The sequence below is a fragment of the Myxine glutinosa genome, chromosome 1, assembly GCF_964187855.1.
Source record: "Myxine glutinosa chromosome 1, kmMyxGlut1.1, whole genome shotgun sequence".
In the NCBI taxonomy this organism is placed as follows: Eukaryota; Metazoa; Chordata; class Myxini; order Myxiniformes; family Myxinidae; genus Myxine; species Myxine glutinosa.
The window spans coordinates 27,294,924-27,404,659 of record NC_136261.1 but is presented as its reverse complement, the minus strand read 5'-3'; the positions used below and the strand labels follow the sequence as shown (position 1 = coordinate 27,404,659).

General features: G+C 45.8%; 1 protein-coding gene across 2 annotated transcripts; it reads right to left on the bottom strand.

The window, feature by feature from the left end:
• Positions 1-11,834: 11,834 nt before the first annotated feature.
• On the bottom strand, positions 11,835-89,481 carry WDR18 (WD repeat domain 18). 2 transcript variants are annotated; one of them, XM_068108817.2, is made up of 11 exons: positions 89,217-89,481; positions 86,546-86,656; positions 52,851-52,984; positions 52,299-52,425; positions 38,345-38,488; positions 37,562-37,620; positions 32,105-32,229; positions 31,424-31,578; positions 20,860-21,049; positions 12,538-12,603; positions 11,835-12,384 (listed from the first exon to the last, which is right to left on the bottom strand). In XM_068108817.2, exons 1-10 carry the CDS (start codon positions 89,421-89,423, stop codon positions 12,551-12,553), a joined length of 1,305 nt encoding a protein of 434 aa, XP_067964918.2. In that variant the 5' UTR covers positions 89,424-89,481; the 3' UTR covers positions 11,835-12,384; positions 12,538-12,550. The 2 variants fall into 2 exon arrangements, with proteins under 2 accessions (XP_067964918.2, XP_067964928.2); XM_068108827.2 differs by lacking the exon at positions 20,860-21,049 and having other exon boundaries at positions 89,217-89,459.
• Positions 89,482-109,736: the final 20,255 nt, after the last annotated feature.

Genomic DNA, 109,736 nt, shown 5'->3' with positions numbered 1-109,736 from the left:
CCAGGGGTCCCAGGATAACCCACCAAAAATTTCCGTTGCGATCGGTTTCAGCCGTTTTTGCGGTACTTGGGAACAAACGGACGGGACATTTGGTGAACTATAGTAAAGAAGAGGAGATGCGTTCGACGACGGTATTTCTTACATATGAGCGACATATGAGGGCTTAATTGGGGTATCAGCGGCAGAGATAATAATCTTCGTTTGTATGCAGCACCAGGCTGTGAGGTAGCATCATTGGCTGAGTGCGTGCAGGTGTGTCGCTGATGCAATGCCCTCTGCTAGTTAGGGCAGGAATTTGGAATTTGTTCCAGGGTGCTGGTAATAGATCGCATACTCCCCGCAAAGGACACTGTGGGATCTTTAATATCGACCAACAAATGCTGGCAAATGGAAAGCCATTTTAACGTCCATCCAGCGATAATAATCTATCTATCTATAATTCCACTAATCTCTGTGTGTATGTTTGTTTGTATGTTTGTCTGTGACCGCTGTTTCTCGACAACTACCGGTCCCGATATACTTGAAAACTTGCCAGGTATATTGCTGGGGACCCGAGGATGTGCCTTTTCAAGGTTTTAAATTAATCGCAGAAGTAGTTACCGAGCTATGTCCAAAAAACGATTCAACCAATCAGAGAGCAGCGAGCTATCACGTGTGCCGAACGTGGCGAACAGACTCTGCCTCGGATGGCACATTTGAGAGCGTATTCATTTATTTCCCGTCGGCAAACTATGTTGGCGCTATGTTGGCGTTAAACTATGTTTTTAAAACTAATTAAAACTAATTTGCGATTCTTTCGCTTTGCGATTGCGTTAAACTCGCTCGGGCGTTAAACTATGTTTTTAAAACTAATTAAAACTAATTTGCGATTCATTCGCTTTCCTGCGCATTTGTGCACGCGATGGCGATTTCTTTACCAAAACTCCGCAAGCGCCAAGGCCAAGCCGTTAGCTTTGGACCAAACCATTTCATGTAAATAGAGGGGGGGGATTGTCACCGTACTCGCAAGCCGTTCGCTTTGGACCAAACCATTTCATGTAAATAGAGGGGGGGGGGGGATTGTCACCGTACTCGCAAGCCCGTTCGCTTTGGACCAAACCATTTCATGTAAATAGAGGGGGGGGGATTGTCACCGTACTCGCAAGCCGTTCGCTTTGGACCAAACCATTGCATGTAAATAGAGGGGGGGGGGGGGATATACTTTTAGATATATATATAGTACGGGCATGCCCTAGTACTAATAATAACACAAAAAGTAAACAAATTATTTTATAAATAAAATGAATATATATATTTTTTTATAACATCAGTAAGTATTAATAAAATACTAGCAGAAGTACCCGGCATTGCCGGCGGGGGAGGGGAGGGGAGAGGGGAGGGGAGGAGAGGGGGGGAGTGGAGGAGAGGGGGTAGGGGAGAAGAGGGGGAGGGGAGAAGAGGGGGAGGGGAGAAGAGGGGGAGGGGGAGGGGGAGAGGGGGGAAGAGGGGGAGGGGGAGAGGTGAGAAGAGGGGGGAGGGGGAGGGGAAAAGAGGGGGGGGATGGGAGGGGGAGGGGGAGAGGGGAGAAGAGGGGGGGGGATGGGGAGAGGGGAGAAGAGGGGGGGGATGGGGAGGGATGGGAGGAGGAAGGGGGGTGGGAGGGGGAAGGGGGTGGGGAGGGGGAAGGGGGTGGGAGGGGGGAGGGGGAAGGGGGTGGGAGGGGGGAGGGGGAAGGGGGGTGGGAGGGGGGGAGGGGGAAGGGGGTGGGAGGGGGGGAAGGGGGTGGGGGTGGGAGGGGGAAGGGGGTGGGAGGGGGAGGGGGAGGGGGGTGGGAGGGGGAGGGGGGAGGGGGGTGGGGAGCGGAGGGGAACGGGGGGGAGGGGAGGAGAGGGGGAGGGGAGAAGAGGGGGGGAGGGGGAGGGGAGGGGTAGGGGGGGAGTGTAGGGGGGGAGGGGCGGGGGGAGGGGGGAGGGGAGGGGAGGAGGGAGGGGAAGGGGCGGGGGAGAGGAGTGGGGGGGGAGGAGGAGGGAGGAGGGGAAGGAGGAGGGGAGGGGGGAGGAGGAGGAGGAGGGGGGATGGGGGGCGGGGGGTGGGAGAGGGGGAAGGGGAAGGGTGGAAAGGAAGGGGTAGGGGGGAAAGGGAGGGGCATGGGGGAAAGGGAGGGGGGAGGGTGGGGGAGGGGGGTGGGGGGAGGGGGGGGGATGGGGGAGGGGGAGGGGGGGAGGGGGGGGATGGGGGAGGGTGGGGGAGGGGGAGGGGGATGGGGGGAGGGTGGGGGAGGGGGAGGGGGAGGGGGGGGAGGGGGAGGGGGAGGGGGAGAGGGGGAGGGGGTGGGGGAAGGGGGTAGGGCAGAAAGGAAGGGGTAGGGGGGAAAGGGAGGAGCATGGGGGGAAAGGGAGGGGGAGGGGGATGAGGGAAGGGGTAGGGCGGAAAGGAAAGGGGTAGGGGGGAAAGGGAGGGGCATGGGGGGAAAGGGAGGGGGAGGGGAAGGGAGGGGAGGGGAGGGAGGGGGAGGGGAAGGGAGGGGAGGGGAGGGGAGGGGAGGGGAGGGGAGGGGAGGGGGAGGGGGAGGGGAGGGGAGGGAGGGGGAGGGGAGGGGGAGGGGAGGGTGAGAGGGGAGGGGAGGGGAAAAGGGAGTGGGGAAGGGGAGAGGGTAAGGGGAGGGGAGGGGGGGAAGGGTAAGGGGAGGGGAGGGGGGAAAGGGAGGGGGGGGAGGGGGGAAAGGGAGGGGGAGGGGAGGGGGGAAAGGGAGGGGAGGGGAGGGGGGAAAGGGAGGGGGGAGGGGAGGGGAGGGGGGAAAGGGAGGGGGAGGGGAGGGGGAAAGGGAGGGGGAGGGGAGGGGGGAGGGGGGAAAGGGAGGGGGAGGGGAGGGGGGAAGGGAGGGGGAGCGGAGGGGAGGGGGAGGGATATAGATTGTTACTGGCAATTGATCACATCCACAAATGATGTAATCCACACTCTTTATGTACTTTACATAATGTTAATAGGAATACATGGCCGTGTAGATGGGAAATACAGTTTGTTTGAAATAAATTCACAAATATCAGATGAAAGTGAAAAAAAAAACCTAATGTTGGTGTGAATGGCAATGTTCGTCGCTGAAATGTGGAAAAACTGAATTACGTGCGAATGCATAACTGTGAGATTATGGCGGCAAAGTTGGAACGTCACGTGATCGCTCTGAACGAATCAGCGCGCTGCTCTGCGACCAGCTGAGATTCTGTGTATAATGTTCCTCGCTGAAATGCGCTGAGGTAAATATGAATAAAAAATTCGATATATTTTCACTTTTACGTTTTGGCTAGCTCGCTCGCGAACCTGACGAAGATCCTGAGCAAGGATCGTTACGTTATGCTAACGCTACGTTAGCTACGCTACGTTACGCTACGCTACGTTACGCTACGTTATGGATCTAAAGATGAAAGAAAAAAAAAACCTATGTGGTGTGAATGGCAATGTTCCTCGCTGAAATGTGAAAAAACTGAATTACGTGCGAACGCATAACTAAGATTATGGCGGCAAAGTTGGAACATCACGTGATCGCTCTGAGCGAATCAGCGCGCTGCTCTGCCATTCCGGTCATAATATTCCTCGCTGAAATGCGCTGAGTTAAAAATATGGTTAAAAAATATTATGAAATAAATTTTTAGGTCGACCATGTTCGTACCAGGCTCAATGGCCATGTTTGTGCCAAATATCAAGTTCGTGAGCCTCTCCGTTTAGGAGTCTATCGGTAACATTACACACACACACACACACACACACACACACACACACACACACACACACACACACACACACACACACACACACACACACACACACACACACACACACACTGTGTTTTATATATATAGATGTCCAAACATAAATAAAAAAAGAAGAAAGATGTCATTCAGAGCACGATACTTGCAAAATCCACCTCCTCCCTCCCCCCAAAAAAATTGTCATGGATACATCAAATTGTCCGTTTCACAAAGTTTTAAATTGATGATCTGAATAAAAGCTCAGGTAAATCGGATTAAAATTTATTATTTTTCAGATGAAAATTGATATTAGAACTTTGACCTTTTGACCTTAAAATAGTAGGTTTCCCAATTCAATGAGGCACTGTGCAAGTACTGTTTAACATTCAAGTCAATCGGATGAAAATTGATTGTGGAAGTTTGACCTTGAGTTGACCTTTGACCTTTTGACCTCACAAATAGTTGTTTTCCCAATTTAGTGACTCAATATACAAATGCTGTTCAACTTTCAAGTCAATTGGATGAAAAACGTCAATTTAAGAAATTTGACCTCAATATGACCTTTGCTCTTTGACCTCAAAATCAATTGGCTTCTTCCTTACCATCTGGTGAAGTTTCGTGAAGATCGGTTTAAAATTTTGACCTGTCGGCGATTGACATACAGACAAACAGAATACCACACAAGACCAACCAACACTTGAAAAATGCTCCTACTCCTCCTACATGGAAGCGGTGGGAAAACAAGGCAGGCTAATCCAGGTGGCTAATCCAGGTGCAAAACCAAAACCAGAAAACAAGGCTAATCCAGGTGCAAAACGAAGTTGTTTCCAATGAGTATTGGTTGTGTCGCCAAAGGTGCCTCCTCATATTGGACTATCAAATGGGCAGCCGTTTTTCGACCTGGACACGTCCCTTTTTGACGACCTTGGGTAAAGACGTCCTGCAGATGCAACCAACCAACCCACAAGCCGTTACCAAGGACGAGGCATTTATCATGGAAGATCACCACATGAAGTCACAGAAATATTCACACAACTGGGAAGGCAGAGTTTTTATGATCACCCGCAAACACTTGGACATGCCCAATCACCTCAAATCTCAGCGATCACGATCAACTGCATCAGAGTGACACCAAATTATAATCGATGCAATGGAAGCATAAGGGATCACCACCAATCAAGACACTTGCACTCAACCTTCCACCGGTAGAATCATAGCCAGGAGAGCCCTGCACAATAGCACTTTTGTTCGGCATATAATCCATCACAGGGAATATTACACGACCCTCATGCAAAAATTGCTGCAGGCCATCAAGGACGAAAAAAGCAGTGGAAACCGAGGCGTTCAACATCATTGGAATCTCCCGTGATTAAGCTGTGTCTAAGCTGGTGTTGGGCTAGCGGCTAGGGTGCCGGCTTAGGATCCTGGGTTCGAATCCCGGTCAATCGCTGAATTAACGCCAGGGGGGTTGACTCAGCCTGTCATCCTTCCGAGGTCGGCAAATTGAGTACCAGTTCACTGGTAATTCCCTGCTTGTCGTTAAAGGCGGCAAAAAGGGTTGGCGGCAGGAAGGGCATCCGGCCGTAAAACATTGCTTCAAAAAGGGGACCGAAAAACAACAACAACCACAGTTCCCGAAAAAGGCCAACCCCCGCTTGCGGGGAAAAATGGCCTCTAAAGGTGGTATGGGGCTATTAGACCAGGATCCCAGAAGGTTTATTCAAGTGAAAAGCGCCGAAGCAACTGACCACGTGGGTTGAAAGGGTTCTACGCCCACATCACAAAAATGCATTGCTGCCGGGTCAGGGCCGGTGCCTTCCCGCCCAAATCGCCCAAAATAGGGACGCCATTACCGAAAATCCTATTTTCATCAATGTCTGGAAAACTATACATGGCAGTATCACAAATCTGGTGTCTACACCCATGTTTTCATGGTCAATCATTACAAAAATGCATTTCTCCTTAGCCAGGGTTGTCTTTCCCGCCCAAAAGCACCCAAAGTGCCGAAAGTAAGGAAACCATTGCTGAAAATCCTATTTCCCTCAATATCTGGACAACTATACGTGGGAGTATGACAAATCTGCTGTCTACACCCATGTTTTCATGGTCAAACATTATAAAAATGCAGTTTTCTCCTTAGTAAGGGTCATATTTTTCCCACCCAAAGTAAGGAAACAATTGCTGAAATCCTACTTTCCTAATTATCTGGAAAACTATACATGATACTACCATATGCAAAAACAGTGTTTAGACTTTAAACACTTTTCTAAACACTATCCTGCACCACGTTTCTAAACATGTTTAAATTCATGCTAAACATGTTTAGGAAGTTGATGGCTTGTGTTTATTAAACAGACGGTGTTGATGAATTTGACTTTTGTGTTTAGGTTTTAAACATTTTTAGAAACGTTGTGCAAGAAAAGTGTTTAAAGTCACAAATGACGTGTCTGCACCCATGTTTTCATGGTCAGTCATTACATTGACAACATTTACAGTGTTTAAAATATCGAGTTCACCATGCATCACCTCAACAATGGTGTGTTATGGTATTTCCATCCAACTTGTGTCCTTAACTCACAACTTGCAGAGTCATTGTCCTTCAGAAGGAAAATAGTACTGTTCAATGACACTAGTTGTTCTGACATCTCTGCATTTTTACGTGTCTACTCCGTCACTCTCATCACTAGTATTGCTGTCCTCACTCCAAGTACTATCGACGTCTGATTCCTCGTCATCTATGGAAGCTGCTCCAACTCTGTCTCCGTCATCCGTAGGTAGGCCTGTGAGGGACTCTGGTACTGCACTTCCTGGGTACCAATCTGCTTCAAAGCAGTTTTGAGTCAACTTCCATCGATAATCTGTGGGACTTGCCCCACCTGTTGGATCAGTCTGGTCAGCCCTCTTCCAGATTCTAACATTTTCTAACTAACTTGATTCTAACTAAGATTCTAACTTGCCCCGCCTGTTACATAACACCATGTATGGTACAATATAATACACCATTGTTTAGATAATACATGGTGAATTTAGTCATTTTTAAAGCACTGCAATTGTTGGCAATCTAATAATTGACCATGAAAACATGGGTGTAGACACATCATTTGTGATATTCTCATGTATAGTTTTCCAGATATTGAGGAAAGTAGGATTTCAGCAATTGTTTCCTTACTTTGGGCGCTTTTGGGTGGGAAAAAAATGATCCTTACTAAGGAGAGAACTGCATTTTTGTAATGTTTGACCATGAAAACATGGGTGTAGACAGCAGATTTGTGATACTCCCATGTATAGTTGTCCAGATATTGAGGGAAATAGGATTTTCAGCAATGGTTTCCTTACTTTGGGCACTTTGGGTGTTTTTGGGTGGGAAAGACACAACCCTGGCTAAGGAGAAATGCATTTTTATAATGATTGACCATGAAAACATGGGTGTAGACACCAAATTTGTGATATTGCCATGTATAGTTTTCCAGATATTGATGAAAATAGGATTTTCGGTAATGGCGTCCCTATTTTGGGCGATTTGGGCCGGCCCTGACCCGGCAGCAATGCATTTTTGTGATGTGGGGGTACAACCCTTTCAACCCACGTGGTCAGTTGCTTCGGTGCTTTTCACTTGAATAAACCTTCTGGGCTCCTGGTCTATATCCCTTTCCCATCGCAGACAGGTCGGTGGTCTCTCCATCTTCGACTGGCTCCTTTCTGGTCTTTCACACTCTGCTCATTCCATGCTTTGTCCCTCTGCCCTCAGGTTGCTGCAGGTCACACAGTCCATCACCAACCCTTCTCTGGTGAAATTACCTAAATCCAGGATCATTGCTCGCCTACACTCATTACTTCCGCCACCGAAGGTGGATAGAGGTTATGTTTTCACCCCTAACAAGATATCTCAAAACGTTGTGGACGGATTTGGACGATATTTGGTGGAGAGGTAGTGCATGTGACAAGGATGAAATGGTTAGATTTTGGTGAAGATCTGGATTCGGATCCGGCTAGAAGAGTTTTAAAGTGATTCTTCACCATTGGGAGATAGGGCCAACAACGATACATAGCAGGATATCTCAAAAAGTTATGGACGGATTTGGACGAAACTTAGTGGACAGGTTGTGTCTGACAAGGAAGAATCGATTCGATTTTGGTGAAGATCTGAAAATGGATTTGGAGATGTGAATTACTTAATTTTTAAATGATTCTTCACTGTTTAGAGATCGGGCGAAAAGCGATATATAACATGATATTTTAAAAAGTTATGGACAAGTTATGACTAAACTTGGTGGATGAGTTTCCCACCTTTCACGGTCTATAGACTCGACGACACCACTGATGACACCTGCAACTACTGCCAGGCCGCTCCACACACAATAAAACATATCACGGAAGACGGCACGGTCCTGGCTTCAAGGGGCAAGAGACAACATCTTGGATGTGAGGGATCTCTGAGTCGCTCCAGTGAGATTGATCCGTGCCGCTGGTCTGTTGAACCAGAACTGATTGGGGCAACACAACTTCCGCATTCTCTTCAAATCTCAATATTACCTCCAGGTCTTCAAGACAGCTGTTCACCACCACTACAGGTCATCACCAATTCAAAACCATGTTTATACCCTCGTTAACTCCTCACACCCCATCCGCACAGCCCACCTCCTTCTACATTTCTGGTTTTCCCTCCGGTCCCCCTCTATACACATTGTTTGTCGAAGTCTCCCTCTACCTCGGTCTTCAACTCTACTGTTGGTGTTTCCCCCTATCTCCACTGTTCCTTTTATCCGTGCTTGTGTGTAAGACCAGTATTGCAAAGACAAGGATTCATGACTGTCGCTTTGAGCACCTGGATCACCCCTGTAGAGTACATACCTGGCCCAGAATGACTATTACGCTTCGACATCTGAAGTGTAATGTACAGGGCCGCCGATAATTACGAACTGACTGAAGAAATAGAGACGAGGCAGAAGTTAGAATCTTTAAACTCCCAACTTAATGGCATGGACAGCGTGAAGGACAAATAGAGCAAGTACCTTAAAGTCTGGTCAATATATTGGGGGAAAAAAAAGGTACATTCTGGTCTCTTGTATCATCCCTGGAATATTTTTAAATGCTAATTTTATATCAACAGGAGAGACGAGTAAGAAATGAGAACAGCACCTGCAGCAGTTCTGGTGCATGAAGGGTGCACCCAATCACTCCAGCGCAAACGCCCGCCAGGTCGCTGTTTTAAAATAAAATGTGGATACAATTTCAACTGATAGGTATGGCCTCATTTTAGCCGTGCAGATAGATTCCTCAAAGTTATTTTAAGACGTTCATTGAAAATTATCCTGAACCTTCAATTTCTGGGGAACATCCATCATCTCCACGGTCAAGGTCTCATTCATTTTTGGCAGGAGTTGCAGGAGTTATGGCTGGGAAAGGTTGTTCAAAACTGCAAGGATACACGAATTCTAACACGCTTTTCAATAGTTTTTTGAGTTGTACACGAGACAAAGCAAAAAATAAATAAATAAGTAAAAATAAAAGGTTTTGCCTTCACTTGGGATCCGATTTTCAGTTGCAGGCGACATACATCATCAATATCCCGCACCTGTGCATACAATAACTTGGCAATCCATCACTGCCAAGACAAGTTAAAGCTCCTGCAACACTCCAGACTCAGTCGGGGCCAGTAAAGGTGGGTCTATGGAACAGTGGAGTCAACAAGGACGTATGCAGAAACTCAGTGAAGACCAACTTCTTAAATATTCACAACTTCGTAAATTCAAAAATTAACACTCCCGCCACTTATTCTGCTCATTTGGCATCAACTATGATGCACTGAAAAACATTCTGCCAGTAAACTTGGCCAAGCAAATTGGATTTACCCGTCCCCTTTGGAATTTCCTTCATAATACGTACTCGATGGCCCTTCCCATTGGGCATATTTATAGTCCTTGCACCTCAATCTGTCGAAAACATTAGGTTGAATTCATCATTTTAAACTTTTATCGTTCCAGGCACTTTAAGGCCATTACTTTGTAAGCACTATTCAAAATTAAATCACTACATCATTCTTGAAAGACGAATCGCTGCGATACTATCCAAATCACGTGGGTTTTTCTTTTTTCAATTGCAAAGATGGTTGGTAGGATTTGAGGAACTCTGCGTTACATTGAGAAATGTACTGATCAAACAGGAGCAAGTCTCTTCAAATTGAACCCTTGAATGTGACGCTCCGAGCAATGCACTCATCCTTAACCCCAGACTTGCTCGTAAATCACGCTTTTGAAGAAAAAGGTGCGAAACAATTCCCAAGAGCTTTGCAATACATAATCGATGGCTGTGACCACGACTTCAATTCGCAGTCACTTGAAGAGTCCACAAAGACATGAGGCCTCCAAAAAACACGTTTTCGGCTATGGTCAGCCGAACCATGAAAATGCGTTTAGCGAGCTGGGTCAATGGAAACGGGTCTAATGGTTACTTCAAAGAAAGACAAGTCTGAAGAAGGTGCATTGGGTGTGTGAAGGGTTTAACGGGCCAATTTGTGGTCATCACTACAACCTCCACAAAATGTGGCTTTCATTTGAAAATATTATTGGGACAAAAAAACACAACATGCTCAGGATACAACAACAACAACAACAGGCATTTTAAGGCCATTTTCCCTGCTAGAGCGGGGGTTAGCCTTGCGGTCTCCATGACAATCTTCTCCATCTCTCCTTGTTAACCCCGTTGCCCTTATTTCTTCTTCCACCATCTTTAGCCAAGTCTTTCTCGGTCTTCCCCATCCTCTACTTCCTTTTACATTCATTTCCATCACTCTTCTTAAACAGTCACTTTCATCCTTCCTCAACACATGACCAAACCATCTTGACCTGTTTCTCTTCACAGTCGTGGTCACATTTCCATCTCAACCTGTTTTTTTCCCCCGGTGTGTACCCCGGTTTAGAATAGGTACACCGTATCCCTGCATGTCGTAAGAGGCGACGAACAGGGTTGGCAGCAGGAAGGGCATCCGACCATAAAACATTGCTTCAAAAAGGAAACCACGGTGCCCAAAAAAGGCCAACCCCTGCTCCGCAGGGAAAAATGGCCTCTAAAGGCGGTTCTACTCTCCATAAAGCAACTCTCCAAAGTAGAAAAGAGACGCACCGTCAGACATTGTGAGGATCAATTGTGAAGCGCAAAGGACACCGGAGGTTTGTCTTCGATTATAAAAAAAACAAAAACTTTATCTGGTTAATTTGGTCACATTTACAAACGAAGCGCTCCAAGAAATCGAAACCTAGTACAAATCAAAACTTCCAATTGTAATAAATCAATATGTTGGCAATCCCTATAAAGGAATATAAAACTGTGGGATTCAGATGAGGAGACAGGAGATCGCAAAGTCTCCATCTAGCTCTTAAAGAAGGTAAAGGCCTTGCATCAGCATTACAATACGCATGTATACAACAACATGCATTTTAAAGGCCATTTTCCCTGCTAGAGCAGGGGTTAGCCTTGCGGTCCCCATGACAATCTTCTCCATTTTGCCCTATTTTCTGCATCTCTCCTTGTTAACCCCCTTGCCCGCATTTCTTCTTCCACTGCATCTTTAGCCAAGTCTTTCTCGGTCTTCTACTTCCTTCTACATTCATTTCCATCACTCTTCTCAACCAGTCACTTTCATCCTTCCTCAACACATGACCAAACCATCTCAACCTGTTCCTCTTCACAGCATCAATCACAGGCTCTATTCCCATCATCTTTCGCAATTCATCATTTGTCTTCCTCTCTCTCAACGATACTCCGCACATCCGTCGAACCATTCGCATTTCCACCCTTTCCAACCTTCGTTGCTGCTCTACGTTCATTACCCATGTCTCGCTCCCATAAATCATAACACTTCTCACACATGCAGCATACACCTTTCCCTTCAGCTTCAACGACACTCCCCTCATCAGCACGCCACTCAATTCCCGAAACTTCTTCCATGCACATCTCACTCGAGCAACCGTTGCCGAGTCTGATCCACCTGTTTATCTGGACTGTATAATAAATACGCATGTATACATATACGCATGTACACGCATGGACTGTATAATAAAATAAAAACAATACGCATGTATAATAAATATAAATCAAAGAGAAAAACACTGAGCAATGAAATAGTATTTATAATAAAGCAAATTGCAAGTTGATGTGATAACGGCAAAAGAGGCAAAAATGGAAACCTGAATGAATCACCATCGTCATATTTTGGACAAATTGCAGAACAGCAATATAAACTATTGAACAAATCTTTCAAGTTTAGAAGCAAAGGCCATATTTTTTTGCATTGTGGCCACGCTTTTGTTACGTCACTTCGTTCATTTACTCGCATGACCATGACGCTTCCTGAAGGTCCACAGAGTGCAAAGACTATCGAGGCTTTCATAAAACAAATGTACTCGTTGGCCCATTGCACCTAAAAAACAGGAAGTTATGAATTGGTGCCTCGGCGACAGACTAGATGGAGAAGAGGCAACAACAACTTTGACGATGGACATCTAATAGGTGCCCCCATTAAGGCAGGTACTCAAACTATCTACAGAAGCTTCTTCAACTCGTTGGCAGAAAAGTGGTAGAGATCCGAGTTTATCCTTCGAAGCCGAGTCAACTCCGCAGTCATGTTTTCCCGCTGCACTTCTTCAGATATCCCATCACCCTGAGAGAGAAAAGAAACCGTCGTGCCATGTGACAACCCGAGCACACCGTCAAACTCGAACCCGGAGTGCGATAAGGAGAATAAAGACAAGTCAAATCTGAAACCTTGAAAACTTCTCATCTAGAAAATGTCAAAAACATCTTCCATAATTACCTTGTGGATTGCGTCATGAATAACCGTGGTCCAGCTCTTTACATGGTCCAGGTAGCCAGGTGGTGGCTGCGAAGGGGAAAGGAAGTGAAGGTGGGGGGAGACTGATTATTTATCAACCATTACAGTCACCATATAAATGTGTGCTTAATTTATGGAAGATATATGGAGACAGCTGGGTAATTGTGGGTCTGGATGGTCAAAAGTTTCCCGACGTCCCATAATGTGCACCAATGTGTAGCCATCTTGCAGAAACCATTGTTTTTAGTCGAGATTGCGGTTCGGGCGGACTGCGGACCTATAAACATTTCGAAGCATCAATTACGAACACTGCTTACCGTGTCACCATTACGTACAAATTCAGTGCTCCCTCAAGACAAACCGAGACCGGATTTACTTCACAGGCAATTTCTGCTTGCGCAGTTTCTTTTGTCTCGGCGAATGTGAAAACCAAACATTGGAAAACATGGAAGTCTAATGTGAGCCCGATTCCGGCTGCTCTTCACCCATGTATCTAACTGCCCACATGCTGTACACCAACTTCTCACATCATCTCCCTTAATTGCAGAACGAGTCACAATGCTTGCGCTTTGAAGCAATCTTAGAAAACACACTCACACCATTTGTGCTGAGCATGCATTTTGAGGATACTTATGGCAGGAAACGATTTTTTTTTAAAGCAAAGTTAAGACTCATGGAAGATAGAGAACACTGAACGTATTAGGACGCAACACAACGGAATAAAAGGAACCGTAGAAAAAGGTGGGGGGAGGTGGTGGCACCAACAGCAGGGTTGAAGGATAAAACAGAGGGAGACTTGGACAAATAAGGGATGTGGGGAAGAATCAGGGGTAGGGAAGGACACATGGTGTGGACAAGATGGATACAGAAGAAAATTCTCAGGAAGGAAAAAAATTGGAAATTTGAAAGGTGGACTTGGGGGTCGAGTGTCAATAGGGGTAGAACAGATCATGGTTTTGGATGGAGGACGATCTGAGATTAGTCAGGTTCACTATGTTTTTTCGTTCAAAAATTTTGGAGATTAGCAAAACTATACATTTTTGGAATATTCAGAGCATGAGGAATCCAAAAATTTATGTTGGCATTTGCGTAGACACCTTTGCGAAAATGACACTCAGGACAGTGATGAAGATCTGTAAAAGCATATTTCTGAATGGTATAGACCTAGTAGATCATGTGTATAGGACTTATAGTTCAATCTGATTCTAACAAGGCTGCTTTCTTGCTTTATAAACCCATACCTATAACTTCAAAGGACTTGCAATATCATGTATTATGTAATACAGTTATATCACAAATATAAAGACAATGGTTTTCAATTACCTTTGTTTGTCGCTTTTCTATAACCCTGAGCACTATTTTGAGGCCTTTATTGGATTCCTTGACCCAGAAAACAAAGGATGAGCATATTTAATTAAGTTTCTAGGTTGACGAGAAGCCGAGATAGCGCAAAATATGTATTTTATGGTGGCCATTTTGAAAATCCAAAATGGCGGCCATGCAGGTGTTTGTGCAGATGCCAACATTGATTTTCGGATTCTCCATGCTCTGATGATTCCAAAAATGTACAGGTTTGCTAATCTCCCAAAATTTTGAACGAAATTATATTGTTAACATAGTGAACCTGACTATCTTCATCACTGTCCTAAGTATCATTTTCGCAAAGGTGCCTACGCAAAATGCCAAAATTTATTTTTTGGATTCGTCGTGCTCTGAATATTCCAAAAATTTATAGTTTTGCTAATCTCCAAAAACTTTGAACGAAATTATATTTGTTAACATAGTGAACCTGACGAGATGGTGGTGAACAGCTGTCTTGAAGATCTGGAGGTAAAAAAAGACATTGAGGAGAATGTGGAAGTTGATTCCACAGGCAGGAAAAAAAGAGGAACGAATGAGTGGAGGTGAGCATTGATTTTGGGAGTTTCTTTCTGGGAGATGCGGGAACCGTATTGGTGTTAGGTAGATGGAAATCTGAGTGTAGTTTGGAAGAGCATGAAAGTAGATTTAACACGAGAATGGCTCTCGGTCGGACGCAGACCTCCGCCAAGCTGAACAGTTTACATTTTGTATCCCACCGATAGGCCGGATCTGCATCCAGACCGGAACCAAAATTTAATGGGCTTGTTCTTGTCACCTACCCAACTCATCCACCTAGTTTCTTCTGAATCCATCCATAACTGTTTAAAATACCATGCCATATATAAATTTATGACCTTATCTCTCAAAGGTGAAGAATCGCTTTAAAAACTCTAGTATCCAAATCTGGATCTGCACCAAAATCTAATCATTTCGTCCTTTTAGCGCACCCGTGTGCACCAAATTTCGTCCGAATCCTTCCAGAACTTGATATCCTGCTGACAGACAAACAGGAGTGACAACATAACCTCCGTCCACCTTCGGTGGTGGAGGTAATAACAAGGTGGTGTTCAAGCACTTGGAACACCTTGAGTAAATAATGGGACAGACAAACAGTTTCAATAAAGCAAATTAAAAAAGAGGGAAAGCTAGGGAGACATGAGCAAACAGGTTTAAATTGCACAAGCGAGTAAAGAAAGGTTTTCACATGCACTACATGGCCAAAAGTATGTGGACACCCGAACATCACACCCGCATGTGCTCGTCGAAAATCTCATTCCAAAATCATGGCCATTAATATGGAGATGGTCCCCCCCCCCCCCCCCCCACAACCCCCCCAATCCCCTTTGCTGCTATAACAGCCTCCACTCTTCTGGGAAAGCTTTCCACAAGATGTTGGAACATTGCAGTGGGGATTTGCTTCCATTCAGCCACAAGAGCATGAGTGAGGTCGGGCACTGATGTTGGGCGATTAGGCCTGGCTCAGTCGGCGTTTCAATTCATCCTAGAGGTGTTTGATTGGGTAGAGGTCAGGGCTCTGTGTAGGCCAGTCAAGTTCTTCCACACCGATCTCGCCAAACCATTTCTGTATGGACTTCGCTTTGTGCACGGGGGCATTGTCATGCTGAACCAGGAAAGGGCCTTCCCCAAACTGTTGCCACAAAGTTGGAAGCACACAATCGTCGAGAATGTCATTGTATACTGTAGCGTTCTTAAAGATTTTCCTTCACTGGAACGAAGGGGCCCAGCCAAAACTGTGAAAAACAGCCCCAGACCATTATTCCTCCTCCACCAAACGTTACAGTTGGCACGATGCATTCGGGCAGGTGGCGTTCTCCTGGCAGCCGTCAAACCCAGATTTGTCCGCCGGACTGCCAGATGGTTGAATCATGATTCATCACTCCAGAGAACGGGTTTCCACTGCTCCAGAGTCCAATGGGCGGCAAGCTTTACACCACTCCAGCCGACGCTTGGCATTGCACATGGTGATCTTAGGCTTACGTGCGGCTGCTCGGCCATGGAAACCGATTTCATGAAACTCCCGACGAACAGTTGTTGTGCTGACGTTGCTTCCAGAGGAAGTTTGGAACTCGGAAGTGAGTGTTGAAATCGAAGACAGAATTTTTACGCACTTCAGCACTCGGCGGTCCCGTTCTGTGAGCTTGTGTGACCGACCACTTCGCGGCTGAGGCGTTGTTGCTCCAAGACGTTTCCACTTCACAACTAGATGGTATTCATGGAATACTTACCCTGCGCAGTCAACTTGTTGCGAGCCAACTCTTCTGTTTTTGAAAAAAATAAAATAATAATTGATCCAATATGGCTGCCAGACCACGTGAGCGATGACATCATAATTTTATATTCGCTAATATAATTGTTGCATAGATCACATCCCATACATTTCAAACTGATCAGACCAAGTGTTGTCCCTGTCGAATTATGATGCCATAATTATGGCACCAATGACGTCATCGTTAACAACACCAATTCCCCATATGGAGTTCTTTACAATGAGCAATGTTTCAATTTTTTCCATGCAACGGTTTTGGAGATTATAGAGGTGCAACATTTTTCGGTTTTTCTAAGATGGCACCTGTACCACATGACCTATGATGTCATGATTATCATCAACATTTCTTCAGGAGGAGGGGCTCCTATGGTGAAAATTTGGTGCCCATCAGACCAACAGGTGCTGAGAAAAATAATTCACAATGATCGGATAAGTGTTGTACTTGTCGAATTATGACGTCATAACGAAGGCACCGATGACAATGATTGACATATCTTATTCTCCAAGGGCAGTACTTGACAATGAGCCATGTTTCAATTTTTTCCATGGAGCGGTTTCGGAGATATAGAGGTGCAACGTTTTTCGATTTTTTCCAAGATGGCGTCTGTTCCACATGACCGATGACGTAATAATTATCATTTAAAAATTCTACAGGAGGAGTGATTTGGAGTGATTGGTGATTTCAGAATTTTCAGTGAGGTGTGATTTCAGAATTTTGGCACATATTCTGAAAATTTAGTGTTCATCAGGCTAACAGTTGCTGAGGAATTTTTTTTTCATACTGATCAGATCAAGCGTTGTACTTGTCGAATTATGACGTCATAATGTAGGCACCGATGACATCACCATCAACATATCTTATTCCCCATGATGAGTACTTGACAATGAGCCACGTTTCATCAATTTTTTCCATTGAGCGGTTTGGGAGATATGGAGGTGTAACGTTTTTCCAAGATGGCGTCCGTACCACATTACCTATGATGTCATAATTATGAATAAAAAAAATTACACAGGCAGAGGCACTTCGATGATAACATTTAGTGTCAATCGGACCAACGGCTGCCGAGAAAATGAATTTTTAAAATGCAGACATGTACAGCACACGGCACACGTACGCACAAGAATGCTTAACCACGCTTTTCGCTTCACGAGCGCAGGGTAATAACTGCACTTACAGTTGACTGGGGCAGCTCTAACAGGGCAGAAATTTGATGAACTGACTTGTTGGAAAGGTGGCATCCCATGACGGTGCAACGTTGAAAGTTACTGAGCTCTTCAGTATGGCCCGTTCTCCTGCCAATGTTTGTCAATGGAGATTGCATGGCTGTGTGCTTGATTATATATACCTGTCAGCAATGGGTGTGGCTGAAACGGCCAAATCCACTAATTAGAAGGGGTGTCCGCATACTTTTGGCCATATGGTGCATATAAATGCTGGGGAGACACACAGGTATGAATAATAAAGCAGGAAGGTGAAATGAAACCACAAATACGACAGGGGTGGGGAAGGGGAGACATTTGTCAAAATAACAAGCGTTACGCCTAGGTCCCCCGTCGTTGAAGTGATGTGAGTTGACAGTGGAAGACGCAAGGTGGCCGTCTTGGATTTTGACGTGGCGACCCAATTTTCAATAGCGTTCTTCCTTATGCCGAGATACACCCACACAGCAGATTAGAAGTTGGTACGTCGCTTATTTTTCAAGATAATCCGCTCACAAGGTTCAGACATGTATATGGTGGCGGCCATCTTGGATTTTGACGTGGCGACCCAATTTTCAACAGCCTTCTTCCTTATGCCTAGATACACCCACACACTAGATTAGAAGTTGGTACTTCGCTTATTTCTCAAGATATTCTGCTCACAAGGTTCAGACATACATGGCGTCAGACATACATGGCGGTCGCCATCTTGGATTTTGACGTGGGTTGCACCCACACACCAAATTCGAATGCGGTCCTTCCCTTACGCACGCATGCATGCACGTACGCACGCACGCACACCCAAACCATAGTCCCCCTTTCGCTCTGCGGTGCGACGGGGGACAATAAGTGATGAACCATAGGCATTGACCTGAATGGGAATTGGATTTCACTGGATTAGGGAAAAATCAAGATCTCCAACCTGGAGGGTAATTGGGATTGTAGTCTCCGCTGCTTTGCATGCAAGCTTCCTGGAAAATGAAAAGGTGTGGGATCTCCGAAAGAAAAGGAAAGAACAGTCAATACATCCAAGCAGCAGCTGAAGCCGGTTTCGAAAAGTCCTCTATCGAGGAGAATATTTGCCTTCAGGAGGAGTTCAAGGAACTAACAAATTGTCAGCGTGTTATGACAGGAATTGACTGAAGAACCCTCCAGGTGGTATGTAATAATAAAGCAGGTAGGTGAAATGAAACCACAAATACGACAGGGGTGGGGAAAGGGAGACATTTGTCAAAATAACAAGCGTTACGCCTCGGTCCCCCATCGTTGAAGTGATGTGAGTTGACAGTGGAAGACGCAAGGTGGCCATCTTGGATTTTGACGTGGTGACCCAATTTTCAATAGCGTTCTTCCTTATGCCTGGATACACCCAGACACCAGATTAGAAGTTGGTACTTCGCTTATTTTTCAAGATATTCCGCTCACAAGGTTCAGACATACATGGGGGCGGCCATCTTGGATTTTGACGTAGCGACCCAATTTTCAATAGCGTTCTTCCTTATGCGTAGATACACACACACCAGATTAGAAGTTAGTAGCTCGCTTATTTTTCAAGATATTTCGCTCACAAGGTTCAGACATGTATATGGTGGCGGCCATCTTGGGTTTTGACGTGGCGACTCAATTTTCAATAGCGTTCTTCGTTATGCCTAGATACACCCACACACCAGATTAGAAGTTGGTACTTCGCTTATTTCTCAAGATATTCTGCTCACAAGGTTCAGACATACATGGCGGCGGCCATCTTGGATTTTGACGCGGGTTTCACCCACACACCAAATTCGAATGCGGTCCTTCCCTTACGCATGCACGCACGCACGCACGGACGGACGGACGGACACACGGAGGGAGGGGAAAACCATAGTCCCCCTTTCGCTCCGCGGTGCGACAGGGGACAATAAGTGGTGAACCATAGGCATTGACCTGAATGGGAATTGGCTTTCACTGGGTTAGGGAAAAATCAAGATCTCCAACCTGGAGGGTAATTGGGATTGTAGTCTTCGCTGCTTTGCATGCAAGCTTCCTGGAAAATGAAAAGGTGTGGGATCTCCGAAAGAAAAGGAAAGAACAGTCAAATACATCTAAGCAGCAGCTGAAGCCGGTTTTGAAAAGTCCTCTATCAAGGAGAATATTTGCCTTCAGGAGGAGTTCAAGGAACTGACAAATTATCAGCGTGTTATGACAGGAAATGACTGAAGAACCCTCCAGGTGGTACGTTCACAGAAGCAATGTGGATTTATCCCCCACACAGAAAATGTTGTATTGCAGGGTCCACCATTCTGCCTGGGCACGGGGCTTTCACCGGAAAAGAGGAGGGTGGGGGGGGGGGGAGGACATCAGCCAGGGGAAATGTGTAGAGGAAAGCATGGACAAGAACTGCATGCCGTTCGTGCGAGGGGAATAAATTACTTAGAGAGGAGTGAAGTCAACTACGGAAATCATTTGCAGAGAGAACGGCGAAAGGAGCAGACTGCTGGACCATGTGCAGAAGAAGCAGAGAAAACGTCCGAAGAGATTGCCCTAACCGCTCGTTCGGGCCTGTAAACAAATTCATACACATCGCTCAAAATAGAGGCAAAGTAATTTGAAACAGAGCTGACACCGGTAAGGTAGTTTACGTGTGTGCAACGGCTGAATCATTTCAAGGTTCAAGTTGAAGTTGCCATGGTCGTAACCTAGACTGGATATAGAACAGTCCGTGATTGCATCCTTTGAAGGCCTCAAACCCTATAGTGGCCATGGCAAAAAACCTCATTGATCCCCAATGTCAGGGCGTTTTTCCTTGGGGGCAACTTGCGCTGCAAAGCAACGAAGTTCCACATTATTGTGGCTGCGCAGTCGCCATGATGATACGGTTTAAACAATAGTAGGCTTGCTGTTACATATAGAAGATGTATTTATGTGTTACTGTATGATGTATTTATGTGTTACTGTATGATGTATTTATGTATTTCAGCATATGTATTTCAGCATATGTATTTATGTATGTAACATATGTATTTATGTATGTAACATATGTATTTATGTATGTAACATATGTATTTATGTATGTAACATATGTATTTATGTATTTCAGCATATGTATTTATGTATGTAACATATGTATTTATGTTACATGTGTTAGATGTATTTATGTGTTACTGTACGATGTATTTATGTATTTCAGCATATGTATTTATGTATGTAACATATGTATTTATGTATGCAACATATGTATTTAAGTTACATGTTAGATGTATTTATGTGTTACTGTATGATGTATTTATGTATTTCAGCATATGTATTTATGTATGTAACATATGTATTTATGTTACATGTGTAAGATGTATTTATGTGTTACTGTATGATGTATTTATGTATTTCAGCATATGTATTTATGTATGTAACATTTGTATTTGTTACATGTGTTAGATGTATTTATGTTGAAGTATTTATGTTGAACGTTGAAGATTTACCTTCCAACAGGACAATAACCCCAAGCATACAGCCAAAGCAACACAGGAATGCCTTCAGAACAAGACATGAAAGTCCTTGAGTGGCCCAGCCAAAACCCAGACTTGAATCCCATTGAAAATCTGTGGAAAGACTTGAAGATTGCTGTTCACCGACACTCCCCATCCAACTTGACAGAACGTTAGAGTAAATCTACAAGGAAAAATGGGAGAAACACCCAAAATCCAGATGTGCAAAGCTGGTACAGACATACCTAAGACTCAAAGCTTTAATCGCTACCAAAGGCGCTTATATGAGGTATTGACTCAGGGGGTTGAATACTTATGTAAATTAGATATTTCTGTATTTCAGTTTTTATCGTTTTGTAAAAATGCAAATAAAAAAATCCATTTTGACATTAATAAGGTATTATGTGTAAATCAGTGACAAAAAATCTAAATTAATCCATTTTAAATTCAGGCAGTAACACAACAAAATGTGAAAAAAAATTCAAGGGGTGTGAATACTTTCTGAAGGCAATGTATACCTGAGTTTAACCCCTCCGTACATCCTGGGGAAAAACGTCCACATTCCTGGGGGAATTAACCCGTAATTCTGGGGGAATTAACCCGTCCATAATTCTGGGGGATTAACACGTCCATAAGTCTGGGGGATTAACCCATCCTTCAAAACAGGTTCTTCGCTAGCGAAATTAATTTCTGGAGCATTGACATTTTGGAAAGTATTTGCAGTCAAGCGCTAAATAATATGTCAAATGTCATATTTCTTCTTTTTTTTTTCTTTTTTTTTTTTAAATATATACTGAATCGAGGCTCGTGAAAGAGCTGACAACCGCGAGGGAAAGACAGCACAGGGGGACCGCGAGGGAAAGACAGCACAGGGGGACCGCGAGGGAAAGACAGCACAGGGGGACCGCGAGGGAAAGACAGCACAAGGGGACCGCGAGGGAAAGACAGCACAGGGGGACCGCGAGGGAAAGACAGCACAGGGGGACCACGAGGGAAAGACAGCACAGGGGGACCGTGAGGGAAAGACAGCACAGGGGGACCGTGAGGGAAAGACAGCACAGGGGGACCGCGAGGGAAAGACAGCACAGGGGGACCGCGAGGGAAAGACAGCACAGGGGGACCGCGAGGGAAAGACAGGACAGGGGGACCGCGAGGGAAAGACAGCACAGGGGGACCGCGAGGGAAAGACAGCACAGGGGGACCACGAGGGAAAGACAGCACAGGGGGACCGTGAGGGAAAGACAGCACAGGGGGACCGCGAGGGAAAGACAGCACAGGGGGACCACGAGGGAAAGACAGCACAGGGGGACCGTGAGGGAAAGACAGCACAGGGGGACCGCGAGGGAAAGACAGCACAGGGGGACCGCGAGGGAAAGACAGCACAGGGGGACCGCGAGGGAAAGACAGCACAGGGGGACCGCGAGGGAAAGACAGCACAGGGGGACCGCGAGGGAAAGACAGCACAGGGGGACCGCGAGGGAAAGACAGCACAGGGGGACCGCGAGGGAAAGACAGCACAGGGGGACCGCGAGGGAAAGACAGCACAGGGGGACCGCGAGGGAAAGACAGCACAGGGGGACCGCGAGGGAAAGACAGCACAGGGGGACCGCGAGGGAAAGACAGCACAGGGGGACCGCGAGGGAAAGACAGCACAGGGGGACCGCGAGGGAAAGACAGCACAGGGGGACCGCGAGGGAAAGACAGCACAGGGGGACCGCGAGGGAAAGACAGCACAGGGGGACCGTGAGGGAAAGACAGCACAGGGGGACCGCGAGGGAAAGACAGCACAGGGGGACCGCGAGGGAAAGACAGCACAGGGGGACCGCGAGGGAAAGACAGCACAGGGGGACCGTGAGGGAAAGACAGCACAGGGGGACCGTGAGGGAAAGACAGCACAGGGGGACCGTGAGGGAAAGACAGCACAGGGGGACCGCGAGGGAAAGACAGCACAGGGGGACCGTGAGGGAAAGACAGCACAGGGGGACCGCGAGGGAAAGACAGTACAGGGGGACCGCGAGGGAAAGACAGGACAGGGGGACCGCGAGGGAAAGACAGCACAGGGGGACCGCGAGGGAAAGACAGCACAGGGGGACCGCGAGGGAAAGACAGCACAGGGGGACCGCGAGGGAAAGACAGCACAGGGGGACCGCGAGGGAAAGACAGCACAGGGGGACCGCGAGGGAAAGACAGTACAGGGGGACCGCGAGGGAAAGACAGCACAGGGGGACCGCGAGGGAAAGACAGCACAGGGGGACCGCGAGGGAAAGACAGCACAGGGGGGCCGCGAGGGAAAGACAGCACAGGGGGACCGCGAGGGAAAGACAGCACAGGGGGACCGCGAGGGAAAGACAGCACAGGGGGACCGCGAGGGAAAGACAGCACAGGGGGACCGAGAGGGAAAGACAGCACAGGGGGACCGTGAGGGAAAGACAGCACAGGGGGACCGCGAGGGAAAGACAGCACAGGGGGACCGCGAGGGAAAGACAGCACAGGGGGACCGCGAGGGAAAGACAGCACAGGGGGACCGCGAGGGAAAGACAGCACAGGGGGACCGTGAGGGAAAGACAGCACAGGGGGACCGTGAGGGAAAGACAGCACAGGGGGACCGTGAGGGAAAGACAGCACAGGGGGACCGCGAGGGAAAGACAGCACAGGGGGACCGTGAGGGAAAGACAGCACAGGGGGACCGTGAGGGAAAGACAGCACAGGGGGACCGTGAGGGAAAGACAGCACAGGGGGACCGTGAGGGAAAGACAGCACAGGGGGACCGCGAGGGAAAGACAGCACAGGGGGACCGTGAGGGAAAGACAGCACAGGGGGACCGCGAGGGAAAGACAGTACAGGGGGACCGCGAGGGAAAGACAGGACAGGGGGACCGCGAGGGAAAGACAGCACAGGGGGACCGCGAGGGAAAGACAGCACAGGGGGACCGCGAGGGAAAGACAGCACAGGGGGACCGCGAGGGAAAGACAGCACAGGGGGACCGCGAGGGAAAGACAGCACAGGGGGACCACGAGGGAAAGACAGCACAGGGGGACCGTGAGGGAAAGACAGCACAGGGGGACCGCGAGGGAAAGACAGCACAGGGGGACCGCGAGGGAAAGACAGCACAGGGGGACCGCGAGGGAAAGACAGCACAGGGGGGCCGCGAGGGAAAGACAGCACAGGGGGACCGCGAGGGAAAGACAGTACAGGGGGACCGCGAGGGAAAGACAGGACAGGGGGACCGCGAGGGAAAGACAGCACAGGGGGACCGCGAGGGAAAGACAGCACAGGGGGACCGCGAGGGAAAGACAGCACAGGGGGACCGCGAGGGAAAGACAGCACAGGGGGACCGTGAGGGAAAGACAGCACAGGGGGACCGCGAGGGAAAGACAGCACAGGGGGACCACGAGGGAAAGACAGCACAGGGGGACCGTGAGGGAAAGACAGCACAGGGGGACCGCGAGGGAAAGACAGCACAGGGGGACCGCGAGGGAAAGACAGCACAGGGGGACCGTGAGGGAAAGACAGCACAGGGGGACCGTGAGGGAAAGACAGCACAGGGGGACCGCGAGGGAAAGACAGTACAGGGGGACCGCGAGGGAAAGACAGTACAGGGGGACCGCGAGGGAAAGACAGCACAGGGGGACCGCGAGGGAAAGACAGCACAGGGGGGCCGCGAGGGAAAGACAGCACAGGGGGACCGCGAGGGAAAGACAGCACAGGGGGACCGCGAGGGAAAGACAGCACAGGGGGACCGCGAGGGAAAGACAGCACAGGGGGACCGAGAGGGAAAGACAGCACAGGGGGACCGTGAGGGAAAGACAGCACAGGGGGACCGCGAGGGAAAGACAGCACAGGGGGACCGCGAGGGAAAGACAGCACAGGGGGACCGCGAGGGAAAGACAGCACAGGGGGACCGCGAGGGAAAGACAGCACAGGGGGACCGTGAGGGAAAGACAGCACAGGGGGACCGTGAGGGAAAGACAGCACAGGGGGACCGTGAGGGAAAGACAGCACAGGGGGACCGCGAGGGAAAGACAGCACAGGGGGACCGTGAGGGAAAGACAGCACAGGGGGACCGTGAGGGAAAGACAGCACAGGGGGACCGTGAGGGAAAGACAGCACAGGGGGACCGTGAGGGAAAGACAGCACAGGGGGACCGTGAGGGAAAGACAGCACAGGGGGACCGTGAGGGAAAGACAGCACAGGGGGACCGTGAGGGAAAGACCCGTATATAAGTGTTAATTCGAGAATTCATGTTTTGCACCTCTTCATTATTGTCAATATGGAAAGCCATTAACCTAAGCAAAGATTAACTGTATTAATTCAAGCAAATTGAGGAATACCACCCAAGTAAAACATGCTGACTGTATGAGACAGCTCACAAAGATCAAAATCTGTGTACCGAGGTTTATAATTGTGGATAGCTTATGGCAGGAGTGTCCTAATTAAACATAAATATCTTTCCTTTTCATTTCAATTTCGATTTATGAAGGAAAAAAAAAACAAGGCGGCTGAAGAACAGGAGAGGAGAACAAGGCCAGTTTTACATTCTATGTTTGTCAAGCAAAAGTGCAGAACTTAAAACATTTCTATTTAGTGTGAACCGAAAGCAAAGATTAATTATAAAACTTCTCGACCATATCATGACGCATTGATAATGTACTTCACATGTGCAGTAATGACAACTCTCAGCAAACTCCGACTGTACTACAGTTTAGCATCTTAAGATCAATCATCATCATAAATAATACACAGTAACAAGCGTTACGCCTAGGTCCCCCGTCGGTGAAGTGATGCGAGTTGACAAAGTGGAAAACGCAAGGCGGCCATCTTGGATTCTGACGTGGCGACCCAATTTTCAATGGCGTTCTTCCTTATGCCTAGATACACCCACACACCAGATTATAAGTTGGTACTTCGCTTATTTTTCAAGATATTCCGCTCACAAGGTTCAGACATACATGGCGGCGGCCATCTTGGATTTTGACGTGGCGACCGAATTTTCAAGAGCGTTCTTCCTTGTGCCTAGATACACCCACACACCAGATTAGAAGTTGGTACTTCGCTTATTTTTCAAGATATTTCGCTCACAAGGTTCAGACATATATATGGTGGCGGCCATCTTGGATTTTGACGTGGCGACCCAATTTTCAATAGCATTCTTCCTTGTGCCTAGATACACCCACACACCAGATTAGAAGTTGGTACTTCGCTTATTTTTCAAGATATTCAGCTCACAAGGTTCAGACATACATGGCATCAGACATACATGGCGGTGGCCATCTTGGATTTTGACGTGGGTTGCATCCACACACCAAATTCGAATGCAGTCCTTCGCTTACGCACGGACGGAGGGGAAAACCATAGTCCCCCTTTCGCTCCGCGGTGCGACGCGGGACAATAACACCCGCAGAGCTCGCTGCTCACAAGATTATACCCTAACATGATGAGCATAAACTTCCACTGAGCAAATAGTCTTCCATTTCCACAGAGATACAGGGACTCTGTGGGGCCCGTGGTACTCTCAACGATAACAATACTTGTTCCACAGCCACGGACCATCATATGGCCAGATGGATTTTTAAAAATCTTTTCGTTAACTCTTCATGTCAGAACACCCATAGTGGACAAATCGACAAAATTCCCTGCATTTTTCATAAGAATAAGCTACTGCAGTTATGCTATTGCTTGATATATTCAAGGCCGACACTGGTGGATTAAATGTACTCACTTTAAGTTACAATTCCTCAGAAAAAAAAAATATATAAAAATGACCTCGTAGAGATCAAGACACGTACTGACAATGGCATGTATTTGCAGTGAAAGGATATGAAGAAGGTTTTTCATGCAACAATTGTTCCATTTAAAATTGTAGGGATACTTGAAGTGATACTTGAAATAAAGCGAATCAGTAGCTATTTCTTCGTCTGAGCAACTTAAACTGGAAAAGAGATCATGCTTTAAAATACCAAAAATAAATAAAAAGATAATGTAATGATGAATGAAGTTCCTTCCAGACTTGCAAAAGTTGCCACTCTGCCTTAGAAATGTGAAATGCTGCACAAAAGCCTTCGATATCTTTGGACCTTCCACAATTGCTGTCAAAGATTTCTGTGCATTATTGGTGCCAGGGAGCTGAAAACGATCCTAATCGTAGAGGAGATTATTTTTATAGCACCTGCCGAAGAAGGTGACTCTTTTGTACATTCAAGTGTGTCTGGAAAGCATAAGCAGCATGGTGTTGTTGTTGTCTAGGGGCATGAAGGAGCTAAACGACAAAGGGCAGCAGGTTTACAGAGTACTAGAGGGTATGGAGGCTGGGACATACACAAGAAGAAAATAAGGAATAACAAAAAAAGGAGTCACAATAGCCTAAATGGGAATAGAAAGGCTGGGGTTGGGTTGGGGGGAAATCAGCCTGTGTAGACGAGATCGTGGATGTGCATGGGTGAGCGCACGAGGTCGTGATGGTCAGCATATTTAAGAAACTGCAGTGAGGAGGATGAGGCAACAAACACAGGGAGATTATTCCGCAATCGGAAGAAAAAGTGGATGAATGATTTCAACTAAGTACAACCAGCTGGAAGTTGGGGAGTGAGAGCAGACAATTGTCTCTTGAGGAATGTGTGTAACCTGCAGGGCAGGTCAGAGACAGGTTCATCAAACAGCATGAATAAAATAGAAAGCGCACCAACTTCCTGTCAGTGGGAGAACGTCCCTGGGAGTTCTCGGGTCATTGTCCTCATCTCCCCCCTTCCACCCACTCCCATCCACTGTGCACTGGCAGTGTGTGTAAGGCCGTGCACAGGCAGCTTGTGTAAGGCCGTGCACTGGCAGCACGTGCAAGGCTGTGCACTGGCAGTGCGTATAAGGATGTGCACAGGCAGAGTGTGTAAGGCTGTGCACAGGCAGAGTGTGTAAGGCTGTGCACTGGCAGCATGTAAGGCTGTGCACAGGCAGAGTGTGTAAGGCTGTGCACTGGCAGCGTGTGTAAGGCTGTGCACTGGCAGCGTGTGTAAGGCTGTGCGCACTGGCAGCGTGTGTAAGGCTGTGCACAGGCAGAGTGTGTAAGGCTGTGCACTGGCAGCGTGTGTAAGGCTGTGCACAGGCAGAGTGTGTAAGGCTGTGCACAGGCAGAGTGTGTAAGGCTGTGCACTGGCAGCATGTAAGGCTGTGCACAGGCAGAGTGTGTAAGGCTGTGCACTGGTCGTGTGTGAGGCTGTGCACTGGTCGTGTGTGAGGCTGTGCACTGGCAGTGTGTAAGGCTGTGCACAGGCAGAGCGTGTAAGGCCGTGCACAGGCAGAGCGTGTAAGGCCGTGCACTTGCAGCGCGTGTAAGGCCGTGCACTGGCAGCGCGTGCAAGGCCGTGCACTGGCAGCGCGTGCAAGGCCGTGCACTGGCAGCGCGTGCAAGGCCGTGCACTGGCAGCGCGTGCAAGGCCGTGCACTGGCAGCGCGTGCAAGGCTGTGCACAGGCAGCGTGTGTAAGGCTGTGCACAGGCAGCCTGTAAGGCTGTGCACAGGCAGCCTGTAAGGCTGTGCACAGGCAGAGTGTGTAAGGCTGTGCACTGGCAGCGTGTGTAAGGCTGTGCACTGGCAGCGTGTGTAAGGCTGTGCACAGGCAGAGTGTGTAAGGCTGTGCACAGGCAGAGTGTGTAAGGCTGTGCACTGGCAGCATGTAAGGCTGTGCACAGGCAGAGTGTGTAAGGCTGTGCACTGGCAGCGTGTGTAAGGCTGTGCACTGGCAGCGTGTGTAAGGCTGTGCACAGGCAGCCTGTAAGGCCGTGCACTGGCAGTGTGTGTAAGGCTGTGCACTGGCAGCGTGTGTAAGGCTGTGCACTGGCAGCGTGTGTAAGGCTGTGCACAGGCAGAGTGTGTAAGGCTGTGCACAGGCAGAGTGTGTAAGGCTGTGCACTGGCAGCATGTAAGGCTGTGCACAGGCAGAGTGTGTAAGGCTGTGCACTGGCAGCGTGTGTAAGGCTGTGCACTGGCAGCGTGTGTAAGGCTGTGCACTGGCAGCGCGTGTAAGGCTGTGCACAGGCAGAGTGTGTAAGGCTGTGCACTGGCAGCATGTAAGGCTGTGCACAGGCAGAGTGTGTAAGGCTGTGCACAGGCAGTGTGTGTAAGGCTGTGCACTGGTCGTGTGTGTAAGGCTGTGCACTGGTCGTGTGTGAGGCTGTGCACTGGCAGTGTGTAAGGCTGTGCACAGGCAGAGCGTGTAAGGCCGTGCACTTGCAGCGCGTGTAAGGCCGTGCACTGGCAGCATGTAAGGCTGTGCACAGGCAGAGTGTGTAAGGCTGTGCACTGGCAGCGCGTGCAAGGCCGTGCACTGGCAGCGCGTGCAAGGCCGTGCACTGGCAGCGCGTGCAAGGCCGTGCACTGGCAGCGCGTGCAAGGCCGTGCACTGGCAGCGCGTGCAAGGCCGTGCACTGGCAGCGCGTGCAAGGCCGTGCACAGGCAGCGTATGTAAGGCTGTGCACAGGCAGCCTGTAAGGCTGTGCACAGGCAGAGTGTGTAAGGCTGTGCACAGGCAGAGTGTGTAAGGCTGTGCACAGGCAGAGTGTGTAAGGCTGTGCACTGGCAGTGTGTATAAGGCTGTGCACTGGCAGTGTGTGTAAGGCTGTGCACTGGCAGAGTGTGTAAGGCTGTGCACTGGAGTGTGTAAGGCTGTGCACAGGCAGAGTGTGTAAGGCTGTGCACTGGCAGTGTGTGTAAGGCTGTGCACTGGCAGTGTGTATAAGGCTGTGCACTGGCAGTGTGTATAAGGCTGTGCACTGGCAGAGTGTGTAAGGCTGTGCACTGGCAGTGTGTGTAAGGCTGTGCACTGGCAGTGTGTATAAGGCTGTGCACTGGCAGTGTGTATAAGGCTGTGCACTGGCAGTGTGTGTAAGGCTGTGCACTGGCAGTGTGTGTAAGGCTGTGCACTGGCAGTGTGTATAAGGCTGTGCACTGGCAGTGTGTGTAAGGCTGTGCACTGGCAGTGTGTGTAAGGCTGTGCACTGGCAGTGTGTATAAGGCTGTGCACTGGCAGTGTGTATAAGGCTGTGCACTGGCAGTGTGTGTAAGGCTGTGCACTGGCAGTGTGTATAAGGCTGTGCACTGGCAGTGTGTATAAGGCTGTGCACTGGCAGTGTGTGTAAGGCTGTGCACAGGCAGAGTGTGTAAGGCTGTGCACTGGCAGTGTGTATAAGGCTGTGCACTGGCAGTGTGTGTAAGGCTGTGCACTGGCAGTGTGTATAAGGCTGTGCACTGGCAGTGTGTATAAGGCTGTGCACTGGCAGTGTGTGTAAGGCTGTGCACTGGCAGTGTGTATAAGGCTGTGCACTGGCAGTGTGTATAAGGCTGTGCACTGGCAGTGTGTGTAAGGCTGTGCACTGGCAGTGTGTATAAGGCTGTGCACTGGCAGTGTGTATAAGGCTGTGCACTGGCAGTGTGTATAAGGCTGTGCACTGGCAGTGTATGTAAGGCTGTGCACTGGCAGAGTGTGTAAGGCTGTGCACTGGAGTGTGTAAGGCTGTGCACAGGCAGAGTGTTTAAGGCTGTGCACAGGCAGAGTGTGTAAGGCTGTGCACTGGCAGTGTGTATAAGGCTGTGCACTGGTCGTGTATGCAACGCCGTTATGGTTTGCATATCGTCACCCTCATAACAAAAGTGCCTGTCATTTTTTGCAGTTTAGAGAAAAAGGCAAAAAACTGCTGCAATTCCACGGACTCAGGCAGATTAGCGGACTTCGGCAGATTAACATAAAGTGGTTCAGGAAGTTAACAATGACTTGGGCATTTTTACAGGTGTCACAAATGATAAAACAAGTGAGTTAGGCAGAAAATCTCAAAATGGCCAAAAAATGACTTCGGCACTTTTGTTATGAGGGTGACGATATGTTTTGTGCATTTACATAAAATAACCCCATTATGTTTTGCATTTACTCTTTTTCATTATTGTATTTGATTCGCTTAGTTATTTAATTGTTTTTTTTTTTCCCCAGATCTGGTTGATGGAGGACGTACAGGCAAAGTTGTCATCATTCTCAATGATGATGATTATGATATGCATATTGCAGAAACCAAATTTGAGCACAAGGTACACACTAACTACACAGGCAACGAAAATGAATGTAAAAGCCCAAACCGATCTTCGATGTCTTGTCACAAGTGAGGGTTGATGCGAATGACAGGAATTTGAACGACTCCTGATAATGAGGAAACGCGGCTTCAAAAGGGAAACCATAGAGTTCACTGACAATTCAGTCGCAAAATTACATGCCTCCTTCAAAGCAACCTTTCTCCACAGAAAGTTTGCCTTCAAGTTGGGTGCGGGTTTATCTTTTTATTATTATTATTTTTTTATTTTTTTGCAGAGATGGGAGGGGACTTTCATTTATTTTGTGCACACATTTACAGCTTTATCTCCATATAACTGCTAAACCCCCCCCCCCCCCCCCCCCCACTGTGTATATCTTCTGAATAAACCGTGAATTGACGAGATTAACGAATAAAATTTGATCTATTTATCCTGTACTTCACTGCACAAACTTACAGGCCCCATCATCGCATCTGCTTGCACTCCATACCTGCTCTTCTGGTGCGATGAAAAAGTCTGTTCCACCACCGGCTTCCGCTGTTCGAGGCAGTCGGCTGAACCGCGGCAGAGGTAATGAAGGCCGAGCTTCGGCATTCGAAAGGACTCCACGGAGCCGTGACGCAAGGAGCAGAGCATTCACTGGACCTGGAGGGTAGGACCGGAAGCAGATATTAGGAATGAGCTGAAAACAGCAAAAGGCTAGCCATAAAAAATACACTACAACCGCTTTCACTGTAAATGTCTGTCTCCCTCCATCCGCATGGAATCATTATTTTCACTGCATATCTGTGCCGATCCCTCTACCATCCGCATCAATATCTTCTCAATGCCCATAACCAAACCCCAAACAATTAATCTCATCTCCAGATACTTCACATTCTTCTTCCAGTTGTGGTTTCTTTGTAAGTGCTCATGGTATTCTCAGCTCTGTGAGATTGCCTCCAAAAGCGAAGTTTACCGCACCAGATCTGCTTGTCCAACTATTGTCATTTGTTCCCTCCACTGGTAATCATATTACGATATTACTGGCAGTCCAAATTCAAATGAATCAGCAAATAAAAACAATTTACTCACAATAGCTAAGGATGGGGGGGTTAGGGCAGGGTAGTACAACACCGAGAGGCTCGCGCATTAATCCTCTCGTCCTTTGTCCCTCTCCTATATCCCATACCCTTGTGTGGGATGGTGCGGATACATTGGCCGCTGTCAATGTCCCAAAGGCAAACTGTCCCATCAGCTGAGCCAGACACCAGCATCCCTCCATCCATAGTCACGGCCATACAAGTAACTTCAGCCCTGTGGAAGATCACTTTTAAGAGACCAGAACACTCAGCTTATCATGACAATGTACACATTAACAAGGTTGAATTTGGCTCACTCCACCTTAAAGATTGCGATTCAATTTCGAGACAAATCCACGTTCATGAAAAAGGCCTCTCAGAACGCAATAAATTTTGATATAACGACGACGACGACATAATGGGGTATTCAAAATGCAGACAATGTCGACAATAAAACGAGGCTCTTTGTCCTTCCTAATCATGTCACCATACCACCTTGTAAAACACCAAATTGAGTCATTAACGAAACATATATGGAAAATGTTAATGGTTATTAACCTCTTCCATGTAGACATAAGAGTAAAATATCCAGATGGTGACACATCTTGGTAAATAAACCCCACTCTAGACGCCATTATTAGTATGCACGTGATAACTTTATCCCCATCAAAGTAAACTATATAATCGAGCTAAAAATGCAACCAAATTGTCCGGTTCTCAGACTGCTAGCTAATTAAAATGAACATTAGTGTGTTGGTTTAGAGGATAATTTTGGGGTGGGGGGGGGGGGAGTTAAAAAGCCCATTTAAGCAAAGAAAAATATTAGGGTTTACACGGAATGTTAAAACAAGCCAGAAAACATTACACCATACCCTGTGTGCTTTCAAAACGATGGATAATAAAAATAAAAATGTAACGTTTAATTAGACAAATTACAACAATCACAATTAATAAGACAAAAGATGCTGTACAATAATTTGGGAACAAAATGTTGAAGTAATTTGACGAGGCCAGTAGAAGGTACTGGACCAACACGTCAATTACAGCGCTGCTTGTGAGCATACAACCTTTTTACATCCAAAATGGAAGCTCGCTATGACCATCTTACTACAATGGAGCGATGGCATATGCATGTATATATGTATAATCTACTACTCAGATGATTTGACCGAGGAAGCTGAAACTTTCAGGGATAAATAAGGCCACTCTGAAGTTGTCTGTGGAAATTTTGTTTGACTCCATAAATTTTTGAGAAAAACAAGACCGAAAGTCTAACGGCGGCGTAGCTGGGTTTGGTAAAATATTATAAACCACAAACACATATGATTAGCTTTTTAAACAGTCGGTAATGCTGTTTATAACATTAAACAAAGAAATTTTGAGGAATCCCAACATCTGTGAGGTAAGTTTTACTTACAGAACTGAGGGAAGATCAACTGTAATCTATATACCCCACAATGGTTGGGTTAATAACATGCTATCAAAAAACCGAGGCGAATTCCTTACTTCCGCGGTTGTTAGTACCGTACATCGCTTATCATTGAATCATGAACCATACACCGCTTCAATCCATTAACTTTGCATTCATGACATTGGGATTAAAGTGTTATGGTCATATTTACTATATTACTATTACGAAAACGATACAACTGAAAGGATACACTACTGTATTAAGAAACCTGAGTTTAATTTGTCCGAAGTGGTCCATAGGTGAGGCATGAAGCCTAAGGCCTATACGTACCGTATTGTTGGAAGAGCCGTAACGCCGATGCTTTCAATATTTGATGGTCATTTTAATAATGGGTTTGTATGCGTTTCACACTGAATGAAAAACGTATAGGTAGAGCATGGCAATTGTGATATATGACAGGTTCGACAATATGTTCAGCCTGAACTAAATTGGAATCAAAATGCCGGAGTGTGGAGAGTCAGCCGCCGTACCGCCGTAATGACATCAGACGTAATCAGATCACCCTGTCATGTGACCAGATCCTCAGCTCTGAATGGTATACGTTTGAGGGGACATACATACATACATACACACACATACATACATACATACATACGGACAAACACTGTTCGAGACGGCTTTGCCCTACGGGCTACGCCGTAAAAAACAAATCACACCCATGGCTGAAGGATGCGGTTCAGTTTGGCATTTTTAATATTTGAAATAAGCAAATCCTAGAAACGAACTAAATCATTCACAATTAGCCTTTAGAAATACACTTTTGAACCCTTTAGAATTACCTTTTAGAACCAATTAGAATTAAACACGATGGGTGAGAAAAGTTCTTCTTCATTTTTGGTGGACACATGAATTTTTTTTTATACCAAGTTAAGGCTCGTGTAAGAGCTAGCACATAGAATGTATAATAAAGGGAGCGTGAGACAAGAGGGGGAGAGAGATGGAAGCACAACAGTAGAGAACAGGGACATCGGGAGATCTGTGGAAGGTAGAGGGCTGGAGCGGGGTACACAGAGTAAACAAGATCGACACTAAAAGGACTTTCAGGAAAGAAAACGGAATTTGAAGGAGGTAGATCCGTGGTGGATTAACGGGGGTAGAAAAGATAAAGGCCCTGGGTGGGGGAAGACAAGAGATGGAGGTGAACAGCTGCTTTGAAGACCCACCCATATGTAGGTAGGTCAGGGACTGAAGAGAGTATGGGAGTTTGTTTCAGAGGTGGGAAAAAAGAGGAATGAAAGTGAAGGTGAGCAGAGAGTCTTTATTTTGGTAGTTTCACCAGAAGAGGGTTGCTGGCAGGGGTGCCGTAAGGGGGGGAAAAGTTAGGATGATTCCAAGGGCCCTACACTGACAGGGGCCCTAAAAATTATGAGAACATAATAGGTAAAAATGTGCGCACGTGCTTCATAGGGGCCCATTGTGACATCTTTTCATGGGGCCCAAAATCCCTGGCGGCACCCCTGGTTGCTGGCATATATTGTGCATCATGCAGGAATATTTGGGGGATGGAAGACAGACAGAGCTGGGGGAGCTAGGCCAGAGAGGAGTCAGTAGAAGGCAGAAAGACCACCACCTGCCTGAAGTGAGAGAATGAAAGGTCCTCAGAATCGGCTTCATCATGGGAGATATCAATGATTCTAAAAGCCTTGGCTTCTACAGGATGAAGCCAAGCTAGGTATGAGGCAGGAGCACCAGCCCAGAGTGGAGAGCACTGTTAATCAAGCTGCGAATTAAAGCCCTGTATGTGGCGAGGAGCTCTGCAGTGGCAAGGAAGGACTTCGCACGACGGAAGATGCCCAGTCGACGACTGGCTTTGGAGGCCGGCTTTGAAATGTTATTTTCCCCAGAAAGATTTTGGCAGATAGTGGGAACCAACAGTTTGAGTGGTAGAACTTCTTCGAGAAGATTGTTGAGAGAGCAGATGGGAGGGTTTTCCAGATGGTCAGTTCAGAGAGACATAGTGAGTGTGAGATTTGTCAGAATTGAAAGACATGTTCCTTTGTTTGACCAGTTTGGGATTTTATCCAGGTCTACAGAGAGTGAAGAGGCTGCTGCCTGCTGATATGAGGGTTGAGGTATGGAGCGGCAGAGTGCAGTCATCAGCAAAGACATAGAGAAGATTTTCCAGAGACATGGAGAGATCGTTAAAGAAGACTAGAAAAAGCATTGGGCCCAGAACACTGCCTCAGGGAACTCCAGCCTGGACTAGAAGAGGAGATGAGAGAATTTCATTTAGAGCCACACATTAACGACAAGAGAGGAAGTCCGCGAGCTGTGCATGGAGATTTCCATGGATACCATACGAGGAGAGTTTGGTGAGCAGAGCGGGGTTCCAGACCGTATCGAAGGCACGAGATATGTCAAGGGAGACAGCTCTGATTTCCTGTTTGGGGTTGAGAACCTCCATCTATCGTTGAGACAGTAGAAGCAGCATATCCAGAGTAGAATGACCTGGTCTGAATCCAAATTGATGATCCGAGATCAGGCCGATGGAGAAGAGGAAGGATTTGTTATCAGAAGCGATGATGGATTCCATGAACTTGTTGATTATTGGGAGCAGGCTGATTGGTCTGTAGTTGCAAGGATCTGTTTTTGCACCTTTTTGTGTAAGGCGGTAATGTTGGCTGATTTTCAAGCTGATATAGGCAAATACTGAAGCAGCTTCACCACTTTAAAATCACACCCGTGTCTGAAGGAAGCGATTCAGTTTGGCATTTTAAATATGAAATAGGCAAAGCCGAGAAATAAATGAAACCCAACCAAATTAATTGCACTTTAGAACCCTTTAGAATTAAACATTAACACTGTCACCGAGAACGGTTCTTCTTCATTTTTGACGGCGGCACGTTCACAGTCAAATATTGAAGTGGCTCCACCACTTAAAAAATTTTTCGCCCATCTTGGCATTTTCTTCCTTTGAAGCTGAAGGGAAAGGTGTATGCTGCATGTGTGAGAAGTGTTATGATTTATGGGAGTGAGACATGGGTAATGAACATAGAGCAGCAACGAAGGCTGGAAAGGGTGGAAATGCGAATGGTTCGGTGGATGTGTGGAGTATCGTTGAGAGAGAGGAAGACAAATGATGAATTGCGAAAGATGATGGGAATAGAGCCTGTAATGGATGCTGTGAAGAGAAACAGGTTGAGATGGTTTGGTCATGTGTTGAGGAAGGATGAAAGTGACTGGTTGAGAAGAGTGATGGAAATGAATGTCGAAGGAAGTAGAGGACGGGGAAGACCGAGAAAGACTTGGCTAAAAATGGTCGAAGAAGAAATGCGGGCAAGGGGGTTAACAAGGGGAGATGCAGAAAATAGGGCAAAATGAAGAACATTGTCATGGGGCCCGCAAGGCTAACCCCTGCTCTTGCAGGGAAAATGGCCTTAAAATGCCTGTTGTTGTTGTTGTGTTGATGAAGTGGGAGGGGGAGGGGTACAATTAGAATTAACCGAGCTGTATACCAATATGTATAATATGTGCACATGAGCAGTACGAATGTTTTTGCTTCATATACATAACTGGGGTTATTTTTTATTTGAGGGAGTGATTGAGCAGCGTTCTGTTGCCTATACACCGCCCAAATAAAGGGACATGTCAGAAGAGCATGTTGCATGTTTGGAACAAGATTTGTTGTAGGGCAGATACAGTACTCCACCAGTCGTGCTAATTTAAGAATACCATTATAATAGCAACTCTTCCTGCTCGTATTTCTAATATCAACTAAATACATACATACTTCTATCGTTTGTATCTATGTTTCCAAACTTCTCCACAGCTGGTGGGCAAGTATGACAGACGAAAGATTCAAACAACTTTAATTCACAGTCAAACGACGATGTAAGTCACATGTTTGGAATTGGATCACGTTTTGTGTGACTATATATATGACTTTGTTTTCGATAGCTGGCAGGTTAAGATGCCACACCACAAAATTCCGCTAAGAAGTTTATTTTGGCTTCACCACTGGCCCGCTTGTTTCACCTTTTTCAAAGTCTGTATGAAACCCTGTTCAATCCTTTCTTCAGGAGTGAAATACAAGAGTGACTGCTCATAAAGCAAGAACAAAAATGCAACAAAACACGGAAGGTGCGAGTAAACATACTTGTGCCCTCGAAGACAGTTTTTCTCCTCGGCATTGATCTGTACCATCTGCTCTCTTTTCTGCGAAAATGAGAACATGAGCAAAGTTTGGAATTCCAAAAACATGCCTTCATGTGGCCAACGATCTTCAAAAACATGCCTAAAACTCCATAAATGGCCTGGTCGTTTTTCAAATTTCATCTGTTTTTTCAGTTTTTCATCTGTGCCCACTATGTAAAAAAAAAAAAAAAATTCATCTACAACAAACCTGATCCCGAGTAAACAAGAAATATCCCAAAATGCTTATTTTTCTAATGGATAACGTAATAAATAGCAAACTAACAATCATCGTGATTTACATGTTTCAAAGGAACTTGTGTAATAAACCACCGAGCATTATTGTTTCGACAAAATCAAACTCTTGGAAGAGCAAGGTGCCTCAACAGTGGGGAAAAAAATCAGGGGGAGTTAATCAATAGTAAAATAGGAAGGGGTAGGAAACGCAACAACGGACCAGAACAAATCCCGCAAGAGCACAAGGCTGGTCATTGACAAACTAACCGAGCATAAAACCACTTGCAAATACATGTCAACAAATTAACACCAACAATTCCCAATAACTGTTAAACAAGACAATTCCAGAACAGGTGTCCACAGCTTTAGGAGACAGCCCATCAGAGCAGAGAAGGGAAGATAGAGTCCCATATGGAAGGAAACCGGAACCAGATTTAGCTCATGCAACAATGCCAGTGAACATTTGCAAACAGGAAGTTTTACAAAACATCAAATACCGCTCGAGTCTTACAGTTGTATGCAGGGGAACTACAGAAATGGTGCCAGGTGACGTGCCACAGAAGAGCCAGTATTCAGCAGGGTCAAGGGCCACAGCTGTGACGGGCATACCGAGCACAACTGAGAAAAGTAGAAGGCCCGAACCCAGTTCCCAAAGCTGCAAAACAAAACAGAGCATGAAGCAAAGATGGGGAAGCATCATGAACAATAAATCATCTGTCCTGAACATGTATCAAAATTCAATTCAGTTTCATTCATGGATCAGCGGCTTAAAGAAAAGTAAATTAAAACGAGATTTTCCCTCACTCCCCAAAAGTCTTCAATAGTGTTTCTCCAAATGAAAAGTTCCAAGACTATTGAAATATTCTATCAAAGAACTACAGTCACGTGAAAAAGTAAGTACACCCCATGTAAAGTTTCGACTTTTTCAACATATTTCAACATACAGCTATTTGATCTTCATTTCAACAATATTGATAGATAAGGTGATATAATATAACAAATATCATGAAACATTTACATTTTGTAGTCCTGGTGGCTCTGTTTATCAAACAGAGCCTGGTGTTGGGCTCGCGGCTAGGGTGCCAGCGTAGGATCCTAGGATCCTGGGTTTGAATCCCGGTCGATCGCTGAATTAACGCCAGGGGGGTTGACTCAGCCTGTCATCCTTCCGAGGTCGGCTAATTGAGTACCAGTTCACTGGTAATTCCCTGTTTGTCGTAAAAGGCGACAAAAAGGGTTGGCGGCAGGAAGGGCATCCGGCCGTAAAACATTGCTTCAAAAAGGGGACCAACAAAAACAACAACAACCACGGTGCCCGAAAAAGGCCAACCCCCGCTTTGCGGGGAAAAATGGCCTCGAAAGGTGTTTTTAAAAATTTTTTAATTTACATTTTGTAGTCCATTGTATAATCTAAATAAATATAAATGCAAATTTCGCATGTGGAAAAAGTAAGTACACCCCTACATTTATCACTACTTCAAATACCTAAAATTAGAATCAGATGCACCAGCTCAGGTGCAAATGATTAGACCATCGTTAGAGAGGATCTTGGAGGAACCTGTCTTATTTAAACCTCAGACATTTAGTTTGGTTTGCTCTTTGTTGTTGAAGTGTGCTGCGTCACCATGCCTCGATCAAAAGAGCTCTCTGAGGCCTTCAGAAAGAAGGTTATAGATGCCTACGAGTCTGGGAAGGGATTTAAAAAGATCTCCAAACAATTTGAAATCAATCATTGAACTGTCCGGAAGATCATCTACAAGTGGAGAAGATTCCAAACAACTGCCAACTTGTTCAGGCCAGGCCGCCCCAGCAAGTTCAGCCCGAGAGCAGACCGCAAGATGCTGAAAGAAGTCTCGAAGAACTCCAGAATGTCATCACGGGACCTACAGGTATCTCTCGCCACTGTTGATGTCAAAGTGCACGAGTCTACCATTAGAAAGAGGTTGCACAAATTTGATCTACATGGGAGGTGTGCCAGGAGGAAACCTTTGCTGTCCAGACAGAACATCAGGGCAAGACTAAAGTTTGCCAATGAACACCTAGGCAAAGATCAGCACTTCTGGAACAATGTGCTCTGGACAGATGAGTCAAAGGTAGAGCTATTTGGCCACAGTACCAAAAGACATCTTTGGCGAAATCCAAAGACAGCATTTGACCACAAGAACCTGATACCAACTGTAAAGCATGGTGGTGGAAATATTATGGTTTGGGGCAGCTTGGCTGCGTCAGGGCCTGGGCAGCTCACCATTGTAGAATCCACTATTAATTCTTCATTGCCCAAGAGGGTGCTTGAGGATAATGTGAGGCCATCTGTCGGAAAGTTGAAGCTCAACCGAAGGTGGACCTTGCAACATGACAATGACCCGAAACATACCAGTAAATTCACCAAGGAATGGCTGAAAAGAAAGAAATGGAGGGTTCTGGAATGGCCAAGTCAAAGCCCGGATCTAAATCCCATCGAGATGTTATGGGGGATTTGAAACGAGCTGTGCATGCAAGAAAACCCTCAAACATCGCACAGCTGAAAGAATTCTGCATGGAGGAGTGGACAAAAATTTCTCCCAGTTGATGTCAGAGACTGGTAGACAGTTATAAGAAACACCTACTTGAGGTTGTTTCTGCCAAAGGGGGCAATACCACCTCTTAGAGCCAAGGGTGTACTTACTTTTTCCACATGCGAAATTTGCATTTATGTTTATTTAAATTATACAATGGACTACAAAATGTAAATGTTTCATGATATTTGTTATATTATATCACCTTTATCTAGCAATATTGTTGAAATGAAGATCAAATAGCTGTGTGTTGAAATATGTTGAAAAAGTAAAAACTTTACATGGGGTGTACTTACTTTTTCACGCGACTGTATATACTACAAATGGTGATTGTGGATGTCAAAGTTCATTTGTGACCAAAGATAAAAATAGAGAAAGCAAAGTAAGGTGCAACTATCATGATGTTATATATACAGTAGGGTGGTGCTCAAAATAATTTTTTTTAAATATTTACTGGGACATGGCTTTATGTTGTTCCTTTTGTTCCAAAATGAAAAGACACCAAATATGAAAGCAATCTGATTTTATTTAGGGGTGCCACATCAGCCTTCGAACTAAAGGTGTCTACAAAACTTTTCTATATATGGATCGAAAGCAAAACCAGAAGTTTGTTTTATGAAAATCCACCCTCCACTCACTTTCTTTGTATTCTAGCAAACACAAGTTACAATAGCTGCACAAATAGCACTATATTGCTATGAAAACTCAAATTCAATGATAACAATCCAAATGTTCAGTTCATAAAATGAAGAGACACCATATCACATAATATTAAAAAACCCAAATATAATGAGAAATGTAACTCCTATTTCTGGGCCTGTTTCACCACTGTTGCCTTCTTGGCATCGGGGTACATCTTCCTGTGAGCAGCAACAACTTGGAGCAGAGCTTGCTTTTGCTCTTCATCCTTTGTAAGGAGCTTATTGTAGTCTTGTATCAATGCGACACCCCTTTCTGCCCTGTCGTTCACCACGACTAAGCCACTGGCGGCTTTCTTTGCTTCCTGAAAGCTGGTTTCTTGCTCCCATGAACCAGGATCCTTATCCATCCAATCAGTTGGGGTCCCTAGGATGCTGAAGAAATGCTTGGTGTGTTTTGTTATGAGGCCAGCGATTGACAGGGCGGTTCCTCGTTTGATAGCTGGTCTCTTTGGAGAGGGGTTTTCACCGTCATTTTTCAATGCTTCAATCATATTGATCTTGCTTTCTTTGTCAATTCTGGTGTCAAAGAATGCAAATGCCACTAGTACTGGGCTCATGTACCACGTGTGGCGGCCAAGTGCCTTCAAGGCTGCCTGAGCCATCTTCTGATTGATTTGTTCAAACTTTTCCAACTTTTTGAAGAGGTTAATGTCATTCAGGGGAGCCTCAATAGCTTGTGGAGCCCGAAACCAAGCCTGTACATACACAAGGCAGACAAAAATGTTGAAGGCTCGGAGTTCTCTCGCCTCTCGAAGTGTCAAGTGGAACTCTGACCGAAACATGAACACCTGTAGTGAATATAGTGCTTTTGCCATCCATCTGGCTCTGTGCATTGCTCCTGGAGCCATGATCCGGATTCCACGAGGTGGGATTCCTCCCATGTAGATGACAGTCAGTTCTAGGAGTTCACGATAATCATCTCGTGGCTGCTGATCTTTCAAACACACAAGAACGTTTTTGCTTCCAACACAGTGTCTACAGATCCCATTGAAGCCTTCCTCTCTGAGAATTGATCGTGAAGAAACTTCCTGTCCGCGGGGTTGGTGATTATGGCCTCCGAATCTGCATGCCTAAGATCAAACGTCTTCTCCAAGGAGGCCTTGAAGGATGCTTCCTTTTTCTCTTGGGTCGCACCACCCCGCTTTGCACCTTTTTGGAGGCTCCTCCATTCTTCATATAGCCTCTCCAAATGATGGATGCAGTGCTGCTTCGTCGTTGTAGGTAGGTGAGCTTTTTCCCAGAACTTCACAACCTCTTCAATGGTGAGGGTTGCACTCTCCCGGGCAGTGCGATTCTCCTTCTTCAGGTGATGGAAAAACAGGACAAGAGATTGATGCACAGTCGGGAGCTTGGCACCTTTGATGGCATCTCCAGAAGTGGACCCAATGAGATACACATTATCCTGAGCCCGAGTTTTCAATGAAACACTGGTACTAGCACATGCCATATCTGCAAAATAAGCAAGAATGTGGGTAAAATCCTGTTAATTCTTACTCCACAGGGTCACTCTCTACAAAAGAGCCACAGTCAATAAGTTAGGCCTACATATTACACACTAAAAAAGCGTACCCCCCCCCCTGACCCCGGGAACCTGTACAAAACATGCATGAAAATTGCCCAGATAGTGATCATAGGAAGTCTCAAAACTGTATGTATAATATATTGTATATATATAATGTATAATGTGTATTTATGTATATTTATTATTTAATGTATATTTACTATATATTTATTTTTAATATTATATTTAATGTACATATATAATTATGTATTTATTTTGTGTATATACAGCCCAAAAAATGGGAATTCCTATTTTTGCATGGGGGAAAATTCATCACTGATGTGGCACCCCTAAATATTATTGGATTCCATTCAAATTTGGTGTGGTTTCCTTTGACACCAAAAGGAACAAACATAGACCATGTCCCGGAGAAAATCTGCATTTTGCTTTTTTGAAGCCCACCCTAATATACAGGATATCCCCCACTTAACGAAGGGGGATACTACATGTTGCTACCCCTTCATTATGAAAACTTATTATATGCAGGAGCTCGTTTTCCTTTTTTTTCTTCTTTTTTTTTTCAAGTGGTTATTTTTTAACCCTTTCATTCTGAAAAGTTGATTATTAGCAAAGCTTCTGAAGAGTTAATCGCCAAATTGACATTGACAAATTAATCCCCCCCTCACCCCCCAATGAAAAGTCAATGGGTGGAAAAAATGTATCACCAAGGAAGTGATGTCCAATCAACAGACATTTTGACAGCTCCTTCGTTGTCGTTGCAATTCTAATGGGTTCGAAAGGGTAACTATAAAGGGTTCTAAAGGGTAATTCTAAAGGGTAATTACAAAGGTTTCTAAAGATAATTCTAATGGGTTTTTTTTATATAGCCTTTGCCCATTTCATAATTAAAATGCCAAACTGAACCACGTTCATCGGACATGGGTGCAATTTTTAAGTGGTGAAGTTGCTTTAATATTTGGCTATGTCCTTCCTTCCTTCCATCCATCCATCCATCCATCCATCCATCCATCCATCCATCCATCCATCGAAAATGAATAAGAACCTCTCCAACCCAGCGTGTTTAATTCTGAAGGGTTCTAAAGTTTTCTAAAGGGTAATTACAAAGCATTCTAATGGGTAATTTTAAATGGTTCTAAAGGGTAATTATAAAGTGTTTCGTTCTCGGCTTTGCCTATTTTATATTACTTTAGATATGCCCTTTTTGCTTGGAGCAAAAACACTTATTGGGACCAGTAGAGGACATGTATTGCAAAGCAATTCTCCTGTTTTATTTTTGTCCTCTATCCGAAGGGGACTACAGATTTGTTCTCAGTCTGACTATACATCCGTCCGTCCCCACCAATGTTTTTCTGCACTTCTTTCCCATACCCTTCAACATATTAAACTGAAACTTGGTACATGGCTTTACTTTGACAAGTTACAGAACAAGTTCGAGTTTTGGAGCGTTTCGTCGATTTATAAAGCTTAAAAAAAAAAAAAAAAAAAAAATTCATTGGCACAGGTAGAAGGCACATGTATTACAAAGCAACAACAAAGAAGAAGAACCACCTTTAGGGGCCATTTTTCCCCGCAGAGCAGGGGTTGGCCTTTTTCAGGCACCTTGGTCCCCTTTTTGAAGCAATGTTTTATGGCCGGATGCCCTTCCTGCCACCAACCCTGTTAGTCGTATCTTGAGACACACAGGGAATTACCAGTAAACTGGTACTCAATTTTCCGACCTCGGAAGGATGACAGGCTGAGTCAACCCCCCTGGCGTTAATTCAGCGATCGACCGTGATTCGAACCCAGGATCCTAGGATCCCAAGCCGGCACCCTCACCGCTAAGCCAACACCAGGCTTTGATGTTAGATGATATTAGTAAAATTTTGAATCGATGGGGTGAGCGGTTTCAGAGATATAATTATTCAATATTTTCCTTCAACCCAAAATGGCTGCCAAACCATGTGACCTATGACATCATAAATTTAATATTTCAATACAAATCAGTCATAGATCATGTGCATGCAATTTCAGATTTTTAGGATAAGGAATTCGATTAAAACATTTTTGGCTGGTGTACCACTTCACCTATGATGTCATAATTTTCATGCTTTTGTTCCCCATTGGGACTACTTGACAATGTTCCAAGTTTCAAATTTTTCCATTCAGCGGTTTTCGAGATATATATATTTAATTATTTGCTTTTAATCCAAGATGGCTGCCATACCACGTGACCTATGACGTCACAATTATCATAAAAAACATTTTGCATGGGTGTCTCTCCTACCCTGAAAGTTTCGTCTCAATCGGACATACAGTCACGTGAAAAAGCAAGCACACCCCATGTAAAGTTCAGACCCCCTTCAACACACCTCAACACACAGCCACCTGACCTTCACCCCAACAACACCGATAGACAAAGGCGATATAACACAACAAATATCATGAAGCATCCACACCCTGTAGTCCTTTGTACAACCCAAACAAACACAAATGCTAATTTCGCATGTGGAAAAAGTAAGTACACTCCTACATTTATCACTACTTCAAATACCTAAAATTAGAATCAGGTGCTCCAGCTCAGGTGCAAATGATTAGAACATCATTAGAGAGGATCTTGGAGGAACCTGTCTTATTTAAACCTCAGACATTTAGTTTGGTTTGCTCTTTGTTGTTGGTGTGCGGCGTCACCATGCCTCGATCAAAAGAGCTCTCTGAGGCCTTCAGAAAGAAGGTTATAGATGCCTACGAGTCTGGGAGGGGATTTGAAAAGATCTCCAAACAATTTGAAATCAATCATTCGACTGTCCGGAAGATCATCTTCAAGTGGAGAAGAAGCAATGCTCACTCTTATTTCAGTTTAAATATATACTTAAACACTGCAGAACACAAATTACCTTTTTGGCACTTTCAAAAATCCTTCAGTTGAGCAGTAATTGGACAAAATATTACGGTATTTTAAGTCATCACGACCAATCAAATTTGCCGCTCGCAGGCCCTGCCCATGTCCTTCTTTCTCAAGACTGTGTGGGGTAAGGTGTTCTATGAACTCTCCAGTTTCCATTTTAGTTACTGAACAGTTTAAAATGCAAAAACAATAGTCTTTGATATAAAAGTGTCAAAACTATCCCTTAACGTATAAACAAAAACTTGATCTTTTCTACCCCCTGTTAATCCACCCCAAACCCACCTCCTTCAAATTCCCTGTTTTTTTCCTGAAATCCCCTGTAGTGTCCATCTTGTTTATCCCGTTTATCCCTCCAGCCCTCAATCTTCCACAAATCTCCTGATGTCTCTGTTCCCTACTCTTGTTGTGCTTCCCACTCCCTCCCGGTCTTGTCTGCCACTCCCTTTATTAGCCCCCGCTGGAGTTGGTCGGTTGAGGATTTGGTCTCGTCCGTCTGTCCATCCATCCACAACCATATCTCGGAGATGTATGGACCAATTTTGTTCATACTTGGCACAAAGACAAGACAACACATATGCACATCATTTTGTTTCACAACGCGATCAAAGATGGCCGATTGGTGGACATTTTAGTTGTAAAAAAACCCGATGTTGAAGACGTCCTCAACCATTTCTTGTACATGCATTTACCGAAAAGAAGTATGGCTTGCATATGCATGTCATTTTTTTCAGAGATCAGATCCAATATGGCCGACTGGCGGCCATTTTGTAACTTAAACGTGTCTCCAACAATTTCTCGGCCATGCATGGTCCGATTTTGTTCAAACTTGGCACAAGCACAGGACATGACGGCATATACGTGCACTTCACTTTATTTTGCGATTGATCAAAGATGGCCGACGGGTAGACTGGCGGCCATTTCGTTGTAAAAAAAAACTAGATATTGACCAAGTCCTCAACCATTTCTCTGACATGCATTTACAGATCTTGTTCAAATTTGGCACACAGATAATGAATGATGGGTTACATAATATACACGTTGTTTTCATAAGATCAGATCCAAGATGGCCTACTGGTGGCAATTTTGTTACTTAAACCTGTCCCCATCAATTTTTCTCAGACATGCATGGACCGATTTTCTTCAAACTTGGCACAAAGACAATAAATGAGTATCGATATGCAGAAAATTTTTGTTTTGTCATCCGACCAAAGATGGCCGACTAACAGCCTTTAACTCCGTACAGCAAAATGACTAAAACCACGGCAGGGGATATGACATTTTATGTCTTTTTCTTCCTGTTATATGTTCTTTTTTATGTGTTAGCTCTGATAAGAGTACAAGCCTTGACTAGGTTTAGAAAAAAAAAGAAGGAAATAATGCTCCTCGTTTGCCTTTGAATGGCAAATCCTCCTTTCAGGAATCATTCGAAAAGAAAATGAATGAATATGGGAAAGACTAATGACTTTGACATTTTAAGTTTTCTGCAATTAACCTTATGATAGACAAGTGAAGCAGTCAAGTCCTTTGGGAAGACAGGTTGGCCTCCTTATTGTTCCAGTCTCAGCAAAGAGCTCATGATTCCACAGTTCCAATGTCAAATCTCATATACTGCCCGACATGGATTTGTCCATTGTCTATTCGTGTGCTTGTAATTAACGCAAAGTCCATCGGTGTCTCAGAATGTCCTTGTCCTATATGTAATGCATGTACAATGTACATGCTCTTATACAAGCCAACCTTGCACCACCTGCTGAATCTGTGCTCTGTCCTTTACCCCCTTGAAAGAGGGTTGAAAGGTTGAAAGAGGTTGAAAGGAGGTTGAAAGAGGTGACAGTAAGGGACGCATTAAAAGAGAGGCTGAGTCGGGTAGAGGATGATGTGGTTGAGCTTGAACGTGGTTGAATGTCAATGAAAGATAGTCTGTTGGGAGCCGTTGGTGACGTATGTGGATGGACAAAAGGACCACCGAGGCACTCGGAAACATGGTGGTGGGATGATGAAGTTGGAAAGAGGATTGACGAGAAGAGGAAGAAGTTCAAGGAGTGGCAGAAGGCGAAGAGCAGAAAAAGCAGAGCATGAAAGTTATAAGGCAGCCAAGGAAGGCTGCAAAGAAAGAGGTAGCAAAGGCGCAGGAGACATGTAGGAAAATGTTCGGAGAACGCTTGGATTCGGAAGAGGGTCAGAGAGCGGTATTCAGGATTGCAAAGCAGATAGCGAAAGAGAGGTGTGATGTGATGGGGGTGAGTTGCTTGAAGGATGAAGTGGGACAAATCGTTGTGGACCCAGATGGAATTAAAGGAAGATGGAAAAGATATATGGAAATGCTGTTGAATACAGAGAATGAATGGGATGGCAACATAGAGAGTAACCCAGTTTTAGGACCGGCAGAGAAGATAACTGAGAAGCAAGTTGAGGAAGCGATAAAAGCAATGAAGAGTAGAAAAGCAGGAGGGCCGACGGGAGTTGTGGGAGATATGTTGAAGGCAGCAGGAAGTTGGGGTGTGAAGAGAATGGCAGAGATCTGTAATCTGGTGGTGAAAGGAGGTCGCATTCCAGGGGATTGGGAACCGAGTACCCTCGTCCCTCTATACAAGGGGAAAGGTGACCCTCTGGAGTGTGGCTCGTACCGAGCGATAAAGTTATTGTAGCATGGAATGAAGGTATTGGAAAGGGTGTTGGAGAGGAGGATAAGGAAGAAGGTGAAGATCGACTAAATGCAGTTTGGATTTATGCCAGGAAGAGGAACGACAGACGCGCTCTTTATTGTGAGGCAGTTGCAGGAGAAGTACATGGAGAAGAGGCAGAAGTTGTTTCTTGGGTTTGTTGATCTGGAGAAAGCATTCGATAGGGTTCCACGCGAAGTATTGACATGGGCATTGAGGAAGTTAGAAGTGGAGGAATGGTTGATCAGAGTTGTGATGGCAATGTACAAAAGAGCACGCACAGCTGTAAGGACGAAGGCCGGGAACAGTGGCGAGTTTGAGGTGAATGTGGGAATGCATCAGGGGTCGGTACTAAGTCCACTACTATTTGTGGCTGTGATGGAGGTGCTGGCTCAAACCGTAAAGGAGGGTTTACCGTGGGAGTTGTTGTATGCAGATGATCTGGTGTTGATTGCGGAAAGTATGGATGGACTGAAGGAAAAGATGAACAAGTGGAAGGAATGTATGGAGACAAAAGGTCTGAAGGTGAATATAGGAAAGATGAAGGTAATGGCAAGTGGTAAAGCATGTGGTGAGGTGGAAAGAACTGGGAAGTGGCCATGTGCTGTGTGCAGGAAGGGTGTCGGAGTGAACTCCATTAAATGTACAATGTGCGCTGAGTGGGTTCATCAAAAATGTAGTGGTCTGAGAGGGTCATTAACCAGTGTGGCAGCTACATTCAAATGTAAGGTGTGCACAGAGGGAGCTGCAGATGGAGGAAATGTTGAGTTGGATCTTGGAGACGGCGTGAAGCTGGAAGGTGTGAAAACATTTTGCTACGTCGGTGACATGCTGAATGGAGAAGGTGGATCAGACTCGGCAACGGTTGCTAGAGTGAGATGTGGATGGAAGAAGTTTCGGGGAACTGAGTGGTGTGCTGATGAGGAGGGGAGTGTCGTTGAAGCTGAAGGGAAAGGTGTATGCTGCATGTGTGAGAAGTGTTATGATTTATGGGAGCGAGACATGGGTCATGAATGTCGAGCAGCAACGAAGGCTGGAAAGGGTGGAAATGCGAATGGTTCGGTGGATGTGCGGATTGTCGTTGAGAGAGAGGAAGACAAATGATGAATTGCGAAAGATGATGGGAATAGAGTCTGTGATTGATGCTGTCAAGAGGAACAGGTTGAGATGGCTTGGTCATGTGTTGAGGAAGGATGAAAGTGACTGGTTGAGAAGAGTGATGGAAATGAATGTAGAAGGAAGTAGAGGACGTGGAAGACCGAGAAAGACTTGGCTAAAGATGGTGGAAGAAGAAATGCGGGCAAGGGGGTTAAACAAGGAGAGATGCAGAAAATAGGGCAAAATGGAGAAGATTGTCATGGGGACCGCAAGGCTAACCCCCACTCTTGCAGGGAAAATGGCCTTAAAATGCATGTTGTTGTTGTTGTTGTTGTCCTTTACCCCCTCTCCCTCTCCCCCCCCAAGCAACCCTCTTTGGTGAAACTAACAAAATCAAGAATCACTGCTCACCTTCACTCTTCAGTGTAATATAAAGGGTGATGCAGACATCTACATACATCTCGAGCAATTAAGCTTTTACCTTTTCAGAAATACAAAATTATATGATCTGCCATGATCGTCGCACATATTACTGTCAACATACTTGGCAGACATTTGCCACATCTTCCCCAACCTGCTGCGATTGTAAGGAGAATGTGCCAGCAAATGGAGGCTCCTTAAGTGGCAATTTCAGAGGACATTGCCCACTTCTTTTTTGGAATGTGTAGAGACCTGTATTATTGTAAAACTGTCCACATGCTGAAGTGATTTGTCTGTGCACATCATAGGCGATGGCTTTGATGTCAATGGGACTGCCCAAAAGTCACCTCGGATTTGCCTTACAATTGTGTCTACTCGCGTGACAGCGCGCCTCACCGCACGTCGTTTCAGAGGGGTAGGCATCTTTGACCATTTTGGGGTCTTTTGGGTCTTTTGGATCCTCTGGGCCTTTAAGGGTGTTTTGGGCCTTTCGGGGTGTTTTGGGTCTTCGGGGTGTTTTGGGTCTTCGGGGTGTTTTGGGTCTTCGGGGTGTTTTGGGTCTTCGGGGTGTTTTGGGTCTTCGGGGTGTTTTGGGTCGTCGGGGTGTTTTGGGTCGTCGGGGTGTTTTGGGTCTTCGGGGTGTTTTGGGTCGTCGGGGTGTTTTGGGTCTTCGGGGTGTTTTGGGTCGTCGGGGTGTTTTGGGTCTTCGGGGTGTTTTGGGTCGTCGGGGTGTTTTGGGTCGTCGGGGTGTTTTGGGTCTTCGGGGTGTTTTGGGTCGTCGGGGTGTTTTGGGTCGTCGGGGTGTTTTGGGTCGTCGGGGTGTTTTGGGTCTTCGGGGTGTTTTGGGTCTTCGGGGTGTTTTGGGTCTTCGGGGTGTTTTTGTGTCTTCAGGGTATTTTGGGTCTTTGGGTATTCAGGGTCTTTTTGAGCCTCAGGGCCTTGAAGGGTATTTTGGGTCTTTGGGGTCTGTGGGGGTCTTCAGGGTATTTTGGGTCTTCAGGGGTCTTGGTGGTCTGAAGGGTCTTGGGGGCATTAAAGGGTCATCAAAGGTCTGAGGGGTCTCAGAAGTCTTAACGCAATTAAGAGGGTTAATTAAGAGGGTGGTAATTTTATTTGAAGAAGAAGAAGACGTTTTCATCACATATAAACATACATACATACATAGCGAACCATATACGTTTGCTCTATTATAATAAGATGTCACATGAGATTTACCCACGAATGACTTCTTTCGCTCGACTATCACGTCGGTGCTGAGTAAAGCATGTTCTATTCCTTGAGCAAATCATGCAATGGTTTACCAGGAACTTTTGATCATGGTCTCCAGAGGGGACTTCGGTACACCAGATGGTCTTTCAATTCAGGAAGGATCAGAAGGGTTAATAAAGTTGTCTGCTTCTCAGCCAGCTATGTATCGTTTTTGCACTCATCTCTTAATAGTGAAGAAACACTTAAAAGTTTATCGTATCCAGATCCGGATCTTCACAGGAACCTAATACATTCATCCTTGTCATACACGTAACCTGTCCACAATGTTTTGGCTGAATCTATCCATAACCTTTTGAGATATCCTGCTTACAAACAAACAATAATTGTAAGCTGGTCAAACAAGTGGAACATGTCTTTCAATCAGGACAAATGTCACACTCGCACTATGTCTCTCCTAAAAGACCGTCTGGAAAACCCTCCCATCGACTTTCTCAACCATACTCTCGAAGAAGTTCTGTCACTCAAGATTTTGGGTCTCACTATCTGCCATGATCTTTCCTGGGGAAACCACATTTCCAAGCTGGCATCCAAAGCCAGTCGCCGACTGGGCATCCTGCGTCATGCAAAGTCCTTTCTGGGCACTTCTGAGCTCCTCACCACAAAGCTTTCATCTGCAGCTTCATGGAGTGAAGCTGGGCTGGTGCTCCTGACTCACATCCAGCTCGGCTTCACGCTGTAGAAACCAAAGCTTTTAGAATCATTGGAATCTCCCGCGATGAAGAGCCCCTGATTATGAGGGCCTTTCTCTCTCACCGCAGGTGGGTAAGGTGGTCTTTCTGTCTTCTACCGACTCCTCTCTGGCCTTGCTCCCCCTGCTCTGTCTGTGATCTGTCCCCCAAATATTCCTGCAGCACACACAAGGTCAGCCAGAAACCCTCTCCTGGTGAAACTGCCAAAATCAAGACTCTCTGCTCACCTTCACTCTTTCACTCCTCTTTTTTCCTGCCTCTGGAATAAACTCCCACACTCTCTTCAATCCCACTTCTCCCTCCAGGTCTTTAAAGCAGCTGTGCACCACCATCTTATATCTTCCCCCATCCAAAACCATGATCTTTCCTACCCCCATTAATTCCAACCAAACCCACCTCTTTCAATCTCCAACTTCTTTCCTGAAATCCCCTGTAGTGTCCATCTTCTTTATCCTGTGTACCCCACCCGAGCCCTCTTTTCCACAGATCTCCTGAAGTCCCTGTTCCATACTGTTGTTGTAATTCCCTCTCACCCCCTCTTGTCTCCTTCACCATTTGTTATATGTTCTGTGTGTTAGCTCTTATACGAGCCTAGACTTGGTATACAAAAAAATTACATCACGATTAAAAAAAAGAAAACCCACACGCAGCATGAACTCACTTTGGCCGTCTGGTCGAGTGACGCAGTTGCGACCCGAGCTCTGACTCCACCAACTCCACAGCACACATCCATGACGGGCAATGTATGTTGATTCCAGACATGTCTTGGCTCTCCATTACGCAGTATCCTAATGAAAGATACCGCAGACCTATGACGGTTAGCCGCTTCAATTTTCCTAATTTGAGGTATTTCACAGTAAAGGGGTTATCGAAAATAATGTCAGCAAATAAGGAGGAAATAAAAAACCGATCAAGAAGACCCCCCCCCCCCCCCCCATTTCCAACCCCCCCTCCCTCATAAGTCCTTCCAACTCTACAACTCTCCTTTATCGCATGTCCTTCTCTCCGTATTCATTTCTTGAAGTCATCCTCTGAAATCTCCCAACCTGTCTTGCATATCAATTATGTGTATGGTCCAAAAGTTCACTGCCTCTTACAATACATATAAAGATGTTTGTTAACAACCAAATTAAATTAATAAACATCACCCCCCCCCCCCCCCCCCCAAGATTCTCAAATATTTTTGGTGCATCTTGTGTTCATTGTCACTCACCCTGCCAAACTCCATACAATGGCCAGGTTGTCCTTCCCTCCAGAGACAAAATGGCCACCATCATCCGCAAATGACAGGCACATAATGTCCTGGTAATGTCTGCAAAGAACATCCAGTAGTCCACCAGAGCTTGTCTATATGCAGGAAGGACAATACGGGACAACCTTTGAGTACACTGCAATTCCATGAAGAGGTTGAAAGCATCACATTTGGGCAGAAACAAGTGCATTATCCTGAACACAAAGCAAAGATGGCCATTCGACATGAATATATGTTGAGGAATATAATTTTACATCTTGACGATTTTTCCCGCTCTTGATATTTATATTTGGCAAATCTACATACAAACTAGAACAGCACTCAGTAGAGCACGTACCTCCATCAGGCTGAACATTTCCTTTCACAAAGCCCGAAACAAGTGTGTGTCCACCCTCAGGAGAGCCAGGAAACAATATCTCACCGTTCTCAAGACCGAACTCTCTTATCTGTCTCCCTCTTCCAAATCCTGGTGGCATCTGGTCAAATCTGTTTCTGGTGTTTGTTCCCCCTCCATCCCCTCCCTCACCTCAAACGGCTTATCGGCTGACTCCGCACGTGAAAAAGCTGAATGCCTCAACTCTGTGTTTGCCTCTAAATCTTGTGTCCCAAACCCATCCCTCTCTGTACCCACCGTACCCAGTCGTACCCAGCTGCTCCTGGACTCTGTGTCCTTTCCTCCTGACAAGGTGGAAAAGTTTCTGTCAACCCTCGACTCGGATTCTGCAACTGGTCCTGACGGCATCAGCCCACGGGTCCTAAAATCATGTTCTTCCGCTCTTTCACTCCCTCTCTCTGTTCTCTTCACCCTCTCTTTTGCTCAAGGTCATCTGCCATCTGGTTGGAAATCAGCCAACATCACCGCTTTGCACAAAAAAGGTGCAAAAACAGATCCCAGCAACTACAGACCAATCAGCCTTCTCCCAATTATCAGCAAAGTCATGGAATCCATCATTGCTTCAGATATGAAATCTTTCCTCTTCTCCAATGGCTTGATCTCTGATCATCAATTTGGTTTCAGACCTGGTCACTCTACTCTGGACGTGCTGCTTCTGCTTTCTCAACAATGGATGGAGGTCCTCAATGCCAAACAGGAAATTAGAGCTGTCCCTTGCCATTTCACGTGCCTTCGATACGGTCTGGCACCCTGCTCTGCTCACCAAACTCTCCTCCTTTGGTATCCATGGAAATCTCCACGCATGGCTGGCGGACTTCCTCTCTGGTCGTAGTCAACGTGTGGCCCTGAATGGGTTTCTCTCATCTCCTCTTCCTGTTCAGGCTGGAGTTCCCCAAGGTAGTGTTCTGGGCCCTGTGCTTTTTCTGGTCTTCATCAATGATCTCTCTGACTCTCTTGAAAATCCTCTCTATCTCTTTGCTGACGACTCTACTCTCTGTCGCTCCATTCCTCATCCCTCAGATCGGCAGTCTGCAGCCTCCTCACTCTCTGCAGACCTGGACAAAATCACAGACTGGGCAAACAAATGGAACATGTCTTTCAATCCTGATAAATCTCACACTCTTACGATGTCTCTCCGAAAAGACCGACTGGAAAACCCTCCCATCCACTTTCTGAATAATCCTCTCCAAGAAGTTCTGTCACTCAAGCTTGTGGGTCTCACTATTTGCCATGATCTTTCCTGGGAAAACTACATTTCAAATCTGGCCTCCAAAGCCAGTCGCCGACTGGGCATCCTCCGTCGTGCGAAGTCCTTCCTTGGCACACCTGAGCTCCTCACCACATACAAGGCTTTCATCCGCAGCTCTATGGAATACTGCTCTCCCCTCTGGTCTGGTGCTCCTGCCTCACACCTAGCCCGTCTTCACGCTGTTGAAACCAAAGCGTTCAGAATCATTGGAATCTCCCGCGATGAAGCTAACTCCAAGGGCCTTTCACTCACTCACCGCAGGCAGGTTGGTGGTATTTCCGTCTTCTACAGTCTCCTCTCTGGCCTTGCCCCCCCAGCCCTCTCTGGGCTGTCCCCCAAATATTCCTACAGGTCGCACAAGATCTGCCTGCAACCCTCTTATGGTTAAACTGCCAAAATCAAGACTTTCTGCTCACCTTCACTCTTTCATTCCCCTTTTCTCCCGCCTCTGGAACAAACTCCCTCACTCTCTTCAATCCCACTCCACCCTCCAGGTCTTTAAAACAGCTGTTCACCACCATCTCCTATCCTCCCCCATCCAAAACCTTGATCTTTTCTACCCCCGCTAATTTCGGTCACCTTGTGTTTTATACCTCTTCCCCCCCCCCCCCCCCCCTCCCCCTCCCACGCCTCCTGCCCCCAAGCCCTCTCCCTCCCACACTTCTCCCTGCTCTCAAATGTTGTGGTTGTGGGCTTCCCCTTCTCTCCCCATCTTGTCTTCTGCTCCCTCTTTTTGTATATTTTGTTTGTCTGGTTTGTTTTGTTTGTTTGTTTGTGAAATAAATGTTAGCTCTTTCACGAGCCTCGATTCAGTATACAAAAAAAAAAAAAAAAAAAAAACAGTTTACGTTTTGCATCCCACTGACAGGCCGGATCAGCATCAGGACCTTCACCAAAATCAAATAAATTCGTTCTCGTCACACCCAACCTGTCCACCAAGTTTCGTCGAATCAGTCCATAACGTTTTGAGATATTGTTCTCACAAACAGACAGGAGTGAAAATATAACCCCCGTCCAACTTCGGTGGAGGATGTAACAAACCAAGTCACACACCAAACTTTATAAGGTTGTTTATGCGCTGGCAGGTTGGTTCAGAGGTAGTGTACTTACCTTGCTTGTAGCTTTCTAATGTGTATTCAATTCATGACAAGTATAAACCGTCATTCTGGTGGTTCATAGGCCAGATGTTGCATAACTGGGTGTGCCGAAGGCTGGGTGGGATGTCAAACCAGGGTCTCGTCTGCCAGCATTTGCCTGTGGACTTTAAAGATCCCACAGTGTATTTAGCAAGAGTAGGCCATTGTGTGCTGGCATCCTGACTAAATTCCAAATTCCTGCACTAATAGACAAGGAGGCGCTGCATTAACGGCATTGCTGCACTCCCGGGAAAATATTCAATCCCAAGGCCAGCTGCTGCATAACAATGAATGAATGCATGAATGCAAGAGATCATTCATGAAACAAATGAATGTGGTTGGAACATTCTTGAGGAACTTCTGCCATATGTGGTGTTACGGGGTCCTCTGCAATCTCCTGGTCTCGGTAGCCTCCGAACCCCGAGAGGAACCCCGGCAGAAAGATATAGATGTTATTCCGTGTCGAAATCAATCACTAATGAAACCATCCATGAAACCCTCAAAGGAAACAATCCAAACCAATAAGGAAACCACACCCTTGGTTGTCAATGCACAAATATTATATTAAAAGCACACAAAAAGAACCATACAACAATGGTGGCAATCAACCCTACAATCAATATCTTAAGATGGTAACCCCAAACTCACGGCACTCCCAGGAAACGGAACCGAGCCCTCCTCAATGTCTCTATAACCCTCCAAGGCGAAGTTGATGCGCTCTGGCGATCGTTGGAACAATGTCCGATCAAGCAACCGAGGCGTAGACGGTCGAAGCGACACAGAAGTCAGGTGGTCCAACACCCAGCAAACTTGCGGTAGAAAGGGAACTCCCAAAGACGCGATCCAGACGTGCACCTGCACCGTTCAATCAGCGAACCGCAGTGCAATCTTCAGACACCGCTTTATTGCACAGCTGTCCCCGGCAAACCACCGGAGGATAAGCCCAACCGACGCGACAAAAACCTTTTCCGATGAAGGTAGCGCGCGGGGCGAAATGGCGGACGGCCCTCACTCGAGCCAGAGCGTCTAGGCAAGGATTCTCTGGAATCTCAATGCCGATACCCGTCTACGCAGGCTCCACAATACTCCGGCGATATCACCTATTGCTCGAACTTCCTTTCAAGGACTCAAAGTCCACTCTCGACGTTCGCTCAACCACGCTCCGTCCAGAGCTTCAAGGCACGTCTTTCTTTTCCTTTAGTCTTCTTCTTCCTCCTCCTCCTCCTCCTCCTCCTCTTTTTTCTTCCGGGTCACGATCCGATTTCCTGTCTCATTTTACCATGAGCACTTTTAACCTTTTAACCACAATAACCATTTCCCTTAAACAACAATACCCATAATACTTCGAACCCACAATAATAATAATAACAGCAATAATAATAATAAGTGCCGAATCCGTAACAGTGGAGAGAGAAGGCTCTTCGAGGCCCATTTGATCTCCATTGATCCTACAAAGGCTCCACGGTGCCACAATCAATCAAATGTTGCCTTGGCGTCAAGGACAGAAATTCTCACTTTTCCTCTGGCTTCTAGCTCGTGTCCATGTTGGATAAGGGCTGTGAGTATGTCAGGAGCAAAATGATCATGAACAATTCAGCTTCCATCAACACACCAAACTTCCATGAGCGCGCTGCTTGTTTTCAGAGGTTTCTGGATGGAACTGTTGATAGATAACACATGCCATCATTTTGCTGTCGACTTTGGAAATAGGCCGAGTGGGTGATAGTTGGCTGGATCTGACTTGACCTGTTTCTTGTGGACAAGATACACCTGCGTAGTTAGCTTTGTATATGACTCAACACCTCTGCCGCGAAAAGTGGATGGCGGTTACGTTTCACCCCTGTCTATCTGTGTGTGTTTGTCTGTGAGCACAATATCTCAAAAAGTTGAGGACGGATTAGGACGAAAGTTGGTGGACAAGTTGCATGTGTGACAAGGATGAATTAATTATATTTTGGTTAAAGATCTGTCTGGATCCAGATACAATAATTTTTTAAAAGTGATTCTTCACCATTGAGAGATTGGGCCAAAAACTATATATACGATATCTCAAAACGTTGTCGTAGACAGATTCGGACGAAACTTGGTGGGCATGTTGGGTGTGTGACAAGGATGAATCGACTTGATTTTGGTGAATGTCAGAATCCGGATCCGAGAGTCTTTAAAATTTTCAAGTGATCGTTTACCATTGAGTGGTGGGGCCCCAACGTGATATGCAGCATGACATTTGAAAAAGTTGTGGATGGATTGTGACAAAACTAGGTGGACGAGTTGGTTAGGTGACGAGAACTAGCGATTAGATTTTGTTCTGGTCCGGATCCAGATCCGGCCTATCAGTGGGATACAAAATGTAAACTGTTCAGCCTGGCGGAGGTATGCTCTCTTCCGAGTGCCATTCTAGCATTATAGCTGTAATGGAAAAATTCAGCTCGACATGTTGAAAGTACAGATCTGCAGCACTGTAGGCAGGTGCCACCTGCTTGATGTCACTGAATTGGCTGTATAATAGCATCAATGATGCTGGGAAACTTTGGAGCAGGAGTAGGTAGAGTTGAATGGACAACTTGAAACTTTTTGCTGAAATTGCCTGAGAACAACTCGGCCGTATCGTTTGCGCTTCTGTGCTGGCCTCTGGTATTGCTCAAAAGATAGTCAAAGTGGGATTGTTACACGCACATAATTCCAACACAAAATCACCACTGAACGTCAAATGCCAATTGTGTCACCGATATCGTCCTTTAATGTTCCACTAGAATCTTGTGTACAATGATCTACACACTGGGATGAACGGAAAGCGTACAATGTCATCAATTTTGTTTTTTCAGTGGAGCTTACTTACATCTGTACGTTCATTGCATTCGTCGCGCATCCCACCAGCAACATGCAGGCCGAAATTGGCTCATTCATTAGAAATGGTAATTACACAGCAATTTTCTTGTAAAGAACACCCCTTATTAATCTATCAGCCAGGTGTTGGCGATTTATTGGATACATTGGTTATAATAAAGACGCACTGCTCCTGCGATGTACCTCAAAATCGTTGCAGTTTCCTGGACAGAGAGAGAGAGTGCTGCCTCTCCGAGCCAAACAATCCTGCCTTGTTTGAACTCGCTCAGCTGTAAACAATCATGTAAAACATACATACTCCTGGCATGCTCGTGTGCCACCGCTCTCAACAGAAGCGTTCTGATGACAATATCCTCCAAATTAAATTACATCAAGAGATGTTTTTTTGACTTTTCACATGATCACTTTAATCTGACATCACACAATAGATATTTTGGCAACAGGTCATTTATCAAGGAAGAGAGGCAGAGAAAGACAACAGAGGATGATCGGTCCATGCAATGACAAAGGAGCTGAGATTAACAGGTTGACGAGGGATGCAGACAAACAGGAAAAGGACAAACAAACAGGCAGAACAACAAGAATGGAGAAAAACGCCACAATGAGGCAGAGAAGAGCATGCAAACAGACAAGACATCTAAATGCAGAGAGAAATACAAAAGATGTGGATAGATGTGAAACGTCATTGACAATAAAAAGGATTATCGAGTTGAAATTGGAAAAAGGGAAACATTGCGGTGGGATGGCCCCTTAAAATTTGGAAGGAAGAGAAATGCTGGAGGATTGTGGAAGATGATTACACAGACAGGGGGAAAAGAATGAAGGAATAATTGAGATGGGTGAGCAGTGAAGCTGCATTTTAGAAAGGTAACAAGGTATGTGTTGCTAGATATGTGTGCAATGTGGCAGGGCTGGATAAGGGCAAACTCCTGAAAGAGCAGAAGAGGTGGGAGGTTTGGGGGCAGGGGGAGGTGGAGGGGAGGTGAAGACAAGCGGCAGTACAAGTCCACAAGGCAACTAACAAAACTTGAGTGAAAGACCGGTGTTTAGGCCTTCTGCAAAACAATACCGATTGCTCTTCGGGTATTCGATGACATTGCCTCCAGATTTGCAAGAGCAGTAACCCAAAAAGGAGAGACAAAGGCTAATCTATGGCCCTACAGATCAATTCATTCCTTGTACACCGTTAGGAGATGAATACATTTCAAGGAAGGTTTGTGAAGGATTCCAAAAGTGCCACCACAGCCCTCGAGGCCAGCTTGGAGGTGTGATCAACCCACAGCATTTTAGGGAAGGCCGAGGAGTTCCAGGAAGTGCACCTCCACCATATGTTGTTCACAGATGTGAATTCAAACATCAGCCAAGTGATATTTGTGGAGAGGGAAAGTGACCAGGATTGAATTTCAAGTTTCAGATGGTTGACCAATGTCTTACTCTCAGCGGCCATGGAAGATTCTGCAGCCTGCCTGTTAATGGACTGAACAGATGCTTCTTCTTCTTCTTATTATTCTTCTTCTCCTTCTCTTCCCTTTATCAGGGTTATGGTTATATTGGTTGGAATATCTCAAAGCCTGAATAGCATTCAGAACTTGACTGAAATCCAGCTTTTGCTTTTCCAATTATCTTGGTTTTCCAAAGCAAAAGCTCACACGCGAAGGTGCACTGTGCCCTGACATTGCTTTCCAACACAAGATCACAATTGGCATTAAAATGGAAACTTACAAAGCATTTCATGTTTCTTTTATGTGACGGCAACAGTTCCAAAGTCATTTCAGATGTTTGACCCTCTGCTAATGAGAAATGTTTATTTTTGTGGCTGATGTTATTCTTGGCCGAAAGTCAAAAAAGAAAAAAAATGAAAAGAGAAAAAAAACACACAGAAGCAGTAAACTGGCTTAACAATGCAGAGGCGGCACACACCATGGAGCTGTCTAGTCTGACGTTGATTCATATCTGTAACGACCGACTATAACCCAGGTGGTTCACAGGCAGGGCGTTGCATCAATTTGCGTCATCCTTCGGAGGGGCATTACACGTTTGGCAACCCACTCGACAGCATTTGCTTGTGAACGTTAAAGATTTGACTTGTCTTTCACAAAAATAGGCCGTTGTGCACTGGAACCCTGGAAAATTCCAAAGCAATGCCCTTCGGATGCTGTGACAACCAAACAATTTTAAAGGCTAAATAGCATTCGGAACTTGGATGAAATTCCCCCCCAGCACGCCTTTCCAATTATCTTGGTTTTCCAAAGCAAAGGTTCCTACTTAGAGGTGCACTGTGCCCTGACATTGCTTCCCAACACAAGATCACAATTGCCATTAGAATGGAAACTTACAAAGCGTTTTTATGTTTCTTTTATGAGAGGGAAACTGTTCCAAACTCATTACTCCACATGTGTAGCACAAAGTGGGGTTAAGCAATTTATTGCTTCTATTTCTATGACTGAGGAACCTACTTCATTACCTCCAGCACCAAAGGGGGATGGAGGTTACGTTTTGACCCATTTGTCTATCTGCGACAGGATATCTAAAAAAGTTATGGACGGATTCGGACGGAACCTGGTGGACAGGTTGGTTGTGTGAAAAGGACAAATTGATTCGATTTTGGTGAATATCAAAATCCGGATGCAAGAATTACAAAAAAAATATTTAAAGTCATTCTTCACAATTGAGATATGGGGCCCAAAAACTATATACAGCATGATATTCAAAAAGGTTGTGGATGAGTTATGCCAAAACTAGGTGGATGAGTTGGTTAGGTGACAAGAACAAGCCGTTTCGATTTTGGTCCAGGTCCAAATCCAGATCTGACCCATCAGTGGGATACAAAACGTAAACTGTTCAGCTTGGCAGAGGTATGCGCTCTACCGAGTGCCGTTCCAGCTTCAATTGAATTTTATATTTCGAAAACTGTTGAACACAAATCAAAACACAAAGCTGCAGTTTAGCAGTATTTTGGCTGAGAATTTGACAAATTGTCTGGAGTCACATCCTGAGTGCGAATGCATACTCACGGTAAAGCAATTGTTAGAGTCTCAGTCTGTCTGTCTGTAAAACGACATTGAAAATCATTCCAATGAGGAAACTTGCTATTTTTAGGGATATTATAAATGGCACAAACAACAGGTATAAATAACTCATACAATGTGTTAAATAATGTGGTGTAAAAGAGGGTGCATCAACGGTGGTAAATTTCCAAATAAAACCACATTTCCAAGCTGGCCTTCAAAGCCAGTCGCCGACTGGGCATCCCCCGTCGTGCAAAGTCCTATCTGGGCACTTCTGAGCTCCTCACCACATACAAAGCTTTCATCCGCAGCATGATGGAGTACTGCTCTCCCCTGTGGGCTGGTGCTCCGGCCTCACACCTAGCTCGGCTTCACACTGTAGACACCAAAGCATCCAGAATCATTGGTATCTCCCACGATGAAGCTGATTCTGAGGGCCTTTCACTCTCTCACCGCAGGCAGGTTGGTGGTCTTTCTGTCTTCTATAGCCTCCTCTCCGGCCTAGCTCCCCCTACTCTGTCTGCGCTATGTCCCCCCAAATATTCCTGCAGGACGCACAAGATCTGCCAGAAACCCTCTTCTGGTGAAACACTTCTGGTGACTCTCTGCTCACCTTAACTCTTTCTGTCCCCTTTTCTCCCACCTCTGGAACAAACTCCCACACTCTCTTCAATCCCACTCCTCCCTCCAAGTCTTCAAAGCAGCTGTTCACCACCATCTATTTCTCCAATGCAAAACCTTGATCTTTTCTACCCCCATTAAAACAGCTCAAAGCCACCTCTAAGTCTCCGACTTCATTCCTAAAATTCCTAGTAGTGTTCATTTGCTTTATACCATGTACCCCTCCCCACACCCACCAGTCCTCTCCCTTCCACAGATCTACAGACATCCCTGTTCTCTACTATTATTGTGTTTGTTTGCTTTTTTCTCTCTCCCCCTCGTCTCCCGCTCCCTTTATTGTATGTTTTATGTGTCATGCATGTTTTCGTGTTTTATGTGTTAGCTCTTAGCCGAGCCTAATCTCTGTATACAAAAAAAAGAAGGTTTGTTTTATTCTTTCTACAACCTTTAAAACTTTCATTTTATTTCAAACGAAATATATATTTGAATACTGTGGAACACAAATCACCCGTTTGCACTTCCAAAAACTTGTAGTTTAATAATACTTGTGAAAAAATTTACGCCATCTCAACCAATCTAATTTGCCGCACACTGAGGGCGGAGTAACAGTGAGATTCATACAAATGGCGGTGCCCAGCGATGCATCCACAGAGCTCACTTGGTCCAAAATAGCTGTTTGTTTGGTGCATCCTTTTCTTAAAGATCGATTTTACATCAGTTTCTCCGAGAAGAGTTGGCAGCAGGTTCAACCATGGATTGTTTCGTTTGACCCATCAACTATGTACGGTTGCCATCACACCTGTTATTCGCAGATCATGAACAAAGCTAATATAAATCGTGCTCGGAAAGACAATGAGCAAGAATTGAAAAGACCCTTCAAATGTCCTTTTTCTCAACTGTGTGGGGTAAGGTGTTTTACAAAATCTCGCGTTTCAGATGTTTGACCCTCTGATAATGATGCACGTTAATTTTTGTGGGTGTTGTTATTCTTGGCTGAAAGTTGGGGGAAAAAAAAAACAAAACAAAAAACAAAAAACATGGAAGCAGTAAACTGGTTTATGAATGCAGAGATGGCACACGCGCACACCATTGAGCTAGTCCGGGGTTGATTCCCAACTACCAACTACAGTATTACCCTGGTGGTTCACAGACAGGGTGTTACATCAATTTGTGTCATTCTTCAGAAAGCAATTAAGTTTGGCAACCCACTTGACAGCATATGCTAGTGAAAGTTAAACATCCGACTCGTCTTTCACAAAAGTAGGCAGGCATTGTGTGCTGGAAACCTGGCCAAATTAAAAAGTAATGCTCTTGCCTGTCACATTACTTAAATCAAGTTTGCTCAAAATCCCATTACTGGTTCACAAGTTATCGCGGTAACAGCATTTTACCTAACATAACCTCTGACCTTTGATCTCTTGACAGATTAACTAAATCAGTTCATCTTTATATATCATTATAGATACTTGTACCAAGCTTGACTTGGATCCATTCAGCCATTCTTAAGTTATCGTAGTAACGAAGACCTATCACGGACGCACAGACAACCCAAAAACATAATGTTTCATCAGCAGAGGCATAAAAACCAAGAACTCTCCCAATTCTTTCGAATTTCTTGCAAATTCCCAGGGAGTGGAATAAATAATTCAGCCTAGACTAAGTGAAGCGAAGTCGAGGCCGTTTATTAATGATACATGAAACACCCTGCAACCCATAACTGCAGGGGAAAAAAAATTTTTGGGCAACTAGCTGCATTTTCCATCCAATCATCATGTAAAAAAAATTTTTTTTAATTCTCCACGGCTAGGCGCTCCTGTGCTGAACGTTTCACGTCAATTGCTCAATCAGTTGCAGAGAAAACAAATTTAAAAACGAATAAAGGTGAAAAGGTGAGGACGGATGAAAAAAGTGAGGGCTTCGGCCGAAGGATGGTTGTGGATGTAGTGAAATTATACCAAGGTGAACCCAGGGTGTGCTCGCTTCAAAAGGGGCGTCTATAAGACCCGGGACAACCGGGGCGCACGGACACTCCAGCGGAACTCACTGTGACATAGTCCTGTAGTTTGAATGGTATGTACGCCCCTAAATGCTGCGCTGACTGTCCTCTCTATTGGACCATTGCCATATTGAATCGACCATTGCTCATGAAATACTCTGATTTTAATGCCTGTTGCATGAATGTATTTTTTACAGAATGTACTTCAGATCTAAATGATATTAAACCTACCCAGAGGTCAAGTCGTGTCTGAGCTTGATTTTCACGACATTTAATATCATTTAGATCGCCGGAATGGCTGACCACAAGATGATCGTGGTACCGATTCTCGGAGCCGACTCTCAAGCTGAGGGATCAGCATCGGAGTTCACACACTGGCTCAAAACGCTGGAGAATTACTTTGCTGCTCACGAAACAGAGCCCACCGCTGCGATGAAGCTGTCCGTGTTACAGTCGAAGGTCTATCACACCGTTTTCCGGAACATTTCTCGATTTGAGACGTACGCTACGGCTCTGGCCGAGCTGAAGCGCCTATACGTAAAGACACGGAGCGCTGTGCACGGCCGGCATCAACTCTCCCAGCGGCGACAACAACCATCTGAATCGATCGATCGCTTCGCGCAGGAGTTGCGCTACCTGTTGGCGGACTGCGTGCAGGACGTCCGGACCCACGAGCAAGTGCAGGACGACTTGCTCCGAGATTCATTCATCTCCGGAATTAATTCTGGAGTCTTGCGGCTCTGACTCCTGGAGGTCGCGGATCTGACATTTACGGAGGCACTACGTATATACAGATGCCCGAGAACAATCCACCGCATATGATCACCCACGAGTCGTGGCGGGGACCTCACAACTCGCGCGACCGGAGAGGGCTACCGCCGAGGATACGGAGGACCCGACCATCACGGCCGAGTCTCCGGGAGCTCCTGAAGCGGACTCCGCTTCCGGCCTCACTGCTGCCGCCGCTGCCCGGCCACCGCCTGACCGGTATGCAAAGTGTTATTTTTGCGGGAATCGGCAGCACCCTCGCTCTGAATGCCCGGCCCGGGAGGCTACATGCCAACTGTGCTCCACCAAGGGCCATTTTGCAAAGGTCTGCAGGAAGGCCGCTCGGGGCACGCGTCCCCGCGCGACCTTGAATGGGCTCATCGCGGAGCCAACGGATCGAGCGCCGGACGGGGCGCCTCACTCGGCTTTGATGAGCCGCTCTCCTTCTCGCGGGCCTCTGGCTGCACGCCCGACCTTGGTGAGATACACCAGGCCGCCGAAACAAATGGCGCGAACGTGACCGGCCGCAGCGCGACCGACCTTGACTGGCGTTCGAACGCCTACTTCAAACAAGCGACATGCTCCTGCTTTGGAAACTCCTCTCGATGTGTGGCAAACGCAGCACGTGACTCGAGCCCCATCTGACGGCGGCTCTTACGAATTACATGCACCCACTTTGGAATATGAATCTGCAGACGGCAGCGATCCTTCTCACGTGACTCGAGCGCCATCTGACGGCGGCTCTTACGAATTACATGCACCCACTTTGGCATATGAATCTGCAGACGGCAGAGATCTTTCTCACGTGACTCGAGCGCCATCTGGCGGCGGCTCTTACGACCTACACACACCCACTCTAGCAAATGAATCTGCTGATGAGCCAACTGACTTCAATGCTCCTGCTGAGGCCCAACCTGCCGACGCTGCCCGAAGGATTGCAGCCGGCGTGGGATCCACCCGCGAGGCGCGATCTTCTCGCCCGGCCGGTACAATACCTGCCGGGTCTGCCGGCCTTGCGCAGGCCATCATTCCGCTCACGGTCGCGGGCGTTTTTGCGCAAGCTTTGATTGACACGGGGTCCACGGATAGTTTTATCGATCAGCGACTCGTGCATCAACATGGGTGGCCGGTTCTCGGGACAACCCGCCGGATCTTCATGGCCTCTCAGGGACTTCGGTTGAGCACAAAAGGGGCGTGTCGATTGAAACTTGTGATAAAGGGACGCACGTTCCCGGACGTGTATCTCATGGTATTACCTGCTTTATGCGCTGACGTTCTGTTAGGACTTGATTTCCTTAAGCGGCATGGACGTTTGGAAATAGACTTCGGTGGGCCGGACACGCTCGCTGTGTGCGCCCTCGCTCAAATGGACATGGAGCCTCTCTCACTGTTCCCCAACCTGACCACTGATTGTACCCCTGTAGCCGTCAAATCGCGGCGCTACTCTCGCGCGGACGCGCAATTCATTGCGGAAGAAACGGCCCTGCTCTTAAAGGACGGTATTATAGAACACAGTAGGTCACCATGGCGGGCCCAAGTCTTAGTGGTATGGAGTGAGGCCCACCGCCGGCGCATGGTAATCGACTATTCGCAGACGATTAATCGTTTTACACAGCTGGATGCCTACCCCTTACCGGGGATGGACGCCCTGGTACGCCAGGTGGCCCTGTATTCCGTTTATAGCACTCTCGATCTGCGTAGTGCGTATCATCAAGTCCCCATCTCTAGGGCTGATCGCGTCTTTACAGCCTTTGAATCAGGTCAGCGGTTGTACCAGTTCACGCGACTCCCCTTTGGGGTAACTAACGGAGTCGCTTGTTTTCAGAGGGCTATGGATGACCTCGGTGCGAAGGAGAATTTGACCAATGTCTTTGTCTATCTGGACAATCTTACGGTTTGTGGGTATGACCAGGAGCATCACGACGCTAATCTGAAACGCTTCCTCGAGGTCGCGCGGAAATATCGCCTAACCATGAATGCGGCTAAGTGTCGATACTCTCTACGCACGGTAGACCTTTTGGGGTACACCGTGACCCATGGCTCCGTCTCTCCGGATAAGGAGCGTCTGCGCCCTTTGCTCGATATGGCTCCGCCTAGCGATCGGGCTTCGCTGAAACGCGCTCTAGGGCTGTTCGCCCACTATTCAAAGTGGGTGCAAAATTTCTCCGCAAAGCTCCGCCCCCTCGTGGCCTGCGACACTTTCCCCATGGGCCCGGCCGCCCTGGCGGCCTTCGAGGGCCTTAAAGTCGACATCGCTGGCGCCGCTGTCGCGACGATTGACGAGAGTGCCTCTTTCGTTTTGGAGAGTGATGCCTCAGATCACGTGATAGCGGCGACTCTCTCCCAAGGGGGCCGCCCTGTGGCTTTCTTCTCGCGGACTCTCACCTCCGCCGAGCGGAGGCATTCGTCTATCGAAAAGGAAGCGTACGCGATCGTCGAATCAATTCGGCGATGGCGGCCGTATATGCTTGGGCGGTGTTTCCAAATCGTCACGGACCAACAGAGCGTTGCGTTTATGTATGACACCTTACATGCTCAGCGCATTAAGAATGGGAAAATCACCCGTTGGCGTATCGAACTCGCCGACTTCTGCTACACCATCAAATACCGCCCGGGGAAGGATAACCTGGTCGCTGACGCCTTATCGAGGCCGGCCACTTGCGCGGGGGTTGTAACTTTGGAGGGGCTGCGCACTTTGCACGGCACTATGTGTCATCCCGGGGTAACGCGCTTCACGCATTTTGTGCGCGAGGGCAATCTGCCGTACTCGATTGAGGACATCCGCCGCATCTGCCGTGATTGCGCGATCTGTGCGGAACTCAAACCGCGTTTTTATAACCCTCCTATGGGGACACTCGTTAGGGCTACTAGACCGTGGGAGCGCTTGGCGATGGACTTCAAAGGGCCGCTGCCAATGTCGAGCAACTCTCGCTATTTGCTCACTATCGTCGATGAGTATTCACGATTCCCCTTTGCTTACACGTGCGGGGATATGTCGGCTGCCACGGTTATTCGGTGCCTGCAGAATTTGTTTTCTATGTTCGGGTATCCGGCCTACGTGCATACCGATCGGGGTGCGGTGTTCCTGTCCCAGGAGGTGAGGGGCTACTTGCTCCAGCATAATGTCGCTTCGAGCTACACCACCCCGTACCGGCCCCAAGCGAATGGGCAGATCGAACGCTTTAATGGGATTATATGGAGGGCCGTCATGCTAAGCCTCCGGACCCTCGGCCTCGATAAATGGGCGTGGTCGCTACCTGCCGCTCTAAACTCGATCCGGGCTCTCCTATGTACTGCCACCAACCAGACTCCTCACGAACGACTATTCCACCACCCTAGAAGCTCCGGCAGTATCCAATCTTTACCCAGCTGGCTCGCTGAACCGGGGCCCGCCTATCTCAAACGAGCGGTTCGCGCTAGCAAGTACGACCCCCTTGTTGACAAGGTGCAGGTCCTCCAGGCTAATCCCGAACATGCTCGCGTGTTAACGGCGGATGGCCGCGAGTCTACGGTCTCCGTACGCCATCTCGCCCCATGTGGGGACGACAGGGATATCGACGAACCCGTCTACGAGTCTATGGACTCTACCGAAGCTTCCCCTATGGAACTACCACCGTTACTTCCGTCGTTCCCCACTCCCGTGCCCGAAGGCGCTGGGGCGCCCCCTCCGACTCCCACCTCCGGCGGCTATTCCGACGCGGGGGACTCCGGGCTTGGGGATGCCGTGCCCGGTAGATTCCGAACACGAACTGGCAGGGAAGTTCGCCGCCCCGACCGCTACGGGTGGACCGAATGACGTGGATTGACGTGACCCATTCGATTATTGCTGATGCTTGCTTAGAACTATACTGCCGCTCGGCAGGTTGCAACGGCGGGGAGAATGTAGTGAAATTATACCAAGGTGAACCCAGGGTGTGCTCGCTTCAAAAGGGGCGTCTATAAGACCCGGGACAACCGGGGCGCACGGACACTCCAGCGGAACTCACTGTGACATAGTCCTGTAGTTTGAATGGTATGTACGCCCCTAAATGCTGCGCTGACTGTCCTCTCTATTGGACCATTGCCATATTGAATCGACCATTGCTCATGAAATACTCTGATTTTAATGCCTGTTGCATGAATGTATTTTTTACAGGATGTACTTCAGATCTAAATGATATTAAACCTACCCAGAGGTCAAGTCGTGTCTGAGCTTGATTTTCACGACAGTGGACACCTATTACTACTACCTTCTTATGGTACGATGAACTCCCCCATTCCTCCCCCCACCAATCAGCCATTCACTCTGGCTGCCGAGCAAAGCATCTTCATATTCCTGTGACATCAAAGAGCTTTGGAGGACGATGCTGGTGTGGGTGGGGATGTGGTTGGGATTAAGGGTTAGAGAGTCTCCATGCACTTCTTGCTATGGCTATAAACTGATAAATTTTGGATTTAAGCATCCACACAATCATTTCCAATAAAAAAAATCGGATTGTATATTATATTCACGACTTAGTGATAAAAGTACAGGCTGTAGAAAGTACCATGAGATATATTTGATTTTAGGCAACTTTTCCCCCCCCATCACTGTGTCAGACCATGCTTGACATCATGTCTTTGACCCAAGATGAGTGTGCTCCCTGAACTACTAATGGCGTTGGCATTTATGCAACACATACCAGCTGCGCCATGAGCCTCAGTGTTCGAAATAAGACTGGAAATTATTTGCTGGTACTTTGAATATGGTGGTTTACACAATGAGCCATCTGGCACAGGTGATTTGTTATACATCAAGGAGACAAGTTTTGGGGTAGCCAGTCTCAGGCACAAAGTCCAGGTGTACACCAAATATGAAATTCAATGGTAATGTAGATATTGTTGTGACAGATTTACAGAGAAGAAACTATTCAAAACAAAAAACACGAAAAAACAAGAAATGTCGACCAGTGTGGGCACAAATGGTAATGTAAATAAGGTAAATATAGAAAATATATATATATATATATATTTTTGTAACTCGACACCAGTGACAGATATGGAAGTCATCTTCCATCTGCTTGGAAGTCCACCAATAACACCTTCACCATCCAACTTCTTCTTCTTCTTAAAGGCTACAATTCTTCCCACGTTCTTGTGGGGGTGGCCAGAGGGCGGGGAGGGATACGGGAGAAGTGGGGGGATGGGGAGATGGGGAGAGTTTTGGCTCAAGTCTTCCATGAAGTGGCTAGCCAGGCATGAATGTTTGACTAGGGTTAGGGGCAGGAATTTGTAATTTGTCCATGGTGCCGGCAATAACTCGCCTTCTCTTTGCGAAGGATACCATTGGATCTTTAACGTCCACCAACCAATGCCAGCAAGACGGGGCTCCTACTTCAACGTCCATCAGAGTACATTGGTGAATCACCTTGTCTGTGAAAAACAGGGATGACATTTTACAGCTGGGTCGAAATTCGTACCCAAGCTGGACAGCTTAGAGGCGAGTATGCGTACCTCGAGGCAATCATACCATCCCCATTTCACCATGCATAGGGATATTCTGTGCTCTGCCTCACCGATACCCCTCGCCGGCTACTTCCTCTACCATTTCAGATACTTACCTTGGTGATGCAATCACCGTTTTCATTCAAGGCAATGGAATGATGCTGGCTTCACACATCGCTCTGCAATAAGCTTCTGTTGCTCGGTGAGATGTAACATCTTCCCAGCTACCATTCTTTGGTATGCCGATCACCTTAATGTTCCAAGGGCATCTGCTCAGAGCCTGGGAGGTCGGCATGAACCCCGGCCGAGTCATAGCAAACACTTTTAAAATGGTATGTGCTGCTTCCTTGTTTGAGAATCGGCAGTTAAAATGGATAGAGCGCACACACAGGGATGCCTCGCCTTGCATATGAAACACTGAGACGACAGTTTATCGCTGCGCTGACATTCTATCACAGGCTAGACAGCTTAGAGACAAGTGTGTATACCTCTGCCACCCTCTTAATCAGCCAAACTTTCTGCTTGTATGTATGGCAGTGCTGCTTGGTTGAGCTGATTATGTCAGAGGCTCGACTAGGTGGGGCCTTGCTTTCCCACTAACACTTTTGGCTGAGGGCCTAACGGACACATCTAAAGCACATTTAGCAGTGAATCCCAAGGTACGAACATGAAATAAAGGTGAAACAAGTACACATACATTCAAAGTACACCGCCCACATGCCAAATAATTAAATATCCGACAGCGCGGCATTGCCGGGGCGCCTCTGGCGCCCGGCAATACCGCAGTGCAGCTCATTGAGGCTGCATTGGGAGGGAGAGGTGTACACTAATTGATTGATTAATTGTATAATTAAAATCAATAAAAGATTATCACAAAATATTTTCATAATCAATTGGCTAATAGCATAACTAAACCACTCGTGCTTCATCCGAAGATGTATCTTTTAGAAATTTAATTAAATAAGTCATTAATAAAAAATTAAATAATTAATTGATTAATCAATAAATAATTAATCGATTAAATGATTAATCAATAAATCAAAAATATCCTTGATAGCCACATCACTTGGTCACTGCCCTGTCCAAATATTAGCTTCCCAGCTCAAAAGGTGCCTGAGATATTGGCCAAATGAGAAAGAAAATAAATAAATGATTAATAATGAAAATAAATAAATAATAATCATAAAAAAATTAAATTATCAATCAATTCGGTCACAGAACACATAAACCACCACCATTTCATCAGAATCTGTAACTGGGGGGAAAATTTTTTTTTTAGTAATTAATCGAATAATTAAATAATTAATCGATACATTGATTAATTAATAAATCAAAAATATCCTTGATAGCCACATAACCTGGTCACTCATGTCCAAATATTAGCTTCTGAGCTCAAAAGGTGCCTGAGATATTGGCCAAATGAGAAAGAAGATAAATAAATAATTAATAATGAAAAAAAAAAATAATAATCATTAAAAAATTAAATTATTAATCAATTCGGTCAGAGAACACATAAACCACCACCATTTCATCAGAATCTGTAACTTTAAAATAAAAAAAAAATTTGTCATTAATCAAATAATTAAATAATTAATCGATTAATTGATTAATTAATAAATCAAAAATAGCCTTTGCAGCCAAATCACCTGGTCATTGGCATGTCCAAATATCAGCTTCCTAACTCAAAAGGTGCCTAAGTTAATGGTTAGAAGAGAAATGAAATTAAATTAATTAAATAAGTACTTAATTAACCGCTAATAATTAAATAACTCATCAATTAATTGATTAATCAAAAAACAAAAAATACCGTTTTTGACAAAGGACTTGCTCACTATTGTGCCGAAATTTCAGCTTCCTAGCTTAAAGGATGGCTGAGATATCGTCCGGGCAAACAAACAAGAAAGCAAGAAAAGAAAGAAAGAAAGAAAACAAGTACACATACATTCAAAGTACACCGCCCCATGCCAAATAATTAAATATGGTGCAGCGCGGCATTGCCGGGGCGCCCGGCAATACCGCAGTCCAGCTCATTGAGGCTGCATTGGGAGGGAGAGGTGTACACTAATTGATTGATTAATTGTATAATTAAAATCAATAAAAGATTATCACAAAATATTTTCATAATCAATTGGCTAATCGCATAACTAAACCACTAGTGCTTCATCCGAAGATGTATCTTTTAGAAATTTAATTAAATGAGTCATTTATAAAAATAAAAAAATTAATTGATTACTCAATAAATAATTAATCGATTAATCAATAAATAATTAATAGATGAAATGATTAATCAATAAATCAAAAATATCCTTGATAGCCACATCACTTGGTCACTCATGTCCAAATATTAGCTTCCCAGCTCAAAAGGTGCCTGAGATATTGGCCAAATGAGAAAGAAAATAAATAAATGATTAATAATGAAAATAAATAAATAATAATCATAAAAAAATTAAATTATTAATCAATTTGGTCAGAGAACACACAAACTACCACTATTTCATCAGAATCTGTAACTTTAAAAAAAAAAAATTTTTTTGGTCATTAATCGAATAATTAAATAATTAATCGATTAATTGATTAATTAATAAATCAAAAATATCCTTTGCAGCCAAATCACCTGGTCATTGGCATGTCCAAATATCAGCTTCCTAACTCAAAAGGTGCCTGAGTTAATGGTCAGAAGAGAAAGGAAATTTGATTAATTAAATAAGTACTTAATTAATCGCTAATAATTAAATAACTCCTCAATTTATTGATTAATCAAAAAAAAAAAATACCGTTTTTGACAAAGGACTTGCTCACTATTGTGCCGAAATTTCAGCTTCCTAGCTCAAAGGATGGCTGAGATATCGTCCGGACAAACAAACAAGAAAGAAAACAAGTACACATACATTCAAAGTACACCGCCCCATGCCAAATAATTAAATATGCTGCAGCGCGGCATTGCCGGGGCGCCTCCGGCGCCCGGCAATACCGCAGTGCAGCTCATTAAGGCTGCATTGGGAGGGAGAGGTGTACACTAATTGATTGATTAATTGTATAATTAAAATCAATAAAAGATTATCACAAAATATTTTCATAATCAATTGGCCAATCGCATAACTAAACCACTAGTGCTTCATCCGAAGATGTATCTTTTAGAAATTTAATTAAATAAGTCATTTATAAAAAATTAAATAATTAATTGATTACTCAATAAATAATTATTAATCGATTAATCAATAAATAATTAATAGATGAAATGATTAATCAATAAATCAAAAATATCCTTGATAGCTGTTGTGGAAAACCATTCAGGTCCGCACAACTTTTAGTCCAACGGTTTGGTTTAATTGCATTTAGATCATCACATCATTCCTGTAAGTGGAAATACACAATAAGCATACGATGCGACATCTCATAAAGCCATTCATATCAGTCAATGCAAGCAAGCTAGATATTCTATAAAGGCGTACCATTAACGAGGCTACCGATGTAACATGTCACAAGGGAGAAGTCTCGGAGCACTGACACAGTAACGGGTCTTATAGTCACGCCCCTAGTGGGGACAACAATGACAGCGAGCAGCGAGCATCCCCACCCGGGTTCAGTACGGATACGATTTCACTACATTCACCCCCCGTCAGAATTATACGGCCGCGCGGCTAAAAGCGAGTGAGCGTCAGCATGGGCGCGGAGTATTAGTCGGCCCAACCGTAGCGGGCCGGGCGGCGAATTTCTCTGCCAGCACGCGTTCGAAATTCCCCGGGTACGGCGTCTCGTAACCCTGTATCCCCGGTGTCAGAGGCGTCAACAGGGTCGGGTGATGAAGGGGGTAACGCCAAGTCGTCGGACCCGGGCAGTCTCGACGGGGGGAGGGTCGGTGGACTGTCGGCGATGGGAGCGTCGGGAGAGGTCATAGTCTCATAGACGGGTTCGACTGGTCCGTCCGATTCCCTACTAAGGTCGTCGACCCCGCAAGGGGCAAGATGACGAACGGAGACAGTAGTCTCACGACCATCAGACGTCATCACACGAGCATGCTCAGGATTAGCCTGGAGAATCTGCACTTTGTCCACAAGGGGGTCGTACTTGCTCGCGCGAACTGCCCGTTTAAGGTAGGCCGGCCCGGGCCCAGCGAGCCAACTGGGCAAAGACCGTATACACCCCGAGCTCCTGGGGTGGTGGAAAAGACGCTCGTGGGGAGTTTGGTTAGTTGCCGTACTCAGGAGTGCCCGGATTGAGTTCAACGCCGCAGGTAGCGACCAAGCCCATTTATCGAGGCCCCGGCCGTGGGTCCGGAGATGGAGCATGACGGCCCTCCAGATAATCCCGTTGAAGCGTTCGATCTGCCCATTAGCCTGGGGTCTATACGGCGTGGTGTAACTAGACGCAACGTTGTTTTGGAGTAGATAGCCGCGCACCTCCTGAGACAAGAAGACTGCACCCCGGTCGGTATGGACATAGGCCGGGTAACCGAACATTGAGAACAAGTTCTGTAAGCAACGCATCACCGTGGCAGCAGTCATGTCCGCGCACATATAAGCAAAGGGGAATCGTGAGTACTCATCAACGATAGTGAGCAGATAGCGAGAGCCGCTCGACACCGGCAAAGGGCCCTTGAAATCCATCGCCAAGCGTTCCCACGGGCGTGTAGCCTTCACCAGAGTCCCCATAGGGGGGTTATAGAAACGCGGTTTGATTTCCGCGCAGATAGCGCAGTCGCGACAGATACGGCGGATATCGTCAATCGAGTAAGGGAGATTCCCACTCCGCACGAAATGAGCGAAACGCGTTACGCCGGGATGGCCCGCAGTAGCATGCAGCACCCGTAGGCCCTCCAACGAGGTGATACCAGCACATGTAGTGGGGCGCGATAAGGCATCGGCGGCCTGGTTATCCTTCCCTGGGCGATATTTGATGGTGTAACAGAAGTCGGCGAGTTCGATACGCCAGCGAGTGATTTTCTCGTTCTTAATGCGCTGGGCGTGTAAGGTGTCGTACATGAACGCAACGCTTTGCTGGTCCGTGATGATTTGGAAGCTCCGCCCGAGTAGGTACGGGCGCCATCGCCGAATAGACTCGACGATCGCATACGCTTCCTTTTCAACGGACGAGTGCCGCCGCTCAGCGGAGGTAAGAGTCCGTGAAAAGAAAGCCACGGGACGTCCCCCTTGGGAGAGGGTCGCCGCGATGGCCTGATCCGAGGCGTCACTTTCGAGGACGAACGAGCCGCTCTCGTCAATGGTTGCTACGGCGGCTCGGGCGATGTCGGTCTTAAGTCCTTCAAAGGCCGTCAATGCGGCCGAACACAGGGGAAAGGTGTCGCAGGCCACAAGGGGGCGAAGTTTCGCGGAGAAATTTTGCACCCATTTGGAGTAATGGGCGAACAGCCCAAGGGCGCGTTTCAGGGAAGCCCGATCGCAGGGAGGGGCCATGTCGAGCAAAGGTCGCAGACGTTCCTTATCCGGAGAGACAGAGCCATGGGTCACGGTGTACCCCAGAAGATCTATGGTGCGTAGGGAGTATCGGCACTTATCCTCGTTCATAGTTAAGTGATACCGTTGCGCGACCTCAAGGAAGCGCTTCAGATTAGCGTCATGGTGCCCTTGGTCATATCCACAAACCGTAAGGTTATCGAGGTAGACGAAAACATCGGTTAAGTGCTCCCGCGCAACGAGGTCATCCATGGCCCTCTGGAAACAAGCGACCCCGTTCGTCACCCCAAAGGGCAATCGTGTAAATTGGTACAACCGCTGCCCCGACTCGAAAGCGGTATAGATACGATCCGCCCTAGAGATAGGGATCTGGTGGTACGCACTACGGAGATCGAGAGTACTATAGACCGAATACTGGGACACCTGTTGCACTAGCGCGTCCATCCCCGGAAGGGGGTAGGCATCCAGCTGTGTAAAGCGGTTAATCGTTTGGGAATAGTCGATTACCATGCGTTTGCGATGGGCCTCACTGCGCACCACTAAGACCTGGGCACGCCACGGTGACCTACTAGGTTCTATGATGCCGTCTTTCAAGAGCTGAGTCGTTTCGTCCGCAATGAATTGCATGTCCGCGCGGGAGTAGCGTCTCGATTTTACCGCGACAGGGGTACAGTCGGAGGTTAGATTGGGGAACAGCGATAGCGGACGGACGTCCATTTGCGCTAGGGCGCACACCGTTAGCGCGTCGTCCGCCCCCACAACAAGAGTGTCAGGCCCACCGAACTCCATTACCAGACGTCCATGCAGCTTAAGAAAATCGTGTCCTAGCAGAATATCAGCACATAACGCGGGTAAAACCATAAGGTGTACATCAGGGAAAACCCGTCCCTTTAGCACTAGTTTCAATCGGCATTCCCCTTTTGTGCTAAGCCGGAGTCCCTGGGATGCCATGAAGATCCGTCGTGTAGACCGCCCGATCCGCCATCCATGCCTGAGCACAAGTCGCTGGTCGATAAAACTATCCGTAGATCCGGTGTCCACCAAGGCCTGAACACAATGGCCCTCAACCATAAGGGGAATAAGGGCTTGAGCCAGGCCAGACGAGGCAGCTGGGAGCGGGACTGAGCCCCCCGAATGGGTCGGACCAGCCTCGCGGGTGGATCCTACACCAGCAGCAGTTTTGCGATCGTGACCGGAGTCTGCGTTGACCATGGGGAATCCATTATCGTCATCAGAGGGCTTTCCCCAGCATTCCGGTGTTTCGCGATTCAAAATCCGATGAGAAAAGGCCTCAGTAGTATTTGACATCGCCTTTTGACACTCCTGGCAGATAAAGGCTTCCGTTGTAGCCGAAATCGCCTTTTTCGTTTGGTCGCTTTGACAAAAGGCTTCCGTAGTATTCGAAATCGCCTTTTTCGTTTGGTCGCTTTGACAACAGGCTTCCGTAGTAGTATTCGAAATCGCCTTTTTCGTTTGGTCGCTTTGACAGAAGGCTTCCGTAGTATTCGAAAGCTGTTTCTTCCCTTGCGTGGCTCGAGGTTTGGCCAAGGACGCGGCCTTTGTCCCCGATGGAGAATGAGACGGTGGTGGCTTTCCGGTGGCGCCAGTCAAGGTTGTCTGAGCGCCCAGCGGGCCGCAGCGAGAGGCCCTCCCCTTCGAAGACGGGTAAGGCGCTGGGCTCGTGGGTTCTGCTACAAGCCCGTTCAAGGTTGCCGCGCCTGCGCGACCGCGGCTGCGCGTGTCGAAGGGCCGCGAGCCGCGTGCCGATTTCTTGCACACTTTCGCGTAATGTCCCTTTAGCGAGCACAAATGGCAAATAGCGTCACGTGCCGGACACACGACTCGGGCATGACGAGGCCCTCCACAAAAAAAACATGCGGCCCCGCGCAAGGCCTTGGGTCTGCTGGTCGTAACGGCAGCTGTCAGGGTAGGGTCATCCTCCGGAGCATCCCGGAGTTCAGCAGGCGGATCCACGTCCTCGTCAGTGGTCCTCTCCGGCCGGGCGTGTAGTGAGGTGCCCGCCAAAAGGCGCGTGCGATCATAGGCGTTCGATTGCATCCGCGCTTCAGTATACACCGTCGCTTGCTCAACCGCCGTAGCGAAGGTCAGGTCGGTCTTCTCCAAGAGTTTGAGACGTAGTTCCTGAGAGGAGACCCCTGCTATGAAGGCATCTAAAAGTCGGTCATCTTTAGCCTGCTCGGGAGTCCGTGGCTGGGCGCTGTCCAGCATGAGCTGCCGGAGCTCCTGGGCGTAATGATCCATAGGCTCGTTGGGTTGCTGCCGTCGCGTCTGCAGCAAATAACGCGCATACACAGGGCTTTTTTCTTTTATATAAAGCCGCTTGAGCTCCGCGACGGTAAGATCATACGTCGTGCATTGAGCGACCGAGTGGTAGACCCGGTAGTCGATTTTTGAGTGTAATATTGCCAGCTTCGCGGCAGGCGTCGGAGCGGTATCAGGCTCATTAAAGAGATGCTCCAGTTGCTTGAGCCAGTGCTTGAGTTGCAAGCCTCCGTCCGTGGCTTGTGGGTCGGCGCTGAAAATGGACACCGTCAACGTCTTGTTGCCAGCCATGTCAGCAGATCTTAAATGCAATTAAGTGTTGTGGAAAACCATTCAGGTCCGCACAACTTTTAGTCCAACGGTTTGGTTTAATTGCATTTAGATCATCACATCATTCCTGTAAGTGGAAATACACAATAAGCATACGATGCGACATCTCATAAAGCCATTCATATCAGTCAATGCAAGCAAGCTAGATATTCTATAAAGGCGTACCATTAACGAGGCTACCGATGTAACATGTCACAAGGGAGAAGTCTCGGAGCACTGACACAGTAACGGGTCTTATAGTCACGCCCCTAGTGGGGACAACAATGACAGCGAGCAGCGAGCATCCCCACCCGGGTTCAGTACGGATACGATTTCACTACAATAGCCACATCACTTGGTCACTTATGTCCAAATATTAGCTTCCCAGCTCAAAAGGTGCCTGAGATATTGGCCAAATGAGAAAGAAAATAAATAAATGATTAATAATGAAAATAAATAAATAATAATCATAAAAAAATTAAATTGGTAATCAATTTGGTCAGAGAACACATAAACTACCACTATTTCATCAGAATCTGTAACTTTAAAAAAAAAAAATTTTTTTGTCATTAATCGAATAATTAAATAATTAATCGATTAATTGATTAATTAATAAATCAAAAATATCCTTTGCAGCCAAATCACCTGGTCATTGGCATGTCCAAATATCAGCTTCCTAACTCAAAAGGTGCCTGAGTTAATAATGGTCAGAAGAGAAATGAAATTTAATTAATTAAATAAGTACTTAATTAAACGCTAATAATTAAATAACTCCTCAATTAATTGATTAATCAAAAAACAAAAAATACCGTTTTTGACAAAGGACTTGCTCACTATTGTGCCGAAATTTCAGCTTCCTAGCTCAAAGGATGGCTGAGATATCGTCCGGACAACCAAGGAAACAAGAAAACAAACAAGAAACCAGAGTGAAAACTGAGTACTCTCTTTCAGCGTGCGTCACTGCCGAGCCCCCTTCGGTGCCCGGCAATGACGATTTGCAATGCCTGGAGGTGGCATAGGAAAGGAGCGGTGTACAACAAACAAGAAAGAAAACAAACAAACAAGAAAGAAAGAAACCAGAGTGAAAACTGAGTACTCTCTTTCAGCGTGCGTCACTGCCGAGCCCCCTTTGGTGCCCGGCAATGACTATTTGCAATGCCTGGAGATGGCATAGGAAAGGAGCGGTGTACAACAACCAGAGTGAAAACTGAGTACTATCTTTCAGCGTGCGTCACTGCCGAGCCCCCTTCGGTGCCCGGCAATGACGTTTTGCAATGCCTGGAGATGGCATAGGAAAGGTGCGGTGTACAACAGGATGTAATCTAATTTTGGAGACACACTGGGGTGCGTTTCACGTTTCTTGCTATACCAATTAGTGACGCATGTCTATGACGACATTTAATGACCACGTCTATTCTAAACAGTCAATATGTGTTTATGTGTGCGTTTAAACACTCAGTCCAGTACGATATAACTAAGCTATGTTAACGTTCAATTACCCCCTAGGAGCCATATCCGCAACAATACGAAGGAAGAGCTTGAAGCTGAAGTATAGAGTGAGAAATATGATGTAGTTGAAGTCAGTGAGATTTGGATGAAAAATTAGAGGACAGCACGAGAACGTTACAAATGTAACGTGCAACAGGAAAGAGGGGAAAATAGCAATAATTTGATATCAACTGTGATTATGGATCCCAGGACTTGTGATTGGAAGTAAGGGAATATGCTTGTTGCACCATGTTTATATAATCCCTGGTGTTGGATTAGCGGTTAGGGTGCCGGCTTGGGATCCTAGGATCCTGGGTTCGAATCCCGGTCGATCGCTGAATTAACGCCAGGGGGGTTGACTCAGCCTGTCATCCTTCCGAGGTCGGCAAATCGAGTACCAGCTTGCTGGGATGAATGATCACGGTGTGTACCCCGATTTAGAATAGGTACACCGTATCCCTGCGCATCGTAAGAGGTGACCAAGGGTTGGCGTCAGGAAGGGCATCCGGCCATAAAAACATTGCCTCAAACAGGGAACCATGATTGTCATGGGGCCCGCAAGGCTAACCCCCGCTCTAGCGGGGAAATGGCCTTAAAACGATCATTCATTCATTCATTCATTCACCATGTTTATATAATGGTGATGTTGAATGACTTCCAAGTGGATGGAAGATGACTTAGAACAAAGGATAGGGCAAACAAAGCAGAAAGGGGATGGGCAAAGGCCACAGAGCAAATTTTTACACGACATGTTTGCTGATGCAATCAGGCCTTTCGCAGAATCAGAGTCTGGGTTTGCACCACAGAAACTTCTCCACCTTCTCAGCTGAGAATGACAGACAACAGATGGATACGAGAGGGGAGGGCAAGTACAGGGAGCGAGGGTTGGTTACACGACATTTGGAAGCAAACACAGAACTGAGGCATTGGGCTTTCTAATGAGCAGTCAGCTGCGGTGCCATTTGAAGTGAGTATACACAAGAGACCGACTTCACAAGGTGCCACCACATCTTTGAGGAAGGAGACAAGTTTGAAATAAATTTCAGAGTGTGTGTTGTGAATGCTTCCAAGTAGATAATGGAATATAGTACTGTACAGAAAAGTATACCATGGCTTATTTAAACTCAATACAGTACATGGGAGCATCTGACTTATTTTATGGAAATCGCCCCAAACAAAGCATAAAGCCACTCTATGTATGTAAGAGGCTATGGGAAGGTTAGATAAAGATAAGGATAAAGCAAGAAAAAGAAAAGAAAAAGAAACGAGGTTCCAGGGAACCTGAACTCAACTGGTCTATATCAACAAAAATTGATTTTTCAATATGGCCGCCCTGCCGCGCCTATTTTTTGGCGTGCAACGAACGAATTTTGGCTTGGAATGCAATTCCAAACTAGTTTATGTCTTAAAGATGCTGCATAGCAAGTTTCATCAAATTTCATCGATATTTGTGATTTCTAGAGCGTAGACGTCGAATTGTTTACAGACGACAGACAGACAGACAGACAGACGGACGGACGACGGACACTGGGTATCGACAAAAACTCAGCTGGACATAGTCCAGTTGAGTTAAAAAAGAAAACATCCAAGACACAGGAAGTAGAAGTCAGGTAAAATGTGATTAAACCTCAAAGATGCAGGAAGACTTTCCCGTAATGCTTCACATTAACTTCACATCCCTTCACGTAATGCTTCACATTGCTCGTAATGCTTAGTAGATCATAGGATAATGGGAAGCACATTATACGTAGTGAATTCCAGAACGAGACAGCACAAGGGATAAAACTATCTGCATAGCCTTTGATTCTGCACTTCTGATCAGCTAGAGTGTATGGGTGTACGGAGATGGCAAACCAAATCTTACGTCCAAACACGTCCAAACACTCGTATGGGAGGAACAAAGTTAGAAAGTCCAACGGAACAAACCAGGAGTGGCAAATGACCTACGGTGAGAGAGTGGTTGAAGAGTTGAACCCATCTCCACACCAATACAATACATCAAAAATCAATGGAGGACATTGCAGCTCAGTACAGCAAGAGGTATGTTAATCAAACTTCATCCAGCATCGCGCACATACAGATCAATGCAACACAGCACAAATAGTTCAGCAAGGTGCAGGACTGCAGGTTCATGTAGTATGGTCCAACATATTGTTGTGGTTTTGACTTATAGGGGGTAAAATAATTAATCTTTAGTATAAAACTAATTATTTCAGAGTATTTGCTGTTAAGAGCATTGCACTGCATATAAATAGATATGCGTTGCGAATGTTAGAAAGGAGTCCATATACACCATCTTCAGAATGTATTCAGACACCTTGACTTTTTCATATTTTGTTGTGTTGCAGCCTGAATTTAAAATAGATTGAATTGTGTTACAGCCAATATACACAAAATATCCCATAATGACAAAGTGAAAACATGTTTTTAGAAATTTTCACAACTTTATTGAAGCAACAACAACAACATGCATTTTAAAGGCCATTTTCCCTACTAGAGCGGGGGTTAGCCAAGCCAAGTCACAACTTTATTGAAGGTTAAACACAAATGTCTAATTTTCAGCCCATTTCAGTATTCAGCCCCCCTAGTCAATACTTCGTAGAAGCGCCTTTAGCAGAGATTACAGCTTCGAGTCTTCTTGGGTATGTCTATCAGCTTTGCACATCTGCATTTGGGGAGTTTCTCCCATTATTCCTCGCAGATTTTCTCAAGCTCTGTCAAGTGGGATGGGGAGCGTCAGAGAACAGCAATCGTGGAGGTCTTTCCACAGATTCACAATGGGATTCAAGTCTGGGCTTTAGCTGGGCCAATCAAGGACTTTCACGTCTTGTTCTGAAGGCATTCCTGTGTTGCTTTAGCTGTATGATTGGGGTTATTGTCCTGTGGCAACGTAAATTTTCGCTGCAATCCAAGGTCTCTTGCACTCTGAAGCAGGTTCTCCTCAAGGATTTGCCTGTATTTGGCTCCATTCATTGTTCCCTCTATCCTTACAAGTCTCCCAGTCCCTGTCGCTGAAAAGCATCCCCATAGCATGATGATGCCACCACCATGCTGAATGGCAGGGATGGTGTTAGATGGGTGATGAGCTGTCCTTGGTTTCTGCCAAACGTAGCGTTTTGCATTCAGGCCAAATAGTTCAATGCTCATCTCATCAGACCACAAAATATTTTGCCTCATGCTCTCGTGACATCATCATCATCATCATCATCATCATCATCTCATCTCATGAGCTTATCTTTGCCTCATGAGTCTTTCATGTGCCTTTTTGCAAACTCCAAGTGTGCTGTCATGTGCCTTTTTCTCAGGAGAGGCCTCCTTCTGGACATTCTCCCATAAAGCCTAAATTTGTGAAGTGCTGCAGAGACTGTTCCCCCATCTCAGCCAAGGAACTCTATAGTTGTCAGAGAGGTCATTGGGTTTTTGGTCACCTATCTAACCAAGATCCTTCTTGCTCGGTAGTTCAGTTTAGTTGGATAGCCAGCTCCATGAAGAGTCTGGGTAGTTCCCTATTCTTTCCATTTCCTAATGATGGAGCTCACTGTGCTTTTGGGAACTTTCAAAACTCTAGAAATTGTTTTATACCCTTTCCCAGATCTTTGCCTCCTCACAATTCTATCTCGGAGTTCTACGGACACATGCACTGTCAACTGTGGGACCTTGTATAGAAAGGTGTGGTTCTTTATAAACCATGTCCAATCATTTGAATTGGCCACAGGTGGACTCCAATCAAGTTATCTAGGCATCTCAAGGATGATCAATGGAAATTGGATGTACCTGAGCTCAATTTGGAGAGTTATAGTAAAGGGGTTGAATACTTATTGACTCAAGACATATCGGCTTTTCATTTTTAATTAATTTGTAAAATTTTCTAGAATTTTTTTTAATGACATTATGGGGTATTATGTGTAGATCAGCAGGAAAAAAATCTCAATTTAATCCATTTTAAATTTAGGCTGTAACACAACAAAATTTGAAAAAGACAAGGGGTATGAATACTTTCTGAAGGCACAGGATGTTCTTTTTAACTCGAACACCCTACTCCAACCATTTTCACGCACCTCACAGCACAAAAACTCTTTCACGTCCTCTACTGAAACCCTTATAACTGGTTCAAACCAATCTGGGGGTAGATCCTGTTGACGCTGCATGCAGGTGACAATCAATCACCATTAACTCTGACCCCACCCCAAAACCTGGCATCCCAAAACATCACACCTGGACACCACTAGATATCAGGGTTCGGACATGCCAATTGGGTGAGACGTCAGAATTCCCTCCCTTCCCTTTCCACTCCCATGAAAACGGTGGAGATTTTCTGGGGCCCAGACGGAAGAGGGGGAAAAGATGCCTTAAAAAGTGAGTACACACGAGTCAAATGGTCTTGGAATCAAGTCGCAGTCCTCAAGAGAGAGAGAGAAGACACAACACTTTATCTTTGCTTGTCACCATATTTGCTCTCGATACCCATCTTGCCCTCATTACCTTCGCAAAAGCGGAAGGTTATGTTTTGATCGCTGTGTATTTATTTGTATGTCTGTGTGTGTGTGTGTGTGTGTATGTTATTCGCATAACTCAAAAAGTATTCAACCGAATTGCATGAAATTTGGTGGGATGATTGGTTATTATACGGGACACATTTGATTAGATTTTGGGAGCAATCGGGTCAAAGGTCAAGGTCAAGGTCACGAAAAGGTCAAAATCGTATTTTTACCATAGCGCGGTCAATTTTTATCCAATTGGCATGCAACTAATGCCAAAATGTTCAGAATTCAATGCCCGATCTTGTGATATACGACATGACCCAGTGAAGACATTACCCTTGTTAGCGGTTGGGGGTCAAAGGTCAGGGGGGTCACGACCTTGCAAAATGTGCGTTTTTTGTCATAACTCGGTCAATTCTTATCCGATTTGCATGAAATCAGCACCAAACTGTTCACTGTTCTGTTCCCTACACTCCCATGCCAAGTACAGAACAGTAGCTGCGGCGAAGGTATGCGCTCTACCGAGTGCCCGTTCTAGTTACCATGTTGCTCTCATTAGCATCTTCGGTCTTGTGCCAGGCCACGAGTGGTCCCCATCTTCTTTCTTTCTCTCTTCTCTACACCTCTCATTGCATTGACCCGGATGTGCGATTCATGCCATATTTAGTATTAAGCAACTATATAAGGAATCAGAGAGTGGGTACAGTCATTTTGGGGATAAGTGGAAATGTTAATTGCCTTGTAAATAAATTGCCTTGTGAATTTATGTGTGAATTCCCTGTGAATAGCTCTTGTAAATATGTGCTTAAAATAATTTAGTGTTCTGACTCATCCAGTCTGTCCTGACAGCGGCAGATGACAACTGATGATTCGTTAATCAAATGATTAGGCTCCAGAGATAAGAACGCAGCAAGTATTTTCATTCGACTCGGCCAATTGATTAATATCTGTTAAGTAACTGCCGCCCGACTCCATATTCCAAACGCTAACCTCATTAGTAACGGTAATATGGCATTGGACCTGAAGCCAGTTCGATGTTCACTGTACGAAAGGTGATCGCGGTCTTTAAAGACTCGCCGTTCGTACGGAGTTATTCAGACGGTGGACAACCGTAACATCACAGCACAGGTTAGTATGGCAGAGTAAATAATGATCAATGTTTATGTCACACAACAATGGGGAACACAGGTGAGGACTTCAGCAAGGCACGAGCCGATTGTGGGTCCAGTATGACCAGTGCAGGCTGGTGTTGCACAGGGCGGGAGGATGGCGATGAGGTCAGGTGGCCAAACAAATTGAGGGATGCTGCCTCTCCAAAGGCCCATATCCAATGGATGCACTCCACATGGTCACGGTTCTCATCAACTCTGGGGCTACCTTCATGCATGGTGGGTCCTTTTCATTTGACACCGGCTGCTTGAAAGTGGGGCCATCCTCCAGGCCGTCCCCAATAAAAGGTCTTCTGTCCCTCTCCAGGGCTCTGCAGCCAACCTTGCCAACATGGCTTGTGACGCACTCAACAAACAGTTTATTATGATTATTTGGAAAGCGCATAGCACTTTTCCGTGTGTCTTTGACGTTTGTGTCAACGTCCTCACACGGCCTCGCCTTTTACAGGAGGTTTGACATGGTACAATCTTACTCTATCTGCTTTATTGTCAACAATCACTGCTTCCTCAATGCAAGTTTTACAAGATGACTTACCTCTTGGTCAATTCTCAAGTTGTTTAAATACGGGTGTGGCAAAAAAGCATGGTACCAAATAAATAGAATGCTTTCATGGCCACGAGTACCTTTAACAAAACAAATCAACCCATCAAATAAGTCATTAAATAATAATAACATCAAAATAAAAAACAGATATCAGGGCTCGGACAGGAGTCATTAAATAATATTAAATATCAAGTCATTAAATAATAATAACATCAAAATAAAAATCAGATATCAGGGCTCGGACAGGAGTCATTAAATAATAATGTCATTAAATAATAATAAATATCAAAGAAGTCATTAAATAATAATAACATCAAAATAAAAATCAGATTTCTACATCCAGGGCATTCTATGACGAAAAACACTTTTTCCTCACCCGACACTGAGATCGGAGACCAAATATAATCGGCCACAAACGGGCAACTTTTATCAACGAGTTGCAAATTCACATGAGTTACAATTGTTGCAAATGCTGGAACATCATACCTCCCAAACATACAGGCTCTCAGCGATTCCCACGACGATATGCAGACCGTCTGGTGAGGCAACCAAGCACGTCACGACACCAGGACAAATCACTTTCTGCTGTAGCTGGTCCTGTGTGACACCAAAATGTGGACACGATCATCTGAGACACTCAATTCCAGCAATAACAAGGAATAACAAGGACATTTGACGTGAAGGAGGCTATTCGGCCAATCATACCTACTTTACACCAACACCAAATTAAATCGAATGAGGTAACGATGTGATTTCATTGGTAGGAAGGAGGTGGGGAAGGAGTGAGGCAGGCTCAGGAACATCACTAGAGTGTTAAAAAAAAATGGAAAAAAAATTTCTTCGTTTGCTCTTTTTTGGGGGAAGGGGGTGGGGGGTGGAGAGGGTGAGGTTAGGCAAAGCCGGCTTTAGGGACACACTATGGGGGACACACTATGGGGGACACACACGGACACACACGGACACACACGGACACACACGGACACACACGGACACACACACACACACACACACACACACACACACACACACACACACACACACACACACACACACACACACACACACACACACACAATTTCTTCTGTAAGTCTAGATATGATATCATATACACTCATTCCCTCATCCACCCAATCGGAAACTGCTTAATAGAACTCCAATAAATTTGTTAAACACAACCTCCCTTTGTTATTTAGTTTGTATTTATTTAAATGGTTCCTCATCTGGTACCAAATTAATGTCTCCAACACCTTCCTGAAGTCAAACCAACAGGTCCACAGTTCCCCAATTATTCTCTGGATCCTTCATTAAATAACTGTTACATTTGCTACTCTTGAATCTTCCGATACGTGTCTTGACTCCAGTGAGCTCATAAAGATATCCATTAACATCTCCCTTATCTGCTCTGCCACTTCCCTCAAAACTATTGGGTGCATATTATCTGGCCATGGAACTTTTTTTGGATACATAGTCGAGGCTTGTGAAAGAAATAGAACGACACGGATCAGGCCAATAGGAACAGCAGAGGGGGGGGGGGGGGGGGGACCAACAGTAGGTCTGAATGACAAAATAGAGGGAGATCTGAACATATAATGGGTGTGGGGAGAAATGAGGGATAGGAGAGGATGCATGGGGTGGACAACGTAGATACAGAAGGAAATTCTCAGGAAAGAAAACTGGAAATTTGGAAGGAGAGATTGGGGTTAACGAGGGTAGAAAATATCATGCTTTGGATTGGGGAGGATCTGAGATGGTGGTGAGCAGCTGTCCTGAAGACCTGGAGGGAAAAATGACATTGAAGGGAATGTGGAAGTTGGTTCCACAGGTGGGGGGGGGGGGGGGGGGGGGAAGGAATGAATCAGTGGAGGTGAGCAATGATCTTGGATTTAGGTAGTTTCACCAGAAGGGGGTTGATGGTGGACCGTGTGTGCCGTGCAGAAACCTGGGGGTACAATGCACAGAAAAAAAAAACAGGTGGTGCAAGACCAGAAATAATACGGGAGAAGACAGAGACCACAAACCTGTCCGTGGTGGCAAAGTGATAGGCCCATAGACTCAGCGTCATCATGAAAGATTCCAACGATATTGAAAGCCTTGGTCTCCATGGGTGTCAAACTGAACAAGATGTGAGGCAATGGAGCCAGACCAAAGGTGAGAGCAGTACTTCATCAAGCTACGGTTGAAGAAGGCCTTGTAGGTGGATTGGAGTTCAGGTGTGCCCCAAGGAAGGACTGTACGATGGAGGATGCCCAGGTGATGCCGGGCTTTGGAGGCCATCTTTGAAATGTGGTTTGTTTGTGTGAACATTCCATTGGATGGACAACTCACCTGACTCCACGCACAATTTCAACCAGAAAAATATCCCCGAGCAGGCTGGTCACCTATTGAGGTTGTAGTTCAGACCTCTGCTGATTTGGGAGGACTCTGCCCACCCCCCCCCCCGCCCCGCCCCCTCTGTCCTGGGAGGCCGCCTGAAACGAAATCAAAAAATCCAAGACCGAGTGATCCTGCGGACCATCGAGTAGAAGGGCTGTATTAGGTTTCCGAGAGATCGGTTGGTAAATAAAGGATGAGTAGGGATCCAAAGTTTGGGGGTTGATCCGAAATCAAAAAATCTAAGCCCGATTGATTATGTGAGCTACTGTCTTGTAATGATGTGTCAAGTTTCAGACCAATCAGCTGGATAACAAGCGAGTCGCAAAAATAGCAAAAAGAGGGGGAGGGGAGGAGGAGAGGAGAGGAGGGGGAGGAGAGGGAGAGGTAAGGAGAGGAGAGGAGGGGGAGGAGAGGGAAGAGGTAAGGAGAGAAGAGGGGGAGGAGGAGAGGGGAGAGGAGAGAGGATGAAAGGGGAGCGGAGGGGGAGGGGGGGAGCGGAGGGGGGGGGGGAAGGGGAGGGGGAAAGGGGAGGGGGAAAGGAGAGGAGGGGAGAGGAGGGGAGGGGAGAGGAGAGGAGAGGAGGGGAGAGGAGGGGAGAGGAGGGGAGGGGGGGAGGAGGAGGAAAGTTGCGGACTTTGTCAAATTTTACATTGCGCGGATGTTCCGTGGGTGTATGCCGATGCCTATGCTATGGTGTTGATGGACAGGACATTTCACACAAAAGAATTTTTGTTTGTTTGTTTTAGTCAAATAAAACCTGCGAGGTACACAACTTGTCGCGCACCTTTCTTTGCGTTTCCCACACATTGATGTACTGCTTCCCAGCCTGCGCAGCCAGAACGTACTCCCCGCGCAGCACGCACATTGAACGAGGCGCCGTGCTGCCGCCACGGTACGCCATGAGGGGTAAGGCTGAAGGTAGTGCCCAAGCACGAACACCACAAGTTCCATCGCCTCCCACCGCGGTCAACAACACCTCTGGTAGGGCCATCCCATGTGCGCGTCCTGAGCATTTAATTATTTCTTGGTTTCCGGATTTATCGAATCCTTTTTCTGTCTTTTGAATTTAGCGAATGAAGGAGTGAGGGTTTTGTAACCAAAAATATTATACTTTATCGCTTATTCAAAATTTAATATCAAATAATGCTTCAAAGAGAACAAAAGTGATAAATAAAACGTCGACAGAGACGCATTACACCGCCTATGCCACCACACCGTCGGATAACAATCAAGGCAGAAATCAAACCGAATAAATAAAAGACACGGACGATACATGTTGAAGAATGATAACAATTTGTAGAATTTAAGTCAAATCATGGCTGCAATGTTAACAAATCGCTATGGCGATTTTGCTTTTGCTGCCGAACGTTATAATAACTCATGAAATCGACATTTGGATGCAGAAGTTATGGATTCCTTGTGGATGAATTATAACATAACTACAATGAGACATGTAATGGAGGGTTCAATGATTTGTGTTTGTTAATCTAGATTCTTGGGGCTGGTAGGATGGTTTAGAGATCCACACACTCCCCTCTAGGCTGTGTAATTCTTGGTTCGAAATCCCGACCCAGCTATAATTAAACGAGGAATCCCGGCGTTTCACAAGCAGTGTGATTCATTAATAGACTTTCGAATGGACGTTAAACTGGCGTCCTGGCTGCTAGGATTCCTTGGTGGACGTAGTAGTAGTAGTAGTAGTAGTAGTGACAACATGAACCAATTCCAGTCCTAACTAGTACGAGTCGAATTCCAGCCCTCGCCTGCCATCTCGTGAAGATTCGAGCCAATTTCTTCCAGGCCGACCCCACAAAAAAAAGGTGTTAGTATTATAGCGTTAAAATAAATAATAAGAGGATAGGGAAGAAGAAGAAGAAGCGGAAGAATAAGAACTAGTATAGTTCTCCGGGGGTGGGGGGGTATTTTTTAATGTTTTATTCTACCTCGAGACCTTTGCTAAAGCAAATGTTATTTTTTAGATGTATATTTACCACAAATTCCACTTCCATTATAAAAAAAAAACATTGATAAATCTTCATGTTTTTCCTCATAAACTACATGAGCTACGACTACGAGTCACGAGATCATCGAAGAACCCGCAGGCGCGCAAGGCTCGCGCGTACGAAGGTTCGTGGGAGTTTCATTATATTAATAATCTCATTGTTATTACAGTATATAATATTATCGGTCTGTTTGGTTCATTTCAACTGAAATATTCTCTTTTTGGAGTTGCGCTGCAGCCGAGATGGTTTTATTGGTAAATCGCAGCGGAACATCGATTGGCGCGTTTAGTCAGGTCCAGGTGTTCGACTCTAACTTGTCACGTAAGTCACGTGATTGTAACCAAATGCGACAATTCCTCGCAATGAGATTATATTTCATTCGGGTAACTGATTGACGATAACATTATAGGACGGGTGGGAGTATCAGAGTAATAACGTGCAGGACGCAATATTTAAAGGAATTCGACGTCGTGTGTGGAAATCATGGCGGGTTGGGGAACGATCGACACGTGTACTCTGATGTCCACGCACAGAGGTATGAAATGCTTTTCGCTATTCTGATCACGAATAAATAAATAAATCGGCAAAGGTACGAGTTTCATTTTTTTGAAAAGGGGCGATGATTTAATTATTTTTCTCGTCAATGATCCCTTCCCAGTTCCCAGGTAGCCAGTGAGGACGACGGACCGAATGTGACTACCTGTTGGCTGTTGGTATGGCTGGCAAAGTAGTCAGGTTCACTATGTTAACAAATATAATTTCGTTCAAAATTTTGGGAGATCAGCAAACCTGTACATTTTTGGAATCATCAGAGCATGGATAATCCGAAAATCAATGTTGGCATTTGCAGACACCTGCATGGCCGCCATTTTGGATTTTCAAAATGGTCGCCATAAAATACATATTTTGCGCTATCTCGGCTTCTAGTCAATCTAGAAACCTAATTAAATATGCTCATCCTATGTTTTCTGGGTCAAGGAATCCAATAAAGGCCTCAAAATAGTGCTCAGGATAATATAGAAAAACAACAAACAAAGGTAATTGAAAACCATTGTCTTTATATTTGTGATATAACTCTATGACATAATACATGATATTGCAAGTCCTTTGAAGTTATAGGTTGTTATAGGAAGTTATAGGTAGTATCAGATTGAACTATAAGTCCTATACACAGGATCTACGAGGTCTATACCGTTCAGGAATATGCTTTCACAGATCATCACTGTCCTGAGTGTCATCTGGAAAGTCCTAAAAGTGAAGCAAGTGTTTGGATTAGAAGTCTAATGATTCCACCAATGGTTTTCTTGACCTAGAAAACATAGGATTAGCATATTTAAATAAGATTCTAGGTTGACTTGAAGGTCAGAGAGCAGTATTCAGGATTGCAAAGCAGACAGCGAAAGAGAGGTGTGATGTGATGGGGGTGAGTTGCTTGAAGGATGAAGTGGGACAAATCGTTGTCGACCCAGATGGAATTAAAGGAAGATGGAAAAGATATATGGAAATGCTGTTGAATACAGAGAATGAATGGGATGGCAACATAGAGAGTAACCCAGTTTTAGGACCGGCAGAGAAGATAACTGAGAAGGAAGTTGAGGAAGCGATAAAAGCAATGAAGAGTAGAAAAGCGGGAGGGTCGACGGGAGTTGTGGGAGATATGTTGAAGGCAGCAGGAAGTTGGGGTGTGAAAAGAATGACAGAGATCTGTAATCTGGTGGTGAAAGAAGGCCGCATTCCAGTGGATTGGGAACTGAGTACCCTCGTCCCTCTATTGAAGGGGAAATGTGACCCTCTGGAGTGTGGCTCGTACGAGCGATAAAGTTATTGGAGCATGGAATGAAGGTATTGGAAAGGGTGTTGGAGAGGAGGATAAGGAAGAAGGTGAAGATCGACGAAATGTAGTTTGGATTTATCCCAGGAAGAGGCACGACAGACGCGCTCTTTATTGTGAGGCAGTTGCAGGAGAAGTACATGGAGAGGAGGAAGAAGTTGTTTCTTGGGTTTGTTGATCTGGAGAAAGCATTCGATAGGGTTCCACGTGAAGTAGTGACATGGGCATTGAGGAAGCTAGAAGTGGAGGAATGGTTGATCAGAGTAGTGATGGCAATGTACAAAAGAGCGCGCACAGCTGGAAGGATGAAGGACGGGAACAGTGGTGAGTTTGAGGCGAAGGTGGGAGTGCATCAGGGGTCGGTACTAAGTCCACTACTATTTGTAGCTGTGATGGAGGTGCTGGCTCAGAACGTAAAGGAGGGTTTACCGTGGGAGTTGTTGTATGCAGATGATCTGGTGTTGATTGCGGAAAGTATGGATGGACTGAAGGAAAAGATGAACAAGTGGAAGGAATGTATGGAGACAAAAGGTCTGAAGGTGAATATAGGAAAGACTAGAGTCCCTGTATATAGAGTTGTGTCAACTCAAATTTGGACGCCATTTTGTGTCTAAGTGTGTCGGATTAGATATACATGTACATTCGCGATATGGGGTGATATATTCTAAACCTGCTAAAAAAAAATTTACTACACATATTTAGTCTTATTATTACATGCAGGTGATATTTGTTTTGTCAAAAACTCAGCTATTGCCGTGAAAAAGAGCTGTGTGGTGATATTAAAAGTGGTATGGCAATGCATATTACAAGCCAACACTGCATATAAGAGTTAACATTATAAGTAAGACAAACCAATGCTGTCGTTCTCTGAATTTTAATAACTTTTAGAAAGGAGTGTGGGCATATCCAATATTTTTAAAAGAGTGCCGAGAGCAATTCCGGTGTAGGACTTCCAGCCGACATATAGTCTAACACACTTAAAACAAATTCTGTACGTGGTATTGCCATATTTCTATAGTGTACAACTTTAGTTTTATCGACATTTATATTCAATATATTGTATGTTTTGGGAACGATAGCTGTCACCAGGTTAAATATATAGGGATTGTCCAATGTGCAAAATCTTCCATCACTACAATTTGGCCATAAATCCTGGGGTGGGAAATATTTGAGCAAATATGCCACAAGACGCATGAGCACTGTACAAAGCAAACAATAACTCATCAAATTTTGGACGTATGGATGGCTGCACAACCCGCAAAAAAATTGAGCAGGTCCCCCCCTAAAATTGCTTTTATGATTGCCGATTAGGCTAAAGATTTTAAACCCAAAAAATAACTTGCCTCGGAATAAGTTTTGAATGGACAGACAGACAACTGAAAACAAAACGGACCATGGGTTTCCCACCCCTATAAAATCAAAATTGATTCCCTCTGAAAAAGTACAGTGACATTGCCCGCAGACTACCCAACCGCAGACCAGGCAATGTCACTGTACCGGGACATTTCATCAATCAATGACAATATGCGGTCTGCTAGGACTACCCGAAAAAAATTGAGCAGGGTTCTTCCCACGGAAATGCATTTTTGGTCAGCTTCTTGAAGATTATAAACAAACACAAATCACTTCCCTTTAAAAGGGATTTCAACGGACAGACAACCAAAAAAAAACCGAGCAGATAGAATTGCTTTTGAACATCGATCATCAAGCGGCGTGGGCCTACCTGGCAGAGTCTCGAGGAGTCGATCGCTTTCCAGCTCTTTCGTCTGACTTTCGCTTCCCAAATTTGTCTTCTGACTTTATCACTTGGAAATCTATACATCTTATATTTCCCAGATTGGTTTGAACAACCAAAATCAGAACAACCAGTCATTTTGTTTGGCAATAAACAACATTCCCGTACCAAGCTGACGTTCACGCACGGTGAAGTTAGACACAAAATGGCGCCACGAAATCACGTGACCAGAAATCTCGGGTCAGCGCATGGCGCAACTCTCTTTATACAGGACTCTAGGAAAGACTAAGGTGATGGCAAGTGGTAAAGCATGTGGTGAGGTGGAAATAACTGGGAGGTGGCCATGTGCTGTGTGCAGGAAGGGTGTCGGAGTGAACTCCATTAAATGTACAATGTGCGCTGAGTGGGTTCATCAAAAATGTAGTGGTCTGAGAGGATCATTAACCAGTGGTGGTAGCTACATTCAAATGTAAGGTGTGCACAGAGGGAGCTGCAGATGGAGGAAATGTTGAGTTGGATCTTGGAGACGGCGTGAAGCTGGAAGGTGTGAAAACATTTTGCTACCTCGGAGACATGCTGAATGGAGAAGGTGGATCAGACTCGGCAACGGTTGCTAGAGTGAGATGTGCATGGAAGAAGTTTCGGGAACTGAGTGGCGTGCTGATGAGGAGGGGAGTGTCGTTGAAGCTGAAGGGAAAGGTGTATGCTGCATGTGTGAGGAGTGTTATGATTTATGGGAGTGAGACATGGGTAATGAACGTCGAGCAGCAACGAAGGTTGGAAAGGGTGGAAATGCGAATGGTTCGGTGGATGTGCGGAGTATCATTGAGAGAGTGGAAGACAAATGATGAATTGTGAAAGATGATGGGAATAGAGCCTGTGATTGATACTGTGAAGAGGAACAGGTTGAGATGGTTTGGTCATGTGTTGAGGAAGGATGAAAGTGACTGGTTGAGAAGAGTGATGGAAATGAATGTAGAAGGAAGTAGAGGACGGGGAAGACCGAGAAAGACTTGGCTAAAGATGGTGGAAGAAGAAATGCGGGCAAGGGGGTTAACAAGGAGAGATGCAGAAAATAGGGCAAAATGGAGAAGATTGTCATGGGGACCACAAGGCCCGCTCTTGCAGGGGGGAAAAAAAAAAAAAAAAACCACCTTTGGAGGCCATTTTTCCCCGCAAGCGGGGGTTGGCCTTTTTTCGAGAACTGTGGTTGTTGTTGTTTTTCGGTCCCCTTTTTGAAGCAATGTTTTACGGCTGGATGCCCTTCCTGACGCCAACCCTTTTTGCCGCCTTTAACGACAAGCAGGGAATTACCAGTGAACTGGTACTCAAATTTGCCGACCTCGGAAGGATGAACAGGCTGAGTCAACCCCCCTGGCGTTAATTCAGCGATTGACCGGGATTCGAACCCAGGATCCTAGGATCCTAAGCCGGCACCCTAGCCGCTAGCCCAACACCAGGGTCTCAACACCAGGGTTCAAAATGGCCTTAAAATGCATGTTGTTGTTGTTGTTGTTGTTGTTGTTGTTGACTGGAAGCCGAGATAGCGCAAATTATTTATTTCATGGTGGCCATTTTGAAAATCCAAAATGGCGGCCATGCAGGTGTCTACGCAAATGCCAACATTAATTTTTGGATTCCTCATGCCCTGAATATTCAAAAATGTATAGTTTTGCTAATCTCCAAAAATTTTGAACGAAAAAACAGTGAACCTGACTAAAGTAAAGTTTCTAGCAAAGTATCAGATTTAGACTGCGCGTGCCCAAGGGGCACCAACCTTCCTCTGTATAAAAAGCACACTACACACACGTCACTGACTTTCTTTTCCAGGTAACTCTGCTCGTAAGGCATTTTAAAAAGATGTGTACATACAATACACAGCATATAATGTCAGGCATAGGCGTAGTTTGACTTCTCTATTTGATTTGTTTCACTTCCAAAATTACCGTCTGGTAGTGTAGTTAGAGTGTACGTGAAATCACAAATAGAGTTTACGGTCATTATTGTTACTCACGTTTAAATACAGGATGTTTTTAGCCTAATTGTAAACGACTGAAAAGAATGGCATTTGCGTTGGAAAGGGATTGATACCTTTGGGTTGGAAGGGGGAGGTGAGGACTTGGGGTTGTGAGGAGGGGGTTGATGGCTTGGGGTTTGTGGGGATAGAGGGGGGGCAGGGGGGAGGGAAGGAGAGATAGGGAGGAGGAGGGGGGGGAGGAGGAGAGGAGGAGGGGGGGAGGAGGAGAAGAGGAGGAGGAGAGGGAGGAGAGAAGGAGGGAAGGAGGAGAGGGAGAAGGGAAGGAGGAGAGGGGGACGGAAGGAGGAGAGGGGGAGGGAAGGAGGAGAGGGGGAGGGAAGGAGGAGAGGGAGAGGGGGAGGGAAGGAGGAGAGGGGGGAGGAAGGAGGAGAGGGGGAGGGAAGGAGGAGAGGGGGAGGGAAGGAGGAGAGGGGGAGGGAAGGAGGAGAGGGGGAGGGAAGGAGGAGAGGGGGAGGGAAGGAGGAGAGGGGGGAGGGAAGGAGGAGAGGGGGAGGGAAGGAGGAGAGGGGGAGGGAAGGAGGAGAGGGGGAGGGAAGGAGGAGAGGGGGAGGGAAGGAGGGAGAGGGGGAAGGGAGGAGAGGCGAGGAGAGGGGGAGGGAAGGAGGAGAGGGGAGGGGGGAATGAGGGGAGGGGGAGGAGGGGAGAGAGGGGGGCTGGGGGAGGAGGAGGAGAAGAGGCTGGGGAGAAGGAGAGGGAGCCCCCCCCCCCCCTTCCACTGGGGTCTGCCAAATCTCAGGCCCCACCTTCCACTCTGTTCCACTAAATCTCAGGCACCCCTTTCACTCGGGTATGCCAAATATCAGCCCCTCCCCCTTCCACTCAGCTCCACCAAATCTCAGCTGCACCATTCCACTCTTGCCTACCAAATTTCAAGCCCCACTTCCACTTTGGTCTGCCAAATCTCAGGCCCCTTTCCAATTTGGTCCGCCAAATCTCAGCCTCCCCCCTCCCCCCCCCCTCTTTCCACTCGGTATCACCAAATCTCAGGCCTCCCTCCCTGTGTGCACGTGCCCTCAACGGGTTAAGGTCTGCAAAACCCATCAAGTCACGGGCTACTCCCTCTCCCTCCCACCAATGCTGCCCACGAAGCTGTTTTATTCGCCACGTTACTGGATCTTGTAGTTGTGCATGTGCGAGCGTGCTTCTCAGCCACCCTGTCAGCCCCTAGTAGTGGCTGCATGGCCTTGATGTTAAGTAGAGTATTCTCTTGATGACAACAATGGCAAGGATCACTTGTCTAGTTGATATGCACACTGCCGAGAAGAATGCAATGATGATGCCAATTCCATACATGGCATATGTAGTAGTAGTAGTAGTAGTAGTAGTAGTAGTAGTAGTTGATGTAGTAGTAGTAGTTGGTGTAGTAGTAGTTGGTCTCGTAGGTGTAGTAGTTGTAGTAGGTGTAGGTGTTTGATATAGAAGCTGGTTCAGAAAGCAAATCAGTCCTGCTTGGATGTGTTTTGAGTAAATGCAACCACAGGTGAACCACCGAAAGATGGACAAGGATTTACAACTCGTCATAAAGTTGGAGAGAAGAAACTCCAGTGAAACGAACTAATTGCTATTTTTTTTGTACCATTTGTACGAAAAAAGGCCGTTTCCACAATGCACCATTTCTTTTGTCGACATGCAAGTCGGGGACAAGGTTGATTTAGAAATCCTGATCTCAGTTGCCCCACCTGCACTTTCAGTCTTTAAAATGTCTTTCAAGGCATGTGTTCAAATTCATTTGTGAAATAATGACCGGACAAAAATTTATGATCTTGTCTTGTATATTGAATCTATCTGTGTTAAAAATAACGGCTGCAGTAAAAGTCGAGACAGGCTGTTAAAATGGACTTCCGATGCAAAATAATCGATGTGCCTGTTGTTATTCCTCTGCCAAACAAATGAGTATTCCCTGTGAAACGCATTGAAGATAATTCCTTGTTTAATTTACGTCACAAGGCTCAAAGCAAATCGATGCGGATGTACCATGAAAACGCCATGGAAATTACAGAAGACTTTGTACTGGCGTGTCATGTACATGATGTAAGCCAAGTTTATTCCGGCCGGGTGCTCGTATAAACACAGTTATGTGCCTCTTGGACTTCTTCGTGCTGGTCGACCTGTTACCAAATTTTTCTGTTTGATCTGAACTCCAGCCTTTGTCAATGTCATAATATCATGATCATATTTTATGCAATTGTACAGACAGATAAATGTTTACAGGAAGTAGACTCAAGTGTTTTTGAGAGGAGGTTGGTCCTGAAAATGAAGGATGGTGCCTTTGAAACTTTGTTTTTTGCACACGAAGAGAAAGCTGGGGTTAAGCAATTTGTTCACATCTTTGTCTGTCTGTCTACAAACGTCAGTTTATGATTGAGTAACAACTTGATTTAAATTTAATGTCATATTTTGACCATGGATCGGAAAACAAAGCTGTAGCTTAGCAGTACTTTGGCTCTAAATTCGTCCCGAGATCGCGCAAGTGTAGAGAGGAGTGATATATAATATTTTTAATGTCTGCCTACAGTAAAGCAAAATTGAAAACCATTCAAAACGGGAAACGAATTATTTTTAAGGACGTCACAAGTCAGGAGACGACAATGGTTCAGGAGCGAGCGGTATTCAATGACAAAGGTCAAAACCGACATTGAAAATATATAAATAGGAATGTATTATCAGTTATGATGTTAGTTAGCTCCACAATACCGAAAATTCGGTTCGATTCCGACAACTTTGAAAATTTGACCTTTGTGACCTTCAAAGGTCAAAGGTCGAAGATTCTGAAATTTGTTGGAAAACTTTGTATTTCATGATGTATGTGATAATATAAGATCATGTATGACGTTTCACCCTATCGGGAAGTGAACAATGTAATAACATCAGAAATCGACTTTTCTAAATTTCGTGACCTTGTGACCTTGACCTTGGGGCGAAAATGAAAAATCGAGCTCCGTGGGGCTAGACACATGACATTGGCCTAACCAAATACCGAAACCCCTGTCAGATTCCACCAAACCCCTCGGAGAAGATGTAGCTTGAACTCGATTACCCCCTAAAAATACATCTTTTTCAGGCGTTGCTCCGCCCACAATGGGCGCAATACGCCCACTCTAGGCAGGACACAACTAGATCATGATATCAACCTCCCACCCAAGTTTCATCAAGATCGGATGATATCATCGGGTAGTTATGCTGCGGACAGACAGACACAGAGACACACACCCATGACGAATATAGTGGTCACTCTGTCTGATAACTCGTGAACCAATAAAGGACACAAACAACAGGCACGAATAACTAATGTAATGTTAGATAAGGTGGTGTAAAAGACGGTGCATCAACGGCGGTAAACTTCTGAATTTTTTTTCTCTACAATTTTTAGAATCCTTATTTTATTTCAATTTAATTATATACTTCAACACCGGAGAACACAAATTGCCTTTGTGGCTCGTTCAAAACCCTTCAGTTTAACAGTACTTGGACAAAATATCATGCCATTTTAAGTCATCACGACCAATAAAATTTGTCGCTTGCAGACCCTGGTACATGCCATTGTTATGATGTTTTTAGGGTTTTTTAGTTATTAAACCCTCTTGTAGGATTGACTGTGATTTGACCTGGAACAGTGAGGGCATGTTGAAAAGCAATGCCTCCTATTCATTTTCTCCGAATCTATAAAGATATTTGATTGCAACAAAGTGCAGTCCACACATTAGTTCTTCTTGACAATGGGTGTGAAGTTTCGTGATTCTGACACGAGATGTCTCATTTTGGCGTTACTCAAGGTGGCAGAGTGTAGCACGACATTGTCAGTGTGGTTAAAGCAGTGTGCAGTTATTGAGTTGATAAACGTGAAGATGAACCTGAAGACGACCAGTCCTTGCTCCATACTGTGACTGGAGATGAGAGTTGGGTACACCATTGCAATCCTGAGAGTAATTGACGGTCGAAGGATCACCCGCACCAAAATATGCAAGATGCAAGCATCTACCGGGAAAGTCATGCTTAACGGCTTTCTGGGACGTGAAGGGGATAGTCCATTTGGAAATCATACCAAATGGTACCACCATTAACCATGAGCGCAACATTGACCTCAAAAGAAACTGAAGGCACAGATTTGGAAGGTTCGTTCTGACATGCAGATGTTTCTCCTCCAGCATGACAATGCATGACCTCACAAGTGCATAAACGACTGAAGCAATCTATTACGTCTTCCCCAAACTTAAGGACCACCTTCGTGGAGAACAGTTTACTTCCGACAATGATTTTGAGGCCACTGTGAAGCCCTGGCGAAGTCAGCAGGACGCACGTTCTATCGTGACGGCATTACAAAACTACTTGAATGTTGGCAGAAATGTGTCGACCACAGCGGTGATTATGCTGAGAAATATATATACACCATCTACCAGATCCCTGGTGTTGGCTTAGCGGTTAGGGTGCTGGCTTGGGATCCTAGGATCCTCGGTTCGAATCCCGGTCGATCGCTAAATTAACGCCAGGGGGGTTGACTCAGCCTGTCATCCTTCCGAGGTCGGGCAAATTGAGTACCAGCTTGCTGGGATGAATGGTCACGGTGTGTACCCCGATTTAGAAGAGGTACACCGTATCCCTGCACATTGTAAGAGCGTGACCAAGGGTTGGCGTCAGGAAGGGCATCCGGCCATAAAAACATTGCCTCAAACAGGGAACCATGATTGTCATGGGGCCCGCAAGGCTAACCCCTGCTCTAGCGGGGAAGATGGCCTTAAAACGATCATTCATTCATTCATTCATTCATACCATATAAAAAACAGTCAGTTTGTGTGTTTGTACAGATGTCTGTCCCCCTTCATGAGAGGACGTTTTACAGGCCATTCTTAAACAAGAATGTGTGTTCACTACGGTCTATTTTTTAGGATAAAAGAAACTCGAAAAACATTTTGCATAGAAGAGTAATTATGTCTCCTCCATTGGAATTGTAGACTGGCCTGCGAACCAAGCCTCAACGGTGGTGTTCAGAAGCGTTTAAAAAAAAAAAAAAAAAAATACAACATGCAGGGAGGTGAAATTCACTGCACATGATGTGCAACGCACGCAGAGTAAACAGTGTTAATTTGCATCCGTATGATGTCGACTAAATAATGAAGATATAAACACACCTGACAATAAGCCGAGGCTTCAGACTTTGGCACGTTCACGAAGCTGCACCATCGAATAAACTGTTCCAACCCGTCATATTTGACGGGCTTTTTACTAGTGGTAGAATAATGATTGATGTTGGTGTTTGAATTTGTTTCACTTGAAAATCTTTCTCTGTTTTGGAGAAAAATAATATGAGGCATTCCTTTTCAGCTCACCATTGTACAAGGGTACACAAGAAAATTTGTAACAAGGAGGAGGCCATGTGTTACATCATGCCTGTGCTTTATCCACACACTCTTAATGTAATTGGTTCACGAGTTATCAAATAGTGACCACTATATTCGTCATGGGTGTGTGTCTGTGTCTGTCTGTCCACAGCATAACTACCCGATGATATCATCCGATCTCTTGATGAAACTTGGGTGGGAGGTTGATATCATGATCTAGTTGTGTCCTGCCGAGAGTGGGCGTATTGTGCCCATTGTGGGCGGAGCGATGCCCGAAAAAGATCTTTTTAGGGGGTAATCGAGTTCAAGCTACATCTTCTCCGAGGGGTTTGGTGGAATCTGACAGGGGTTTCGGTATTTGGTTAGGCCAATGTCATGTGTCTAGCCCCACGGAGCTCGATTTTTCATTTTCGCGTCAAGGTCACAAGGTCACAAAATTTAGAAAAGTCGATTTTTGATGGTTTTATTACATTGTTAGCTTCCTGATAGGGTGAAATGTCGTACATCTTATATTATCACATACATCATGAAATACAAGTTTTCCAAAAAATTTCAGAATCTTCGACCTTTGACTTTTGAAGGTCACAAAGGTCAAATTTTCAAAGTTGTTGGAATTGAACCGAATTTTCGGTATTGTGTAGCTAACTAACCTCACAACTGATTATACATTATTTTCTATCTCATTTAAAGGTCAGTAACCTTCGTTTTGACATTTCCAGGCCAGCACCACACACAATTATGTACAGCTGGCTCTTAAAGGCCTGCGCACGCAGCGCATTGGGGCCCTTTGTAAATAGGCATGTCCACCGCATGTCTGGGGCCAACACCTGCCACGTGGGCCCCCGACCCCCCAGTCCGGGCCTGTTTCGGCTATAGTCCGTCCTTTGTCATTGAATACCGCTCGCTCGTGAACCATCGTCGTCTCCTGACTTGTCTATCTATCTTTCTTTTCTTTTTTTTACTTCAGTAACTGGAGCACTCTTCCCTCCTCCGCCCTCCATGTCCTTCGCCAACCCTCCCTCAATTTAAATTTGCATATAGCCTTGTATGGTATTTGGTAAAGAGGAAACTTTATCACGGGAATAGCCTATTTATTAGAATGTAAAATAAACTCGGACATCGTCTTACTGGTCCAATACTGCCGAAGCTATTTCCCATCCTTTGTAAGGACAAATTGCAGTCTGGTAGTGGTCCTTTTGTTTGATGTGAAACTTCACTCCTGTAGGTTTGTTTTGCTGTCTGGAATAGAAATTACTTTTATTTCAAGACCTAGCCAGGTGAGTTATGCTTCGCAGAGGGAAGGCATTGCTGATTCTGATTTGCTTCAGCAGACCTGTTTTTGTTTTTCTCCAATTGCCACCATTTCCTTACGATTTTTCATTTCCATGCACAAATGAAACCACTCTTGTTTTTACAAAGGTTGAGATATGTGTGTGTGTGTATATATATATATATATATATACATACATACATATATATAAATATATAGTTGCGGATCTCCAACGTCGGCCTCCCCCTTATCAAGGGGAGATTAATCCCCTTGTCTTTTTACTAGCCGACGCGATCCGGGGCTATCACGTTCCTTCCGGTCGGTGTTAAATAGGGTTGTTGGTCGAATTAGTCCTATTACCTAAGTACTAACACCAGCCATGAAGCAAGGAAAATAACCCCACCCGAACCACGGCGTTAGTGGACAGGCCGAGCGAAGCGATCCGGGCCGTTAGCAGGTACTAAACCCGATTCGAGCGGTTGTCAATCGTGCCACGCTTACCCAATGGAGAAATCACTAAGGCGGTCGAATCAGGAAAGACAGGAAGAACAGATTGGTTTATTAACAATTTGTACACTAAGAAGAAGAGGAAGAAAAAAAGTAATGTACAGTGAAGAGGAAGAAGCAGATACACAGGGCAGCCTTATACAGTCTTACTTATTCCCTGGACACAGGCCCGTTCACACTCAGACTCACTCTCGGACTCACTCACACGGGGCTTGAAGATGGTCGGGTTGAGGGTCCAAAAATGGCGTCCACAGCTCGTCCGGTCCCCGACTCGTACCGTGCAGGCGATGGAAAACGGCAGGCAGCTCTCCGCGTGGCGTATGCGCGAGGCGGACAATTATATATGGGGGAAAGGTCGGTTGGCTGACGATTTATATTGCATACGCAATAGGTGTACCGGCGCCTTTATACGTGCTCCCGGTATCATTATGTACAATGCACCGCTCCCCCAATGATGTTACCAAAGCGCCTTCCACCAACGTCCTTCTGCCCGAATGCCAAGGCTTAGCTCCCCTCACAAGTCCTTCACAGCGCTGCAGTCCTTCGCCAACCCTTTGTAAAGCGCAATCAATCCTTTCCAAATGCTTGCCACAGCGCGTCTCTCCTCAAACTCATTCAGCAGAGGACCCCGGCTCATAACTCAACAAGCGAACCCACGTCTCATAACTCGAGCTCTCTCCTCATAACTCATTCAAGCATCTCTCCCTTCTCGTAACTCGAGTCTCAACTCCGTTCAAGCGTCTCTCCCTCCTCATAACTGAGGTGGGGGCCTCGCGTGAAGGGTTTTATTGCCGCGCCCAATGAACCCTCTCCAATCTCTAGCCAGACCCTGTCAGGCGATCTCACGCGAGCCCTGGTTGGTTGATGGGGTCTTACCCGGCTCCGCCCTTGATGGCTGCTTGACGTGGCCACACCCCCACCCTTGCGCTCCGCCCCCTTTTCGGGCCTTACCTCGTGGCGTTTGGGCTGGTTTGAGCGAGAAAGAGCAGCAAACGCTGCTGGCAGCCAAAGCGTAACAAACTGCGAGGGGCAATGGGGTGCAGACAGGATAGGCGCAATGGAGTCTGTTAGAGGGAGGCTGTAAAATGGACGGGGCCTACTCTTATTTGTTTTACACAACGCAGATGCAACTATTGGAAATGGCCTTATCCTAAACACATACTATGAAATAACTAACGTTCTAAGGTGACCTACGTGTTGCATGTGGCCTAACTATGGGGTGCAACCTGCAACCTTTAACCTTTAATGATGTTACCTGTGTGGGTTCTCAAAACCGCAACAATATATATATATATGTGGTTGACAGGATGGCCAAGAGGTATGCACACTCTCCTTTAAGCTGTCCAGCCTGGGTTCAAATCCAGACCAAGCTGTAAGCTGCCAGTTCGGTGTTTCACATGCAGGGTGATTCACCAGTACCAGTGTATGTGTCGTCCCTTGGATGGATGTTAAACTGGGAGTCCCATCTGCCAGCATGGGTTGGTGGACGTTAAATATCCCATGGTGACCTTCACAAGGAGTAGGCGAATATCACGGATTTCGAGTGGATTGCTGAGAAAGTAGACGGGAGGGTTTTCCAGACGGTCTTTTTGGAGAGACATCATGAGAGTATGAAATAACTCTGTCTAAGTTGAGTTGATCAGCGAGAAGAACTTGGTCTAAGTGCCCCAATAAAATGGAATGAAAGTGGGGGTGGTGGGTGGGGGGGGGGGGGGGGGGGGGGGGGTTAAACGATCGCCACTTTGATTGCCTTTTTTTAAGCATTAAGAAAGGAAGAAGGAAATGCAATAAGAAACCTTCATATGGAGTTAAGAAAGAACGACACACACACACACACACACACACACACACACACACACACACACACACACACACACACACACACACACACACACTCTGATGGATACTTTGAATCCAGCGAGGGCTCCATTCCACCTTCTGAAACCCATATATGGAGATATAGCAACCAATGAGACATGCACACATACACACACAATAACTCGATATCACTGTGACACTCTTTACTGGTGATTATAACAATTTACGTTCACATGATAAATGAAACACGTCAGCATAAACATAAGCTGAATCAACATCTCTGATCAGACAAATACTATTCAGTTCAATGTTCATCGCCAAGAGCCAAACAATAATATTGTTGCAGACACGACTTATTGAGATGTTATGCTGGGCCGAGCGGAATGGCCGCCGTGTTCGCACAAGTTACCCGATTATACTCGAACGTTGGCCGAATCGCGCTACGCTAGATCAATGAAGGAAAGGACACAATGGCTGGGTTAAATGACACGACACCAGGGGTACAGTTCTCAAGACCTCCGGAGGAGGTTATAATATGGGTTTGCAGAATGTTTAGATTACACGGACAAGAGGTACAGCACAGAAAGGTGGGCACTTAGACACGGTCTTATCTTATGCCCGACAGACCACAGACAAACGGGACAAGACTGACTCACACAGGGATTGATGGCAGGGGAGAGCAGGCAGTCGATGGCTCAAGGTGCACCTTGGCTCAGGGGCAGAATCGACCCGGTCCGGTCCAAAGAGGCGGGAGGTATCCAGCGCGTGGAGGTGGCGACTTCTCTCTCCAAGCTGGGGGCGCATCTTACGTCACCTCCGGTAAGTGGCTGCGTATATCCAGCGGGGAGTGACACGCCCTCGGCTCGTTAGCTCCGCCCCAGATGGAATCGGTCCGCCGCTTCTTATTGGGTGCGGGGGGGTTACCGGGCTCCGCCCTTGACGAGGAGCTGACAGTCAGCCCCTGTGTGGTAACCCCGTCGGAGCACATGGTCAATGGCCGCCGGAGTGAGCCGGAGTGAGGACGCGCACTCCCCGCGCCGCTGTTGTTGTTGTTGTTGGTGTTGTGGTTTCATGAGGAAGAGATGCGGGGAGGTATTGGGAGGTCCTAAACTTACTACTGGTGCCATACAATCACATTCTGGTGCAACGAAGAGTCAGAATTAATGGAAACGAGTCCTTAACTGACATAGACTAAGAATAACTAGCAAGATGTCCTATAGTTGTCTACGTGAGATGCGGTGAACCTGGGCACGACATTTAATGGGGGAAAAAGGGGAAGGTCGGGGCTACAGAGTGTTGTTTACAGACAATGGGACTAGGGAATGGGGGATTGGGGATAGTTGGGGAGTATTGGGGAAATAGGGGAATATTTACAAGCGGATATGGATGGAGGCCAAATCCCATATCCGCAACAATATAATAATCTTACTATAATTCACCAAATGTCCGTCCGTCCATTTGAAGGTACCGCAAAAACGGCTCAACCGATCGCAACGATATTTTGGGTGGGTATTCCTGGGACCCCTGGGAGTAAAATAGGCAATATTGTTTTTCCAAGTTTTCCAATTTTCCAGTTTTTCCAAACACGATGGAATAATATTTACCGATATGAACAGTGATGTGGCTTTTGTTGAAATTCTACAAATACTGTTTATTCTACGCACCAGGAGAGAGTAGATCGACTCCTGACGAACTCTTCCGATATAAACGTGCGGCTCCGAAGTAACATGACAGCGTGTGCAAAGCGACTGAGAAACAGGTGTAGCGGCCGCTTCCGTGTTAGAGATTCGGCGCGCACTTCACACATAAACGTGCGACTGAGAAAGACGTGCAGCGGCTGCTTCCGTTTTGCAGAATTCAATCTTTTTTCCAAATGGGCGCCATGTACTGTTTAGATTTTGATGATTTGCGTGTGATATGATCCAACGGATGTTTATATGAATCGTTTAAAACCAAAAAAAGCCTTCAATTTCTGATATTTTGCCCTTTCATTTGGGCCTCCCAATTGAAGCCCCGCCCGTAGGGCGGGTACCCTTGCTAGTAATAATAACATCGTTAAGTATCTCAATATCTTAGCTCGCACCAGTAGGTTGGGTGATCATATCATTGCTATATCAAGGACTCGACCATTGCGAGCATGTAAGAACGTTCAAGGACCACGGCCGTTTCTTCTTCTTCTTCTGCCATTGCACGGCACTTGGCTGCCAACCCCGGTAGTGCAGACCAGTTCAATGCAGATATGTTCAATATATTGAGCCAAGATCGCAGTGCGTTCCATCTACGTATGTTAGAAGCAACCTTCATCCATTAACGGACCCTATATTGTGTCGTCAAAAATCATTTGTACATTCTCATTCTCTTTCAACATGGAAAGATTAAAGTTATTTCCCGACCGCTGTCCATGGTATGTTTGCAAATGTGGAGACCCCGGCTTTGGGGGAACCCCATCCCCTCTCCCTCCAAGGTAACGATGCAAATGGTGCATCATCGCTAACGACTGCTCCAGCCAACCGGAGCCAGGGATAGTGGTGACTGAGTCAACCAATGGGCGTTCAGAATACCAATGACATCATGACTGATGATGAACCATTCGGTCGCTGTTACATAGACATGCTATAAATGCACTAGTTCTCATTCTCACCTCTTCCGGTCTTTTGCTGTGAATCGCCTTGAGGAGTACAGCACGAAAAGCTTTGGTGTTATTGGCATTATGTCGTGTTTGTTTTGTTGTATATTAAAAGGTCTATTAATTACATCTTATTGGACAATGGCTATGTCTATTAATTACGTACTATTGGAATGTACGTTTTAGACCCCTTTAGATTCCTAAAGACCATATTAGACCCTTTTGAACATTACACCCTTTCAAACCACTTGGACCCCTTGACACTTTAGTCAAATTGACCTTTGAGACCTCTTGATACCCTTTTAGACATTTAAGACCCTTTAGACTCCTTAAGCAGAATAAACAATTTGCACATTTGCTCACTGAATAGTTTATTTGGATTTCACAAGTACTGTGCTATGCTCGACATCTTTCTTGTTTTTATTAATTTGCATCACAAGTTGTTTTTGCAGCAAATGAAGGTAATACACTCGATAATTTGATACAAATTGTTTGATCTATGATTGTATTCCTATCATTGATCTGTCCAACCTTGAGATACAAACAGACAGCCTTATTAACAATGAAAGATAAACACAATTATCAAGGCAATCAATAATCCCTTTACAATTAACATCGTACCTTTTTTCTTGCTAAGTGCTTTAGAAGAAGATTAATTAGAACCTGTAACCCAATTATTTCCATTGGTACAAGGCCATTATTTATTCTGTTGAAGATGCTTGTGAAGAGCATTCAGCTTTGTTAGCAATGCCAGTCATGATTAATGAATGGGTTTTATTTTTATTTTTACATGAACCCTTCTCACAAATGCGTCTCTGCTTCTGATGACATCTGGAGCAGAATAAACAAAATATATACCATTCTCTGAAATTCAATAAATATACTTTTTTTTTTTTTCCTCATTACTTCATTTGCTTGTTGGATGTGGCTGGCCTTGTTCATCGGCAGCCTAGATTCTCTGTATAAATAAAATCCCAATATCTTATCAGATTAGTGGCTATGTAGCCAGAGCTATCATTACCACCTCTGTTTAGTATCAAGAGTAGTCATTTGTGGCAGTACCATAGAAAAATAAACAGATTCTTCATCAGCGTAGTAATTATGTGGATTAGAAAAACAAATAAACTGGTTAGGTGCACGCTGGCTCATCATTAATCCTTGTAGTGGTGTGACAGTTTTATATTGTTTCTCTTACTGTTTAAGAAAAATGGTCAGAATGCATTGCTTCGCCGTGGATGTTGAATGAATGATGGCACGTTTCCCGCTTTGCTTCTTAAAAGGTTCTTCCATTGATCATCACCAAATGTCTCGTACCGAACTTCACCAGTAAACATTGCTTTCCACCGTCGAATTCATTATACTATTTATCTGCAATCCCCCAAATCATCTTTTTCTTCTCATGCATTGTTCCGTTCTCCATACATACGAGAGGCAGTTGAAACATTTTTCCTCTCGCTGTGACTTTTGAGCCAAAAAAATTAGACCTTTTTTTGTTTGTTTTTTGTTTTTGTACACAAGGTCGAGGCTCGTGTAAGAGCTAACATTGATCACAAAAAAAAATCAAACAGACAAACAAAATATATAATTGAGGGGGTTGAGGTAAAAAAAAAAAAAAAAAAAAACCTGGACACTGCTAGGACTTCCAGGAAAGAAGTTGGAATTTCAAAAAAGTGCGTCTGGGGTGAATTTACGGGGGTAGAAACGATCAAGGTTTTGGATGGGGGAAGATAAGAGATGGTGGTGAACAGCTGTTTTAAAGACCGGGAGGGAGGAGTGGGATTGAAGAGAGTGGGGGAGTTTGTTCCAGAGGCAGGAGAAAAGGGGAATGAAGGAGTGAACGTGAGCAGAGAGCCTAGATTTTGCCAGTTTAACCATAAGAGGGTTGCTGGCAGATCTTGTGCGACCTGTAGGAATATTTGGGGGACAGAGCACAGATAGAGCTGGGGGAGCAAGGCCGGAGAGGAGTCGGTAGAAAACAGAAAGACCACCAACCTGCCTGCGGTGAGTGAGTGAAAGGCTCTCGGAGTTAGCTTCATCGCGGGAGATTCCAATGATTCTGAAAGCTTTGGTTTCAACAGCTGTGAAGTTGAGCTATAGTCAGGTTCACTATGTAATTTCGTTGGAATTTTTGGGGGATTTG

Bases quoted from the DNA above. Each gene is read 5' to 3' on its own strand.
- WDR18 (XM_068108817.2), bottom strand. From the start codon at position 89,423: ATGGCCCTACCAGAGGTGTTGTTGACCGCGGTGGGAGGCGATGGAACT. The intron at 52,985-86,545 runs GTATGATGTTCC...TCCTGCATATAG, and splicing joins AGAGCCTGTATGTTTGGGAG to ACAAGCTCTGGTGGACTACT. The intron at 37,621-38,344 runs GTAAGACTCGAG...TCATTTTCGCAG, and splicing joins TAGTTCCCCTGCATACAACT to AAAAGAGAGCAGATGGTACA.